The following is a 144,179-nucleotide window of genomic DNA, read 5'->3' on the forward strand; positions in this document are numbered from 1 at the left end:
AAGGACACAGCGACTGATTTTTCTCCCCTTGTCAGCTTCAGGATTCGAACCAGCGACCTTTCTGTTACTGGCCCAATGCTCTAACCTTATATCAGTCCGTTGTTGGTTTGAGGCATTTTTTTAAATCGTTTTTCCAGACCCAAGTTCTTCTTTCATATGCACCAGTGCGGTAGGTGAGTTTCTCCATGAAATATACAGTAATTCTCTTTCCACGACATTCCCCAAATCTCTCATGTGTCTGCGCAACCTGCATGCACTCAAGAAGAGGGTGGGGGTTTCTAGTCCTGGAATGTGCCCGTGTGCGCGCCCCCGATCTTGTCTGATCGTGTGGCGCGCTCGAGGGCGAGGGTTTGCGCGGCAGCGCGACAGGTCTGTGTCTGGAGTACAAGGAGGGAGGGAAACTATGGAAAGGGGAACGATGGCGGTGAAGAAATGACAAGTTTGGGAGTTTAAATTTCACAAGAGTTGCCTACTGAGGAGTCTTCCGCGCATAGGACGATGAAACAAGTGACCATAGGAGGTATAATGTAAAGTTAGTTCATCTGTGTGCGGGAAAGCTCAAATGTTTTGCTCACGATTTACTTTGAATTGTTACAATGAAACTGATCACCACTAGAGACACTTTGTATCGAACGTGTTTCTCACAGGCGCAGTTGAAACTCCTTAACTGTCTTTTTATTATACATTTGACCGGTTAAGAATTGGATACTTGAAAGCCCATTCAGTTTAAAGAATGAAATCGACTGTAGCCTGTGGTAATTTATAGCATATCTTTACGCAGTAGCCTATTCAGTAAGCTAGTAAACTCATAATGTTGCAGCATGGTGTGTTTTAAATGGTGACTAGTGTTAGATAAAAAGAAAAATGGTTTTAAATTCAGTTTGGCAAAATGTATTGATATCCTTTTGTTAAAGAAGTTGGTCAACAACGATGTACATACAGTACTAGTATCATAGTAACTTTACTATGTAGTTGCCCGAAGTATGCGAGGTCTACATGAAGTTAATATGACACTGGTTCTGGCTGGATAGGTTCGAATAATTCTAACAGCTTGGTTTTGAACGTGTATTTTGCTATTTTCTTTGTAGATGGCCACCACATTACGCATGATTTGAGGTAAGGGTGCCGGAGAATCTCAGCGGGGCCCTTGGCACTGGTCGAGAGAGAACAACAATAGTGGAACAAGAAACAAGGAAATACTTAGTTATATCTCTTCCCAAGACACTCCCTGTAGGTCTTTGAAAATGATAAAAGCCGAGAGCAAAGGAGAAAGGACTCTGAGGAGTGCGTCGCCGCATAGAAATGCATACAAGTCGGACTTCCATGCTATCAAGTGCTCATTTGATGGGACGAAATCCGAAGGTGCTGCAAAGACGTATGCAAATGGGTCCAGCGACACCCGGGAGGACACGAGGGGGAGGCCTTTTGGAAATCGGGTGAACAAGATAAAGAATATTTTCCTGCAAATGGATGGTCAGCAGCAAGAGAGTCAAGAGGTGAAATCTGACGTGTTGCTGGTCTCCCCACCAAAGGTTCCATTTGCAGTCATCACACACAAAACAAGCTTGAGCAGTGCCACTAGCCCAGAATCTCAAAGTTTAGACAAAAACCCCAAGGGAGAAGATGTCGAAATTGACAAAGCAGCTTTGGCAGAGAAGTTTTGCTCGACCAGAAAACTCTTTGAGAGGAGCATCAAAGAACAACCCGCAGCGGATAAGTCTACCAACAGAGTTGTAAGCCGGGTGTCCCTGGGCAGTGTGTCTGATGGGGGGAAAAGTACCAGGAGATTGTCGGGGTCCACTGAGACGAGCAACATCAAAACAGAGCCTGGTCCTACACCGTTGGTGAAAAGCCGGACGGATGAGAGGAGTGATACTGAGGAGACAAAACATGTGTCCAGGTTGTCACTGAATGCTGGACCCATGTCCAAGCGGCTAGACAACTTCATTGTGGACAGTGACGATGCGGCAAAAGCCACAGAGATGTCATCTAAAGTATGCGTTCCCACTGATCGCTCACTACCTACGTCTCTGACGAGGGAAGGTTTGTATAAATCCACCACTCCAACTAGTGATGCCACTAACAAACCCACCTACATCGTTACCGGTGTCATTCTCAAACCAACCTCCCCAGTCACTAATGCCACCCAAAAACATATTTCCCCAACAGCCAATGCCACCCAAAAACCCATCTCCCCAGAGCCCGTATCCCCGGGCGGCCAAAGCTCTTACAAGCGCTCCCCCTCAACCAGTGACGGTTTCAGTAGACCATCTGTGAGTAGCGATGGAGTAAAACTCTCCAGCCCATCCCCCAGGGATCAAAAACAGACTACCACGATTGCCAGTAGCGTTTACAGTAGCAGCAGGACCAAAACATCAGACAGTGCCAAGAGTGATGGGCATGTGGCACAGAGTCCCACCATGGAAAACTCACCTGCCCAGGCCTCATCTCTGCCTGGTATGGTCCGGGCTGAGCTCGTAGTGTTACAGAATGAGTCATCTGAGAGCGAGGAGAATGAAGATGAGAATGTCGAAGACAATGTTTTTGAGGAGATGAACGTGCGCCCCCCAAAAGAGCTCAAAGTGGAGCTAAAAGAATCACCACCAAAGGTGATCGGTCAGAATGATGACCCCCATCGGCAGATCTTAGAGAAAGACGAGGGCAAGGAGACTGCGATTACACTGGAGAAGGAAGGAGGAAGTCAAGTTGAGGAGTTGCAGCAGTATGAACTGAAAGAGGAGAGGAGGGAAGACACAAGTCCTGTAAATCAAACTGGGGGTTGCAATGAGGAAGAGGTGGATGAGGAGGTTGCAGAGGAGGAGAGTGAACAGGTGGCACAAAGAATCAGGGGCAAGGTTTCCCCAGTGGTGTACGGCATAGAGAACGCAGCATTTGTGGACGATAGGGATACTGACCAGATCCTCAAGGAGGAGGACGAGGAGGAGGAACAAGAGCAGGAGGAGCAGCCCTGTGAGGAGAAGTATGAAGAGGACTTTGAGGATGCCCCTGGACTCTCAGATGAGGAGGAACCAGAACCACGGAGGAAGATCAAGTTCTCAACATCACCAATACGGGTAAGAATGGATTTAATAAAAAAGTGAAATGTCACATTGTTAATCTAAACTGAAGTTCATGATAATCGCTTTGATTATTCAACTCTTCAAGAATGCAAACCTTTACAATAGGGTTTCATAGCTGGCTAACGTTTGTCTGACCTTTTAAAGGTCTGAGAGAGGTCGGTTGTATATGTGGTAATATACTGGACAATGTCACCGCTGGTGCCCTTTTGGATCTAACTTATTAACCATTAACTTCGCTCAGTGTTGAAATATTTGCGGAGGGCATTCTTTGGTCCGTTGCCTGACCGATCATACACCAAATGAGAATCTTTGTTCCACATGCTGATGTTATGGCTGCTGTAGTAGTATTGTGTCATCAGACGAACCGTGTAGTGGATGACAACCCAAACTATGGCGTGTTTTAAGCTTCTGTAAACGCTGAGGCATTGCCTAAAGCTGACGTGTCTGAGAGTCACATATTTCTCCTATTAAAACTGCAGAGGATCTAGGCTAGTAGTAGCGGAGACATATATTTGCGGATGTTAGTCCGGAATGCTCCGAGGGGTATTTTTGGAAACGTTGTTGACGTTACATAAGGGCTATGAATGAGGACAGCAGGGAGGAAACTGGAGGGACGTGTTGTGGAACCTGACTTCTACTGTACAGTATAAACAACCTCATCATGGCTCCTCCAGTGACTTGTAGGATGTTGGTTATAGGCCTAGTCCTTGAGAAGGATTCTTTCCATTCACTGTTAATCAGCCATGCATACTTGTGAACATGTAAGGACTTTTTAATTTTTTTTTGCCAACGTGTAGATGTTCATTCACTCGTATGATCTGATTTACAGACCGGTGCCAAGTCATTTCATGACAGTGGTATGTATGGGGAATTCTTGGTTTTACTATTTAATCTCTACCTTTTACGAGCAGAACATAAATCCCTTTTGGGAACAAACAACACATTCCAGAACTCCCACCCATCTATTGTGATAATGATCCGCCAGGTCTATATGCTCAGTTGGCTGCCGGTGAGTGATTTAAAGATACTAAGCTAGAGGGTATTTTTATCTGGGCCTGTGCCTGGCATTACCAAACAAATGATGTCATTTATTTGATTTCCCCCCCCATTACCAGTGGCAATCATGTAAACAGCATTAACATGGAGTGGTCTGGGTTGGGTGATATCTCCTATCACCACATCTAATCAACGTTTTGGTAGAACAGGGGAAAACAAATCACTTCAGGGCGTTCCATAGTCTGTGATCTGGTCAATGTTTATCCAGAGCCTCAAATGTGTTATCTGTGGGTGTGTATGGCCTGGTAGGGGTTCCTAGGGAGGAGGTCCTGGAAAAGGGGGGCAGTAGCTGACCTAGAGGACGACACGAACAACAGTACGCCGCGTCTGTCCCAGGGATGACATAGCAGAGATTAGCCTAGCTTTACACTTTCCAACAATGTGTCGCATTGTCTTCCTCGTGCTCAGTAACAGTTAACATATTGACAGAGCTCAATAACCGGTCCCTCCAGGATTTTGCAATTCTGCGAGAGCTCGCAATTTTAACCAATCACTGCGTAAAATGGTTAAATCAAGCAAAACGTCGTCAAACTTTACCCCTCGTCAGCGCATTTTCATGATAAATTTGACAAAATCGTTGCAAAAAGCTAAATCAGCATTTTTGCCTGCAACAATTTTTTTCTTTTTTACGGCACAAAATCCTGGAAGAACTGAGTTAAAGCTGATTTATGCTTTATCCGGAATGCGATCAAGAGGCTCCGTACAGAGAGTTTGACCGGATTGTGAAGCCTCCGGAGGCTTGCAAATGCCAAATTGAGCTCCGGAGCACATCGCTGCGCACCTCCCAAATTTTCTAACAATGTGGAGAGCTCCGTATAGCCCCGCAATGACACGATTGGTTGACCGTAGGTGGGAGCGGTACGTCCTGCATTAACTTCTGCAGAGGCTGCATCGCAGTAAATACGGACGCGGCATGACTATAAATCGGCTTTAATAATGATGGGGGAAAAATATCGGTATAGTTATATCACAGTATTATTTTGGATGATAGATACTTTGACTCCAAATATCAATTAGTAAAAAAAATATACATACATACATACAGTACCAGTCAAAAGTTTGGACACACCTACTCATTCAAGGGTTTTTCTTTATTTTTACCTCTTCAAAGTAAGCCTGGAGGTGTATTGGGAGATTGTCCTGTTGAAAAACAAATGATAGACCCACTAAGTGCAAACCAGATGGGATGGTGTATTGCTGCAGAATGCTGTGGTAGCCATGCTGATTAAGTGTGCCTTGAATTCTAAATAAATAGACACGGTGGTTGAAACCAAAAATCTCAAATTTGGACTCATCAGACCAAAGGACAGATTTCCACCGGTCTAATGTCCATTGCTCGTGTTTCTTGGCCCAAGCAAGTCTCTTCTTTATTATTGGTGTCCTTTAGTAGTGGTTTCTCTGCAGCAATTCAACCATAAAGGCCTGATTCATGCAGTCTCCTCTGAACAGTTGATGTTGAGATGTGTTTGATACTTGAACACTGAAAATGTTATTTGGGCTGCAATCTGAGGTGTAGTTAACTCAAATTAACTTATCCTCTACAGCAGAGGTAACTCTGGGTCTTCCTTTCCTGTGGCGGTCTTCATGAGAGCCAGTTTCATCATAGTGCTTGATGGTTTTTGCAACGGCACTTGAAGAAACTTTCAAAGTTCTTGAAATGTTCCGCATTGACTGACCTTCATGTCTTAAAGTAATGATGGACTGTTGTTTCTCTTTGCTTATTAGAGCTGTTCTTGCCATAATATGGACTTGGTCTTTTACCAAATAGGGCGATATTCTATATACCACCCCTACCTTGTCATAACACAACTGATTGGCTCAAACGCATTAAGAAGGAAATAAATTCCGCAAATTAACTTTTAACAAGGCACACCTGTTAATTGAAGTGCATTCCAATTGACTTCCTCATGAAGCTGGTTGAGAGGATGCCAAGAGTCTGCAAGGCTGTCATCAAGGCAAAGGGTGGTTACTTTGAAGAATCTCAAATATAACATATATTTTGATTTGTTTGACACTTTTGGGGGGGTTACTACATGTGTTATTTCATAGTTTTGATGTCTTCACTATTATTCTACAATGTAGAAAATAGTAAAAATAAATAAATAACCCTTGAATGAGTAGGTGTGTCCAAACTTTTGACTGGTGGTGTGTGTGTGTGTGTGTGTGTGTGTGTGTGTGTGTGTATATAATGCCCCAAAGCTCCAGTATTTTTCATCCTAGAGCTTGTTCTCCATGTCCTTTTTAAATAGTGAGTCAACATGTTTTCAGCACTTTTATTTCCATGACTGATCAAAACAATCTTGTCTCTCTGCAGCAGACAAACACTGAGTGTATAAAACAAAACATATTGCGTTGCATCTCCTTTTGCTCTCAGAACAGCCTCAATTCGTCAGGGCATGGACTCTACAAGGAGTCAAAAGTGTTCCACAGGGATGCTGGCCCATGTTGACTCCAATGCTTCCCAAAGTTGTGTCAAGTTGGCTGGATGTCATTTGGATGGTGGACCATTCTTGATACACACAGGAAACTGTTGAGTGTGAAAACCCCAGCAGCGTTGCAGTTCTTGACACACTCAAACCTGTGCGCCTGGCACCTATTAGCATACACCATTCAAAGGCACTTAAATCTTTTGTCTTGCCCATTTTTCTTTTTTTTCTGTAACCTTTATTTAACTAGGCAAGTCATTAAGAACAAATTCTTATTTACAATGGCGGCCTAGGAACAGTGGGTTAACTGCCTTGTTCAGGGGCAGAACAACAGATCGGGGAGCCGATCTAGCAACCTTTCGGTTACTGGCCCAACGCTCTAACCACGAGGCTACCTGCCGCCCCATTCACCCTCTTAATGGCACACATACACAATCCATAGTTCACTTGTCTCAAGGCTTAAAAATCCTTCTTTAACCTGTCTCCTCCCATTCATCTCCACTGATTTTGAAGTGGATTTAACAATTGATATCAATAAGGGATCATAGCTTTCACCTGGATTCACCTGGTCAGTATGTCATGGAAAGAGCAGGTGTTCATAAAGTTTTGTACACTGTGTATAGTGAGCAATATGGTACCTGAAATTGCAATAAAATCACAGTATCGAATCGCAATACATATAGAACAGTGAGAATCGCAACAGTGTGCGTGAAGACAAATTCACAAACTTGTTCGGCAATTCAAACCATTGCAAACTCCACAATCAAACACAGTTTCAGTAAATAATGAATGAATGCATTTCTTAAACTCCTGTAATAAAGATGAATGTATGATCACCAGTGTTTTTTGTCCCGATAACACTAAGATTAGAGGGCGTCTCCATGTTAGGACTAAGCCCTCCGTGTGATGAGGGAGTATCTCTTACCAACACAAGGATGAGATGTCTCATATGTGTTGACTCAGAAAGGGAACGCACTATATGGAAAAAAAATCTTCAACGATTAAATTGCAAGCAGGAATGGTTTCTCTTACAATACTTATCAATTTGTTTTTTTTGTTTCAATTTGTTTCAATTTGCCTTACAAGGTTAGAAAGTCAAGTTATGTGTGCTGTATTCGTTCGCTCTCAAATAGAGTACCACAGTATGAATCATAATACCCATAAAACCTGGCGGTCAAACAAGGAAATGGTTCCAATCGTTTTTCCACCATTCATTTTCCCCATAGGGGATTTTAGAAACACTTAAAATAAGGGCTGTGTTTCGTGTGAGCATACCCTGTCGTGATGTTTTGATAATAAATCTCTCTAGGACAAGGTGACACTAATAGGGATGGGCAACCCAGCTGTAGGATTGCACATTCAGCAAATCACCAGAAGAGGGACTTCCCTTTGAATCCATTTACCATTCACTGTCTTGGTTGTGCTCATAAAATGAATCATAACTGCAGAATTAGCAGAGAGGCCACTCTGGAAATGTTATGTACTTGTAGAGTATATTGTTCCAAACAATCTGTCTTAAAATGGAACAAAATTTAAAAGAATAGTTGAGATATGAATAATGTATAAAGTCAGTGAAAATGTGTCTTTCAGAATCTAAACATACTCCATATGTTTGAGCACTATGTGGAGTATAATGAAACCAAGATGGTGTCTGCATCATGTACGGTTAATTTTTTAAATATTTTTTTATTTCACCTTAATTTAACCAGGTAGGCCAATTGAGAACAAGTTCTCATTTACAACTGCGACCAGGCCAAGATAAAGCACAGCAGTGCGACACAAACACCACAGAGTTAAACACGGGATAAACGAACGTACAGTCAATAACACAATAGAAAAATCTATATACAGTGTGTGCAAATGTAGTCAGATTAGGGAGGTAAGGCAATAAAAGGGCCATAGTGGTGAAATAATTGCAATTTACTATTAACACTGGATGTGCAGAAGATGAATGTGCAAGTAGAGATACTGGGGTGCAAAGGAGCAACAAAAAAATAAAACAACAATATGGGGATGAGGTAGTTGGGTGAGCTATTTACAGATGGGCTGTGTACAGGTGCAATGATTGGTAAGCTGCTCTGACAGTTGATGCTTAAAGTTAGTGAGGGAGATATAAGACTCCAGCTTCAGTGATTTTTGCAATTCGTTCCAGTCATTGGCAGCAGAGAACCGGAAGGAAAGGCGACCAAAGGTCGAGTTGGCTTTGGGGATGACCAGTGAAATATACCTGCTGGAGCGTAGGGTCTTACAGGAGGCATGTATAGGAATAAAAAGGGCCTAAAATGGCCACTTTCATCATGACATGAGAAAAAAAACGATTGTTTGTGATACAGATGTAAAAGGCATGTTAAATATTTTACCTCCCAATTAAGTTCCTAAGTGAGAATTGCCTGAACAATCGGAGATACCCGTGGACTTGCCCATTTGACAGTTTGATCTTCATCTTTAGCCTAACTGAAGCATCTTTCCTTTGCACCTCTAGCACAAGTCTGTCCTCGCCTCTAACGGCACATTACGAATGACGTCCTAGTTCTCTTTACTAGTAGTGCTTGACTGGGGGCTTCCATTGACAATGACTCTCTCCCCCACCAGTCGTGCCCATCCTTTTTCCTCCAACAGTGTGCAGGTCTGAGCTGGCCCTGTCATGGCGGGCCACTCTGGAGCCCTGGCCTGCTATCAGAGGAGAGATGAAGTGCTTTGTGCTCCAGCCTGCAGCAGGATTAGGTCTCTGTGTGTAACCTGAGCCTGTACAGAGAGGTTGTCATCTGAAGAAGAAAGATCATCTTTGTCAAGCTGCTGCTGCAGGAGACTTCCATTCTGAACATGTCCCCTAACCAAATTCAAAAGGCACTTTGCAGTCGCACATGTGGATAGACTGTTTGTTTCCCCCTGATTTTTAATAGATTGTTATTCATTCAGATGAATTGTTTGAGAGATGCATGTATTCTCATCAGATTCTGTTAACTCCATAGTTTATCTGTTCTCTTTGATACCGTCTTTTAAAGAAATGGAGGTTGTCTGGTGTTTTTACTTGGGGAATCCCAACTTTACGTGACACTCCTGACCTGTGCCCATCAGAAGCTGAGTAGTCCAAGCAGAAGTGCCACATTGATTTAAAGGTTAGGCTTATTTATCTTACTAAGGACCTTTTTTTTTTTTTTTTTTCTCAGTCTGCTGTACTACACACTGGCTTGTTGACACGTGCACACTCATTCATATTCCTACAGTATAGGCCAGGAAACAGGGCGGACTGCTGCTCCTTGATTTACTGCCGTCTAAATCTCTGTGTTGCTGAAGGCTCCTCAGTCAGTCCGTGCGTTAATACTGTGGTGGGGAAATATCTCGGTAGTATTTGTCTAGCGGAGCACTTTAATGGGTCTGTTGGATAGGATATACTGCATTCCCATTGCAGCTGTGTCAGTGGTAATGTACTGCAGCAGCAGTCCCATGACCGACAGTACAGGCCTCGTGGTAAATATTCATAAAACACGGGGCGTATGCCTTAACGTAGTCTTTCCCACACGTTTGCTTTCTTTCTGAGATGCCTCTTGCACAGTCTATCGTTTTTATGTACACCGAACGAAAAATATAAACGCAACATGCAACAATTTCAAAGATTTTACTGAGTTACAGTTCATATAAGGAAATCAGTCATTTGAAATAAATTAATTTGGTCCTAATCTATGGATTTCACTGGGAATACATATATGCCATCTGTTGGTCACAGATACTTAAAGAAAAGTAGGGGCGTGGATCAGAAAAACAGTCAATAACTGGTGGGACCACCATTTGCCTCATGCAGTACAACATAACTCCTTCACATAGAGTTGATCAGGCTGTTGATTGTGGAATGTTGTCCCACTCCTCTTGAATGGCTGTGTGAAGTTGCTGGATAATGGCGGGTACTGCAACACGTTGTTGTACACGTCAATCCAGAGCATCCCAAACATGCTCAATTGGTGACATGTCTGAGTATGCAGGCCTTGGAAGAACTGGGATATTTGTGTACAGATCCTTGCGACATGGGCCGTGCATTATCATGCTGAAACGTGAGGTGATGGCGGTGGATGAATGGCACAACAATGGGCCTCAGGATCTCGTCACGGTATCTCTTTGCATTAAATTTGCCATCAATTAAAATGCAATTGTGTTCGTTGTCCGTAGCTTATGCCTGCCCACATCATAACCCCACCGCCACCATGTGGCACTCTGTTCACAACGTTGACATCAGCAAACCGCTCGCCCACACGACGCCATACACGTGATCTGCGGTTGTGAGGCTGGTTGGACTTATTGTCAAATTCTTTAAAATTACGTTGGAGGCGGCTTATGGTAGATACATGAACATTAAATTCTCTGGCAACAGCTCGGGTGGACATTCCTGCAGTCAGTAAGCCAATTGCACACTCTCAACTTGAGACATCTGTGGCATTGTGTAGTGACAAAACTGCACATTTTACAGTGGCCGTTTATTGTCCCCAGCACAAGGTGCACCTATGTAATGATCATGCTGTTTAATCTGCTTCTTCATATGCCATATCTGACAGGTAGATGGATTATCTTGGCAAGGGGAAAATGCTCACTGACAGGGATGTAAACAAATTTGTGTACAAAGTTTGAGAGAAATAAGCTTTTTGTGCTCATGGAAAATGTCTAGGATCTTTTATTTTAGCAATTTTTGCCCAGTGTAATATAGCGCTGCTTTTAGTGGCACTTCAACGAGCATTTGAAACATTTGGTTGCACCCGTCAGTAGAGGTAAGGAAAGGGTTAACCCCTCCGCACATTCGGAATAGTTTTTCTAGGTGTGTCCTAATCTGAGGAAAATCATGGAGTGGTGTGACACAGAGCTATGTTCAAACTGAACCACAGGGCTGACACACAGCACACCCGGCCATCTGTGTCTGCTGGAATTCAGGTTCACCTTGACACCAATGCTATGACCACAGCTTGGAGAATTATAGTAGAGCGGTAACACTCCCAAGTGCCAGGCGTGTTATTATCCTGTTGTAGATACAGTGTAGTACAGAGGTATTATGTACACTGTAGTTAAGCAGTTCATTCACTGTCCAAAGGGGCTGGGGTAACTTGTTCTGTACTGCACATCGTGGTTTCAGCCCGGGTGGAGTAGACGTTGGGCGATAAGTTAATCATCAGAGAAAAGTAAATGGCAGCAGGAACCAGGATGTGCACCTGCTGCTCTCACACTCTGCCCCACCCCCACCACGCTGTCACAGGAAGTACCATGCACTGACTCGGTCAAGTAAACACAGACATTGTCCCTTCCCTCACACACAGGGTGTGGTGGATAAGACTTTTGATAGGGCATTGTAAATAAGAATATGTTAGTCTTTGCTGCCTAACTTTTACGTGGACTGTGAACTGCACTCAACATTGATTGGTTGCAGAGCATTTTATGTCTGGAGTGCTTTTTCCTTACTGGCTTAACGATAGTCTCAGCTTTCTATACTGTTAGACACTGTTCTTTCAGGAGTGTACTGTTCGCTGTATGTATAGGGAAGGCATCAGCCATCTCTGTCATGCTGTAGCAGCGTCATTCGTGCTGACTGTGTAAGGGACAAACGTCTGCCAGTGGTGACGGTATGTTCCCCTCTGTCCCCCTGCTTCTCTCCGTTTGCTTCAACCCACAAGCCCTGAAAATGAATTCCTCGTACCAGAGGCTGTGTGATTACTCATGTATGTTGTAAAATCTGAAACGGATCCTTTGTTCACAGCACTGGGCTGTGCCACTCCTCTCCTTCCCACTTTATTTCCTGTGTGTGAATCCTGGAAAGTGAGTGACGGTAGATATAGTCCGGGCCCACCACTGTGGCCAGGGGAACTCTAAGAGGGGCTACTCCATACAGCATGATAGAGGCCTCTAGTGGGAAAAAGGGCATATTAGCATGGGCAGCGCCATTGAGGGTTTCCACAATTTTTATGGAGTCAACTGGGTGGGACTTCCAACTTCATTGCCTGATCCCTCCTGGTGACCCTGTTGGAGTCAAGTCCAACCAGGTCATCAGTATGGATAAGCCGATCTTGAAGAGGAAAGCCTCAATGGCGCTGCCCATGCTGTCACAGATGCTATAATGGCACAGATACAAAGTTGAGTCCTCTTTCACGATGGGCTACTCCCTTCCGTCCCATCCAAAGTGTTATGCTTTCCATTTCCTATCTCTGTTCGGTGGCAACAGGAATGTGTCTGACACACTCCACCTCTCATCCAGCCAGCAGAGAAAGGGAAAGGGGGATACCCAGTCAGTTGTACATTTACATTACATTTACATTTAAGTCATTTAGCAGACGCTCTTATCCAGAGCGACTTACAAATTGGTGCATTCACCTATAATATCCAGTAGAACAACCACTTTACAATAGTGCATCTAAATCTTTTAAGGGGGGGGGGGGTTAGAAGGATTACTTTATCCTATCCCAGGTATTTCTTAAAGAGGTGGGGTTTCAGGTGTCTCCGGAAGGTGGTGATTGACTCCGCTCTCCTGGCATCGTGAGGGAGCTTGTTCCACCATTGGGGTGCCAGAGCAGCGAACAGTTTTGACTGGGCTGAGCGGGAACTGTGCTTCCTCAGAGGTAGGGAGGCGAGCAGGCCAGAGGTGGATGAACGCAGTGCCCTTGTTTGGGTGTAGGGCCTGATCAGAGCCTGAAGGTACGGAGGTGCCGTTCCCCTCACAGCTCCGTAGGCAAGCACCATGGACTTGTAGCGGATGCGAGCTTCAACTGGAAGCCAGTGGAGAGAGCGGAGGAGCGGGGTGACGTGAGAGAACTTGGGAAGGTTGAACACCAGACGGGCTGCGGCGTTCTGGATGAGTTGTAGGGGTTTGATGGCACAGGCAGGGAGCCCAGCCAACAGCGAGTTGCAGTAATCCAGACGGGAGATGACAAGTGCCTGGATTAGGACCTGCGCCGCTTCCTGTGTGAGGCAGGGTCGTACTCTGCGAATGTTGTAGAGCATGAACCTACAGGATCGGGTCACCGCCTTGATGTTAGTGGAGAACGACAGGGTGTTGTCCAGGATCACGCCAAGGTTCTTAGCACTCTGGGAGGAGGACACAAGGGAGTTGTCAACCGTGATGGCGAGATCATGGAACGGGCAGTCCTTCCCCGGGAGGAAGAGCAGCTCCGTCTTGCCGAGGTTCAGCTTGAGGTGGTGATCCGTCATCCACACTGATATGTCTGCCAGACATGCAGAGATGCGATTCGCCACCTGGTTGTCAGAAGGGGGAAAGGAGAAGATTAATTGTGTGTCGTCTGCATAGCAATGATAGGAGAGACCGTGTGAGGATATGACAGAGCCAAGTGACTTGGTGTATAGCGAGAATAGGAGAGGGCCTAGAACAGAGCCCTGGGGGACACCAGTGGTGAGAGCACGTGGTGCGGAGACAGATTCTCGCCACGCCACCTAGTAGGAGCGACCTGTCAGGTAGGATGCAATCCAAGCGTGGGCCGCGCCGGAGATGCCCAGCTCGGAGAGGGTGGAGAGGAGGATCTGATGGTTCACAGTATCAAAGGCAGCAGATAGGTCTAGAAGGATGAGAGCAGAGGAGAGAGAGTTAGCTTTAGCAGTGCGGAGAGCCTCCGTGACACAGAGAAGAGCAGTCTCAGTTGAATGCCCAGTCTTGAAACCTGACTGATTAGGATCAAGAAGGTCGTTCTGAGAGAGATAGCAGGAGAGCTGGCCAAGGACGGCACGTTCAAGAGTTTTGGAGAGAAAAGAAAGAAGGGATACTGGTCTGTAGTTGTTGACATCGGAGGGATCGAGTGTAGGTTTTTTCAGAAGGGGTGCAACTCTCGCTCTCTTAAAGACGGAAGGGACGTAGCCAGCGGTCAAGGATGAGTTGATGAGCGAGGTGAGGTAGGGGAGAAGGTCTCCGGAAATGGTCTGGAGAAGAGAGGAGGGGATAGGGTCAAGTGGGCAGGTTGTTGGGCGGCCGGCCGTCACAAGACGCGAGATTTCATCTGGAGAGAGAGGGGAGAAAGAGGTCAAAGCACAGGGTAGGGCAGTGTGAGCAGGACCAGCGGTGTCGCTTGACTTAGTTGTACAACTGAATGCATTCAACTGAAATTTGTCTTACGCATTTAAGCCAAACCAGCATAGCCTGAGAAGAGAGTGAGGCCCGGCCAGGATCTGGGCTCTCTCCAGCCACCTGGGCTAGCACTGGGCTGGAGACTGGAGGGATGGGCCTGAATACCAATACAGCTGCCTCAATGCTGCCTTTTAAGCTCTTTGGCACAGGGAGAGACTGGCTGGTCTGGGGCTGATTGTGATTGCCTCATACTGTGTTTCATTATGTGATTACAAATAAGTACATCAATAACTTGTGTTTTCAGCACTACAGAAGATGAAGTGGTATCAGATACTTCTTAGCCGCACGGCAGGACACACGGGGTTAATCTGAATCTGCGGGCCATGTGTAAACAAACCTGCTCAACTTGTCTCTACTCCAAGCTCCTTTGATTTTATGTGACTGACCGGCTCCATTCAGTCTTATGTTTAAATTGTTTTTTTTTTTACATTGGATAAAAGTAGGTGATAACTGTACCCCATTAAAAACAGTGACATCATAAACATTCTGTTAAAATAGTTACTTGCATAATGTATTTTGTTTAGACGTAGCTAGCTAGCTAAACAATGAACCATAATCCGAACTCATAACGTTACTACCCTGCATGAATCTGCAGGTAGCTAACCAACCAGGTTCAATATTAGCTAACGTTAGGCTATAACTAATAATGCAAATGGCTCTGAGATACGAATAATATTAATGCACAGATCATTCATGTAACGTTAGCTAGCTAGCTAACAGTACACTTTAACTTTAAATGAAAACAACTTTCTGACAAAATTAGAAACGTGAGATATCAGAAAATGTAGCTAGCTAGACTCTCTTACCCGTATATATGGATGGACACTTCTCCTTCTCCCTCATGGTTGCCCCTTAGCTTGAAGATGTAATCCATAGGCAAGTGTGTGTTCTCTTTTCGACCCTGTCTGCATATTTGCAATCAATCTCCTTAGCTATCATACTCTAATTCAAAACCCGAATTTCAAAACTCGGTCCTCCAGAAAGTGGAGAACAGCACTTATGCAGTTCTACGACATGATATATTTCAAAAAAGCTGCGTTAAAAATGATTACCTACACATACTGACCAGCTCATGTTATAGACAGACCCGTGTCAGATGGTAGACCAATCCAAACTCATCTCTCGGCATTATCTCAGCCAATCATGGCTAGCGCGAAGGCTGCTGTCTTTTTAGCTAGTAATTTTAACCATTTTATTCTTATTTACAGATGGTGTACAAATTTGTTATTAAGGCACATGAAAGTTCACATGTTCCAGAAGGCATTTTGATTTTTAAAAGAAATGGTGCTCCTGTGAAGTAGTGATGTGCGACATACACCTAGTTTCCTGAAACAAGTCACACATCTGATTCCAAACTGGAATTACGCTGCATTCTTTCTTTCTCAGACTCCACATCACCAAACACAGGGTTAGGGTATGGCCTCTTTGTCCCAATTAAACAGCCAGTCAGTATCTTTCTTTTCCAGAGTGATTCATTCATTGTTTATTTCTTCCAAGGTAGAGTTCTAAAGTAGGCCTACTTGACATAGTTTTTGTTATCCAACCAATGTATATGTTTATCTGGTCCTATGTTTTTGTAGAGCACGCTAGCAGGAAATATTGGACCTATTCTGTGCTGGGTTTATTCAGGACTGAATAACTTTGTGGCATGCTTTCTTTCCTAATTACTGTATGATCCGCACCAGACCCCTTTCCCGTTCCCACAGCATGTTTTCATTTGTAGAGCTGCTTACGTAATGTGCTCCTCCCGATCCAGTGCTCTGTGCTCGCGTTGGTGCCCTGGTGCGGTGCTGCATTTTCTGGTTAGTTTCCCTCTCAGCTGCTGACTCATTTCCCACAGTGGTATTTTTTTTGGGGGAAGGGATAACGGGAGAGGGGAAAGTTTTGTCTGTGTGTGTGTGTCTACAGCAGCCCTCTGTGGTGGTTGAAGGTGGATGATCAAGCCAGGCGTGCTGAGAGACGGGCTTTCACAAGACGCGGAGAAAGAGAAAATATGAAGCAGATGGCACTAGGGTTCACCAAGCCACTTCACAGCTTCTGCCACCCCATTAAAGATGTAGAGGCACAACAACAACAAAAAAACAAATGCTACATTAATTGCCAAGCTTTCAGCCAAGTAGTCAAAGGAAATGCAGTGTGCTTGACCAATGGATTTTGAATCTGCTTGTCCTGGTCGGTGTAGGCTAAGTGATGTTCCACTGAAAGTTGGGCTTCCAGAATTGGAACCAATGGTGACCCTTACCTGCCCAACCACCAGGCCTGCACACAGAGATAAAGGTAAATGGGGGTTTCACATGGTAACTGGAGATCGTCGATAACAACAGCAAGCTGTGTTTTTTTTCCGGGGCTAATAAAGAGATTTGATTTCTGAGTCTTTTTCTTGTGTCTACCACACAAGACAGTGCTTGAGTGATTAGGTTTCAGCCGCAGAGAAAGGAACGTTGTTCCGAATAGCTGGAAGTATTCCATGGCAACAGGAAAGTCGGACAGAAAAAGTGCAAGGGAAGAAGCCAAGCAAAACCACTGCAGTGCTGCGGAGTCCAACTGAAGCCTGGGATTCATCAGTGTGTTCCCTCCGTTCCACAGTTACATTTTCTCCACCTAATTACTGTAAACCCCCAAAACCAAGCCTTATTCATCCTTAATGACATTTCTGTCTGCTTTCGTTTTATTGATTTGTTTGGATTTTAACTGGCTATTAAATCCCAAACTGATCTGCCTGGTTGTTCATGTAAATACTGACTTTTGTAGAGCACACTGTTCTCAACCTTTTTAAAGTGTGTGTGTGTGTGTGTGTGTCAGATAAACCAAGGACTGATGTGCTTTGACTGAACTGTTTTCCTTTGAAATACTAGAGAACATTTGTACGCCCTGTATTATTTGGCAAATCCACTCTAATCTGAATACTCCATGAGATGGCCTTGCCTTTGAGGAGGAGAGGATGCAGAGGATAGTGTTCAGCTAAAACTAAATTATACCCACAGACACGGTCAAAAGCTAGATCTACCTCTAATAAAATGACGAGGAGAATAGAGCTGGGCTTATAGGAGGGGGATGAGGCTTCATAAATAACATTCTTCCCTTCACCACAAAATTGCAGTAGTGTGTACAAACCCTTTGGTTTCCAATCTGTTTACACTAGGAATGTTCATGTGAGAAACCCATAGTAGTCTACACAGAGACAGTTGGTGTAGGAGACGACCGACCGCCTGGCCTGCCTGGTTCCTCAAGTCCAGGCATGCTCCTGGGATCCAGACCTCAGGCTGTGGAAATGTTTACTGGATTACATCGTGCAGCCTTCTTCACTACGACTCCAGCCAAGCTTCCAAACGAACCCAGTTCTAATCCTATATAGCCTTGCTCAGTCCCACTCTGCCAGCCTCGGCAGACGGCAACCTCCTGTTTCTCTCTGAGGATGGCTTGCTTTAATCTCCTGGACCATACGTCCGCACCACTCGCGACATCTGGGGAGCACTCGGAGATCACAACGGCCATGAACCGCCATGGAGAGAGAGGATAAGTCTCTCCCAGTTAGACGTCTAACTTCCCAAACCATGGACTGTCAGTTGATGCCAGGCTTTACATCTATCCTTTGGAGAATAACTAAGCCAGTTTTTGTTTGTCTCTGGTATTCTCTACTCAATTTAAAGTTCTCTGACTTGAACAGTGGGGCCCCTCTTTTCTGAGCCCTTCATTGAGTTGTAATAACATAGTGAGGGCATTGGGTAGGGTCCAGACACTGTGGATGCATGAGGTAACAACTACTCTGTCCATGTATGGAGAGCACTGTTTCAGTGAGGTCACACTTGAAGCTGACCCCATGCCTTAGAAATGAGGGAGAACAGAATCCACACTCGACTGAGTTCATTCCTTTGGCTTTGACAGTTGTAGACTCGTCAGCATTCCTTTTCTTTTAAACCCAAACAAATCTGCAGTTTCCCAGAGTTCTTGACACAGGATGTCCGAAAAAAAATCAACGCTGAAGAGCGAAGACTGCTGTATGTGGGCTGATTTATTCTTGACTGTCCCTCCATCCCTGTGATCAGTAGAGCTTACTGTGTTACTGGTGATGTCCCAGAGCAGACCTGTGCTCATCTGTAAAAAGCAGCTTTGAATTCCCATCTGGCTGCACTGCTTGCTCTGGCTCAGTCAAGTTCTTCCACACCGATCTCACAAACCATTTCTGTACAGACCTCGCTTTGTGCACGGGGGCATTGTCATGCTGAAACATGAAAGGACCTTCCCCAAACTGTTGCCACAATGTTGGAAGTACAGAATCGTCTGAAAGATACCATTAAATATCCCTTCACTGGAACTAAGGGGCCTAGCCCGAACCATGAAAAGCAGCCCCAGATCCTCCTCCACCAAACTTTACAGTTGGCACTATGCATTCTGCCAGGTAGGGGTTTCCTGACATCCGCCAAACCCAGATTCCCAAAATACTTACATTTTAATATAGAATACTACAGTACATACTATATACTGTAATTCTGGAGTAAACTGTAGTATACTGTAGAATACTATACTACACACTCTAGTATCCATCGATCATGTGTAGTACTTACTATAGAATGTTGTAGTATACTGTAGAATACTATAGCATATACTACAGTATTATCTGGAAGAAAAAAAAACATTAGCAAATACTGCAGGAAGGTCTGCAAAACATGACACTTTTTTAACTATAGTAAATACTAGAGTGTTTAATTTGCATATACCCTGCCCATTTCCCTCCCCATATCCCATTTGTGCCATCCATAAGTAAGAAACCTACATGCCAAGTATAGACCAAATTTTGTTGAGTACAGGTTATAGAGCAGAATCTCTGAACTATCTGTTCAGACCCCAGTCGTTCCTACCGACCAACCTACAGTTTATGGAAACTTTGCTATTTTAGTGTTTCTCCAGGAGGTTTCACTTCTATGTCAAAGATAATGCAACAAAAACACTATAGTAAATACTACAGTAATTTCTGCAGAAACACTGCAGTATACTACAATCTGCAAAAACACTACACTAATTACTATAGTGTGTATTTAAACTACATTTTGCTTTTACTACACTATTTATATTATAGTTAACTGTAAATACTACAGTAACGTCTGCAAAAACTCACTTACAGTAAATACTTTAGTATTTATACCATAGTATGCTATGTTTGATTTAATCATAGAAATGGCCAACCTGCAATGAAACCTGGCAGAGAGCAGAAGATTGGGGACTGAATACAGGCTTTCTGTCCGCTGTTCATGTCATCTCTTCATTTTAGCACTGAGGATTACCACCTGTTGCCACAGAGCATTGCTCTTTGCCACATCTATTCCTCTTTTCCTCCCAGCTGTGGCCTACTTTCTCGCGGGGCGTTCTTTGCCTGCCATACTGTGTGTGCAACTAGGTTCCTAACAACAAATCAGCCACATCGTCAGTGAACTGAGACTGAACCAGCCTGCTATGTTATGTCTGCTCAAATCATAGGTTCTTTAAACCTTAATGAAATCCCTGGAACAGTGCGTCTTTGTGCATACGGGCATTTGTATGCCTCAGCGCGTCTGTTTGCTGTAAACTGGTGAGACACTGAGCTACCTCACTGTCTGAAAAATAACAGAGACAGAGGCTTCTTTCACTGGCAATACAAAGGGTGAACAACTGTTGATGGTACTGGGATCACTTTATTTTTATTTATAACTAATGAAGAAGGGTTAGAGTTTGAGACCTCAAGGCCTAGTCTGCTTCGTATTTATTGAAACTCATAACCACAGTAGAGACTGATAAATAGAATAGTTTTAAGCAGAACAGGCCTATTTTAGAGAATAACACTCGTTTTATGAGTACAGGCAGACAGAAAATGTGTCTGGCCCTTATTACAGAGAAACTTTCATGAAGTAAATAAAAATAATTGAAAACCAAATGTTTTTGGCTTAGTTATAATGAAACACCAATTCTGGTCTTCATTTTAAGTTTGTTCCAGAAGTCATATATTTTGGTCTTTTAGTAGTAAATCTAGCCTATTTTGCCCCTAGAGGTTCAATTCTACCATTGAAATCGTGATATAGAGGCACCTACATCATCTCAAGGGAGGGGTTTGATATGAAATACACTCTCTTCTAGATGTGCTGGGTGGTACCACCTCAAGGCTTACTATAAAACCTGGTGACAGCATGACTTATTTGGTAATGGTTTTGGTAAGTGAAGTGTGCCAATATATTTAGCATGACGCTTCCTTGACTAGACAACTGACGTTACACAAAATTCAAAAGGCAGTAAGGCACATTGCCACGTATGACTAAATTTAAATGTATTTGCTTACCGTTTCTTACAGTATATTTGAGAAAGTATTCAGACCTTTTCCCTTTTTCCACATTTTGTTACGTTACAGCCTTATTCTAAAATTAACTACATTTAACTTAGCCCATAATGACAAAGCGAAAATGTACCTTATTTACGTAAATATTCAGACCCTTTGCTATGAGTATCGTCACTGAGCTCCGGTGCATCCTGTTTCCATTGATCATCCTTGATATGTTTTTATAACTTGGAGTACACCTGTGGTAAATTCAGTTGATTGGACATGATTTGGAAAGGCACATACCTTTCTATATAACGTCCCACAGTTGACAGTGCATGTCAGAGCAAAAACAAAACAATGAGGTTGAAGGAATTGGCCTCCATCATTCTTAAATGGAAGAAGTTTGGAACCACCAAGATTCTTCCTAGAGCTGGCCGCCGGGCCAAACTGAGCAATCGGGGGAGAAGGGCCTTGGTCAGGGAGGTGACCAAGAACCCGATGGTCACTCTGACAGAGCTCCAGAGTTCCTCTGTGGAGATGGGAGAACCTTCCAGAAGGACAACCATCTCTGCAGCACTCCACCAATCAGGACTTTATGGTAGAGTGGCCAGATGGAACCCACTCCTCAGTAAAATGACAGCCCGCTTGGAGTTTACCAAAAGTCACCTAAGAACTTTCATACCACAAGAAACAATATTCTCTGGTCTGATGAAACCAAGATTGAACTCTTTGGCCTGAATGCCAAGTGTCACATCTGGAGGAAACCTGGCACCATTCCTACGGTGAAGCATGGTGGTGGCAGCATCATACTGTGGGAATGTTTTTCATCGGCAGGAACTGGGAGACTAGTCCAGATTGAGGCAAAGATGAACAGAGCAAAGTACAGAGATCCTTGATGAAAACCTTCTCCAGAGTGCTCAGGACCTCCGACTGGGGCGAAGGTTCGCCTTCCAACAGGACAACGACCCTAAGCACACAGCCAAGACAACGCAGGAGTGGCTTCAGGACAAGTCTCTGAATGTCCTTGAGTGGCCTAGCCAGAGCCCGGGCTTGAACCCGATCGAACATCTCTGGAGAGACCTGAAAATAGCTGTGCAGCGACGCTCCCCATCCAACCTGACAGAGCTTGAGAGAGCAGAGATGAATGGGAGATACACCCCAAATACAGGTGTGCCAAGCTTGTAGCGTCATACCCAAGAAGACTCGAGGCTGTAATCTCTGCCAAAGGTGCTTCAACAAAGTACTGATTAAAGGGTCTGAATACTTATGTAAATGTGATATTTCAGTTAATATTTGTTATTTTTTTTGCAAAATAGTTCAGTGGTTGTAAATTCTAATCCCATATGGGGCAGATGTTTTTTCTTAATAATTGTTTTTATCCTTTATATACAATATTCATCCCGTGCCCACACACTTCTAATTCTGAAAAGTGAAAGCATACCTGTGAGAGGGGTCACACCTGGTAGTAGTTGTAGGTTTTTATACAGTACCCAAGACCATTTTGTGCGTGTATTTGACCACTGGAAAAAGAGCTACTGGGTAAATACTGCAATGAGGGTTGGATCGAATTGAGCCACTAATCTTTATATTGAAAGTGATGATTGCACTTTTCTTCCCAACACAATACCGCAATAAATATGAGTCCATTGGAGGATTCAAACTTACACCGCAAGTGGCAATAGATGTCAGGAACTCTGCGCTTTACCACTGTGAGCTAACTAGCTGTCCAGAGCCGTATTTGTTCGTGATGCTCATAATTCTATTATCAGAGTGAGAAAGTGTTGGGATCAGGTACAACTATGTTTACCCACCGCCAAAATGAATATTTAAGAGCAATTCTCACCTGAATGCGTTTCTTCTTTGTTGTAAGGGGTCGGGCAAAGGCAGAAATTGGGGTTGAGAGTTAACCTTTTAAGTCCATTGCTTGTTGTTGGAGTGTGGGGACGCTGTGGTGAGCCTAGTTGTAAGCCCTCTTGTGCTTGTTTCCACACTGCAGGTGTTCAGCACCTACTCTAACGAGGAATACGACCGGCGCAACGATGAGGTGGACCCCGTGGCCGCGTCAGCTGAGTACGAGCTGGAGAAGAGGGTGGAGAAGATGGACGTATTCCCCGTGGAAATTGAAAAGGGTCCGTGTTCTCGTCTGTATTTCATCTTTCCTTTATTAATCCAAGTGTCTCTGAGTACCATCTGAGGTTTTCTTTTTACAAGGCCTCCCTGGCAAAGAGCAGCATTATCATCACAAGGGTCCCATCCATCCATTCTAACTCCACATCCTTGTTTGTCCCACAGGAGATAACGGCCTGGGCATCAGTATCATAGGGATGGGAGTGGGAGCTGACCAGGGCCTGGAGAAACTGGGAATCTTTGTGAAGACCATAACAGAGCGGGGAGCGGCTGAACGGGATGGCAGGTGATGCCCCACCCCCTGGGGGGAGCGCATTGCACTCTACAGTGCTTAACGGAAGCATTCCCATTTGAACCATGTTTTAACCTTGGCAGTTAAAATGTGTTGTACAGTAGACACCTGGAACTGTCTCTGGGTGCATTATAGAGCCATCACGATGATCCACAGCACTGTCGGGATGTGAAAGGGTACAAATGCTTCATTTCCCCATGGTCTTCAGACACCATTTCTAAGCAACTGGCTGTATTTATAACCCTGTAAGGCAGCGAAAGAAAATAGCTCCTTCTGCTTCCCAGGGAATCTGGCCTTATGTTGCGCTGCCAGCTGGAAGAATTTGTTCACCGAAAAAAAGGAAAAGAGTTAATACAACATGGTTACAGTGCATCCCTTGTCGATTACACGCCCTCTTTCCAACATCCGCGTTGCCTTACGATTACATGTTGTCCTTTCACACTAGGATCCAGGTGAATGACCAGATAGTGGAGGTGGATGGGATCAGTCTGGTGGGAGTGACTCAGCTGTTTGCTGCGACAGTCCTGAAGAACACTAAAGGAACGGTCAGGTGAGCTCAGTCCAGCTTCAGTAGTCCTTTTGAAATAAGTTGTTATGATCCTAGGTGTGACTAACCTCGGCCCCTGTGTTCTGAGATTATACGTCTGGCCGTCCGGTAGCCTACCAGTGAATGACCCCAAGTTCAATAAACAGGTTTAATCCGTTTTGCCTTACATTTACAATGACTCTTATCAGCATGAGTCAGCTATTATGATTGGAACTAAACTGGTATGCCAAGGCTTAGAGCAAAGGGAATGTCATCGACCAGCCAGGCGTCTGCTGGTTCTACCCCTCTTCACGCTGACCTACCACGGTCTCACACAAACAGCTTTCTGATTGGCCGGGAGAAGCCGGGGACACAGAGCGAGGTGGCGCGTCTGATCAGTGAGACTCTGGAGCAGGAGAAGAGCCAGCAGGAGCAGCAGCACCGAGACGACCCCTACGAACAGTCCACCGAGGAGGTGAGTCACCTGGGCGGCCTCACCCAACCCTGGCCCCTGGCCCTGTGGTTAGCCCAGTCCAGTCACACTCCAGCCGGGAAGGTAGCAGTGAATAAGCATGGTGTGTTGTTACCCTGGGGGGGTGGGGGGGGGGATGGTCTGGCTGCTGGAGCCTGCTGGAATTGTGCAATGTTTGCTTTTCAAAAGCACAAGCAACCACAAGCCTTTATTTATAGAGGAACTGAGTACAGAAAGGTAGGGCTCCTGGAAAAGCAAGGCAAAGCTTAAGCCTATTGGATCTTAAAAGGTCATATATATACATGTCCCGTTGTGGAACATATTTCATACGCATGCATCTACTTCAATACTGGGCTACTCGTGTACAAGGAGCTGTGCACTTGGTGGTGGGTGACAAAATGGGAAGATATTTGATTATTTCTGTGTAGGTATGCAAGTCAATGAGTTGTGTGTGGATTTATGCAGTGTTTTTCCCTGTGTTGCCTCATGTTTGGGGTTGGTTGTGTGATGGAACATGTTGACGCAGAGATGAGTTTCCTTCTGACACAGGGCTCCCGCTCGGCTCTCTGCGGGCTGTCACATATGATGTAGTGATTACCCATACCTCCCTGCTGGGTGCCGGGCCGCAGGGCGCCACGCGGGCGTGGCTAGGTGACTGGCCGTGTGATGTCATCGTGTGGTTGTGGTTGGTTATGTTTCAGGAGGAGCACTACGAGGAGGAAGACGGAGAGGAGGAAGATATGCTAGGGTCTAGTTTCTCCGGCGGAAGGACGGTGGAGGTGTTTGACCTGCCGGAGACAGAGGCCATGTTCATGCCCTTCAACATGGACTCCACGCAGATGGGCTTAAAATTCCAGGAGGTAATTCACCTGATTTAGTATTATCACAGGTTTATATTATGGTGGATGTGTAATTGTTTGTGTGAAATGTGCTTGTTTTTGTTACTTAAATGGTTTCTTTCTTCACCCTAGCTCCAGCTGAAACACAGCTTAGGAACAGCGGCAATAAACCAACTGAAGGAAAAGGTATGTACATCTGAAGAGCAAGCTACTCTTTCATAAACATGAGTACGCATGGAGCGCAATCTGTCGCCCGGCCGGTGACCAACCCGTAATTGTCGTCTGTCTGTCTCATCTGACTGACCGTAATGATTTGAATATGTTGATTGTACTTGTTGATGAGAAGCCCTTAGATTTAGGTACTAAAAATATATACAATACCTCTACAGTTAAGGGCGTCCGAGGAGGACAAAGCATCCAGGGAGACGAGAGTGGCTGAGTTGGAGCAGAAGATTGAGAGCAGCAATGAGAAAATGTTGAATCTGGAAGGGTACTGGCTAGAGGCCCAGGCTCTGTGTAAAACTGTCAACGAGCACCTGTCTGAGACCCAGAGCCAGTACGAGGCCCTGGACAAGAAATACAACAAGGCCAAGAAACTTCTCAAAGATTACCAGCAGAAGTGAGTTGAGTTCACTTAGGGTGAAGTTATTTAGAAGTGCATTATTGCATTCGAAGTCTTGACTTGTGTTGACCTGTGCTTCCCTCACTCTGATCAAGCTGAAGGCATTCTTCCACTTCCTCTATGCTGAGTCATGTTGTATAGAAAGTACAGTCCAGTGCATTTGGAAAGTATTCAGATCCCTTGACTTTTTCCACATTTTATTGCGTTACAGCCTTATTCTAAAATGGATTAAATCGTTTTTCCCCCCTCATCAATCTACACACAATACCCCGTAATGACAAAGCAAAAACAGGTTTGTATACATTTTTGCAAAAAAAATAAGATATCACATGTACAGAAGTATTCAGACCCTTTAATCAGTACTTTGCTGAAGCACCTTTGGCAGTGATTACAGCCTCGAGTCTTCTTGGGTATGACACTACAAGCTTGGCACACCTGTATTTGGGGAGTTTCTCCCATTCATCACTGCAAATCCTCTCAAGCTCTGTCAGGTTGGATGGGGAGCGTTGATGCACAGCTATTTTCAGGTCTTTCCAGAGATGTTCGATTGGGTTCAAGTCCGGGCTCTGGCAGGGCCACTCAAGGACATTCAGAGACTTGTCCCCAAGCCACTCCTGCATTGTCTTGGCTGTGTGCTTATGGTTGTTGTCCTGTTGGAAGTTGAACCTTCACCCCAATCTGAGGTCCTGAGCACTCTGGAGCAGGTTTGCATCAAGGGTCTCTCTGTACTTTTCTCCGTTCATCTTTCCCTTGATCCTGACTAGTCTCCCAGTCCCTGCTGCCACCACCGTGCTTCACCGTAGGGTAGGTTTCACCCAGGTTTCCTCCAGACGTGACACTTTGCATTCAGGCCAAAGAGTTCAATCTTGGTTTCATCAGACCAGAGAATATTGTTTCTCAAGGTCTGAGAATCCTTTAGGTGCCTTTTGGCAAACTCCAAGAGGGTTGTCCTTCTGGAAGGTTCTCCAATCTCCACAGAGGAATTCTGGAGCTCTGTCAGAGTGACCATCGGGTTCTTGGTCCCTGACCAAGGCCCTTCTCCCCCGATTGCTCAGTTTGGCTGGGCGGCCAGCTCTAGGAAGAGTCTTGGTGGTTCCAAACTTCTTCCATTTAAGAATGATGGAGGCCATTGTGTTCTTGGGGACCTTGACCTGAGCTCAATTTCAAGTCTCATAGCAAAGGGTCTGAATACTGTAAATAAGGTATATGTTTTTATTTTTATTACATTTGCAAACATTTCTAAAAACCTGTTTTCACTTTGTCATTATGGGGTATTGAGTGTAGATTGATGAGGAAAACATTAATTTAATCAATTTTAGAACAAGGCTGTAAAGTAGCAAAATGTAGAAAAAGGGAAGGGGTCTGAATACTTGCCGAATGCACTGTATGTCCACACGTCAGTGGAATGATTTTGAAGTCTAATGGTCTGATTCCTTTCCAGGGAGATTGACTTTGTGAAGAAGGAGGAGGAGCTGAAGAAAGTTCTAGATGAGAAGGACCGATGGTACAAGGAGCAGCTTGGAAGCCTGCAGGACAGGGTGAGAGGAACATGTTATTTCTTTTTAATTTCACCTTTATTTAACCAGGTAGGCTAGTTGAGAAAAAGTTCTCATTTACAAATTATGAGAAAGAGACTGGAATATTAGAACAGACCTAGTGGAGAAGGAGAGGGGGTTTAGACCTAGTGGAGAAGGAGAGAGAGGGTTCAGACCTAGTGGAGAAGGAGAGAGGGTTTAGACATAGTGGAGAAGGAGAGAGAGGGTTCAGACCTAGTGGAGAAGGAGAGAGGGTTCAGACCTAGTGGAGAAGGGGAGAGAGAGAGAGAGAGGGTTCAGACCTAGTGGAGAAGGAGAGGGAGAGAGAGAGGGGGTTCAGACCTAGTGGAGAAGGAGAGAGAGAGAGAGAGGGGGTTCAGACCTAGTGGAGAAGGGGAGAGAGAGAGAGAGAGGGTTCAGACCTAGTGGAGAAGGAGAGGGAGAGAGAGAGAGGGTTCAGACCTAGTGGAGAAGGAGAGGTTCAGACCTAGTGGAGAAGGAGAGAGGGTTCAGACCTAGTGGAGAAGGAGAGAGGGTTCAGACCTAGTGGAGAAGGAGAGAGAGGGTTCAGACCTAGTGGAGGAGAGAGAGAGAGGGTTCAGACCTAGTGGAGAAGGAGAGAGAGAGGGTTCAGCCCTAGTGGAGAAGGAGAGAGAGAGAGAGGGTTCAGCCCTAGTGGAGAAGGAGAGAGAGAGAGGGTTCAGCCCTAGTGGAGAAGGGGAGAGAGAGAGAGGGGGTTCAGACCTAATGGAGAAGGAGAGAGAGAGAGGGTTCAGACCTAGTGGAGAAGGAGAGAGAGAGAGGGTTCAGACCTAGTGGAGAAGGAGAGAGAGAGAGAGGGTTCAGACCTAGTGGAGAAGGAAAGAGAGAGAGGGTTCAGACCTAGTGGAGAAGGAGAGAGAGAGAGGGTTCAGCCCTAGTGGAGAAGGAGAGAGAGAGAGAGGGTTCAGCCCTAGTGGAGAAGGGGAGAGAGAGAGGGGGTTCAGACCTAGTGGAGAAGGGGAGAGAGAGAGAGGGTTCAGACCTAGTGGAGAAGGAGAGAGAGAGAGAGGGTTCAGACCTAGTGGAGAAGGAGAGAGAGAGAGGGTTCAGACCTAGTGGAGAAGGAGAGAGAGAGAGGGGGTTCAGACCTAATGGAGAAGGAGAGAGAGAGAGGGTTCAGACCTAGTGGAGAAGGAGAGAGAGAGAGGGTTCAGACCTAGTGGAGAAGGAGAGAGAGGGTTCAGACCTAGTGGAGAAGGAGAGAGAGAGAGGGTTCAGACCTAGTGGAGAAGGAAAGAGAGAGAGAGGGTTCAGCCCTAGTGGAGAAGGGGAGAGAGAGAGGGGGTTCAGACCTAATGGAGAAGGGGAGAGAGAGAGAGGGTTCAGACCTAGTGGAGAAGGAGAGAGAGAGAGGGTTCAGACCTAGTGGAGAAGGAGAGAGAGGGTTCAGACCTAGTGGAGAAGGAGAGAGAGAGAGGGTTCAGACCTAGTGGAGAAGGAGAGAGAGAGAGAGGGTTCAGACCTAGTGGAGAAGGAGAGAGAGAGAGGGTTCAGACCTAGTGGAGAAGGAGAGAGAGAGAGGGTTCAGACCTAGTGGAGAAGGAGAGAGAGAGAGGGTTCAGACCTAGTGGAGAAGGGGAGAGAGAGAGAGAGAGAGAGAGAGGGTTCAGACCTAGTGGAGAAGGGGAGAGAGAGAGAGAGACGGTTCAGACGTAGTGGAGAAGGAGAGAGGGTTCAGACCTAGTGGAGAAGGAGAGAGAGGGTTCAGACCTAGTGGAGAAGGAGAGAGAGAGAGGGTTCAGACCTAGTGGAGAAGGAGAGAGGGTTCAGACCTAGTGGAGAAGGAGAGAGTGTTCAGACCTAGTGGAGAAGGAGAGAGAGGGTTCAGACCTAGTGGAGAAGGAGAGAGAGAGAGGGTTCAGACCTAGTGGAGAAGGAGAGAGAGGGTTCAGACCTAGTGGAGAAGGAGAGAGGGTTGACGGTCCGTTCTGTGGTTCTCTCCTCAGATAGCCGTCCTGGAGGGCAGCGGTCCGTCTGCTGACCACGTGGAGACCCAGTCAGGTCAGGACTTTGCAGAGGAAAGGAGATGGAGCAGCCAGGGGAGTGAAGGCCCTGTCACCAACACACAGTCTGTGGACTCTCTACTGTTAGGTAAGTACGAGGCTAGGAGCCACCCTCCATTTACCACTAAAGGAGGGCGAGAGTCTCAAATGCCACCTTTTTTACTATACACTGAGTGCACAAAACATTAGGAACATGACAGGATGACCAGGTGAAATTCAGGTGAAAGCTGTGATCCCTTATTGATGTCACCAACTTGACACAACTGTGAGAGGCATTGGAGTCATCATGAGCCGGCATCCCTGTGGAACGCCTTCAACACCTTCTCGAATCCATGCACCAAAGAATTGAGGCAGTTCTGAAGGCAAAAGGGGGTGCAACTCAATATTAGAGGTGTTCCTAATGGTTTGTCCACTCAGTGAACCAGTGGGCCCTGACCAGATGTAGCTCACTAAATAGGGAATAGGGTGCAATTTGTGAAGCAGCCACAGTCTCTGAAAATCAGTGTCTGGGAATAGTGTACCCCGTGTAGTAGTGATGGAGCAAAAAAGTGACAGTCACTTATCGCAGTATTATTTTGGGATAGTGAGCCAACATGTTTTCACCACTTTTATTTCCCTGACTGATCAAAACTCGTTTTCTCATACTCTCGTCTCTCTGCACCAGACTCATAGTCAGCAATATGGTTGGTACATCAAATCGCAGTATTGAATCGTATCTGCAGTAACGTGATATCGTATCATGAGGTCCCTGACAATTCCCAGGCCTGCTGTCTATTGTACCGAGCTGTGTTTTTATCCCTCCTCCACAGATACAGACTGGAGCGAGCTGGTCCCTGAGACTGACCGCTTGGACACCAGTGCACACAAGGCCAAGGGCTTACTGGCCCCAAGGAGGAATCGTCCGTCTCGCAACAAACTGAAGGAGAACCTTGACGCGTCCCCTTGCCAGTCGCAGGTCAGCTCAGAATGTACTCTCAATCATTTTGGAAATAATATCAGGGTGAATAGTACTAGGTAATTCATAGATACATCCTTCCTCATCTCCTTCTATTGACTGCATGTTCAATACCAATGTTCATGTGTCAGTCCCATCACTGGGACACGGTTTGTCTCTTTTGTCATCACTGCTGACTGTGTTTTTCCCTCCAGGAGTACAAGGAAGAGGGGGAGGATGCAGAGGAGGACTATGCCAGGAGGAGAAGGTCCATCCAGGAGAGCCTGTCCCTGCCAGTGCCCATCTGTTACCCTGGGAACGGCCAGAAGGACGAGATCACCGAGGCTGGGGAGAGATCCAGGAGCAAGCTGGAGCTCTCCAGCAGTTCCTCCCTGCCCCCGTCCCAGAGAAACAGCGCCGAGAGTGGGAGCAGTCCTTCTCTGTCGCCGCCTAAAGATACCTCTTCGCTCTCGCCACACTCCCCCTCAGGGCTCCTGCGCAGTGTCAAGAAAAGGGAGTCCAAGGGGAAGGGCAAGGAGCTCAAAGGTACTGTCCCACATCCAGAGATCAGTCTGCTAACCACAGCGTTCTCCTCACACAGTACATTTACAAAACAAGATGTTGCTGCTATCACCGCTGACTGTCCCCATATTGATGTCTCTTACTGGCTCTCTGCTTGCAGCAGTTGATGTAATTATGTTCTTTTGAAAATGTGACTCTGTTACAGATGAGACAAATGAGAGTTCTTCAGCAGGAAAACCCAAAAAGACCATTTTTGGGTAAGTGCCTGAGAGAATGATTTTGTTTTCAATGTGACAGTCCTGTCAGTCCTGTGTTATCTATAGCTTTTGAAAACCAACAGTGGCCTTCGGAAGTCTGGTGGCAAAGGGAAGAAAAATGACAAGGAGGCGATGCGAGCATCTCTGGACAGCAGGTATGTCATGTCACTATGCCTACTGTGTCACCACATCCTGGCTATGTCATCACCGTACACTCACAGCTCTGCTATCTGAGGAACTTAATGCTATTGAAGAGACAACATGTAATTTGGAGACTTAGCTTATTTTTCTTAATTTTCTTAATGCCCAGGGGTTCTGCCGAGCTCCTGGAGGAATCTGGAGGGAACCTGTCCCCCTCTGAGTCCATGACCTCTATACCCACCTGTATGCCCTTCTCCTGGTTCGGGGACAGAGACCGAGACAGGGACAAGGAGCCTTCGTCCTCCAGCAGCAGCCTACCGTACGCAGCCACTGAAACCAGCAGCGAGCAGAGCCAGGACCGCAAAAACAAGGTAAGCACGCGCACACAGCTGACCCCATCAAAAGACGGAAAGAAAAAGCACTCATAATCTAGACACATATGTTTAGTCATTTCAGGATCACCGGTAACAAACAAAAGCAGAAGACGTTTGCATTAAGGAGAGATTGTATTAAGCAATTTTAATTAGTATGCCAAATCCAGCCGGGACTCAAAAGGACATTTCATTAGCTACTACTAAAGCCATGGATTTAAAGAGTTGGGCCAGTATGATTCATTTTACATGACACTACAACATTCTATGGCAGCCATGTTAGCACCACATTAACATTACATGGGGGATGATTAAACAATGCTATGCAACTGAGTATTCAGAAAGTTGGCCTAACTCTCTAAATAAATGGCTCTGGTTACTACAAAGTGAAATGAAATGCCTTCCCTGTGTCACTGAACTGACCCCTCTCTGTCATTTCTGGACCAATTCATGGTATGTTTGCCAGTAATAAGTCAGTGATTCATTGGTCAGTAGTCCACAGTTCAAGGTTTCTGCTCTGCATGGAAATGAATAGAGAATCCAGTCAAGAGATGTGCAGCAGCCAGCCGGCCGGCCGGTGTCGTGTTTCCCAGCGAGGGATGATGACATTGCAGTTCAAACGTAGCCTCGTTATTAATCAGAGAGAGAGGAGGAGGAGGAGGAGGAGGAGGATTCACTGGCATTTCAATGGCTTAACAACCACAGAATTATCCCCATTTTTAAATGCATCTACTCAAACAGGCCTGACTAATTCACAACCAGGCTGCCTGGGGTGTAGATGGAGGCCAACAGCACCAGGGCTATGGGGAGATAGTGGACAGTGTGTGGGCAGTGTTGGCCACAAACAGGGTCTCCCCCTGGTTCGGCTGGCTGGGATTCTACTTTGTGTCCCATGGTCCTGTGCCAGCTAGAGCAGTGTGATCCACAGTGTAAAGTCGGGAGAACGTCTTGACAAGCTCTCTCACTAACCGTCCTTCTTTCAAAACAGACAAATCTCTCCTGGTCCTCTTTATTCAGTCGCTCGTTAGATTTGGTACAGTATGATTTCCTTTTTATCCCCCCCCCCCAAATCTTAGAGGAGCTGGTAGACTAGAACTAACCCTTCATCTAGTGTTGTGATTGTTCATGTCGCATCTAGATCATACTAATTATACCCCCAGACTTGATTTGTGTCGTCGTAGTGGAATTGGGTTTGTGGTAGTGTGTCGGGCATTCTGAATCTAACATTTCACATTCATATCACCCATGATTTGATCATTAGTATTAAGTGTCGTAGTAGAAGTAGTTTGTTTGTTTGTTTCGTGACTTTCACGTTATCCTATCCTAGGAATCAATCGATCCTTCACAAGCTTGCAAGCACACCACTTTTTCTTCAGAGAAATGTACTTTTGTAGTTCTCAACCTTTTAGTTCCATGTTTTACGGTACTACTGTGGATCCCCTTCCTCCCTAGAGCTTTACTCCCCAGAGTAAAGAACTGTTGTTTACCCACCCATGTGTTTGTCTAGTTAATGCGTTCCTCCTTGTTTCCACTTGTTCCAGAGTTTGTCAGTCATAGATGATTCAAACCCTGGCAGCCCCAGTTCAGACATCGCAGGCTTAGTTGCAGAGCCCAATCTGCCTGGGCGCTCGCATACTTTAGTCTTCTCGTCCAGTGAGGTGAGTGCTCTCTCTCTTTGTTCCACGTCCACAAAAGCCCGTGCGGGATGGTGCTGCTCAGATGTCTCTGAGACGGGACAGTCTCGAAGCATGCTTTTTGCCCCCTTGTGGCTGCGATGATGGAATTGTGAATGGCCGCTGGAGAAGGAGGTTGCATGTGTGGTGTTAAAACACGTTTCTGTCTTCAGCTTTGGGTCCTTGATGTGCACTATCTGAACTAGCAGAAGAGGCTCCTTAGACCCTAGAACGATCTGTGCTGCTCCTGTGTCTGTTTAGCGGAAAGGAACATTCCTTTGTATATGGTGTTGGATTGTGTGTATGCTTGTGTTTTGTGGCTGTATGGCTTATCTTGTTGGTGTTTCAGTTGATAAGTGATTGTTTTATATACTCAGATAAACGTTAAGACCAAAGCTCTGCCTACCATACTCAAACAAGCCAGGTATGCCAGGTAGAACAAAACAAACACGCTCCCTCTGCATGTCGTGGCCTCTTCCACTTAACAGCGTTGTAACAAACTCTGAATTGACCAGTGCACGTCTTTTCTTATGGGATTTCAGACACTTTGCACCGTGCCATGATATTTTGATATTGTGCTTACATGTTGTCATGTAACTGACATTGATTCGCTATTTAATCCGTTGTTGTTACTGTTGTTTGGTTAGTTTTCTTGGGACGGCATGTGTTTCTTGGTGTTCCGTAGACCCTGGATGATGAGCCAGTGCCCACAGGGAAGGAGTACCAGTGGCAGAACCGCCCTGTCTCAGAGTGGACCAATAAGCAAATCTGTCACTGGTTGATGGGCATGAACATGGACCAATACACGCCTGAGTTCACTGCCAAGGGTGTGGATGGCCATCAGCTCATGCACCTGGACAGTGACAAGTTGAAGGTGAGAGGGCATCGCAAGCAACAAGGCCAAAGAAAATGTAAAGGTAGACTCAGCGATATGACATGGATGTAAAAAGCATAGTGGGTCAATTTCTGCAACAACTAAGAGCATTGAAGCGCAAGGCTTCACTTCTCCAGTGTTTTGGCGCCCTGGGAAGGGACCCCTGCACATGCGCAGATACCGTGTGAGAGAGAAGTCTTGCATCTCGCTCATCTCAATATCAGTCAGGTTTCTAAGGCCTTGACTGCCACCTAATGGCCAAACATACACTGGGTGAATTGCACAATAATTCACACTAACACGGTGCATAAGGAAAATGACACATAATAAACAAGAGGATAATTGTCAGATGTTTATATGCATTTCAGAAAGTAGTGTTCTAGAATGTGACCCGTGATGTTTGTCCCGTCAGGCCCTGGGCGTGTCCAGCCAGAGTGACCGGGCCACCATCAAGAAGAAGCTGAAGGACATGAGGAAGACCCAGGAGAAGCTGGAGAAACAGAGGGAGAAAAGGGAGAAGGAGGCACGACGCAGTGGGAGGCTGCCTCCCAACACTGACTCTGTCTGCTGAGCTGCCCTAGAGGTGACCCACTCTCTGTCGTAACATAACCCAATGTCCCTCGAGTGAGGCAGGACATTCAGTGACCCCTGTATCTGTTCTGTTTCGCCTATAGGCCTGCGTAAGTGCCATCCACTTCACAGTAGTTACTAAGAGAGCACAAGCACAGTCACACACAGTACTGAGACTATAATGGCCAGTAATGATAACGCTAGCATAACAGTGTTGATTTAATGTGCCAATTGGAAGAATCATCTGAAAATAGCCCTATTTGTGATTGGGTTATTCACAAGAACACGCAAGCTGGCTCTGCTTTTTAATCAAATCAAACACACTGACAGTCCTGTTTCCAGCAGTATCTGTATCACGTCATCATTGTGATAGGTTGGGGAAACGGGGATTTCTGAAAGTGATACTGTAATATTGACAAGTGTTGGTGGGGACATGACCAAGAACAAAACCCAACATGTTTTTTACCACTATAAATCTATAGAAGTACTTTTATCCATTTTAAAAGTTTCCAGATATGTAGTTGCAGCATTTGTGCACATTTACCCATACAACAAGTGGAATGAATTCAGTACGGCTTTGTGTTTTTTATATTGTATTTTTGCTAGCATAACTTTCCTGTAACCATGTACAGATCTTTTCTTGCAGGAACTTTGTACAGTTATTGAGATAAAAGCACTATATTGTCTTTTAAGCTTCTAAGCGTGAGGTGTGTATACATTGTTTTATTAACTGCATAACTTTTAAAAAATAATTAAGGTTCATCATTTTATATATACTTTTTCTACTAAGTAGAATAGCCACTAGGATGAGAGAATTTTTGCTAAGTGAAAGGAATCAAGTAATGACAAACAATGCTGCTGATCCCCTCCGCAACTGTGCCTGTTTCGAGAATGGAGGATGTACTACTCTGTGGTTCTATTGTGCCGAAGAGGTTTATGTGTTGCTGAGATGGTACCAAGACATGCATTATTATTGTACACTGCATGCACTGCTTGCTGACAGGGTGTGGGGGTCCATGGAAGTGTGTGCGCCTGTGACAATAAATCCATTGAATGGTTGGCTGTGTCTGTTGGGTGCATGTTGAGCTTGTCCATACCCAAGCATTTTTTCAATGTACATTTTAAATTCAAGAATGATTCGTTTATATTTTGGATGTAAAAACACTAGTTTAATTCCCTCCACTTGTTCTAATACAAAGAGATAGATTCTATTCTTGGTACATATTGTAAAGGCAGCATAAAATAAACAAATTCTCACACCAGATTCTGTTGTGGTTGTATTCTGTGCTTTACGCATTCAAGAGATGGCAGACTGCTAAGTTCAACAAATGGACACTTTAATAGTCAACACACAATACATACAAAAGTATGTGGACACCCCTTCAAAAAATGTGTGAATTCAGCTATATCAGCCACACCAGTTGCTGACAAGTGTATAAAATCGAGCACACCGTTTGGAGGAATAATGGTCTGGGGCTGTTTTTCATAGTTTGGGCTAGGCCCCTTAGTTCCAGTGAAGGGGAATCTTAACTCTACAGCATACAATGACATTCTGTGCTTCCAACATTGTGGACAAAGCGTGGTCCATACAGAAATGGTTTGTCGAGGTCGGCGTGGGAGAACTTGACTGGCCTGCACAGAGCACCGACCTCAACCCCATCGAACACCTTTGGGATGAATTGGAACGCCGACTGCGAGCCAGGCCAAATCCCAACATCAGTGCCGACCTCAATAATGCTTTTGTAACTGAATTTAAGCAAGTGCCTGCAGCAATGTACCAACATCTAGTGGAAAGCCTTCCCAGAAGAGTGGAGGCTGTTATAGCAGCAAAGGTGTGACCCACTCCATATTAAATGCACATGATTTTGGAATGAGATGTTTGACAAGCATGTGTCCATATACACTACGTCAATGAAACCCCATTGTACTTCAAACGTATCTCAGTGTCTGGAACAAGTTGTATATCTGTATTTGTTGCCTCTCCCGTCATGTATAGCTAATATATGCCAGGGATCATGAATTAGATTGTGCCGCAGCTTTTTGTTTTTGAGAGAGAGGATGGTCAGGGGGCCAGAACATAATTTGTAGGCTGCAAGAAGCCCAAACAGCACTGAAAAGTTACATCCTAAGTGATAAAGTAGATCATACACATTAATTACATTTTTTCATATCATACATCACCATTTTAACAAAGCAACACTTCCAGAATGGGTTCATACAATTGTCATGAGAAACACTAACTCGCTTCTTTGAAAAATTGCATATTTAGACTGTCAAGGAACTATTGATCAAATTTTTTTTTTTAACTTTGATCTTTAACTTAGTACATAATGTATGTATCTTGGCCTAGAAACTACGGAATGTTGTCATGTCTTTGGGCTCTTTGCTTGGAATACACCAGTCTTCTGCCTCATGCATGGTCTTGTAGTGCTTCCAGGCTGACTTGTTGTAGACAGGAAGCCTCTCGATGGACTCCGTGGACAATGCCTGCACAATTGTAGATTAAATAATGGAATTTTGAAAAATATGAATACTTTTGTATACAATATGCTTTTTAAAGTCTCATTTGTTGACTTTTTTGTGACTTACCCGGATATATATCACAGCATCGGTGCCATAGCCCTCCAGAGAGTACAGCTTCAAATCACCTTGGAAGTACCTGGCATATAATCGGGAGATGGGAAGGCCGTACCCATAGCCAGCCTACAACAGAACAGATAAGAGAAAGCTTACAGTATTGAAATAAGTATCAATAGTATGTGCTGACTCCTTGTTATAAAGTGAAAGGACTCACCAGAGGGCTGCGTTGGCCATCCATGCTGGGTGGGGGGGCGGTGGAGTAGGTGTAGGTGAACAGCCTCTCGATCTTCCTCAGGGGAACCCCTCCTCCGCGATCGCTCACCTGGAAGAGTAAATGACACCGATCAGAAAGAGATGCACCGATTAGCCTCCTTTATGGTGTCTCTAGCCATATAAGAGTGGTTAAATGAGAAGCAGCACTGTAAAGTAGTTGTACCTTGACTGTCAGGTCTTCACTCCCCAGGGCAACCTGGACATGTACAGAAGGATAGTCCATGGAATCTTCATACAACTCCATTGTGGCTCTCATGGCATTCTGAAGAGATCAAATCCACATTTAAGGTTAAATTTTTTTCTCAGAACTTGAAAACTTAAGCTTGAACTGTGAAGTGAAAAAAATAAAGGCATACCTTGAAAAGTTCAAATACCATGTGGTAAAGATGGGATGGCACATACCCAAGAGTTACAGGTTTTCTATCATCTTTTACTGTAGAGACAATTGGAAACTAAGAGATACAACAATTTCTGAAAATATAAGTTAAGGTAGTCTATAATATTATCACAAGTCCACCAAGTTTATAAATACACATAAGTCGGCAATGAAATACAAACATTTACCATTGAATTCTTCCAGTACCAACTCCGGAGAGTTCATGTAATACCGATCACAAAGGTTTCTTGCATTTTCATATGCATCTGGGGGAAAGGCAAAGTAGTCTGGTTAGGAAAGTAACACTGAATTTACAATTCCAATAAAAGTGCAGCACTTACCCCGGACTACCTCAGTAACTGTGCAGTGGGGATCAATACTGCCAATCTGTTTAGGATGCGCTGGGTTTACCCTCACTTTCCCACCAAAGAGCAGGGCTAGAATAGAAGACATGCAAAACCATTACCACAAACATTTAACAGTTGTTTATATAACAAGTTTGATAGCTCTGCTTTCAGAATTTCTCTTTATTTCAGCCATTCTGGTCTCAGGATTGAAGATGTTTTTTGCTTTAAACAAAAAGTTATTTAAAGATCCCTGGCTGCACAAACTAGTCTCAGAGTATTGAATATTAATCTGTACGTACATCTGAAACACTCCCTTCAGTAAGATCTGTTAAGTTTTATACGGTATGTATTCATTTGTTGATGTCCATCACCCATTTGGTTTGATATGTCACGAATTACAATTCGTTTATATGTTACGAATTAGCAAAATGTATGAATGTTAAGAATTCTAGCTAGGTGGCTAGGTTGCTACCATTAGCTAGCTGGCTAACGTTAGCTGGATTAGGGAAAGGGTTAGCTAACATGCTAAGTAGCGGAAAAAGTAGTAAGAAGTTGAAAAATTGCTAATTAGCAAAAATGCTAAAGTCATCTGTGATGAGATTGGAACAAGCAACCTTTGGGTTGCTAGACATTCGCGTTATAAACTCACCCATCCACCCTACTTTCGTTTTGGCCGTAAGCAACCATCTGTCTTATGGACCTGTACCAAACGTAACATATCTTACTCATTTCAGGGTCCAGAATTTACATTTACTATGTTAAGTCTAGTGTGTGAGACCAGCAAGAGCTGCCAGAAACAGGTTCCACTTACACTGAACAAAAATATAAAATGCAACATGTACAGTGTTGGTCACGTTTCATGAGCTGAAACAAAATATCCCAGAAATGTTCCATACTTACAAAAAGCTTTTTTCTCAAAAATGTTGTGCACAAATTTGTTTACATCCCTGTTAGTGAGCATTTCTCCTTCGCCAAATAATCCATCCACCTGACAGGTGTGGCATATCAAGAAGCTGATTAAACAGCGTGATCGGCCACTTTAAAATGTGCAGTTTTGTCACGCAACACAATGCCACAGATGTCTCATGTTGAAAGAGCGTGCAATTGGCAAACTGACTGCAGAAATGTCCACCAGAGCTGTTGCCAGATAATGTTATGTTCATTTCTCTACCAAAAGCTGCCTCCAACGCCGTTTTAGAGAATTTGGCAGTACGTCCAAACGGGCCTCGACCACTTCTAACCACGCCAGCCCATATATACAAAAGTATGTGGACACCCCTTCAAATTAGTGGATTTGGCTATTTCAGCCACACCCATTGCTGACAGGTGTATCAAAATTGAGCACACAGCCATGCAATCTCCATAGACAAACAGCAGTAGAATGGCCTTACTGAAGAGCTCAGTGACTTTCAACGTGGCACAGTCATAGGATGCCACCTTTCCATCAAGTCAGTTTGTCAAATGTATGCCCTGCTAGAGCTGCCCCGGTGAACTGTAAGTGCTGTTATTGTGAAGTGGAAAAGTCTAGGACCAACAACGGCTCAGCCGCGAAGTGGTAGGGCACACAAGATCACTGAACGGGACCGCCGAGTGCTGAAACGCATAGCGCGTAAAAATTGTCTGTCCTTGGTTGTAACACTCACTACCGAGTTCCAAACTGCCTCTGGAAGCAACATCAGCACAAAAACTGTTTCTTCGGGAGCTTCATGAAATGAGTTTCCATGGCAGAGAAGCCGCACACAAGCCTAAGATCACTATGCGCAATGCCAAGCGTGGGCTGGAATGGTATAAAGCTCGCCGCCATTGGACCCAGGAGCAGTGGAAAACACGTTCTCTGGAGTGATGAATTATGCGTCACCATCTGGCAGTCTGCTGGCGGATGCCAGCAGAATGCTACATACCTGAATGCATAGTGCCAATTGTAAAGTTTGTTTGAGGAGGAATAATGGTCTGGGGCTGTTTTTCATGGTTCGGGCTAGGCCCCTTAGTTCCAGTGAAGGGAAATCTTAACGCTACAGCGTACAATGACATTCTAGACGATTCTGTGCTTCCTACTTTGTGACAACAGTTTGGGGAAGGCCCTTTCCTGATTCAGCATGACAGTGCCCCCGTGCACAAAGCGAGGTCCATACAGAAATGGTTTGTCAAGATCGGTGTGGAAGAACTTGACTGATCTGCACAGAGCCCTGACCTCAACCCCATCGAACACCTTTGGGATAAATTGGAACCCTGACTGCAAGCCAGGCCTAATCGCCCAACATCAGTGCCCAACCTCACTAATGCTTGGGGCGGCAGGTAGCCTAGTGGTTAGAGCGTTGGACTAGTAATTGAAAGGTTGCAAGATCAAATCCCTGAGCTGACAAGGTTAGAAAAATCTGCCGTTCTGCACCCGAACAAGGCAGTTAACCCACTGTTCCTAGGCCGTCATTGAAAATAAGAATTTGTTCTTAACTGACTTGCCTAGTTAAATAAAGGTAAAATAAATAAGCTCTAACGGCTGAATGGAAGCAAGTCCCCGCAGCAATGTTGTAACATCTAGTGGAAAGCCTTCCCAGAAGAATGGAGGCTATTATAGCAACAAGAGGGGGACCAACTCCATATTAATACCCAGGATTTTGGAATGAGGTGTCCAAATACTTTTGGTCATGTAGTGTAAATACAACCATGCAAAAGTCATTAACTGGCAATTCTGTACTGACGATATGTATTAGTTAAATAGGTAAACAATGATACCAACTGGCGACAGATAAGTTCCTTACCTTCTCCCCTTCCACTTCCCTACTCCATTTTTGTGGTAATGCTGCAACCAGTTGGTTGTAATTTTGGATAGAGCAGACATTTCCATATATTTTTGTTTATTGCATGTGTGACTTAACTCCACCAGTCCTATTTATGATAATTTACAAAGATCTTTATCTCAAATTTTATCATCAATTAGTATATTTGAGTTTAACCATAATATTTGTTCTGTCTTTTCTGGTGGATTAAACTGAAGTTGCAAACAGCATTACATGGCTTGTTTTAAAAATAGTGATATTTTGGAGACAATTTCATTTTCCAATAATCTAAAGTGAGCGGTTGTAATCTGAATAAAGGGAAAAAGGACATTCTTGAACACGGGATGAGCCATTGTTACTAATCTGCTTTAAGTATAGCTTTTCTATAACTGAAGATTTTAGTGATTGTAGTTTAATATTTAATCATTTCTGCCCTCCAAATTCATATTCATTATATAAACAGGCCCATTTAATTTTTTCTGGCTTGCCATTCCAAATAAAACATTTTATTTTTTGCCGTTAGGTGTAGGCAGGGCCATAAGTAAATAGGTCAACTGGGATATGACTAAAGTTTTAATCAGGGCGATTTTTCCACAAATAGATAGGTATTGTCCTTTTCATGGTAGCAACATCTTATCTATTTTTGCAAACTTTCTATTAAAATGTATGAATCCCGAGCATGTCCACTTCACCGTCTGACCATTTTATTGGTAAACTACACGGTAATGTAAAAGTTGTATTTTTTTTTAGATCCAATACGTAATACGGTGCACTTCAGTTGTAATCCAGAGGTTCAAAAATGAAGTAGATTCTTTATGAGGCTGTGCAGGGATCCAAATTGAGGATTTAAAAGAAAACATGAATCGTCAGCATACAATGAAACCTTTGTTTTTAAGCCCTGGATTTCTAACCCCTTGATATTATTGTTGGATCTGATTTTAATAGCTAACATTTCGATGGCCATAATAAAGATATTCCGATAGTGGACAACCTTGTTTTACTCTTAACAGTTTAATACTTTCAGAGATGTAGACATTATTTACTATTTTACACCTGTGGTTACTACACAACTTTAACCCATTGTATAAGAGATTTTCCAATATTAAAATAGTCAAGGCATTTGTATATAAATTCCAGTCATACTTTATCAAAAAGGTATTTTCAAAGTCAGTTCATAGGCCCACCCACTGGGGAACCAAGCCCAGCCAATCATAATGAGTTTTTCCCCACAAAAGGGCTTTATTACAGACAGAAATACTCCTCAGCACCCCTCACAGATGATCCTGCAGGTGAAGAAGCCAGATGTGGAGGTCCTGGGCTGGCGTGGTTACACGTGATCTGCTGTTGTGAGGCCAGTTGGACGTACTGCCAAATTCTATAAAATGACGGAGGTGGCTTATGGCAGAGAAATTAACATTTAATTATCTGCAAACATCTCTGGTGGACATTCCTGCAGTCAACATGCCAATTGCACACTCCCTCAAAACTTGAGACATCTGTGGCATTGTGTTGTGTGATAAAACTGCACATTTTAGAGTGGCCTTTCATTGTCTCCAGCACAAGGTGCACCTGTGTAATGATCATGCTGTTTAATCAGCTTCTTAATATGCCACACCTATCAGGTGGATGGATTATCTTGGCAAAAGGAGAAATGCTCACTAACAGGTTATAGAACATTTCTAGGATCTTTTATTTCAGCTCATGAAACATGGGACCAACACTTTACATGTTGAGTTTATCATTTTGTTCAGTATATAATATATTACACTTGATCTTTCTTGAATAAGTTCCTCCAGTTCTTTTTGTTTTCCCTCTAACTTATTCTGTGCCTCTATGGTACAGTTTTTCTTGCCATCTATCTGTACTGTTAGTGCCTCTATTTCTTTTGTTTATTATGAAATCTTTTGACCTAAATTGCTTTTGTTTTAAAAGACAAGTATTGAAATGCATGGCCTCTAAAGGCACATTTAAAAGCGTTGCATACAATAAGGGGACCTCCAACCATCTTTGTGGTACTATTTGAAATGTGAAATATATTTTTCCCCCTTTTAGTAGATTATCAGCCAAAACATGACACCCACCCTGTATTCAAGAGCATGTTGTCTCAACCGATGGCGGGCACAACACAAAAACCTCAGATATAAAATAGGGTCTAAGTTACAACATACAGTGGCTTGCGAAAGTTTTCACCCCCTTGGCATTTTTCCTATTTTGTTGCCTTACAACCTGGAATTAAAATAGATTTTGGGGGGGGTTTCTATCATTTGATTTACACAACATGCCTACCACTTTGAAGATGCAAAATATTTTCTCTTATGAAACAAACAAGAAATAAGACAAAAACTTGAGCGTGCATAACTCTTCACCCCCATAACTAGTCAATACTTTGTAGAGCCACCTTTTGCAGCAATTACAGCTGCAAGTCTCTTGGGGAATGTCTCTGTAAGCTTGGCACATCTAGCCACTGGGATTGTTGCCCATTCTTCAAGGCAAAACTGCTCCAGCTCCTTCAAGTTGGATGGGTTCCACTGGTATACAGCAATCTTTAAGTCATACCACAGATTCTCAATTGGATTGAGGTCTGGGATTTGACTAGGCCATTCCAAGACATTTAGATGTTTCCCCTTAAACCACTCAAGTATTGCTTTAGCGGTATGCTTAGGGTCATTGTCCTGCTGGAAGGTGAACCTCCGTCCCAGTCTCAAATCTCTTGAAGACTGAAACAGGTCTTCCCTCAACAATTTCCCTATATTTAGTGCCATCCATCATTCCTTCAATTCTGATCAGCTTCCCAGTCCCTGCCGATGAAAAACATACCCACAGCATGCTGCCACCACCATGCTTTACTGTGGGGATAGTGTTCTCGGGGTGATGAGCGGTGTTGGGTTCGCGCCAGACATGTTTTCCTTGATGGCTAAATAGCTCAATTTTAGTCTCATCTAACCAGAATACCTTCTTCCATATGTTTGGGGAGACTCCCACATGCCTTTTGGCGAACACCAAACGTGTTTGCTTATTTTTTTCTTTAAGCAATGGCTTTTTACTGGCCACTCTCCCGTAAAGCCCAGCTCTGTGGAGTGTACGGCTTAAAGTGGTCCTATGGACAGATACTCCAATCTCCGCTGTGGAGCTTTGCAGCTCCTTCAGGGTTATCTTTGGTCTCTTTGTTGCCTCTCTGATTAATGCCCTCCTTGCCTGGTCCGTGAGTTTGGTGGGCGGCCCTCTCTTGGCAGGTTTGTTGTGGTGCCATATTCTTTCCATTTTTTAATAATGGATTTAATGGTGCTCTGTGGGATGTTCAAAGTTTTGTATATTTTTTTATAACCCAACCCTGATCTGTACTTCTCCACAACTTTGTCCCTGACCTGTTTGGAGAGCTCCTTGGTCTTCATGGTGCCGCTTGCTTGATGGTGTCCCTTGCTTAGTGGTGTTGCAGACTCTGTGTCCTTTCAGAACAGGTGTATATATACACTGAGATCATGTGACACTTAAATAAAGTCCAACTGTGTGCAATCTAACTAATTATGTGACTTCTGAAGGTAATTGGTTGCACCAGATCTTATTTAAAGGCTTCAGAGCAAAGGTGGTGAATACATATGCACGTACCCCTAATCCATTGTTTATTTTTTTGATTTCACTTCAACAATTTGGACTATTTTGTGCATGTCCATTACATGAAACCCAAATAAAAATCAATTTACAGGTTGTAATGCAACAAAATAGGAAATATGCCAAGGGGGGGTGAATGCTTTTGCAAGGCACTGTATGCAAATAAGAAAAAAATAGGAGTTAATGTGTTTCTAGCTAATTTATATATAAGGTTAGAAAATGACATTTGATTTTTTTTTAAATGTGTAAAAAAATATATATAAAATAGTTTGTAAGCTTTTAAATTATAGCAAACACAACCTTTTATATTTTCCAGTGATGAAGACATGCATGTCTCACGTGATGGTGAGGCATGCAAAATGGGTCAACTTTGAACGACTTATCTCCTGAATGTTTTGTCATTCATGTCCAAAAAGTCCCCTATCTGACCACTTCTTCCATAGGCAAACATGTATGGAAAGTTTGGTTTAAATCAAAAGAAATACTGTCAAAAAAGTTATTGAATTCAAATGGAGTTACTCTGCTATAACAAGTGACATACTCACTGTGCTGGTTAAGCAGCATCCTAATAGATATTCTGTTCATGTAGAAGCGATCCAGGAAATACTGAACGTTCTGGCTGACGATGGGGTCTGTGCCATAGGTCTCCTTGTACTCCACAACCCCCTGGGCCATAGGTCTCCTTGTACTCCACAACCCCCTGGGCCATAGGTCTCCTTGTACTCCACAACCCCCTGGGCCATAGGTCTCCTTGTACTCCACAACCCCCTGGGCCATAGGTCTCCTTGTACTCCACAACCCCCTGGACCATAGTCGGGATGACGTCATTGTGACGGTTTGGGATCTTTATAACAGCATCAGTGAAACTGTGTGAAAACCGAGACCAAAGGAATTATGATCCACAGGAGGAATGGGCCTACAACATACCGCTTTACTTATTGCATATGTATATACTGTATTCTAGTCAATGCCACTCTGACATTGCTCGTCCTAATATTTACATATTTCTTAATCCCATTCTTTTACTTTTAGATTTGTGTGTATTGTTGTGAATTGTTAGATACTACTGCACTGTTGGAGCTAGGAACACAAGCATTTCGCTACACCCGCAATAACATCTGCTAAATATGTGTATGTGACCAATAACATTTGATTTGATTTTAATAACGAAACGCGATCATCATCTTACACATATGTGACTTTCTCATCATCAGCATCTTTCTCCTTGAACTCCATAATGTCTTGAAGACTTTGCATGTACCTAAAAAAAAAGAAAAGGATCTCATACATTGGTGATGTTATTTATAGGCCTGTTGGAACATGCACAACAGAAGATGGGGATTTAGCTTGGTGGAATCAGCCTGAATGCTGCGTTCACCATTCTGTTTCACTGAAGTGAAATAGAACGGTAAACGCAGCGATCAGGCTGGTTCCCCCAGGCTAGATGGGAGTGAGCTAGGCCTAAAATAAGTGTACTCACCAGCTCTGGACCAACCGGACTGATGGAGTCTTCAGCAGATGATCTGGTAACAACTTGATCTCCTTCATTATGTTTGCCAACCTCACAGGTAGCTCCTGTCTCAGGAATGTAAACGATGTTCTCTCACATGCATTTTCACCAGACCCTGAATGTGAAACAGAACAAACATGACTGATAGGTTAGTTAGATGAAAGATATGAAACAGGTGAAGAAGCTATATACAGTACCAGTCAAAAGTTTGGACATTCTTGGCATTCTCTCTACCAGCTTTTTTAATAATTTATTTTATTTAACCAGGCAAGTCGGTTAAGAACAAAATCTTTTTACAATGACAGCTTACCCCGGCCAAACCCTAACCCGGATGACGCTGGGCCAATTGTGCGCCGGCCTATGGGACTCCCAATCACGGCCGGTTGTGATACAGCCTGGAATCGAACCAGGGTCTGTAGTGATGCCTCTAGCATTGAGATGCAGTGCCTTAGACTGCTGCGCCACTCGGGAGCTGGAATGTTTTTTCAACAGTCTTGAAGGAGTTCCCACATATGCTGTGCATTTGTTGGCTGCTTTTCCTTCACATCTGATGCAGCACTCCATTACTCTCCTTCTTGGTCAAATGGCCCTTACACAGCATGGAGGTGTGTTGGCTCATTGTCCTGTTGAAAAACAAATGATAGGATGGCGTATCACTGCAGATCATCCGTTCACCTACTCTGCATCTCACAAAGACACGGCGGTTGGAACCAAAAATCTCAAATTTGGACTCATTAGACCAAAGGACAGATTTCCACTGGTCTAAAGTCTATTGCTTCGGTTTCTTGGCACAAGCAAGCCTCTTATTAGTAGTGGTTTCTTTAAACCAATTCGACCATGAAGGCCTGATTCACACAGTCTTCTCTGAACAGTTGATGTTGAGATGTGTTTGTTACTTGAACTCTGTAGCATTTATTTGGGCTGCAATTTCTAGGGCTGATAACTCTAAAGAACTTATCCTCTGCAGCAGAGGTAACTCTGGGTCTTCCTTTCCTGTGGCGGTCTTCATGAGAGCCCTTTATGGTTTTTGTGACTGCACTTGAAGAAACTTTCAAAGTTCTTGAAATGTTCCGCATTGACTGACCTTCATGTCTTAAGTAATGATGGATTGTTGTTTTTTCTTTGCTTATTTGAGCTGTTCTTGCCATAATATGGACTTTGTCTTTTACCAAATAGGGCTATCTTCTGTATACCAATCCTACCTTATCACAACAACTGATTGGCTCAAACGCATTAAAGAAAGAAAGTCCACAAATTAACTTTTATCAAGGCACATCTGTTAATTGAAATGCATTCCAGGTGACTACCTCATGAAGCTGGTTGACAGAATTCCAAGAGTGTGCAAAGCTGTCATCAAGGCAATGGGTGGCTTCTTTGAAGAATCTCAAATATAAAATATATGTGTGGACACACCTTCAAATGAGTAGATTCTGCCATTTTGGCCACAACCGTTGCTGACAGGTGTATAAAATCTAGCACACAGCCATGCAATCTCCATAGTAACACATTGGCAGTAAAATGGCCTTACTGAAGAGCTCAGTGACTTTCAACGTGGCACCGTCATAGAATGCCACCTTTCCAACAAGTCAGTTGGTCAAATCTTTACCCTGGAAGTGCTGTTATTGTGAAGTGGAAATGTCTAGGAGCAACAACGGCTCAGCCACAAATTGGTAGGCCACACAAGCTCACAGAAAGGGACCACCGCGTGCTGAAGCGCATAAAAATCGAGTGGTGTAAAGCTCGCCGCTATTGGACTCTGGAGCAGTGGAAACGCGTTCTTTGGAGTGATGAATCACGCATCACCATCTGGCAGTCCAACAGACGATGCCAGGAGAACGCTACTGGCCCGAATGCATAGTGCCAATTGTAAAGTTTGGTGGGGGAGGAATAATGGTCTGGGGCTGTTTTTCATGGTTCGGGCAAGGCCCCTTAGCTCCAGGGAAGGGAAATCTTAACGCTACAACATACAATGACATTCTAGACAATTCTGTGCTTCCAACATTGTGGCAACATTTTGGGGAAGGCCCTTTCCTGTTTCAGCATGACAATGCCCCTGTGCACAAAGCGAGGTCCATACAGAAATGGTTTGTTGAGATTGGTGTGGAAGAACTTGACTGGCCTGCACAAAGCCCTGACTTCAACCCCATCAAACACCTTTGGGATGAATTGGAGCGCCGACTGCGAGCCAGGCCTAATCGCCCAACATCACTAATGCTCTTGTGGCTGAATGGAAGCAAGTCCCAGCAGCAATGTTCCAACATCTAGTGGAAAGCTTTCCCAGAAAAGTGGAGGCTGTTATTGCAGCCAAGGGGGGATCTACTCCATATTAATGCCCAAGATTTTGGAATGAGATGTTCGACGTGCAGGTGTACATACTTTTGGCCATGTAATTAATTAATATATATATATATATATACACAGTGCATTCGAAAAGTATTCAGACCCCTTTACTTTTTCCACATTTTGTTACATTACAGCCCTGTTCTAAAATTGATTAAGTACATTTTTTTTAAATCCTCATCAATCTACACACAATATCCCATAATGACAAAGCAAAAACAGGTTTTAAGAAATGTTTGTAAATGTATTAAAACTTTAAATAATACCTTATTTACATAAGTATCCAGACCCTTTGCTATGAAACTCGATATTGAGCTCAGGTGCATCCCGTATCCATTGATCATCTTTGAGATGTTTCCACAACTTGATTGCAGTCCACCTGTGGTAAATTCAATTGATTGGACATTATTTGGAAATACGGAGCAAAAACCAAACCATTAGGTTGAAAGAATTGTCCGTAGAGCTCCGAAACAGGATTGTGTCGAGGCACAGATCTGAGGAATGGTACCAAAACATTTCTGTAGCATTGAAGGTCCCCAAGAACACAGTGGCTTCTATCATTCTTAAATGGAAAAAGTTTGGAACCACCAAGATTCTTCCTAGAGCTGGCCGCCCAGCCAAACTGAGACATCGGGGGAGAAGGGCCTTGGTCAGGGAGGTGACCAAGAACCCGATGGTCACTCTGACAGAGGTTCAAAGTTCCTCTGTGGAGATGGGAGAACCTTCCAGAAGGACAACCATCTCTGCAGCAGTGCACCAATCAGGCCTTTATGGTAGAACGGCCAGACGGAAGCCACTCCTCAGCAAAAGGCACATGACAGCCCTTTGAGTTTGCCAAAAGGCACCTAAAGACTCTCAGACCATGAGAAACAATATTTTCTGGTCTGATGAATACAAGATTGAACTCTTTGGCCTGAATGCCAAGCGTCACGTCTGAAGGAAACCTGGCACCATCCCTATGGTGAAGCATGGGTGGCAGCATCATGCTGTGGGGATGTTTTTCAGCGGCAGGGACTGGGAGACTAATCAACATCGAGGCAAAGATGAACGGAGCAAAGCACAGAGAGATCCTTGATGAAAATCTGCTTCAGAGCGCTCAGGACCTCAGACAGGGGTGAAGGTTTACCTTCCAACAGGACAACGACCCTAAGCACACAGCCAAGACAACACAGGAGTGGCTTCGGGAACAAGTCTTTGAATGTCCTTGAGTGGGCCAGCCAGAACCCGGACTTGAAACCGATCAAACATCTCTGGAGAGACCTGAAAATAGCTTTGCAGCAACGCTTCCCATCCAAACTGACAGAGCTTGAGAGGATTTGCGACGGGATTGGGCCAGCCAGAGATGGCACCCAGAGGTAACCACCTGCACCATGGCCCGTGGTGACGAGACACCTCCATCACTTCCCAGAGGAGCTCATATGTGGCCTCGTGCAGCCAGGAAAACATGGTCTGCAGGTAGGCCTGCAGCAGCATGGCCGCGTTGGTAAGGCCAAGAGTGCAGAGGGAGCCATATGTGGCTTTCACCAGTTGATGTCCAGTGCAGTGGCTACCCAAGTGAGTAGGCTCCTCATAGCCTCTCGAGCTGCTGTGCCAAGCTTGTAGCGTCATACCCAAGAAAACTCGAGGCTCTAATCGCTGCCAAAGGTGCTTTTAAAGGGTCTGAATACTCATGTAAATGTCATCAGTTTTTTATTGCATTATGGGGTATTATGTGTAGATTGTAAATCCATTTTAGAGTAAGGCTGTAATGTAACAAAATATGGAAAAGGCAAAGGGGTCTGAATACTTTCTGAATGCACTGTGTGTGTGATATATATATTTATAGTGTACAAAACATTATAAACACCTGCTCTTTGCATGACAGACTATCCAGGTGAAAGTTATGATCATTTTTAATGTCACCTGTTAAATCCACTTCAATCAATGTAAATGAAGGTGAGGAGACAGGTTAAAGTAGGATTATTAATCCTTGAGGCATGGCTTGTGTGTGTGCCCATTCACCCTCTGAATGGCAAGACAAAAGATCTAAGTGCCTTTGAACAGGGTAGGTGCCAGGCGCACTGGTTTGTGTCAAGAACTGCAACGCTGCTGTGTTTTTCACGCTCAACAGTTTCCCATGTGTATCAAGAATGGTCTACAGTAACACCCAAAGGACATCCAGCCAACTAGACAACTGTGGGAAGCATCGGAGTCAACATGGGCCAGCATCCCTATGGAACGCTTTCAAGACCTTGTAGAGTCCACGCCCTGGCGAATTGAGACTGTTGTGAGAGCATGAGGGGGTGCAACTCAATATCAGGAAGGTATGGCTAATGTTTTGTACACTGTGTATAGCCTGCCCTGCTACAATGATGTTAGCAATCAGTTGACTAGAAGCATTGAGATTCAGGTCCGCTTACCGAAATCCAAGAATTGTTTCATTGAGAGTGGTGAAGGGGAGAATCTGGAGTAGTAATCAATATGCTTTCTCATGGAGGAGGCGTTGCTCATCAAGGCCCTTACGATCCTCATTTTGACCGATTTAGCTCACATTCAGTTGATAAACAAACGTGGATCGAAATTATTCAGTTCACGCCGTTCAACAGCTGCTTGCCCAATATTGTTGACAGTGCGGAATGTAGCTAGCCTTCATCACCTACTGTTAGCTAGTTTACCTAGCTTTAATGAATTTCGTTTCCAACCATAACGGTCCACAAAGTAAATTACGTTAGTTTACAATATATTTACACAAACTAGCCAGCTGACTTGGTTCAACTTGCAGGATTATTTATCTAGCGTGCTGGAGCACGTCTTCATTCAAGTCGACTGGAACTGGTTCGTAGCAGTTCCTAGAAACAAAGTTACTTTGTTTCAAACATATTTGTACGTTTGACTTATCATACTGTCTAAGTAAAACCATATAGCTTTAAGAATCATAATTCGTCTTCTTGCGCTAACTTGCATGCTAGTAGTCAAAACAAACACGAGCTTTCTTATCGGTCCAGGGTCCTTGACTTCACACGTACGTCACTTTAGTAGGCACGTAGAAGTGCCTGTTTTCTTTGAGCCTGAGATATTTAGAGACATGCTATGCCCACGCTACTCACAAAAGGATGTGGAAACTGAGCTGCACTTACTAACCTCCTACCAAATGTAAAACCATATTAGAGACACATATTTCCCTCAGATTACACAGACCCAAAACAAATCCAATTTTGATAAACTCCCTTGTCTATTTGGTGAAATACCACAGTGTGCAATCATAGCAGCAGTATTTGTGACCTGTTGACACAATAAAATGGCAACCAGTGAAAGGGGAAAGGAAAGGGGGTTATGTTTCACTATATGGATCACTCCAATATATTGGTATCACTCCGTGGCGGAGAGATAGACCCGAGGTGAGGATTTACAGATTTACTCCAGGTGTACACCTGTGTCACGGCTGGGGTCCGCCCCTATATATAGACCCCATGGCCGCTACACACATTCTCTTTCACTTTCTTGGCGGACGTCCGTATGGTTTGAGGTACAAACTTTCTGAAGTTCGCTTAGTAAGTGTAATATCTTGTGTGGAAGTATACTTACCGGACGTGCTATCTTGTCCCAGACCTGCTGTTTTCAACTCTCTAGAGACAGCAAGAGTGGTAGAGATACTCTGAAGGATCGGCTATGAAAAGCCAACTGACATTTTCTTCTGAGGTGCTGACCTGTTGCACCCTCTACAACCACTGTGATTATTATTATTTGACCCTGCTGGTCATCTATGAACATTTGAACATCTTGGCCATGTTCTGTTATAATCTCCACCCGGCACAGCCAGAAGAGGACTGGCCACCCCTCATAGCCTGGTTCCTCTCTAGGTTTCTTCCTAGGTTCTGGCCTTTCTAGGGAGTTTTTCCTAGCCACCGTGCTTCTACACCTGCATTGCTTGCTGTTTGGGGTTTTGGGCTGGGTTTCTGTACAGCACTTTGTGACATCAGCTGATGTAAGAAGGGCTTCATAAATTTGATTTGACTGGTTGATTGATTGGCTGTTTGCAGCCTGTAGCAGTTGGCCACATGGCCAGCCCTCTTTGAGTGCTCCACTCACTGTGTGCAGTTGATCTGTATCTTCCGCCCGTGTTTCATTAGCATTACACTACGACTCCGTGTGCATTAATATATTGGTGGCTATTACTGCCACGAACTGTAATATACCTTGCACAACTTGCCGACTGGCTTGGTCTATGTGTGTTGTGAATTGGTTTAACATGCTTCTGCTCTCTGCTAATTATCCTGCAGGGTTTTTTCTTGTTCTTTCCCCTGCAGAGTGTGAGTATTGTGGTGGGCTTTCCACTACGTTGAGACATTAACTTTGGAGTTCCTTAAAGGGCGTTACTCCATATGGTTCTGTTTTTACTGCTAGGATATTAAACCGGTAGGTAATATTGCAGGTGGCGTGAAACAAATAAATCAAAATCCATTACCTGGTTGCTGTTTTTTGTCTGCCTGTTTTTCCCACACGGATCTTCCCCGGTTTTTGTCACCACCATAGGGACGTGCCTGGGAGACCCAGGTGCTCGGTTACATGGACCTGAGGGATGCATACATCCATGTTCCTGTTCACCCAGCTTATTGGCAGTACCTCCGATTCACTTTCAAAGGGACAACTTACAAATTCATGGTTCTTCCCTTCGGCCTCTCCTTGGCACCCCGCACTTTCACAAAGTGCATGGACGCTGTCCTGGCACCTCTTACGTCCTGAGGATTGTTGATCCTCAATTACCTGGACGATTGGCTGATTTGTGCCCCGACCAGGACCCAGGTTCTGTCAGACAGAGACATGCTCCTGACCCACATCGACAGGCTGGGCATTACTGTAAACGACAAGAGTCATCTGACGCACACCCAGAGGGTGGCCTTCATTGGCATGGAACTGGACTCAGTCCTCATGAGAGCACGCCTGCCCACCAGAAGGGTTCAGGGGATCTTATCTTGCCTCGACTACTTTCGGCAGGGGTGGGTGGTATCCACCCTGACCTGCCAACGCCTGTTGGGCTTGCTGACAACGGCCTCGTTGCTGATTCCTCTAGGCCTGCTCCATCTCCGGCCTCTTCAACGGTGGTTCAACTCCCACCGGCTGCACCCGAAGCGCCACTGTCACCACCAACTGCGGGTGACCACACAGGGCCTCAGGGCTTTGTTGAGGTGGCGCTGTCGCTCCTTTCTCTCAGGTGGGGTGGAGATGCTGAGGATGTGCCGCCGGGAGCTGGTCAGCACAGACGCCTCCCATTGGCTGGGGGGGGGTGTGACCAAGGGCAGGTCGGCCAGCGGCTGTTGGCTACCCCCTGGGAGCGGCAGGCACATCAATTCACTACAGCTCTGAGCTGTACTGCTGGCCCTGCGGTCTTTCCTTCCACATCTGAAAGGAAGACATGTCCTGGTGAGAACAGACAACACCACAGTGGTGGCTAACGTCAACCATCAGGGTGGACTGAGGTCCCACTGCCTCAATCTTCTAGCACGGGAGCTCCTTCTCTGGGCTCAGGAAAGTCTAGCGTCTCTACGCGCAGCACATGTACCTGACATCCTGAGTGTGGCAGCGAATATGCTCTTGAGGGAGGGCCCCCCACCTTGGGACTGGAGCCTACATCCCCAGGTGGTGTAGCACCTGTGGGACAAGTTTGGTAGGGCGCAGGTGGACCTGCTGCCTCCCTGGACAATGGACGATGCACACTGCCCCCTGTAAGGATCTCAATCCCATTAAGCACGTCTGGGACCTGTTGGATCGGAGGGTGAGGGCTAGGGCCATTCCCCCCCAGAAATGTCCGGGAACTTGCAGGTGCCTTGGTGGAAGGCGCCAGGGTTGTGGGTTCGTTTCCCACGGGGGACCAGCAAGGAAAAAATACAAATAAAAAAAGTTTGAAATGTATGCATTCACTACTGTAAGTCGCTCTGGATAAGAGCATCTGCTAAATGACTAAAATGTAAATGGAAGAGTGGAGCAACATCTGACAGCAAGAACTGGCAAATATGGTGCAGTCCATGAGGAGATGCACTGCAGTACTTAATACAGCTGGTGGCCACACCAGATACTGACTGTTACTTTTGATTTTGACCCCCCCTTTGTTCAGGGACACATTATTCAATTTCTGTTAGTCACATGTCTGTGGATCTTGTTATGTTCATACAAATATTTACACATGTTAAGTTTGCTGAAAATAAACGCAGTTGACAGTGAGGGGACGTTTCTTTTTTTTGTTTAGTTTATATCTGGCCTAATCTAATATATTTTGGCCATAGATATGTAAAGCACAAGGAGGAAAAGGAGTGAAATACTGGTACAACTTCCATACATTTCTCTATTTATTGCAATTTGCACAGTATTCAAAACATCTGAATTGAGGAAGGAATGAATAGCCAGTGATTTACATAATTTCCCCCCCACTTCTTTTTAGGTAGGGCTACAAATGTTTTATCATTGATCACCGTTCCATAGCAATATCCCTTTGAATAGCTTCCATATAATGAAGTCTGATTCAGAGGCAATCACATAAAACATACATTTAGATTTAAATGTTAACAATAATAGTTTAGTTGCACCTCTTATCACAGTGAACCTATGTGAGAACAACCAATTTGGAGTGTCCAAACTCCATCACCTGGACATAACTACAAGTAAACAATGATGCAGGTTATTCATCCACAAGATCCAAATGTTTCTGAAATTTGCATTTTGGTGCATATATTGTGTCATCTTCAAGACCCACACATCCTTCAAATACAATTAGCTAAACAATAAATCAGCATTTTATTGCTTGTTGGCTCCAGTTGTCCCAGCTGCATTGCTATTAACTGAAGCATATCCCAGTACAGGGGGATAAACAAAGGTATGGTTTGAATCATAGTTTTAACTCAAACTCTTAACTGACATAACTGATTATATCTAATAGTGTGTATTGAAATGACCTTTTTATAATCAAAACAAGTGCAAAGAAATGAGTCCCAATGACAATATTATTTGCTTAATACCTGTAGCTACTTTTTAGTCTGTGTAGCACTAGAAAATCATCAGTAACATTTGCCCTTACTGAAAAGTAACCGTTAGATTTTTTTAAAAGTATTTGGCCAATGCATTTCTTTTTTTAAGATAATGACTAAAATAAATATACAGTGTGCTAAAGTATTTAAATATATACAAACATACAAAATGTTCCAGTCTATCCAGTACAATAGATTGGACAAAACTGACCGCAAAAAAAATATCTTCAGCTAAACATTGGATTGAAACTGTTTATGCTCCAAAAAATATTATCTTCAGCTAAACATTGGATTGAAACTGTTTATGGTCAAACAAAATAAACAGTATCAGTGGTAGATAATTTATTTAAAAAGTCCCAATTCAGAAAAAATGAATTGTAAGATGTGATGCTTCTCATTTCCTCAGGATAGGACACAGTTTTGATCTGAGAATCCCTCGGGAGAATAGATAAAGTATATTTTGGAGTTTGCTTCACAAATGCAGTCAATGGAGTTTAGACTGTACAAAATAAATAACTAAGTTCAATGGGTTCGTGACACTGGGATGTTTAGAAAAACGGGAGATTCTGGTCTCTGACAGCATCCCAACAGTCAAGTGTCTTATGAGTAGTTCTCATGCTCATTCCAGCTTGTCATCCACTGCTTTTTCTCAAAGGAATCCAGCTTGGCTTTCCTGTCTTTGAACCGATGAGCCTCTTTCCTTATCCGTACAGCATGGTATCTTGGAACGCTGTCATCATGTTCGGAACGTTTGAAAAATCCACACTGGCAAGAGAAAAGCAAAGATAATTATTAATTCTGCATTTTATAGAGTTGTATCAACCTGAACATGCAAATATAACACACAAAATGCTCAAGCAAATCAGAGAGGCAATCCAAAGAGAGTTTTGTGTGAGAGCATGCTTCACATGGTAATAGTATTCAAAATAGCATTTCCAAACAGCCAGGCTGACAAAGCAGAAACCTATAAAAATGAAGAAACTTCAAAGCACACAAGAAATAGTGGTTGATAGGTGTGAAATGTAGGAAAATGTAATAACTGCTCATTGGGGGGGGGGGGACATTGAATGCTGACCTAATTCAAACACACATACATGAACAAATGTCTGAACACCCTATCAAAGCTTGTTGTACATACTCCAATTGGAACAATGATCGATTATAGTACAAACTACATTGGTCTATGTATGTGTCTCTGACTTTTTGCACTCGAGACGTGCGGAAGTAAGCATTTCCTTTAAAGCAAAAGTGAGTTAGTGTTTAAGCCCACACGCCATGCTGACTGCAATGCCCATTTTACCCCAGGTCTGAGCGCAGAGATCGGGCACTATGCCTCAGTAGTGAGTTTCTCTTTATCAGAGGCCTGAACATGGATCTGAGCCTTGTGATATGCTGCATCGTACTGGTCTTGTGGGGCTCTCTTGAAGAAGCCACACTAAAGGAGAGCGAGGGTGATGAATCATTGGGAACAATATGAGAACATAGATATACTATAATACTACCTGAATGAATAATGATTCAATGTTGCATGTGTCTACTAATAGCTCAGAGTACAATACAGTGAATATGTTGGTAAATGTGTTGCGGTTGTAGACCATGCCTACCTTCCAGAGTAGAAACACTAGCAATGCCAACATCAGAATACCAGCCAGGACAGCCACAACGATGATCCACCAGGGAACTCCACCATACTGGGTTACTGCCTTCTCTGGAAACACGGTGACTCTCACCTCCATGGGTACAAGAAGAAACGGTCAGTTTATTTCGATTTGTTACACATACATTCTTAAATTGTGTTGATCAGTGAAGGAGTCATTGTGTGAGTGGATGATAACGGATGTCAAGAGTTCTTCTTTGCCACACACCTGAGTCTCAGCATTCCTGAGAACCATATTCTTTGCAGGAGCATCAAGGCTGATGGAAGCTTTCACAATTATATCAAGATAGTTGAAAGAGGCATAATTCTGTTTCAAAACAAAGGTTTTCAATGTTAGAAAATGACTGAAATAATTGTGTCTGCTATTTAGGACTATTTTGAAAAGCAAATAGCAACAGGCATGTTGTTTCTCACCTCAAGGAAGGTCGCGTTCCACAGACGGCATCGCAGCGCAATCACTGCACTACTGTCCAAGCCCTGTAGAGGGCACTTGATCACCACACATCTAGCGTCATAGCCATTGCCACACATCTGAGAGGAACATAACCTTTTGTCAGACAGACATGTCATTATTGATCCATTTTTAAATGCAAGTGAAAGTGTGTTTACCAAAATCTTGTGCTTTTTTTGGTCCAATAAAGTAATGTTGCCTCCAGATTTTTTGCCTCCAACTTCACGCTTTTTCCTAGATGTGCTGGACTCCTAAAAAAAATGTTTTGCAAAATAAACTCATCACAAGTTAGTGATTCAAACTTCAAAATGTCTTAATAACGCTTAATCTCTGGACGATTTTGCTTTTCAACAAATGCATCAAGTACAGTGAAACTTCAGTAGGAAAGTATTACCTGAACGTGTTTGAGAGAGTTGATCTCAGTCTCTGGGGAGCAGGGGATCTCTTCCAGGCCAGTGGTGCTGATCTTAACCAGATATAACAGCCATTTCCCATCCACATTCTCTTTGGGCCACTGGATGTCCAACGAGGCTGTGCCAAAGGACTTCAACGGCTTACCCAAATTGATTATCTGGAGGTATAATATTACAAAAATTTACATCACGGTCAAACTCAGACAAAGTGATATTGAGAAACTGTGAGATAAGCAGACAATGACAATTACCTTAAATTCATAATCAATCAAACTGCCGATCTCCTCTTCTGTCTTGATGGCACTCTCTCCTTTCACATCACCCCCAAAATACACCTGGGAGGGTCTCGCAACTCTGATTGATAAACAAACCACATATTAGTGGACTACATTTGTATTTATTATGGATCTCCATTAGCTGCTGCCGAGGCAGCAGCTACTCTTCCTGGGGTCCAGCAAAATTAAGGCAGTTATACAATTTTAAAAACATTACAATACATTAATTACAGACACATGCATACACCAAGTGTGTGCCCTCAGGGCCATACTCCACTACCACATATCTACGACACAAAATATATTTGTTTGTGTGTGTATAGTGCGCATGTTATTGTGTGTGTATGCATGTGTCTGTGTGTGTTACTTCACAGTCCCCGCTGTTCCATAAGGTGTATTTTTACCTGCTTTTTAAATCTGATTCTACTGCTTGCATCAGTTACCTGATGTGGAATAAAGATCTATGTAGGCATGACTCTATGTACAGTCATGGCCAAAGGTTTTGAGAATGACACAAATATTAATTTCCACAAAGTTTGCTGCTTCAGTGTCTTTTAGATATTTTTGTCAGATTATTACTATGGAATACTGAAGTATAATTACAAGCATTTCATAAGTGTCAAAGGCTTTTATTGACAATTACATGAAGTTGATGCAAAGAGTCAATATTTGCAGTGTTGACCCTTCTTTTTCAAGACCTCTGCAATCCACCCTGGCATGCTGTCAATTAACTTCTGGGCCACATCCTGAATGATGGCAGCCCATTCTTGCATAATCAATGCTTGGAGTTTGTCAGAATTTGTAGGTTTTTGTTTGTCCACCCGCCTCTTGAGGTTTGACCACAATTTCTCAATGGGATTAAGGTCTGGGGAGTTTCCTGGCCATGGACCCAAAATATTGATATTTTGTTCCCCGAGCCACTTAGTTTTCACTTTTAACTTATGGCAAGGTGCTCCATCATGCTGGAAAAGGCATTGTTCAACACCAAACTGGTCCTGGATGGTTGGGAGAAGTTGCTCTCGGAGGATGTGTTGGTACCATTCTTTATTCATGGCTGTGTTCTTAGGCAAAATTGTGAGTGAGTCCACTCCCTTGGCTGAGAAGCAACCCCACATATGAATGGTCTCAGGATGCTTTACTGTTGGCATGACACAGGACTGATGGTAGCGCTTACCTTGTCTTCTCCGGACAAGCTTTTTTCCGGATGCCCCAAACAATCGGAAAGGGGATTCAGAGAAAATGACTTTACCCCAGTCCTCAGCAGTCCAATCCCTGTACCTTTTGCAGAATATCAGTCTGTCCCTGATGTTTTTCCTGGAGAGAAGTGGCTTCTTTGCTGCCCTTCTTGACACCAGGCCATCCTCCAAAAGTCTTCGCCTCACTGTGCGTGCAGATGCACTCACACCTGCCTGCTGCCATTCCTGAGCAAGCTCTGTACTGGTGGTGCCCCGATCCCGCAGCTGAATCAACTTTAGGAGACGGTCTTGGTGCTTGCTGGACTTTCTTGGGCGCCCTGAAGCCTTCTTCACAACAATTGAACCGCTCTCCTTGAAGTTCTTGATGATCCGATAAACGGTTGATTTAGGTGCAATCTTACTGGCAGCAATATCCTTGCCTGTGAAGCACTTCTTGTGCAAAGCAATGATGACGGCACGTGTTTCCTTGCAGGTAACCATGGTTGACAGAGGAAGAACAATGATTCCAAGCACCACCCTCCTTTTGAATCTTCCAGTCTGTTATTCGAACTCAATCAGCATGACAGAGTGATCTCCAGCCTTGTCCTCGTCAACACTCACACCTGTGTTAACGAGAGAATCACTGACATGATGTCAGCTTGTCCTTTTGTGGCAGGGCTGAAATGCAGTGGAAATGTTTTTGGGGGATTCAGTTAATTTGCATGGCAAAGAGGGACTTTGCAATTGATTGCAATTCATCTGATCACTCTTCATAACATTCTGGAGTATATGCAAATAGCCATCATACAAACTGAGGCAGCAGACTTTGTGAAAATTAATATTTGTGTCATTCTCAAAACTTTTGGCCACGACTCTAGTACCGTGCGCCTCCATAGTCTGTTCTGAACTGTGAAGAGACCTCTGGTGGCATGTCTTGTGGGGTATGCATGGGTGTCCGAGCTGTGTGCTAGTATTTTAAAACAGACAGCTCAGTACCTTCAGCTTGTCAACATGTCTTACGAAAGCAAGTAATGATGATGTCAATCTCTCTTCCACTTTGAGCCATGAGAGATTGACATGCATGTCATTAATGTTCGCTCTCCGTGTACTTTTAAATAAATCAGATCAAAAAGTATTTTAAATCTAGTTGATGCAGTAGACAACAAGTGGAAATGTTAGAAACACTACTTACCCTGCAACAGAAAGTAACAGCTCAATCACAACTTTAGCCTTTGCTTTCACTCTTCCCATTTTGTCCTGTGTACTGGTCCTGAAAGTAGAGAAATGACACATAAGTGTTTGTTATCCTCTTAAAATGTAATGGCAAAATATAGATTTCTGCCTGAAATAGACATACCCAAAAGTAACTGCTATTCGTGTGTAATTACATGCTTCTGACATGCAGAAACTTTGTATATTTGGAAAGAAGACATCTGGGAGATGAGGAAATGATTAGAAGATAGATAGTTAACACAAAAACAAGCACACACGAAATAAGTTTTTATTGTTATTTTGATGGTCATCTCTCATTGACAAGCTATAAGTAAATTATTAATGCCTAGAGCTGGAAACACATCAGGTGGCTTCCACAACATGTGAACAATATCATGTTAAAAAATAGGCTTGATAGACCTAACAACTAGAAATGGGCAGATGTTTTAGTAAGTGGTGTCAGGTGTGGTCACGGGACGTTTCCAAGTGTCCCTAAAACTCTCCAAAGTGGCATATGTCTGTAAATTAGATAATTCCAGTGCTATTACATATTTTCAATCCCTAAATGCTGTTTGTTCAGTATAAAAACAATTTCTACCATATCAACCTCACTTCAAACATTGTGGTGGTGTTATGGGGTATCCAGGGTATCCAGGGTACATTCCAGTGTCCTTTCAACCTCTCCAAAGTGTCTGAATGTGGTAATTACACTGTTTTTGAAAAATGGATGTGCCTAAAAGTTATTGGTAACTATAAAAACAACATTTCTACAACACCAACCTCTCTCAAACATTGTGGTGGGGTCGGGGGACATACACGTGTTTTTTCAACCTCTCCAAAGTGCCTGAACGTTTAGCCTAGGCATATCCAATGTATTGGTCCCACATTCAAATGAACTGTTTACAAAAACCATATAAAAGCAACATGTATACATAAAAAAATAGATATAACATGTATTCTGAAACACAAACTTGGTTATACGTGTCCTTCGCTAGAAAATGTGCAAAAATAGAAATAGGCTGAACTATTTATAAATGGCATTCATATTCGTTTTACATCCCAGATAAGGATGAGGTTGCTTTGGGCCCCTAATTCAGCCATTTCCAACACCAGCTGCTCTCGGAAGGCCAACTGAGAGAGAGGGGTTTGACCTTTAGCTTTGGCCATCTGCTTGTGGAGAATGAAAGCATTTACTGTAGCAATGTCCACAAAGTGGTAAACAAAAGTCTTATACCACTTCCTGGTAGTAGCCTATCAGAGCATCAGATAGGTCAACACCCCCCATGCTGTCATTGTAGTCCTTCACAGAAACGGGGATATTCTTCCTCACCCCTGCCTCATTGGCATTTTTCACCCTCCTTGAGACATTGTTGTTATTAAATGCCTTATGCTGTGTGGTGAGCATGGTTACTTCCATAGTGTCTATCATTTCACAAAAAGCAGCGTATTAGTCCTGATCCAACGAATAGTACCCCTCTTCGCTGTCTTTGTTATGTCGTTTACCTTGGTCTTAGGGAAACCCGATTCTGTTAGGATGAATGGTGCCACAAGCCCCCATTTTCTTTTTCAAGAGGTCTATGAAAAGGTCTATGACTAGTATAAAAATTGTCCTCAAAGAGCTTGTACTCACTGCCAAGGAAGGGGAAGCCCATCAGCTGCATGACAGAGTCATAACTAAGCAGTGGGTGTGATCACCTTGCCTTCATAGATGAAAAAGTTCCACGTGTAGGCTGAGTCTGAATCAGCTAGCACAAAGAGCTTGTAGCCCCATTTGGTCGGCTTATTTTTCATATATTGCTTCAAGACAATTCGAGTCTTTGGGGCAACCATGCGCTCAACTATATATAGATTTTGAGCAGGCTGGTAATACGTTTTGCATGCCTCCACCATGTCATGATAAAGGGGCTTGACTCTAGCAAGACAATCATACCCTGCAGCCCCTTTCTTCTGGTCATTCTCCTTTCGTGGGTCACTCATGTGAAGAGCACAGTTGATGGCCAAGAATCGGTTTTCACCTACGATGGAGGTGGGGAACTCGAACCGATAGAGTGGGGACTTGCTCCAGTTGTCAACTAGTCTTGATACCTTTACCAGTCCCATGTAAATCACCAAGGACATGCAGTTGAGCATGTCAGCCATTGTGACAGGCTTCCAAGACATCTTCCATCCCCCCTGCTGCTTCTTGTCGGTATTACTAATTAGTGTTCCCAGTACAGAGGTGGTAAAGTAAAGCTGAAACAGCTGTAAGGGGGTGTATGTTTCATCACTAACCAACTGTGGGCCTTCAGGTCGTTTGGGTTTAAACCTAAATTGTTCTGGCTCCTCATCATCTTGAAGGACCGTATTGCACCTGTCCTCAGTTGTGCTGCTTCCACCGCCTCTCCCTCTCCCTCTTCTCTGAGGCCTAGATCTCCTCCCTGCCTCCGCACCTCCAGATGAACTTGCAGACAAGGGAGTGGTGCCAAGACCTGCAGTGGGGGTGGTTGAAGAGGAGTGGGGCCTTTGTCGAGTGGTGGATTTAGAACCATCAGACGGGGTAATTGACATAGCAGTGGGGGGTGAAGACCTTGACCGGCTGGGCGCTTGCTGGGAAGGGTGGCTCCCAAACATCATTATCCAAATCCTCTGCATCCTCCATACTGTGGGGAATATAATAAAGGGATATTTTGTTGATATTTTGTTACCAAACAACATTACTGTAAAGTAAAAACACCAAGCCTAAATTTGATCTGGACAGTGACTCACATAGATGGTGTAAAGCACACACACAATGCAAACAGTAACACTTTGGAGACAATGGTAGAGGTGAGAACCACAGAGAAAGGGAAAGGAAAAGGGGGGGGTGTCTTCAGCATTTAACCCCTCTGAATAAACAATGGCCATAAGAGTTTTGTGGCCTCTCCAGATTTACAAGGATGAAACTTAGAACAGCAAACAGTTAACTAATATGAAACATAGACAATAACTACTTTGGAATTATATAACATTGAAATGACTTGTTACATAGGCCTATGTAAACTAAAAACAAAGCACAAAAAGCAGACAACTTATAAAAACCGAAATACATATAGTAAATTAGCTATGTAAAGCCATGGAAATCATTTACTTACAAATCTAAAAGTGGATCGAATCCTTCTAGAAAGCAATCTTCATCGGCCAAGTCGAAATCCTCGTTGTCCAAATCGCTCCCCTGATCCGAGTCCGACTCCAGAAATGTATTTTATATTTTATTTTAATTTTATATATTATGTCGATATACTTATTCATAGCGGCCTTCTTTTTAGGTTCCTGTTGGATATATTTATATGAGTTTACTTCACTTCGATATCCATTTTATTTTCTTGAGAAGCCATATTTTATGAAAATTCGATTAAATATGTTTACAATGTAATGTAGCGGTGCGTCTCGTCCTCTGAGACCAGGTAGCGATTGTTCGCATCACGCATAAAAGGTTCGAGGCCTTGTCCAAGTCAACTCCATATCCCTTGAAAGCGTATCTCATTGGCTACAAGACTGTCACGTTGCCATAGTAGCCAATCTCCAGTGTAATGGATGCCTTCAGCACGTAAGCAGGGAACATATTTTGATGCGCAAAGACAGTCACTCCGTAGACATTCAATGTTGCCATTAAGTCATACTTCATCAGATAACATTGGCTGGATTTGTTCCTACCAACCTACAGATTAATGTGATATCCCCCCCTGTAGTTATAGCTCAAAAACAGGCCAAATCGAAGCTTACATTGTAAGATGCTTGGTGAAAACGTTGTGTAAAATACACATTTTTGACTCTCGGGGCTGGTGATCAATAACATTAGGTCACTCAGACAAATATGATATCCTAATGATCTGTGAAGCCCCGGATTCGGTGTGTATCAACGTATTCCTTATTTATTTTGTTTGTGCTACACAACGCTAACTGGCAGGTAGCCTAGTGGTTAGAGCGTTGGACTTGTAACCGAAAGGTTGCAAGATCGAATCCTCGAGCTGACAAGGTGAAGAAAAAAACTGTCGTTCTGCCCCTGAGGCAGTTAAACCACTAGGCCGTCATTGAAAATAAGAATTTGTTCTTGACTAGTTAAATAAAGATAAATAAAAAACGCTAACCACAATCTAGGTTGCAGTCATCGGCCCTTATAAATGTGTGTGCCCATAAATGGTATTAAGTCACATCAAATATTTGAAGGTACAAGATACTCAGCTTTCCACAGACACCATACTTTTGCAGATAGGGGCTACCGTTCTCATACCAGACTGAATTGAAGAAAAAATATTTATACAAGTCAATCATCAGTCACCTTCGTGAAAAAATAATAGTGCTACTTACGTTTGAAGCTCAAGGTCAATATTAATTTCTGCAGTATTGAGAGAGATACCAGCAGTGCTCAAGATTATGTAGAAAGTAACCTGGAAACACATTGCATCCAAATATTTCATAACATTCACCACGAGTGAGCCACACAATGACAGAATTTTTAAAAATTCTGTAATGAAAACAAGTGCATAGCCTACCTCGGAATCTGTTTTGAATGGATTCCCCAGTTCACATTCTGTTTGGGAGCCATTCTGATTGGCTAAACAGAGAACCGGTTTATCCCTCTGGAGAACAAAAACTCATTACAATGTTATTACTTGACGGATAGTAAAAATTTGCATGCTGAAATAAACCAGAGTCACTTCACTTACTGTCATTTTCTGAGAGCGGAAACCGGAGTATGAGAGAGCGTTGGGGAACATCCCCACCAGCTTAGCCTCATGGGCATCATCCCCATTTCTGTTTTTCACTGTCACCTCCAGAGCTATGTCCTTCTGATCACTGAGGGATATCACTGGTAGCCCATTCTCCCTGGATAAAAACAAAACATTGCCTTATACCTCTTCCTCAGATTCATGGTTTTCTTTTCCAAATCTTATCATGAAAGTCCCAGAATGTACATGCACTAAGAATGTGTGTTCATACTCACATAGGTAATGGGGGAAATATATCTTGGTTGAGCTCTTTGGAGCAGAATCTGTACTCCAGTTGTAAGTTACTCTGGCAAATATGATCATTTCCGCATCCCTCCTTTAAGAAGTTCACCTGTAATGAAGTAAGATCAAGCTTATTTCCAATGCATCTGACAGTAAGTCCATTCTAAACTTTACTGAATTCCAATCACTCTGAGACATTCAATGACATCATGAAACACGTGTAACAGTTGGGAAATTATGGTTACCTCCGTGACGACCTTGCTTGGCTGGGAGTTGTCAAGAATAGGCACAAGCTGGGGGAGAGCGTTCTGCCTCTTCTGCCGCTTGGTACCCTGGATTCCCAATGAGACCTCAATGGGAATACCACGCAGCTTGTCCCTAATGTTATCCTACAGACAGAAAACAATTATGTACACCATCTCCCTTCTAGGTATCATTCTATAATCCCAAGAGGGTTAGAGGAATACCAAATATTATACCTGCAGTTTGATTTTTGTCTTGATGCAAGCTCTTTTGTTTTGTCCCCGGAGGTCCAGAGTTCCGGTCGATTGGAAGTCCTGGTCGGTGCGAGACTTATTGAGGAAGAGGATCCTGGAGGGAAGCCCTTGCTTCCTGCGATCTGCCTCACCCTCAAATGCGTAGCGGATAGCTGTAAGGAAGCATTCCAGAACAACAGTATGTATTATGTAAGGACAAAGGGATTCAGGACTTTCAGGACTATGACAAATTATGCAATTTGGGTTGAGGTGAAAGAAGAGAGAGGCTTGACTTACTTAGTTTTGGGCTGTAGGATACAGGGTTTGCTTTATAGGTGAAACATGCCTCCACGGTCAAGCTATAGACCACAAATGGATTATAATTCAATTGTGTTAATAGGAAACAAATCTACAGAAGTGCAAAGATGTCAGACATATTTTCAAACATGAGTAGTCATCAAATCCCATCAACACCTTACCAGATGCTGTTGCCACAGGTTTTCTTTGTGAAGTCAATTTCCTTTGGAGTAATTTTGACATCCTTCTTAATGCTAATAATTGGCCTTGCCCTAAAAAAAAGAGTTGTTACGTGAGTTGTTACTGTATGTGTTATCGTGAAATGTATTTGTAAGGTCGTAACTGGATTGTTGTAGATAGCCTAACAAGATCATTACCTGTAAACGAGAACTGTATCTGAGAGAGACCCAATAGCTATATCAGGATAGGAATTCTTATCTAAATCCATATTCCCAGCCAGAGAATATCCAAATAATCTGATGTTGTTGGGCATTCCCTCAAGGATCTGAAATGACAAATAAATCAATAAGTGAAAATGGGATGCAGCAGTGATGTCATTCCATTACGTCAACAAGCATATCCTTTGACCAATAAAACACTGCATAACCAACCTGTGCCGGCTTGGTGTTGATTCCATTAGCAGAGCCATGGTAAATGTATACTTTTCCTGCCCCGGCATCAGCGTAGGGCGCTCCAACAGCAATGTCTGTAAAAGAGAAGCCATTTAGCTATGGAATGTTATGACACAAGCACAGAAAGGTCAGAAATAAGTACAGATGCCAGGTTCCCACCTTGATAGGAGTCCTGATTGATGTCACCGATGTTCTCCACTGCCAGCCCAAACATTGAGTCTTTGGTTCCATTGAGGCGGATTGGGGTGATCTTGTCCCACTTTCCTGCCTGGTTGATGTAGACATAAACAGCTCCTCCAAAGTCTCCCTCTTTCATGAAGAACTGAGGGGCTCCCACAACAATATCCTGCCACCTGGGAAGCAAAAAGTAAAGACCAAATTTGAAACATAAGTTACAATATCCATGTAGGTTTGATGACATAATACAGGGTTCCCCAATAGGCGGGTGATTTTATACTTAACAAAAATATAAACGCAACAAACAACAATTTCAAAAGATTTTACTGAGTTACAGTTCATATAAGGAAATCAGTCAAATATGGAATTCGCATGACTGGGCAGGGGTGCAGCCAGGCCCACCCACTGGGGAGCCAGGCCCAGCCAATCAGAATGAGTTTTCCCCACAAAAGGGCTTTATTACATACAGAAAAACTCCTCAGTTTCATCAGCTGTCCAGGTCGCTGGTCTCAGATGATCCCGCAGGTGAAGAAGCCGGATGTGGATGTCCTGGGCTGGCATGGTTACACGTGTGCTGCGGTAGTGAGGCTGATTGAACGTACTGCCAAATCCTCAAAAACAACGTTGGAGGCGGCTTATGGTAGAGAAATGAACATTAAATTCTCTGGCAACAACTCTGGTGGAGAACCCTGCAGTTAGCCAGCCAATTGCATGCTCCCTCAAAACATCTGTTGCATTGTGTGACAAAACTGCACATTTTAGAGTGGCCTTGTATTGTCCCCAAAACAGGGTGCACCTGAGCAATGATCATGCTGTTTTATCAGCTTCTTGATATGCCTCACTGGTCAGGTGGATGGATTATCTTGTCAAATGAGAAATGCTCACTAACAGGGATGTACACAAATTTGTGCACAAAATTTGAGAGAATTTTTGTTGTTGTTGCGCGTACAGGAACATTTCTGGGATCTTTTATTTCAGCGCATAAAACATGGCACCAACACTTTACATGTTGCGTTTACATTTTTGTTCAGTATATTTGGCCCCACAAGTTTTCTGAGTAAAAAAAAAAAATTGGGGGGGTTATAATTTTCCCAAAATCACCAGGAAATCATCTCAAAGTGATTTTAATTCAGGAAATCTGCTCCCAAGTATTCACACTGTGATCGTATCCTAATTAGAGCCCTGCACGGGCATGAATTTTAAACCCGAGCCCTACCCATGCCCACAATGTTCATGCTCTACCCTACCCAGGCCGATTGTTTCTGGCCCGGCCCGGCCCTGCCTGAAACCAGAAATAACTTTCTCCATTAGTAAATCCATTAGCTGCTCCTCTCTGTGTGTCACTCACTCCCTGCACGCTGCTCACTCTGCATGCACTCTGCTCATGGCGGCTCTGGGTCTGTAAGTACCCATAGCAACGGCTCCGCTTGGGCTGCTCTGCTCAATGATGAGACATGAGAGCAGTTAGCTGTAAACTCCGACAAAACTCAAGGAACATTATAATTTTCGGTGAAATCTCTCCCATCTTATATTTGACGAGGTTGAAGGACTTCTACGACGCAGCAGGGCACGAGCAAATGGCTCAGCTTCAAAATGTTAGTGATCAATTTAGTGATACCCAAAGCCCTGCCCATATCCTAGTTATTTATGAAAAAAACAGGCCCTGCATGGCACTAACCCAATGTATAATGTCGGGGCCGTCAGACTCAGCTTGGATAGCAGAGCTCTAATCCCAATGTAATCAAGGTTTGAAATGATTCTGTTTATGCCAAATACTGTATCTGTTCGTTTGGGATTCTTGAAGTGAATTTGCAGTGTACAAATTATTTATAACTAAGTTCCGGCCCCCCAACCATCCGCTCAAGGAAAAATGGGCCCACGGCTGAATGTAATTGGGGACCCCTGACATAATGTATGGATAAGCCAAAACTGGAAAAGCAGAAGTCAACTTGTGTCACATACCCATCTCCATTCAGGTCGACCACAGCTACATCATATCCAAAAGAAGATGCCAGTCCAGGCCCTTCTAGAATGTACTCTGGGGAGAGTCTTGCGGACGCTTCATTCTCTTTTCTCAACAGGACCACAGCCCCACAGTGATTGGCTCGCGGCGCCCCAGACACAATGGTCAGGCCACGCCCCTTGGTGATGCTATGCCCAGAATCAATGGAAAACCCTGCAACATGACATAAGAGGAATGTAGGTATATATCTTATATCTTATACTATGCATCATTCAGAGCGTTCATCTTTCATGAATAAATGAGTGAATTTGGGATGTAAAGAAAAACACAAGATGTGAAATATAGTCGTCATGTCATCTTGAAGCAACCAAGAAAACATATGTTGATATGCATATAAGTATCCCAGTAAAAACTGCAGTACATTCAAGCATTACGTTGAAATAATTACATGGTAAAAATTCAGATTATAAACCATTCACAAGTTAGTGACCATGTAGATGGAATGGTTAAGAGATTATGTTTTAGCCACCTCAGAAGTCACAAACCTAAGAAACTATTGGTCGTCACATCCAGACTTTTCTCAGGGCTGACCTGTAGAGAAGGCGACTTATACAGAAACTGATCAGCGTTGGCAGCAGACAAACTGGTCATGAACAGGATGCCTAAGCACAGAAAACACATAGTTCCCGCAGTCAAAGTTCAGACCTACTGTACCCACCTAAGTAGCTGTTAGCAGGCACAGGCACCAGGTCAGGATCCAAGAGGTTCTCATCTCCAACTTCATAAGGCCCATCATCATAAAATCCCCTTTCCAACAAAGTGTTGTTCTTTTGCTCTACACGTACTATGCCTAGAGTGGTTGAGAGTGAGGGGTGAAGATGTCAACGAAATGGTGCTGGGTTAAATATGATCCTCAACAAAACAATATGAAACCTTCAACAATAATGACACAAGCAAAATGTAACTGGGTGAATTTCTTTTTTTACAGGTGAAAATAACATTGTATTGAAAGGCAATCCATGGTCGGACTTCTGAATTAATGAAATGTACCCATTCATTCTCGAAGAATGACTTATAAATGGCTCCTGAGCTTAGTTCAACTGGCGTACCACATCAGAACCCAAAATATAAGCTTGTTCAATGTTTGTAAACAAAGTAAATGTAAACACACACTGTATAGCCTAAAAACATGGTTAAAACTAGAATTGTGAAACCATAGACGGTCAGTCCTTGCATCCATAGCTCTGTCTTTGAATTTGAGGGTGATTACATTTATCTAGCCCCGTCCCCCGCTTTTTACAGAAACAGTGATCGGAAGAATGCTTGGTCATTGTTTCAACTGCTGATTGACACTTTAAAGCACAGTAAGGAAACGTCTGATGAAGTATGCTGCAAAGCCTTTCCTTACCTCTAGAGGACATGTGAATCACAATATACTGCACAGCTCATTCTGCTGAGATTTAAATCTATATATTGTACATCCACCTACCTTTCCAGTTGTAGGCGCCAGGCGCTCCAAACACCACATAGTGGTAGTCCTTGGTGAACGTGGCAGCCAGCCCTTGCTGACAGGAGCCAAACCTCTCATGGCCTCTGGCTCTCCCCTCACAGAACCTCCAGTTCCCTCCATCTTCATCAGAGGATGCATCAATAGTGAGGTCCTGACTCAGGATGTAGCAGCGACCTGTGATGTCGCGGGACTCCTGAGCAGTGTCCACAAACAGACGTCTCTGATAGCGGTGAGCGCAGGTCTGCAATGACGAGACAGCGGAATCAGCTTCGCAAGGCTAGGTCCTAAGCTGATGATGCTGTAGATCTGACGCAACGTTCTGCACAGCAGACATACAAAGCACTATGAACCTGGCTAGTAACACAGCAATGCACAGTATTCTCTGACACTGACTTACCACAATCTTCCCTCCGGGGCCCTGGCTGTTAACTGTCACCCCCATCCACTGGTTCTCCTTGTTCTCCACTCTCACATCCTCTGTGGGAATTTATGTTGATTCTCGCTTTAGAATGAATTTTACTTGGAGTATATTGTGGTTAATAAAGCAGAATGTTCAACCATATGTTGTGTAAGAAAGAGAAACAGAGAGAACCGGATTTGAGTAACACCTCACCTTCATTGTCAAAATCGATGCGGTCACAGTCATCGGATTCGGTGGTGATGTCACAACTGTACAGGCCACCGGTTATGTTGGCTCTCTGGTTAGCCAGTGCTTTGGCTCTTGGTGCTCCAATCAACAGTCTGCAAAAAAAAATATTAATATATATATTAATATATATATATATATTTTCCAATTACTGTCTCTTTAAGATATTCATGGTCTATAGATGAATATACTGTGACAATAGCAGATGTCAGAGATGTTTAGTAATCCTATACTGCAGCTGTCATATTCAATCATCCATATTGACCAAAGCGGTCAGTTTATTAACCCAGAACTGGCCTGGATAACAGACACCATGTCAAATATAGCACATGTCCACTACTTAATATTCAAACTGCCAGCAATCATAGTACTGTCTCATAGACTTCAAGAAATTGTGAACATGCCATTTGAGATGTACCACAATTAAAGATGTTTTTTTTTTTTTGTATTTCATCTGGCTGTCAGTTAATGTCCTCAGGATAATTATTTTGGGGAACTTCTCATGATCTGTCTCTGTAGTACAGTAGTCTACTGTGCTGTACAATTAGCACAAGGCAGAGAAACAGTACGATCTAATTTGGAGCATATTCAATCATATGATTGTCCTGTACAACATTAGTTCACTGACCACAACATATCCAAATCACCCGGAGTGCCTAAGAGAATCCTAACAACCGCAGGGGACAATATCCTGCATGAATACGTTTTAGGGTTGAATAACTTGTAGAGCCATTTATTTATGCCCTATATTTATGCACAATACTGTATAAGTGGTCCCGTGTGGCTCAGTTGGTAGAGCATGGTGTTTGCAACGCCAGGTTTGTGGGTTCGATTCCCACGGGGGACCAGTACGGAGAAAAAAAAATGTAGGAAATGTATGCATTCACTACTGTAAGTCGCTCTGGATAACAGCGTCTGCTAAATGACTAAAATGTAAATATAAGAGCTGTGACTGACTGATATTGCAATTAAATGTAATAGCTTAGGAGGGTTTTTAGGAATTGGCTGTACTTGGCACTTCACTAAATGAAAAAAAGCATCCCTGTTAGGCTAACACTATAAAAGTGGAACCAACAGAACAACCCCAGTGAGAGACAAACACTTCAGCAGGACCTCTCTCTGGGTCATATTTTCCAGCCTGAACAGTGAGTGAGAGCCACAGCCACATACTAAGGAACACTGAAAACATGATCAGATGAGTCAATGAGAATGGCTAACATTACCTCCCACCATTAGCTCTGACAAATTGCCTAGTCATTGGCGACACCCTTCCCAGCAGTACTAGACTTAAAAATATTAATCCAGCGATCATACACTGTTTACCAGGAGGCAGGGCCACCGACGTTAAGGCTACGCTGAAGATGGTGCAGGCTAAGGCTAAAATTGGCGAGTGTAGAGAGTATAGGAATTTTGTTATCCACGTCGGCACCAACTATGTTCGGATGAAACAGTCAGAGGTCACCAAGCGCAACATAGCTTCAGCGTGTAAATCAGCTAGAAAGATGTGTCGGCATCGATTAATTGTCTCTGGCCCCCTCCCAGTTAGGGGGAGTGATGAGCTCTACAGCAGTCTCACAACTCAATCGCTGGTTGAAAACTGTTTTCTGCCCCTCCCAAAATATATAATTTGTAGATAATTGGCCCTCTTTCTGGGATTCACCCACAAACAGGACCAAGCCTGGCCTGCTGAGGAGTGACGGACTCCATCCTAGCTGGAGGGGTGCTCTCATCTTATCTGTGAACATAGACAGGGCTCTAACTCCCCTAGCTCCACAATGAGATAGGGTGCAGGCCAGGCAGCAGGCTGTTAGCCAGCCAGCCTGTCAGCTTTGTGGAGTCTGCCACTAGCACAGTCAGTGTAGTCAGCTCAGCTATCCCCATTGAGACGGGGGCTGTGCCTCGATCTAGGTTGGGCAAAACTAAACATGGCGGTGTTTGCCTTAGCAATCTCACTGGAATAAAAACCTCTTCCATTCCTGTCATTATTGAAAGAGATTTTGATATCTCACATCTCAAAATAGGGCTACTTAATGTTAGATCCCTCACTTCCAAGGCAGTAAACTAATCACTGATCATAATCTTGATGCGATTGCCCTGACAAACATGGCTTAAGCCTGATGAATTTACTGTGTTAAATGAGGCCTCTCCTCCTGGTTACACTAGTGAACATATACCCCACACATCCCGCAAAGGCGGAGGTGTTGCTAACATTTACGATACCAAATTTCCATTTGCAAAAACAAAAATTACTGTGTTTTCGTATTTTAAGCTTTTCGTCATGAAATCTATGCAGCCTACTCAATCACTTTTTATAGCCACTGTTTACAGGCCTCCTGGGCCATATACAGCGTTCCTCACCGAGTTCCCTGAATTCCTATCGGACCTTGTAGTCATGGCAGATAATATTCTCATTTTTAAATTTAATATTCACATGGAGAAGTCCACAGACCTATTCCAAAAGGATCCATCATCGACAGTGGGTTTTTTCCAACATGTCTCCGGACCTACTCACTGCCACTGTCATACTCTGGACCTAGTTCTGTCCCGCAGAATAAATATTGTGGATTTTAATGTTTTTCCTCATAATCCTGGACTATCAGACTACCATTTTATTACGTTTGCAATCGCAAAAAATAATCTGCTCAACCAAGGATCATCAAAAGCCATGCTATAAATTCTCAGACAACCCAAAGTTTCCTAGATGCCCTTCCAGACTCCCTCCACCTACCCAAGGACGTCAGAGTACAACAATCGGTTAACCACCTAACTGAGGAACTTAATTTAACAACATTTGTCATAAGAAACTAGCTCCCTGGTATACAGAAAATACCCAAGCCCTGAAGCAAGCTTCCAGAAAATTGGAACAGAAATGGTGCTACACCAACTGTAAGTCTTCCGATTAGCTTGGAAAGACAGTACCGTGGCAGTATCAAAGAGCCCTCACTGCTGCTCGATCATCCTATTTTTCCAACTTCATTGAGGAGACTAAGAACAATCCAAAATTTGGTTTTGATACTGTCGCAAAGCTAACTAAAAAGCAGCATTCCCCAAGAGAGGATGGCTGTCACTTCAGCAGTGAAAAATGAATGAACCTCTTTGACAAAAAGATCATGATCATTAGAAAGCAAATTACGGACTCCTCTTTAAATCTGCGTATTTCTCCAAAGCTCAGTTGTCCTGAGTCTGCACAACCCTGCCAGGACCTAGGATCAAGGGAGACACTCAAGTTTTTTAATACTATATCTCTTGCCAAACATACCCTCGTAAAACTGACCATCCTACCAATCCTCGACTTCGGCGATGTCATTTACAAAATAGCCTCCAATACCCTACTCAACAAGCTGGATGCAGTCTATCACAGTGCCATCCGTTTTGTCACCAAAGCCCCATATACTACCCACCACTGCGACCTGTACGCTCTCGTTGGCTGGCCTTCGCTTCATAATCGTCGCCAAACACATTGGCTCCAGGTCATCTACAAGACCCTGCTAGGTAAAGTCCCCCCTTATCTCCGCTCACTGGTCACCATAGCAGCACCCACCTGTAGCACGCGCTCCAGCAGGTATATCTCTCTGGTCACCCCTAAAGCCAACTCCTCCTTTGGTCGTCTCTCCTTCCAGTTCTCTGCTACCAATGACTGGAACGAACTACAAAAATCTCTGAAACTGGAAACACTTATCTCCCTCACTAGCTTTAAGCACCAGCTGTCAGAGCAGCTCACAGATCACTGCACCTGTACATAGCCCATCTATAATTTAGCCCAAACTACTACTTCTTCCCCTACTGTATTTATTTATTTTATTTATTTTGCTCCTTTGCACCATATTATTTATATTTTAACTTTGAACTTTCTTCAAACTACAAATCTACCATTCCAGTGTTTTTCTTGCTATACTTTACTTTGCCACCATGGCATTTTTTGCCTTTACCTCCCTTATCTCACATCATTTGCTCACATTGTATATAGTCTTATTTTTTTCTACTGCATCATTGATTGTATGTTGTTTTACTCCATGTGTAACTCTGTGTTGTTGTATGTTGTCGAACTGCTTTGCTTTATCTTGGCCAGGTCGCAATTGTAAATGAGAACTTGTTCTCAACTTGCCTACCTGGTTAAATAAAGGTGAAATAAAAAAAAATAAAAATAAAAAATATTGATGAAAATAGTCATGGCCTCTAAACCTTCAAGCTGCATACTGGACCCTATTCCAACTAAACTACTCAAATAGCTGCTTCCTGTGCTTGCCCTCATATGTTGAACATAATAAATGGCTCCCTATCCACCAGATGTGTACCAAACTCACTAAAAGTGGCAGTAATAGTCTCTCTTGAAAAGCCAAACCATGACCCATAAAATATAAAAAACTATTGGCCTAAATCACATCTTCCATTCCTCTCAAAACCTTTTGAAAAACTGTTGCGCAGCAACTCACTGCCTTCCAGAAGACAAACAATGTATACAAAATGCTTCAGTCTGATTTTAGACCCCATCATAGCACTGAGACTGCACTCGTGAAGGTGGTAAATTACCTTTCAATGGCGTCAGACCAAGGCTCTGCATCTGTCCTCATGCTCCTAGACTTTAGTGTTGCTTTTGATACCATCGATCACCACATTCTTTTGGAGAGATTGGAAACCCAAATTGGTCTACACGGACAAGTTCTGAACTGGTTTCAATCTTATCCGTCGGAAAGATATCAGTTTGTCTCTGTGGATGGTTTGTCCAGTGACAAATCAACTGTAAATTTCGGTGTTCTTCAAAGTTCCGTTTTAGGACCACTATTGTTTTCACTATATATTTAATCTCTTGGGGATGTCATTTGGAAACATAATGTTAACTTTCACTGCTATGCGGACTATACACAGCTGTACATTTCGATGAAACATGGTGAAGCCCTAAAATTGCCTTCCCTGGAAGCCTGTGTTTCAGACATAAGGAAGTGGATGGCGGCAAATGTTTTACTTTTAAACTCAGACAAAACAGAGATGCTAGTTCTAGGTCCCAAGAAACAAAGAGCTCTTCTGTTGGATCTGACAATTAATCTTCTTCTCAAATAAAACTGAAGGACCTCAGCGTTACTCTGGACCCTGATCTCTCTTTTGATGAACATATCAAGACTGTTTCAAGGACAGCTCTATTCCATCTACGTACCATTGCAAAAATCTGAAACTTTCTGTCCAAAAATGATACAGAAAAATGTATCCATGCTTTTTTCACTTCTAGATTAGACTACTGAAATGCTCTACTTTCCGGCTACCTGGATGAAGCACTAAATAAACTTCAAGGTTTTACTGCTAACCTACAAAGCACTGCCTGGGCTTACTCCCACCTATCTTTCCGATTTGGTACTGCCGTACATACCTACATGTACGCTATGGTCACAAGACGCAGGCCTCCTAATTGTCCCTAGAATTTCTAGGCAAACAGCTGGAGGCAGGGCTTTCTCCTATAGAGCTCAATTCTTATGGAATGGTCTGCCTAGCCATGTGAGAGAAGTCTTTATTGAAGACTCATCTCTTCAGTAGGTCCTATGATTGAGTGTAGTCTGGCCCAGGGGTGTGAAGGTGAATGGAAAGGCACTGGAGCGACGAACCGCCCATGCTGTCTCTGCCTGGCCGGTTCCCCTCTCTCTCCACTGGGATTCTCTGCTTCTGACCCTATTACAGGGGCTGAGTTACTGGCTTACTGGTGCTCTTACATGCTGTCCCTAGGAGGGATGCGTCACTTGAGTGGGTTGAGTCACTGATGTCATCTTCCTGTCTTGGTTGGCACCTCCCTCGGGTTAGTGCCGTGGGGGAGATCTCGTGGGCTATACTCAGTGTTAGCTCAAATGGTTGAACATATCCCTCTAGTGGTGTGGAGGCTGTGCTTTGGCAAAGTTGGTGGGGTTATATCCTGCCTGGTTGGCCCTGTCCGGAGGTATAGTCAGATGGGGCCATAGTGTCTCCCAACCCCTCCTGTCTCAGCCTCCAGTAATTATGCTGCAATAGTTTGTGTCGGGGGGCTAGGGTCAGTCTGTTATATCTGAAGTATTTCTCCTGTCTTATCCGGTGTCCTGTGTGAATTTAAGTGTATGCTCTCTCTCAGTGTATGTTCTCTCTCAGAGGACCTGATCCCTAGGACCATGCCTCTAGACTACCTGGCCTGATGACTTCATGCTGTCCCCAATCCACCTGGTTGTGCTGCTGCTCCAGTTTCAAATGTTCTGCCTGTGGCTATGGAACTCTGACCTGTTCACCGGACGTGCTATCTTGTCCCGAACCTGCTGTTTTCGACTCTCTCGCTCTATCTTCCGTACCTGCTGTCTCTAACTCTGAATGATCAGCTATGAAAAGCCAACTGACATTTACTCCTTAGGTATTGACTTGTTGCACCCTCTACAACCACTGTGATTATTATTATTTGACCCTGCTGGTCATCTATGAACGTTTGAACATCTTGGCCATGTACTGTTATAATCTCCACCTGGCACAGCCAGAAGAGGGCTGGCCACCCCTCAGAGCCTGGTTCCTCTCTGAGGTTTCTTCCTAGGTTCCTGCCTCTCTAGGGAGTTTTTCCTAGCCACCATGCTTCTACATCTGCATTGCTTGCTGTTTGGGGTTTTAGGCTGGGTTTCTGTATAGAACTTTGTGACATCTGCTGATGTAAAAAAGGGCTTTATAAATACATTTGATTCTATTGCATATCTGGGTAACAATATTGCATATTGTGCAGCATGTTTGTTGTGTTACATAGATGAAGTAGTATTGTAATGCTATTAGGGAACTATATTGGGGACATAATTGAGTGATCACTGTCCATACACTACAAGTGATATGTTAAACCGCTTAGGGAGATACTGGATAACAGATACGTATATGGGTGATAGTGGGCCACAGTGCAAATCCATTGGATACGTTGTGGGAATTTCCACAAAGGGGGGCAGGGAATCCTCTCCACCTTCTTCCTCCACTCTGCATGATTCCACAAGCTATTCCGTGAACCACCTATTGATTCTTTGGATAGGGTCATGGACCTTCATTTACCAAACAAGGCCTCCGAAGAGGAAGCTTGTTGGGAAAAGGGAAGATCGAAGCCCAAATTATGTCCCCTCCCCTCTATCAACAGCCACTGAAATGCAAATAACAAAGATGTTAACTACAGTTTCACAGAGCGACTGAGCTGTCAGTTCGAAGTGCAGTTCAAGATAGTTGAGGGCTTTCAAAATCACTATTTATTCCAATGTTACTCTTGCACATCACACTCTCACTTAAAGCCTGGGAAAACCAACCCCATAGAGCTGCATTAGAGTGGGAAACAACACACAGGGATTTGTATCTGCATGTAAAGGTTCTCAGCAGTGCTCCCCATTGATACAGTTGAAGTCGGAAGTTTACATACACTTAGGTTTCAGCCATTCCACAAATGTCTTGTTAACAAACTAGAGTTTTGGCAAGTCGGTTAGGACACCTACTTTGTGCATGACACAAGTAATTTTACCAACAATTGTTTACAGACTATTTCACTTCTAATTCACTGTATCCCAATTCCAGTGGGTCAGATGTTTACATACAGTAAGTTGACTGTGCCTTTAAACAGCTTAGAAAATTCCAGAAAATTATGTCATGGCTTTAGAAGCTTCTGTTAGGCTAATTGACATCATTTGAGTCAATTGGAGGTGTATCCGTGGATGTATTTCAAGGCCTACCTTCAAACTCAGTGCCTCTTTGCTTGACATCATGGGAAAATCAAAAGAAATCAACCATGACCTAAGAAAAAAAATTGTAGACCTCCACAAGTCTGGTTCATCCTTGGGAGCAATTTCCAAATGCCTGAAGGTACCACATTCATCTGTACAAACAATAGTACGCAAGTATAATCACCATGGGACCACGCAGGCGTCATATCGCTCTGGAAGGAGACGCGTTCTGTCTCCTAGAGATGAACGTACTTTGGTGCGAAAAGTGCAAATCAATCCCAGAACAACAGCAACGGACCTTGTGAAGATGCTGGAGGAAACAGGTACAAAAGTATCTATATCCACAGTAAAACGAGAACTATATCGACATAACCTGAAAGGCCGCTCAGCAAGGAAGAAGTCACTGCTCCAAAACCGCTATAAAAAAGCCAGACTACAGTTTGCAACTGTACATGGGGACAAAGATCGTACTTTTTGGAGACATGTCCTCTGGTCTGATGAAACAAAAATAGAACTTTTGGTCATAATGACCATCGTTATGTTTGGAGGAAAAAGGGGGAGGCTTGCAAGCCGAAGAACACCATCCCAACCGTGAAGCACGGGGTAGCAGCATCATGTTGTGGGGGTGCTTTGCTGCAGGAAGGACTGGTGCACTTCACAAAATAGATGGCATCACGAGGAGGGAAAATTATGTCAGGAAGTTAAAGCTTGGTCGCAAATGGGTCTTCCAAATGGACAATGACCCCAAAATGGCTTAAGGACAACAAAGTCAAGGTATTGGAGTGGCCATCACAAAGCCCTGACCTCAATTGTATAGAAAATTTGTGGGCAGAACTGAAAAAGCATGTGCGAGTAAGGAGGCCTACAAACCTGACTCAGTCACACCAGCTCTGTCAGGAAGAATGGGCCAAAATCCACCCAACTTATTGTGGGAAGCTTGTGGAAGGCTACCCGAAACATTTGACCCAAGCTAAACAATTTAAAGGCAATGCTACCAAATACTAATTGAGTGTATGTAAACTTCTGACCCGCTGGGAATGTGATGAAAGAAATAAAAGCTGAAATAAATCACTCTACTATAATTCTGACATTTCACATTCTTAAAATAAATTGGTGATCCTAACTGACCTAAAACAGGGATGTTTTACTAGGATTAAATGTCAGGAATTGTGAAAAACTGAGTTTAAATGTATTTGGCTAAGGTGTATGTAAACTTCTGACTTCAGCTGTAGTTGTTAAATTTGGCAAGTCACTGAAGGGTAACATCGGCATTCACACGCAGCACTCCAGCCTTTGCGTACAAAGTCTAGATGACACATGAAAACAAGCTGCTCATTTCTGAAGGAGAAAATATATATTTTTTTAAAGTACTTATAGATAAGCACCTTATTCCCCTGTTATAATGATTACCCAACAGCTTCTGATCTAGATAAACTAATAGGGAACAATTAAGCAATTAGACACAAGCAAGGCTGGACTTTGTTAGCTTAGAGTCCACAAGACAAAAAGTGCTACTGGTAGTTGAGAACTTTGACAGTCATGGAACTTGCCTGACGACTCATCCTGAATTTAATTTCGCTGCTGTATCGATCGCTCAATACATCAGTCTGAACCCGCTATCCTAGAAGTAGTACGTGCTGACGTAAAAATGACGTGATTCATGATTGGTGTAGGCCGGCTCTGGCCCAATGCATCGGTTTCTTGAACCAAACAGAATGGTTTGAATGTGTTCACATTCTAGAAGTCCTCGGGGAGGAAGCAAATCCAGACTCGTCGTGGAGAAGGAACGTTAGTGGGTGTGGTGTTTGACAGGAGCGATGTGGATGGGTAGCCAGGCAAAAGACGGAACTGAGACTCATTTTCCAAGTACAACAAGATTTGAAAAGGTTCAACGCATCGGAAATTAACTTTTTAGGACACATTATCAAAAATAACATTGCAAATCTACTGCACTCTCTTCCTCTAAAACAGAAACCCCCAGGTTATAGCATCAAGTTAGCTGAGCTACTAAGTACATGGAGAGCCGTCATATTCCTATCCGTGTCAAGAAGTCTAAAACAGTAGGATTGGTTACAGACTAGGGCTAGGAGGGGTGGCAATATTTGCGGTGTGTCCTTAAAAACACGCAGAAAAGTGACAATTTCATGCAGCGCTAATGGGAAGTTTTAAGACCCACAAAAATCAGTAACGCAGTTGTTAATGGCAGGGATTTTGAGAGCAGAAGTGCAGCCTATCCAGTCATGACACACAGTGCCCATGGAATGAGAGGTGTGCCTTTTGTGGATTTGAATCTCATACTTAGAAACATTAAAAAAAACTATTGGTTTCCCCTCATTTCATTTCATTTGATTCAAAACCAACCATAGCCTACCCTCCCCTTAATCATGGCTGGTTTAGCAGCATAGCATATAGTGTGTCTTTTTATTTTGACCATTAGCCAAAAGAAGCCTATGAATAAAGGGGTTTTAAAATGTTCTACTGAGAATGCTTTAAATATTTTGGAGGTTTTTGCCCGCATGCTTTTTTATTACTCATAATTCACATCCCTGCATTTTTCTTGTTCACGTAGGCTATCCACCCCCCTTTTGGAAGAGCACTCCTCATCCGATACCAAAGACATACTCCTCAAATACTATTCAGTCCTATAATTTTTGGGAGAATCTGCCACACACATAGGCAACGATAATTGACAGGAGCCTATTATTTAGTACAGACATGTAATGCGATGCTACTGGCGGCAGAGAAGTCAGGCGCAGGAGAGCGGAAACTGATTTACAACGGTTGTGTTTAATAACCATAAACCACCGTCAACAGAATAATACAATAAATGGGTCAAACAAAACCCGTTAAATACACATGTAATTGATGGAATTGGAACCAGGTGTGATGGAAGACAAGACAAAACCAATGGAAAATGAAAAGTGGATCGGCGATGGCTAGAAGGTCGGTGACGTCGACCGCCGAACGCCACCCAAACAAGGAGAGGGACCAACTTCGGCGGAAGTCGTGACAAGACATTTAAGGCTGTGTGTGCACACAATTCCATGAAACGAGAGAAGTGATTTATGATTTCATGCTTCTGACTTGATCCTACTATTAAAAACCAAACTTCCATGGCTTCGAATGCAATGCAATTTTGTCTGTTATTTCTGCAGAAGTGCAAATACAGTATGATCTGTAAGATGGTTCTATGATGTTTATAAAACATGATTTTATAAACAAAGTTTGGATGTGCGTAAAACCATCCATAGTCTAAGTTGCCTTGTGTGTATTTTACTTTCACAGGGAGCAGTTATGGTGCCTGTAACTGTATCTAGACATAGCCTATTAAAACAAGTTGTTAGGTCATTTTTTTGTTGTTGTCTTTTTAGGCCTTATCAATAGCCTAGTGAATTTAATCTTGCTTATTGACTACGTTTGGCATGTCCATATTCAGACTGCAATTTACAGTAAGGTGTAACGGTTGGCGTACGTAGTGGACCAAGGCGCAGAGGGTCGAGTGCTCATAATGACTTTTTTATTGAACACAAACAAAACAAGAAAAACGATCGAACTAACAGGATTGCAGGCTACACATACAGTTATGCAAACAACAACTTCCCACAAAGGGCTACCTAAGTATGACTCTCAATCAGCAACAACGATGTACAGCTGTTCCTGATTGAGAGCCATACCAGGCCAACACAAAGAAATACACAACATAGAAAACCATAGAAATACAAAACAAGAACATTACCCAAAAACCCCGGAACACATAAATCAAACACCCCTCTTACATAAATACATATCCCATAAACCCCGAACCACATAAAACAAATACCCCCTGCCACGTCCTGACCAAACTACAATAACCAATAACCCCTTATACTGGTCAGGACGTGACATAAGGCTAGCCCCTATATCAGTGCGAATGCTATACTGTAGCCTATGTTTAACAATGCATTTCCATACTGAACCAATGCAATTAGAAGACTGTGGACTGCAAACATGTTCAACATATTTAGCAAATATGGGGCAGGCTATTTAACGAAGTAGGCTATAAGGGACTAACTTTCAAATTGGAGTTGATGACAAAGCAATACATAAAATACACAACATGAAGCAACCACATATTTAGCCATGGAGCACATTCTGATTGGCTAGTGAGGGGCCAAGCCTTAACACACACCCACAAGTTGTTTATTCTCCAAAACCCAGCCCTTTCACGGCATCGCCAGCTACTACGCCCATAATTCCGATTGTGAAAATAGTTAAAATATTTCTGACACACCCCTGAACCTATAACGCTACCACCAGCGCTACGATTTACAATTGCATAGGCCTGTTAAAATAGAGCCCAACGTGTAAATGAATAGTGGTGGCCAAACTGTGGTTGTATCCTGTGACCTTGCTGACCTTTTCCCCCAAATGTTGTGTGATGCTGACCCTACAGCTGTGCACTCAAAGTCCCCAGAACCACTGCAGCTGTTCTAACTGTGTCTGTTTACCTACACCAACACTTGGCACTGGCTTGTTACACCAGCCAGGCCATAACAACATTTGGCAAAAGTGTGTGGTTTTTCAAACCACCAGGGTCTGAGCTCCTCTATCACTGCTAATAAATCAGTGTCTCAGTCTCTACCCAGTAGATTATAACCTGCCTTTGAGCTTTACTGGGACACAGCCAACTGCCAGGCTCCTGAGAAATTCCAAGCTTCTGTTTTTCCATCAAAGATCATTAAATGTAAACCTCCTGTGCTAGTTCCAGGCCCTGGGTCTCCTGCCCTGCTAGGCCCCGAGTTGGCTGTCACCCTAGGTCTGCAGTCCCTGCTCCTAGCCAGTTCGCAGCCCCCAGCCTCAGCCAGTGCCCAGCCACCTGTCCTAGCGCTAAGCTCCCAGTTCCCTACTCAGCTAGGCTTGCAGTGCTCTGTCTTAGTAGTAGGCCCTGAGTTTCCTGCCCGGCTAGGCCCTCAGCCTCCTGACCTGGGGGAACCACTGTTCACTGACCCAGGGGCCTGCTGTCTCCAGTTCTGGGAGGCCACCCCACCTCCTGCACTGGAAGACCCTTGGCCCTCACACCTGGGAAATCACCTGACCTCGTCTCTGGGGGCCCAGCCTGCCCCTGCCTTCGGATCTCTGATGAGCCTCGCCCAGAGGTCTCCACCTGCTCCACCATGGGAGCCATCATCTTCAGCAGTAGGGAGAAGTCTAACTCAATGTCCAGGAATGAGCCCCAGTGGCCTTCAACCAGCTGAGCTAGAGGATCTTCCACCACCCCCGTGGCATCCCATGGGATGGCCAGACACTGTTCCTGCGACATTGTGCAACCTCCTCGTGGGGTGGCCCCTACGCCCTTACGTGCCCCAAAGCCAGCACCCTCCTGGCCCCCATGGTCCTCTAAAGTGACACTTGCTATCAGCTATCCCACTAGTTTGGCCAGATGCACAGTAGGACTGGACCCCACTTTGTCTGGTCCCTTAGCTGCTCTGACCCTCTGCCCTGCCTGTCCTGCTGGATAGGACAAGGCACTTAAAAACTATGCCCCACATTGCGGCATTTCCGAAGTTGTTTGGATTTCCGTAAGAAATCCAGGGGCGGCTGTAAAAAAGGCCATTCCTTTCAGCCAATCAGCAGATTTGAATGGTCATTTGGACTCTGGCTCCGCCCACTGTAGCTCAGTGTTTTTTAGTCTTCGACAGAAGATGCAAGTCTGGCTGGCGACCGAGTTTTCAGTGTTTATTTTAGAAGTGGTGTGTGTGCATCCACAATGTAAGTTGTGGCTTTATATTGTTGGGGATTGTTTATGATGATTACTGCATGCTACTGAAACCTGAATAAATGTTGGTTATCTTGTTACATCTATAACGTAGTTGTTCTGTAGCCAGTTGGTATCATTCTTTACCTGTTTAACTAATACATATCGTCAGTACAGAATTGCCAGTTAATGACTTGTGCATGGTTGTATTTACACTACATGACCAAAAGTATTTGGACACCTGCTCGTCGAACATCTCATTCCAAAGTCATGGGCATTAATATGGAGTTGGTCCCCCTCTTGTTGCTATAATAGCCTCCATTCTTCTCGGAAGCCTTTCCACTAGATGTTGGAACATGCGCTGTGGGGACTTGCTTCCATTCAGCCACAAGAGCATTAGTGAGGTCACACACTGATGTTGGGCGATTAGGCCTGGCTCGCAGTCAGGGTTCCAATTCATCCCAAAGGTGTTCGATGGGGTTGAGGTCAGGGCTCTGTGCAGATCAGTCAAGTTCTTCCACACCGATCTTGGCAAACCATTTCTGTATGGACCTCGCTTTGTGCACGGGGGCATTGTCATGCTGAAACAAGGAAAGGGCCTTTCCCAAACTGTTGCCACAAAGTTGGAAGCACAGAATCGTCTCGAATGTCATTGCATGCTGTACCATTAAGATTTCCCTTCACTGGAGCGAAGGGGCCTAGCCCGAACCATGAAAAACAGCCCCAGACCATTATTCCTCCTCCACCAAACTTTACATTTGACACTATGCATTCGGGCAGGTAGCGTTCTCCTGGCACCCGCCAAACCCAGATTCATCAGCCGGACTACCAGATGATGAAGCGTGATTTATCACTCCAGAGAATGTGTTTCCACTGCTCCAGAGTCCAATGGCGACGAGCTTTACACCACTCCAGCTGGCGCTTGGCATTGATGATCTTAGGCTTGTGTGTGGCTGCTCGGCCATGGAAATCCATTTTATTAAGCTCCTGATGAACAGTAGTTATTGTGCTGATGTTGCTTCCAGAGGCAGTTTAGAACTCAGTAGTGAGTGTTGCAGCCAGGACAGAGAAATTTTACACGCTACGTGCTTCAGCACTTTGCAGTCCCATTCTGTGAGCTTATGTGGCCTACCACTTCACGGCTGAGCCGTTGTTGCTCCTAGACATTTCCACTTCACAATAACAGCACTTACAGTTGACCAGCGCAGCTCTAGCAGGACAGAAATTTTACTTACTGACTTGTTGGAAAGGTGGCATCATATGACGGTGCCACGTTGTAAGGCCATTCTACTGCCAATGTTTGTCTATGAAGACTGCATGGATGTGAGCTCGATTTTATTCAGCTGACAGCAATGAGTGTGGCTGAACTAGCCGAATGCACTAATTTGAATGGGTGTCCACATACTTTTGTATATATAGTGTATTATTATGAGTATGTTGTGCATGTTACTATTACTGGAAGATAATGTGTTATATGCCAGATAAAGTTAGTAGAAGACTCTAAACGGCCTGGTGCACTCTGCATGCACACTTGATTTATGGCCTATCAGATAAGATCTCGAGCTGGCCAGAGAGAGAGGGCCATCAATTCTGACTGGCAGCAGTAATTAGCCTCTCTCTCTGCCAAGATGTTGACATCTCATCTTTAGTGGTGTGAATTGGTGTCTGCAATGATAATGATAGGCTATATAGTCTACAGTCAGTAACGGTGTGTGGGTAAAATCACTTGGGAAGCCAAGCCCCCCAAAAAAGCCATTTTTCAACCTGTTGTGATAATTGCGTTGTTTGCTCTATAACCTGCTAGTTCATAAGCCTTGCGATCGTGATATAGTGTATAGGCCAATAAGAAGAATAAATTCAACCACATCTTTGTTTCATCACAAAACCGGAGAGCAACCTCTGTCCGGTGAAGTCTGTCCAGTGAAGTCAAAATAAAATAAAATTGTATTTGTCACATGCGGCAAATATGCAGTTTTAAGAAAATAGAGTTAAGAAAATATGTACTAAATAAACTAAAGTTAAAAAAATAAGTACAAAAATAAGTAACAATAATGAGGCTATATACAGGGGGGTACTGGTACCGAGTCAATGCGCAGGGTACAGGTTAGTCGAGGTAATATGTACATGTAGGTAGGGGTAAAGTGGCTATGCATAGATAATAAACAGCGAGTAGCAGCAGTGTAAAAACAAAGGGAGGGTGTCAATACAAATAGTCCGGGTGGTTATTTGATCAATTGTTCAGCAGTCTTATGGCTTGGGGGTAGAAGCTGTTAAGGAGCCTTTTGGACCTAGACTTGGCGCTCCGGTACCGTTTCCGTGCAGTAGCAGAGAGAACAGTCTATGCCTTAGGTGACTGGAGTCTGACATTTTTTGGGGACTTCCTCTGACACTGCCTAGTATATAGGTCCTGGATGGCAGGAAGCTTTGCCCTAGTGATGTACAGGGCTGTACGCACTACCCTCTGTAGCGAGTTACGTTTGGAATGCCGAGCAGTTTCAATACCAGGTGATGATGCAACCGGTCAGAATGCTCTCGATGGTGCAGCTGTATAATTTTTTGAGGATCTGGGGACCCATGCCAAATCTTTTCAGTCTCCTGAGGGGGGAAAGGCGTTGTCGTGGTCTCTTAATGATTTTCTTGGTGTGTTTGGACCATGATAGTTTGTTTGATGGTGAAAGCATATTGCATGTAACAAACATGACCTACAGCATGGTCAAGCAAGTTAATGTTTCCAACATTTTAGAACCATGGAGGGTTACCGGATGTCGCAAAGAAAACAGGAGCTGCCTACACTATTCCAACACCATTTCAACATCATCAAATCACCTCTGCTTAGTCTAATACAGTGACAACTAAAATATTCCAAAAACAATTTAGTCCAATCAACTTAAGCTAAATATGATGTGGCTGTCCATGGTTCTGATGTGTGTGTGTGTGTGTGTGTGTGTGTGTGTGTGTGTGTGTGTGTGTGTGTGTGTGTGTGTGTGTGTGTGTGTGTGTGTGTGTGTGTGTGTGTGTGTGTGTATTTGTGCAAGTAGAAAAAACATGTTGACTCACTCTACTTGTAGAGAAAAGCCAATGCCATCCTCCTCTCTTTCATGTTGACAAAATGGTCTATGACTCTGTCATGCAGTACACGCTTTTAGTTTTTGTTGTCCTAGGCTACCTGGCTAAAATGCTTGCTCGCTAGCCTAACTTCCTATCATGGGCAATGTTAGCTAGTTAACATTAGCCTTCTACATCTAGCTACATATTGAACTTCCATCATCTCAGTCCAGGGGCACTATAAATGTATAAATGTATGGTTGGATCGTCGTTATAATCATTGGCCAGTAAGGAGAATTAAGTAAAACCACAAGTCCAAATCCCTATCTCCATCCATAGCTAATTTAGGAACGGGCCAATCTTAGCTAGCTAGCTAGCCACCAGAGGACAACAACACAAGGGCCAGATGTATACAGAATGGTGCATTTATGATGTGTGTGTGCACACAACTCTGTGGTGGTGACCAAGAGCCAATAAAACTCTGAATATGGACACATCTGCCTGGTTTTTGCCGAACCGCCTGTAGTGGGCAGATCTAAGTCAATCGGCACATAGCGGGTAAGGGCTCAGAAGTCAACTGCTCAGATGTGCTCCAGCTAGCCATTTTTTTTCAATAGTAAATACCTCTTACCTACAGGGTGTTGGATGAACTTAGACTTGATGGATTGTTAATTATCTAATATATGCAATGATTGGGCTGCCATGTTTTTAAAATGGTGCACAATGCACTGTACTTACACAGATGTTTGACAGTTAAAATCCCAGTGGGTTCTGTCTGGACCACTGCCCTTAGCACTCCTGTTCTAAACCAATAACTAACCTTGACTCATGTACCACGTAGCCACTCTCACAGTTAGGAAAACAAAAAGGTCACAGATCATTGCTCTTTTCACAGGAATACATCTCAACTATCAAAGAATGGACCACAGCGTCATAGTGAAAACCATGGTCACACCACTGAAGATGTCAGAGTTGTTATTTAGTAGAATGACAACCGTTTGTTTTATAGACCAGGGTTTATAACCATGTTATGAACTCATTCAATAAGTGCACGAGGCTGGAGTCATTGGTGAAAGGAAATATTGACAGTAAGAACCCCATACAAAGTACACTGAACAAAAATATAAACGCAACATGTAAAGTGTTGGTCGCAGAAAGAGCCCAGAAATGTTCCATGTGCACTAAAAGCTTATTTCTCTGAAATTCTGTGCACACATTTGTTTACATCCCTGTTAGTGAGCATTTCTCCTATTGCCAAGATAATCCATCCACCTGATAGGTGTGGCATATCAAAAAGCTGATTAAACAGCATGATCATTACACAGGTGCACCTTGTGCTGGGGAAAGAAAAGGCCAAATGTACAGTTTTGTCACACAACACAATGCCACAGATGTCTCAAGTTTCAGGGAGTGTACAATTGGCTGGCTGACTGCAGGAATGTCCACCAGAGCTATTGCAAGAGAATGTAATGTTAATTTATCTACCATAAGCCGCCTCCACCATTGTTTTAAAGAATTTGGCAGTACATCCAACCGGCCTCACAACCGCAGACCACGTGTATGGCGTTGTGTAGGTGAACGGTTTGCTGATGTCATCGTTGTGAACCGAGTGCCCCATGGTGGCGGTGGGGTTATAGTACGGGCAGGCATAAACTACAGACAATGAACACAATTGCATTTTATCGATGGCAATTTGAATGCCCAAAAATACTGTGATGAGATCCTGAGGCCCATTGCGAGGCCCACTTTTTTCAAGGTATCTGTGACAAACAGATGCATATCTGTGTTCCCAGTCATGTGAAATCCATAGATTAGGGCCTAATGAATGTATTTCAATTGACTGATTTCCTCACATGAACTGTAACTCAGTAAAATCTTTTAAATTGTTGCATGTTGCATTTATATTTTTGTTCAGTATAATACTGTTTGACCACTTGACACTGCCAAAAGGCTTCTGAAATGATAACAGTAATATTATACTTTTTAAATAACAGCTAGGCATGCATTACAGTGCCCAATACTGTGAAAATGGGTTTGATAGATATCCTTTGAGTAGTCACTTGTTACTGGGGATTTAGAGTCACTTTCTTTTGAACAAATTCAATTAACATGCAAGATTTCTCGAGTGACAAAGCTTGTTACCTCTGGTTTGCCATTGTTAACTTGTAGCAAGGTCTCTGTCAAAGGGCATTCTTAATAAAACCACACGCTCTACTGAATATAAATCCTCACTGTGCTCTTACTACAGCGCATTCAACATGTAGGTCTACAAATCATTGGGAGTAAAAATCTTCTAAATTCCTTAACGTAATTTCTACAAGTATTTCAAATACGACAACGAATCTGTCATAATTTCCATGTAGGGAAAGCAATGGGTAATTTATCTACATAATGAAACAATTGCGGAAAGTTGCTTTTAATTAGGAAAAGTTTTCAACAAAACGTATTAGTTTTACATTTACATATTCACCTCCGTCGACAAGAAAACGGTCCCATAAGAATTTGGCCAATGAACCTGCTACGAGTGATGAATGGTCCAACTATGCGTAAAGTGGAGACGTAAAATAAGTAGCTAACCAACCCAAAATAAGTGCAATAAATGCAACAGAACTCATACAGCAACAACACAAACAAACAAAAAAACTAATCTTACATTGTTTTATCTGAAGGATTAAGTTGCCGGTGCATGGCTAGAGAGAATCCAAATAAACTGCCCGGTTCTCCGTCTTTCCTCAGGACATTCAATGTATCCAGGTTGAAGCCTGATATATGGGTCCATTCTAGCAAACAAATAAGTGCCACATGAATTGGAAAATATCTTCTCGGGAGCACCATTGCGTTAGGACCTAAGGGTACCACTATAGTTCAATGCTGTGCTGGTTGTTCCACTACCCCTCGCTCAGGATTCGCTGCTGAATTCCATGACCTGCTGAATGCTTCTGTTGTTATCCGGGGTTTACGGATTAGTAATCGTGCACTACAGCGCTCCTCCTCTGCTCCCTCCACCCTTTACGTCACCGCACAAATCCCTAACAGTTTTCTAACTTTGGGGTTTGATTTTACCTCCAGTCCCTGCCCCTTCAGTTGACCTCATTCGTTCCAATTCACATTAGAGGTAACATTTTATAAAATATACATGGTGTCACATGGTGTATATCTAGCTAATAATGGCCAGGGCTTTTAGTCTTTGCAGACAGTAAATGTAATGGTTGGACGGGATGGACAGTAGGTCAAATGTGAAGCTAATCAATTGGACAAATGAACCTCCCAAATGCAGGTGGACCGTAAGAAAACATGGAGAGTCAGGGAATGTCTTGTGTCACACTAGTTTGCCAAGTTGATTAAAATCTTTAAAACAAGGACTATTTTTTGAAAGACAATGGTCAATTTGATAGGCTCCTTAATCATTCATCCAAAAAAAGAATGGCTTCTGAAATATGTATGACCATTCTGACTAATAACACCTGGTGGACCAACTGTTCATGAATTAGTCATGATTCCTAAATGTGGTCTCTGCGTTTACGTCACAATTGTGGGAAGGTCTTCAAGAAATGGCATCCTCCTCTCCCAAGCTCCTTGGAACATCCCTTTACAGGAAGAACCCAGCCCATGTGCCAGTCATGCCCTGCTATCTTCTCAAGACATATTGGGAACGTAAAACAAATGGATGAGCCACTCAGAGCCACTGTAAGACAGCGCTGTGAACACGTTTAACTCTTAACTGTCTGTCAAGGCAGCCAAGTTTCAAGTTTTAATGTCACATGCACAAGTATAGTGAAATGCATATCTTGCAATCTCTAAACCCAACAATGCAATGATCAATATTAATGTAGTACTAAAAATAACATAAGGTAGAACAAAAACACACGCGAAATAAAGCTACACTGAACAAAAAATATAAAGGACAAATATAAAGTGTTGGTCCCATGTTTCATGAGCTGAAATATAAGACTCCAGAAATGTTCCATACGCACAGCTTATTTCTCTCAAATATTTTGCACAAATTTGTTTACATACCTGTTAGTGAGCATTTCTCCTTTGCCAACGTAATCCATCCACCTGACAAGTGTGGCATTACACAGGTGCACCTTGTGCTGGAGACAATAAAAGGCCACTCTAAAATGTGCAGTTTTGTCACACAAGACAAAGCCATAGATGTCTCAAGTTGAGGGAGTGTGCAATTGGCATGCTGTCTGTAGAGCTGTTGCCAAAGAATTGAATGTTCATCGCTTTACCACAAGCCACCTCCAACTTTGTTGCATATCTGTATTCCCAGTCATGTGAAATCTATAGATTAGAGCCTAATTTATTTATTTCAATTGACTGATTTCCTTATATGAACTGTAACTCAGTAAAATCGTTTATATTGTTGCATGTTGCAGTTATATTTTTGTTCAGTATATCTACAGGGTCAGTTCCAATACCATATTTATAATGTGCAGAATACTGGAGTGATAGAGGTAGATATGTATCGGGGTAAGGTGACTAGGCATCGGGATGTATGATAAACGGAGTAGCAGCAGCGTAAATTAAGATTGCATGTGAGTGTGTGTGTTTAGAGTCAGTATAAATGTGTGTGCATGTACTGTGTGTGTTGGAGTGTCAGTGTGCGTGTGTGTAGAGTCCTGTGAGTATGCATAAAGACAGCAAAAATAAAAATAAATACAAGGGTAAATTCAGATAGTGTAGCCATTTTGTTAGCTATTTAGCAGTTTTATGGTTTGGGGATGAAAAGTGTTCAGGAGCCTGTTGGTGTCAGACTTGATGCATCGGTACCTCTTGCCGTGCGAAAGCAGAGAGAACAGTCTATGGCTTGGGTGGCTGGAGTCTTTAACGATTTTCCGGACCTTCATTTCATATAGAGGTCCTGGGTGGCAGGGAGCTTGGCCCCAGTGATGTACTAGGCTGTCCGCACCACCCTCTGTAGTGCCATGCGATCGAGGGTGGTGCATACCAAGCAATGATGCAGCCAGTAAAGATCCTGTCAATGGTGCAGCTGTATAACTTTTTGAGGATTTGAGGGCCTATGCCAAACTTTTTCAACCTCCTGAACGTCTGTGTGTGGACCATTTTAAGTCAGTGATCTGGACCCCGAGGAACTTGAAGCTCTCGACCCGCTCCACTGCAGCCCCGTTGATATGGATGGGGGCATGCTCGCCCCCCCCCCCCATTTCCTGTAGTCCACGATCAGCTCCTTTGTCTTACTGAGGTTAAGGGAGAGGTTGTTGTCCCAGCACCACACTGCCAGGTCACTGGCCTCCTCCCTGCAGGTTGTCTCATCGTTGCTAGTGATCAGGCCTACCATTGTTGTGTAGTCAGCAAACTTGATGATGGTGTTGGAGTTGTCCGGGGCCACGCGGTCATGGGTGAACAGTCAGTACAGGAGGGGACTAAGCACACACCCCTGTGGAGCCCCCGTGTTGAGGGTCAAAGTGGGGTCGGCCCGTCAGGAAGTCCAGTATTGAGTTGCAGAGGGAGGTGTTCAGTCCCAATATCCAAAGCTTGGTGACGAGCTTGGAGGGAACAATGGTGTTGGGGCAGTATGCACATTGGAGTGGGTCTGGGATGTCTGGGATGATGGAGTTGATGTGTGCCATAACCAGCCTTTCAAAGCACTTCATGATTACAGATGTATGTGAGCGCTATAGGGCAGTGTTCATTGTGGCATAAAGCCTTAAAGTTTTTGGGAACAGGAACGATGGTAGTCATCTTAAAATGAGGGGATTTACAGACTGGGACAAGGAGAGGTTGAAAATCGATGCGAATATGCCTGCCAGCTGCCCTATGCGATGGGCATAGGAGCTTGTGTAATATGATTCCACCTTATTCCTATATTGGCCTTTTGCCCGTTTAATGACTCTGCGGCGGTCGTACCGGGACTTCATGTACTTGTTCCTGTCCTCAGCTATAGCCTCAGAGTTGTCAGCGATAGCCCTGTGTGTGGTAGCCCTGTCCTTTAGTTTAGCACCAACCTCTGTGTTAATCCAGGGCTTTTGATTGGGAAAGCAGCAAACCTTCACTGTGGGTCAAACGTCGCTGATACATTTCCTTGTGAAGCCGGTGATAGAAGTGATTAGCTCATTGATGTTATTGGCGGAGTCTCGGAACATATTCCAATCAGTGCTAGCAAAGCAGTCCTGTAGCATAATCACTGATACTGATGACCATTTCTCAATGGAGTGAGTCACAGGTACTTCCTGTTTGAGCTTATTCTTGTGAACAGGAAGCAGGAGTACAGAGTCATGATCTTATTTGCTGAATAGGGGAGGGCCTTATATCCTTGCTTCTGTGTAGAGTAACAGTGGTCTAGGATGCTATCGCCCCTAGCGGCGAAAGAGACGTGTTGATGGAAGTTGAGCGTCACGTGTCTTAATGACGGAGAATTAAAATCACCACCAACGAGGAAGGCATCCTCTGGATGTCAGTTCCCCTGCTAGTTTATAGCCTTCATACAGTTTGTTAAGTGCCCGCTTGTTATAGTTATTGTCCTGAAGTGGAATGTATACAACAGTCACGGTAACAGCTGAAAATTCCTTTGGGAGGTAGAAGGGTCGGCATTTGACCATCAGGTATTCCAATGGCTTGAGACTACCACTGCACTCGAGTCAGAACACCATTTGTTGTTAATGAAGAGGCACACCCCTCCCCCTCTCGATTTCCCTGACTCTAATGTCCCGTCCGCTCTCTGAATGCAGAATCCAGCGAGTTGGAAAACCATGTTTCAGAAACGCAGAGAATATTGCAGTTACGAGAGTCCTGTTGGTAGCAAATCAGTGACTGGCCAATAGAATGGAGGAAAGAGGTGGCCGGTTTTCCCTTTGCTTTAATCTCGCCAGAATTCCCCCTCTCTTGCCTCTGTACTGCCGCCATTTCCTCTTGGTTACCCTGAAATTACAGAAAGAGCCCAGGGCAGATGAGTCGAAGTGAAAGTTGAAGCCGGAATTGGGGTAAGTAACTGCAGATCTCATGTTCAAAAGTTATTATCGGTTATAAGAAACGGTAGTGGATACATTTTGTGAAAATGGCCAAAAAATCACAAGGGGTGGGAGCCATCCAGTACGGCGCCATCTTGTCTGATGAACTCGAGGGCAACACTGGGAATAACACTCTTATTAGGAGACTGTTGACTGGACGAAGGGATGACAAAGGCATGAATACAGTGTTGACATGTCCTGAGACAAAATATTATTGATCAGTGTATTTTAGCCTTGAGGAACACATTTTAAAATGTTTTTCTTGATAACCCGAACCTGTGCACATAAATCTACTGTATATTCACATACACTGAGTGTACAAAACATTAGGCATATTGAGTTACACCCTCTTTGGCCCTCAGAAGAGCCTCAATTCGCCGGGGCATGGACTCTACAAGGTGTCGAATGCGTTCCACAGGGATGCTGGCCCATGTTGACCCCAAATGCTTCCCCAGTTGTGTCAAGTTGGCTGGATGTCATTTAGATGGTGGACCATTCTTGATACACACAGGAAACTGTTCGAGTGTGAAAAAACCCAGTTCTTGGCACACTCAAACTGGTGCGCCTGGCACCTACTACCACTTAAATGTTTTGCCTTGCCCATTCACCATCTGAATGGCACACATACACAATCCATGTCTCAATTGTCTCCTCGCCTTCATCTACACTGATTGAAGTGGATTCATCTGGTCAGTCTATGTTATGGAAAGAGCAGGTGTTCCCAATGTTTTGTACTCTCAGTGTATATCACACACAATTGGTTTTAACATGTTTCAATGGAATGTATGCCGCCTATCATTCACAAAAGATGTTGTTTGATCATGCCTTTAAGATGGTTTACAGCTTGAACTGACCTGGGTCTTATTCTCACTGCAGATCATAAAACAATGTGGACATTGTAGAGACCTCAAAGCTAAGTCTGCCCCAATTTCAACTTTTCAAAGATTATAGGGAGGAGAGAGAGAGGGGGAGAGAGAGCGAGAGAGAAAGAGAGAGAGAGCGAGAGAGAAGAAAAGAAAGAAAGAGAGAGGACTTTCTAAGTGCATTCCTAATTTCTACAAAGGATTGGAAAAGGGCCTATGCCAGGTCATCATAATGGCAGCATTACTGGTTACAGCAAAGATGTGTCAGAACACAAGGGTTACAATTATGGAGCTCACAAGACCAAAGCAAGGGACCATAGGGAAGTATATTTACTAACATAGTCCAGTTATCTCATGAGGTAGAAAGAATAGTACAGTTAATGTATGTTTGTAGTGTTATGCTCAGCATTTACTCAATAAAAAGATTCAAATAGTCAATGTATGCTTTACAATTGCAACAAAGCAAGATATTGAGTTCTAATCCAAAGGAACTTTTGTATTTATCCTTTTAAACTACATCTTGTCAAACACAAAGCCAATTACATGACCATTTTGAGTCAGGAACAAGAATTCCAGATTGCTTGTTGAATAGCTTCTGAGTGAATAAAGAACTTCTTGATTTAAGCTTAGTCACAGGAGTTCAGGTTCAGACCAAAGTCTATTGTAAGATGTACTTAGAAAGGATTTATCTTTATCAATGTTGGCAAATTACCAAATGAGGTGGCAAATGATTTAATGGCTTTGTGACGTAAATCAAGGCGACTGATGGCGCTGTGTGCTGTATATTATCATAATGAATTATACAGTCTGTTACTCTGTTTTACTGTCCAGCATTTTGATTTGTTAAATCAATGTGTAGAAAAGGGTCATGAACAGGGGCGAAAATCTGATATCAACTTTGGAGGGGACAATTACATGAAATTTTCTCAAGAGCAATTCCTGAGGGGGACACCAAAAGTAGTGCTGTAACACATAGCCTACATTGTAATATGGTAAATGTATATTGAGGAACCAAAGAAATAAGGTGTTTGCCGTACTCCTAACTACCGGTACCCAAAACTACACAACTAAACACAACAGCAATACCATTGCCTTTAACAAATCTTAGTTCAGTCACCAGTTTAAGTTGAGTGGGGGTATCCATGGCATTTTCCAATTATGTTCCTATTTTACAAGTAAAAAAAATTGAGAACCTTTCATAATGTTGCCAAACAAAGACTCAAACTTACCTGAGACTCCCTCTCTCTGCCAGTCTGTCCCTGCATATCTGTCCCCAACTCTGCTGTCTGTGTGCCATCTGTTGCCTGCTCTGCCTAATGACATCATTGTGAAACATTTCCATTAGAATTTCATTTCTTTCTTATGAACATTTTATCAACTAGTCTTTGAGATATTAGGCTACTAGGGTTCTTACTTTGCGTTTTGGTGTACTGAAAAATACTCTTGATGTCCGTCTTTTATTTTTCTGCCATTTTTCTACCTGGCTGGCTGGCTACACACACACAGTGTGTAGGTTATTTACAGTAGGAGATGGGCTTCTATCATCTTATCTTTTATCATTCTATTTGGGCTTCAATCTAAAAGGTAGCTAGCAAATGTGAAACGGATTAAAATGACAAGAGTTGACAGCTGTATGAGTTCACCATTTACACAACATATGCTGCAACCTTTTGTAATTTTAATAGTTTGTTTCATATTGGCTGGCTTCCAACAATAGCTGAATTTGCAAAGCTAGCGAGCACCAATTCCGTTTCAGTGGTGTTTGCTATAATCTTTGCTGCTTGGGTTAAATAAAGGTGAAATAAAATAAATAAATAAAAGTTCCCTTGCGACAATTTAGCTTTTGCAACGAGACCATTAAATATATTTAAGACAATGGTAGAAGAGAGTGTAGTTCTGTTCAGTTTGGACTTCAGTTTATCGCTAACCTTATCACAGGGACTTTGAAGCACTAACTTACATCATCTGCATGCTGATCTTGGAATAAATTGACGATAGCAAAGATTCCATCTTTGACGAGGCCACATAAATGGAATAGGTACTAGCTAGCTTAATAGTTAATATTTGCGCGCTAGCTCTGCATATTCAGCTAGTGTGTGTGCGCGATTGACTGGATTAACCTCACGTCAGTTACGTTCATTGAGTGCATTTCAGACAGTAAACACGACCCCTCCGTTACCTTGCCAACTAAGGAACTGGCAGTGGGTCAAACCATTGTGAGGCAAAGGGTGGGGGGGTCGCAATCTTTTGAAACTTAAAAACGCGCTATTAAGTGTCTATAATCAACACAATTGCTTTCATTGCGTATTATTAATATTATTTAAATTACATAGCTATGTTTCAGTGATATATTGGGGGGGACAAATCATATTTTTCCCAGGATGGGGGGGTCGTGTCCCCCCCGTCCCCCCCGGGATTTCCGCCCCTGGTCATGAAGTTACCAGGGCCTTTTACCTACAGTGCATTTGGAAAGTATTCAGAACCATTGACTTTTTCCACATTTTGTCACGCTACAGCCTTATTAAAAAAATTATTTAAAAAATAAATCCTCATCAATCTACACACAATACCCCATAATGACAAACCAAAAACACGTTTTTAGAAATCTTTGCAAATGTATTTGTAAAAATGCAAATAAAAAAGATCACATTTACATAAGTATTCAGACCTGTCACACCCTGATCTGTTTCACCTGTCCACCCCCCTCCAGGTGTCGCCCATCTTCCCCATTATCCCCTGTGTATTTTTACCTGTGTTCTCTGTTTGTCTGTTGCCAGTTCGTCTTGTTTGTCAAGTCAACCACCATTTTTTTGTATCAGCTCCTGCTTTTCCCCAGTCTCTCTTTTCTCGTCCTCCTGGTTTTGACCCTTACCTGTCCTGACCCTGAGCCCGCCCGCCTGACCACTCTGCTTCCCCCTGACCCTGAGCCTGCCTGCCTGCCGTCCTGTACCTTTGCCCCACCTCTGGATTACCGACCTCTGCCTGACCTGACCCTGAGCCTGCCTGCCGTCCTGTACCTTTGCCCGTTGCTGTAAGAAATATTGCTACTTCGACACGGGCTGCATCTGGGTCTTACCTTTATCCTGATAAGACCCTTTAATAAGTACTTTGTTGAAGCACCTTTGGCAGCGATTACAGCCTCGAGTCTTCTTGGGTATGACGCTACAAGCTTGGCACACTTGTATTTGGGGAGTTTCTCCCATTCTTCTCTGCAGACCCTCTCAATCTCTGTCAGGTTGGACGGAAAGCGTTGCTGTACAGCTTTTTTCAGGTCTCTCCAGAGATGTTCGATTGGGTTCAAGTCCAGGCTCTGACTGGGACACTCAAGGACATTCAGAGACTTGTCCTGAAGCCACTCCTGCGTTGTCTTGGCTGTGTGCTTAGGGTCTTTGTCCTGTTGGAAGGTGAACCTTCGCCCCAGTCTGAGGTCATGAGCGCTCTGGAGCAGGTTTTCATCAAGGATCTCTCTGTACTTTACATCATTCATCTTTCACTCGATCCTGAATAGTCTCCCAGTCCCTGCCACTGAAAAACATCCCCACAGCATGATGATGCCACCACCATGCGTCACCGTAGGGATGGTATTGGCATTCAGGCAAAAGGGTTCCTTCTTGGTTCCATCAGATCAAAGAATGTTGTTTCTCATGGTCTGAAAGTCATTTAGGTGCCTTTCGGCAAATTCCAAGATGGCTGTCATGTGCCTTTTACTGAGGAGTGGCTTCCGTCTGGCCACTCTACCATGAAGGCCTGATTGGTGGACTACTGCAGAGATGGTTATCCTTCTGGAAGGTTCTCCCATCTCCACAGAGGAGTGCTGGAGCTCTGTCAGAGTGACCTGTCAACTGTGGGACCTTATATAGACAGGTGTGTGCCTTTCCAAATCATGTCCAATCAATTAAATGTAACACCGGTGGACTCCAATCAAGTTGTAGAAACATCTCAAGGATTATCAATGGGAACAGGACTCAACTGAGCTCAATTTCGAGTCTCATAGCAAAGGGTCTGAATACTTATGTAAATAAGATATTTCTGTTTTTTATTTGGAATAAATTTGCAAACAATTTCTTAAAACCTGCTTTCGCTTTGTCATTATGGAGTATTGTGTGTAGATTGATGAGGAAAATTGTTTATTTAATCCATTTTAGAATGAAGCTGTAACGTAACAAAATGTGAAAAAAGGGGTGGGGTCTGAATAATTTCCGAATGTACTGTATGAGGTGTAGCCTTTAATTACCAAACTAGTATAGAAATAAAAAAAGAAACCAGATAAACAGCAGGGCCAGCTAGGGCTTTCATGTCCACTATAGCCCTGGGTGGCTGTGTAACGTGAGCTGTCAGATGTCAGTCTGCTAGTCTGTCAAGGGTAGGGGGTAACCTGAGAGACGGTGCATATTGAGGAGGGACACAGGTGGGTGTTCACAGATGAGAGAGCCTTTCTTTACATATTTGCCTTTACATTTGAGTCATTTGTATACAGATGTAGGATCGTAATTTGAGCCGGTTTGCAACAGCAGGAAAATAAGTCCTGCAGCAACAGTTATTATGTGGATTACGATGAATGGAAATTGTTGTAGGGGTTGATAGATTTTTTGTTAGGGACATCACGTCTGAAATTTCCAAGTGGATATTTTCAAACATTAGAAGCCTTTTTAAAACTCAAATACGCTACAAGTTTGCATTTCCTGCTTTGCAAGAAAATTCTCAGCAACAAAAGAGTGATCAAACTAAGATCCTACATCTGTCGCAGGAGGGAGCTTTTACCTTTATATGTGGTTTGTCTTCTTACAACATTTGCAACTTTGTATGCTCAAAATACAACGATGAGTCCTGTACGCAAAGACTGACCCCAAGTAAACTGCTGTAACATTCTTTTCAAAATGTGTGGCACATCTCAGTGGCATATATTTTTGAAGCATGCATGTCATGCCCCAACTGTCGCTATCTTTCAGAAGCAATGTTTTTGTTTTTCTACCAGATGATGCTAAAGAGGGGAAGGATGTCTGAGGCTGATATGGGCCCCTGCGTAGTCAAGCTGTGGTGCAAAATGTCAGACATGATTTGAAAATGACTGTGTGCTATTTAGGTGCACCTAATTTAACATTTATTTTCCATAATGTTCAAACCATTATATACGTTTTATATATTCTATAATCACTCTAAAGATTGGTGATTTATATAGAAAAAAAGAGATTGATAACTTTTAGTACTTTTTGCGATCAGACTTTATTGCTTTGTTCAGGCACCTTTGTAACACTGCCGTTTGGATTTTGCAGACCTGTCACCCAAGCTGCTTTTGAGATTAAAGGACTAACTTCTGAAGTTACACTGTGGTGAAATCAGAGCTGACTGGCTAAAGAAATCAAACCCACAAGTTATCGGACACAGCCCAAAGAGAACAGCAGGCATGGCACTCATAAAGGCATTTAGACAACTGCCGTTACACCCCATCTAACAATCCTGGACTGGTCACTGCTATGCAATGCAATGACAGATGCACTACTAGACCACTAAGGAGTACAGAACTCCTCCGTCATTATCATGCCATCTGTCCACCTCAGTTATTACATACTTAGCCTACTGTCATACTGTATCTTCAGGTCTGCACACGAGGAAGTAGGTTCAAAGGGATTTCAAAGCATTCTCATTCATGAGATCCGTTTTAAGTTGGATGCCTTTGTAATCCCCCTTGGTGTAGCTCTAATAAATCACACTCCCATACTTCACTATGCGAGGAGAGGATCACTGGTTACATGATCACGTCATGATGATTTCAAACATCTGTGTTTGGGGAGATATCCTGGCTACATGCATATCAGGTGGGTATTTGGCGTTATCAAAACATCACTCGGACGGATTTGTCATGCTTATGTTTGCATATTCATCTTAATTCAGTCTGACATCTGAAACAGGGGTGATAGAGTGTTATCTGAGACAAATTCACCATGAAACGCCACAGAGCACAGTCTCTGGTGTAACCATTGTGTGACTATTCCGACACCACCCGCACAATCCTCTCTCTCGGCATCCCTTTTTTTTCTTTTTTTTTATAATAAAAAATAGGTAAATACAAATATTCAACTATATAGGAAACTTAACATCAACATTTTATCAAGGTTATACGTTTCTGGAAAGGCTGTTGGAAAAACAAACAGTCACAGCTATTAATATGGAGTACACAGACCTCTAACTGCTTTACAGTGAACGTGTGTGAATGCCTGGTGAGTGAGGGGGACCAGAGCAGGGGGGTCTGGGGGGGACCAATGAAAAGTCTGTAGCCAGATAGTTCTGTCTGCACCAGTGGCTGTGTGAAGCGTGGCGTTAAATCCCACTGTGTGAAAGGGAGAGCTCCTCGTCTGCTCCTGTTGTGACAGTGACAAGGCCCTTTGTGGAGGAACCCCTGGCAGTAAATCTGCTCTGGTCCCCCTCACAAAGCACTGCCTCCATTTACGACTCCTCTGAGGGAGGTGTGCCTCTGAATAAACAATGAGGGGACTGGGACCTCACGGACCTCACTGCATTCTTTCTCAGGCAGGTCCAGCAGATGAGGCAGGGAGTTCTGGGGGACTCCCCTTTGTTGTCTCTCTGCAAACTGCAGGATTGTGTTCCTTTGATACAAAGCCATGCATCTCGCCATGTGCCTCACAGGTTGTTCTTGCATAGCATCACAAGGCTCATCGGCAGGTAATTACTGAATAAGGTACATTTATAATATCATCAAAAATTGCTCATTCTGTATTATAGTACATATATAATAGATTAATAACACAATTATATTCTGTGCACACCAATGTTGTATTCAACATTTAAACGTGCAAAATGAGTGCAATGTGTAAACGAAAAATACAATTTCAAAGTGTCAGAAAACCAGAAAAATCCCGTCAATACTTACATTATCAGCTGAATAATATGCACTCAAGCACATCAGATGTTAACCTAAATAGCAGTATTGTGTTCCAAAGTGAAGACTTCCTTCCAGTTGTAATTGTCTACTGCAGCTTGCCCATGGAGGCTATTGTTGTTCAAAAATACCCTCACATCTGACAAAAGCCAGCATGACTAATTCAAAGGAAACATGTGCTCAATCATGAGGGCCCAGGGATGGATGGTCCCAACATAAACAGTCTCTTCCTGCACCCAGCAGAGGAACAGTCTCAGAGCTACTTTGGCCCCAGTCTGACAGGGAACGGTCTTGCAAAGCTAAAAACCATTAAGGAAATCGTATCCGTGTTCACAGGATACACAATCATGTGTGATACGTTACGAAAAATTCCATACACTCATGGCATGCATGCATTTTTATTGACCAATGGTTATATGAATCATATGACATTTTCAAACAACAGTTGGTGCTTGACTAATCAGCAAATCAATATGCTATTTTTCAGTAAATTAGTTTTGTGTGCTAAGACAAAGGGGAAAATGAGCCACAAGTTGCTTTGGGGGTTGTGTATGGATACCCACTACACAAACAACCATGTATAAACATTGGGTACACTGAACTAAGGGATTACCAAGAGTGAGTTGCCATAGTGATGAATGCTGCAACACTCTCAGCAGGACAGAGGTTCCGTGAATCACACCTCAACAAAAGCAATTTTACTGAACTGGAAAGCTGCCTGCATTTCATTGAGTGTTCTCACTCATAGTTTACTCAAACTTAAATGTATGACATTGTCTTGTAGATTTGAATCTGGTTATTGTATGCGTAAGGCTATGGTAGATGTATCCACCCCAGTAGATTTATGGGGCTCCTCTGCACCACTGCTCCCTCAGCATTGTGAGAGAGTGGTCAGGGTGGCGGGAGGACCCAGCTTACACAGTGGGGTTGCCCATAGTTGATTAGCCTCACAATGTACCACAATGGAAATCATATCCTCTACTTTCTCCTGTTATCTTGCACTGAGGTGCAGGAGCAGTCCTTGGCAGCTGATGTGTTGCAAACTCAACCATGTGTAGTGTGTATGTTTTCCCATGTTGAAAGTTTAAACAGTAACAGATTTCTCAGTACTGAAATGGGCCTGGCCACCAGGCACCATTTGCATCTCCCGCCTTTGTCTGTATAGTCCAATTTCAGAATCATTCAAGGGATAAATAAACAACATGAAAACATACTAATAAAAGTAACCTTAACCCTCCCCTCTCCCACTGCCAATCTATGCCTGATGAGAGGAAAGGCTGCTTTTATAAAGGAAGTTGGAAGTGCAAACAGACAGTATTGGTCACCCTGGACACCTGGAATTCCAAACAGAGAACGGGGTGGAAGACCAAATTTGTATCAAGGGTCGAGTTTCCCAGGGCCTGAGTCACAGGGGTCATTAACAACCCTTATGGAAAACCCACATGATTTCCCATGTGACATTTCCACACGTTTGGCACATGTGAAATCGTGTACAACCATGTGTTTTTGGAACCCTTCACTTGACATTTCACATGCGTTTTTGGAACACTTCAGATTTTCATATGTGAACGAGTGTGTTTATACTTGAATTATTATTCATTATGTCCTTACCTGGGATTTGAACTCACAACCTCTTGGTTCACTGCATTTCAATCATCCTGCTATGATCTGTGTCAATGACTGATTTCACCTGTATTCCTACACTTTGGACTTCAAAGTAGATCTCAGCTTTGTTAAAAATACACTGAAGAAAAACTATTATATTTATCATAGTGATTCAGGAGTAACATTAAATCAGAATAATATGCCAAATCAACATTAGACAACTATACAAAAACCCCTCAAGTTGCTGAAATCAATGATGAGTGAATAGTCAGAATTGTAACGGTCGTCGTACGTAGTGGACCAAGGCGCAGCGGGTTGAGTGCTCATAGTGACTTTATTGAACACGTAACAAACAAAAACAAGAAAACGATCGAACGAACAGGATTGCAGGCTAAACACACAGCTATGCAACCACAACTTCCCACAAAGGGACAGGTGAAAAACAGGCTACCTAAGTATGACTCTCAATCAGCAACAACGATGTATAGCTGTTCCTGATTGAGAGCCATACCAGGCCAACAAAGAAATACACAACATAGACAGAACATAGAAATACGAAATAAAGAACATAACCCAAAAACCCCAGAATACTCTAACCAAACACCCCTCTACATAAACACATATACTAACAAACCCCGAACCACATAAAACAAATACCCCCCTGCCACGTCCTGACCAAACCACAATAACAAATAACCCCTTTACTGGTCAGAACGTGACAAGAATAACTGATAACTAAAATAACAGTGCAGATGACACTATTTTGCTAAGTGCAGAGATGTATTATTAAGTATTGAATGTGTATGTGAATGCTGCAGAAAGGTCAGTGTACTTCAAGTCTAGGTTGTGAGTTCAAATCCCTGGTAGGGTTGTACTTTGGCGATAACACATGAAATTGCACTTGAATCGCATGTGAAATAAAAATAATAAATCACGTGAAGTGCTCCAAAACACTTTTTCAAATGTGAAATGTTACATGTGAAGTGTTCCAAAAACACGTTTTCACATGTGAAATGTCACGTGAAGTTTTCCAAAAACACATTTTCCACGTGTGAAATAGGATACTGTATTAGTGTTCTACTATATATTTACTGTCATCACAATGCACTTGGGAAGGCTACTTTTTGGCCCGTCCTACAAATTAACTTGGCATGCCTCACTTGCAATTGCATTTAAACTTATAAGATACTTTAGATGCGCTTATTCTTTTATAGTAAGCTACCAGTTATTGAGTTGCGGTGAAAATAGTGGAAACAACTTTTAATGTATTTCTACAGCTGAACTGCATTTTGTCAGTAAATATACAACAACAAACTGTATTCAGGAAGTATACAGAAATTCCAATTACTTTCAATGAATTATGAAGTAGAATTTAGTTTAGTTTCTGAATTGACTGGAATTAACCTCAAAATTGGTAAGCACACTTCGGACACAACCACACCTGGGATTTAAACTCACAACCTCTTGGATGCCAGCAACATGAATTTCCTGCTTTGCCACCGAGTCTGTGGCCATGACAACGATCAACCACAGATTTACTGGCAAGAATACATTTCTGCACTTAGCTGAAAGTTGCCCAGAATCAAGTCAATAACTGTGCGATGACACCAACAAAAAAGTTCAGGGACACTTGACATTAAGGCCTATTTTCATTCAGATCAAGCGTAATCCTGTCTAACGCTGCATTTAAAAGATATATATTGCGTAGTAGAACTGCATAAGTGTTGCTCTTCGCTTTCTGGAGGACCGAGTTTTGAAATCAGTAGAAGATTACATCTTCAAACTAAGGGCAACCATGGCATCAGTGACAGAGAGGAAGAGGCGTTCATCCATGTATACGGGTAAGAGTCTACTGTAGCTAGCTACATTTTCAGATATTACACGTTTCTAATTTTGTCAGAAAGTCATTTTCATTTAAAGTTAAAGTGTACTGTTAGCTAGCTAGCTAACATTAGCTGGCTGGCTTGCTAGCTAGTATTACGTGTATGATCTGTGTAGTAATATTTATTCATATCTCAGAGCCATTTGCTTTGCTAGTTGTAGCCTAAAGTTAGCTAGCTAACATTGAACCTGGTTGGTTGGCTACCTGCAGATTCATGCAGGGTAGTAACATCAACATTGGGATTATGGTTCATTGTTTAGCTAGCTAGCTACATGTCTTAACAAAAGACTCCACTATGCAAGTATCCATTTCAATAGAATGTTAATGATGTCACTGCGACAACTGTTGATAGATTTAGCTGGTAAATTTGCTCTGGCTATCTACTCTGATTTCAGAGCACTCTCGTCTGAGTGTGCCATAGCACAGAATAACTGAGGAATTTATGAACACCAACACCAGCTGAATATGGCCGGTGTCAGTAAACGTTGGCAAAAAAAGGGAAATTGTTGCCAGCAGTACAGTTGTAGTTACCAACACTCTGGATAACATAAAAACAGCCTAACCAGCTCTGAATGGGCAAGTAAAATGGTCAGAGTGAGCTATTCTGTCATTTGTGTCTGGAAGTAGCTAGCAAGTTAGCCAACGTTAGTCAGTTAGCTTGGGTGTTGACTGCTGTTGTTAGGACAGAACACTCAGATCAACCCTTAAAGAGATGGGTGGGGCTAAAGCTTAACCTCTCTAGGGTAGGGGGCAGTATTTGCATGGCCGGATAAAAAAACCTCCCGATTTAATCTGGTTATTACTACTGCCCAGAAACTAGAATATGCATATAATTGTTTGATTTGGATAGAAAACACCCTAAAGTTTCTAAAACTGTTTGAATGGTGTCTGTGAGTATAACAGAACTCATATGGCAGGCAAAAACCTGAGAAGATCTGACCATTTCTTGGCCTTCTACACTCTCTTTATTGAAAACTGAGGATCTCTGCTGTAACGTGACACTTCCTACGGCTCCCATAGGCTCTCAGAAGGCGGCAGAACGGTGAATGATGACTTTGCAGCCCATTGCTGAAAAACAGTAGCGCATTTGGATAGTGGTCGATCAGAGAACAATGAGACTGGGGGCGTGTGCACGAGCCGACACCATGTTTTTATTTTTTCATCTTTGAACGAAAACAGGGTTTCCCGGTCGGAATATTATCGCTTTTTTACGAGAAAAATCGCATAAAAATTGATTTTAAACAGCGGTTGACATGCTTCGAAGTACGGTAATGGAATATTTAGAATTTTTTTGTCACGAAACGTGTCGTGCGCGTCACCCTTCGGATAGTGTCTTGAACGCACGAACAAAACAGAGGATATTTGAACATAACTATGGATTATTTTGAACCAAACCAACATTTGTTATTGAAGTAGAAGTCCTGGGAGTGCATTCTGACGAAGAACAGCAAAGGTAATCCAATTTTTCTTATAGTAAATCTGAATTTGGTGAGGGCCAAACTTGGTGGGTGTCAAAATAGCTAGCCCGTGATGGCGAGCTATCTACTCAGAATATTGCAAAATGTGCTTTTGCCGAAAAGCTATTTTAAAATCGGACATAGCGATTGCATAAAGGAGTTCTGTATCTATAATTCTTAAAATAATTGTTATGTTTTTTGTGAACGTTTATCGTGAGTAATTTAGTAAATTCACCGGAAGTTTGCGGTGGGTATGCTAGTTCTGAACGTCACATGCTAATGTAAAAAGCTGGTTTTTGATATAAATATGAACTTGATTGAACAAAACATGCATGTATTGTATAACATAATATCCTAGGAGTGTCATCTGATGAAGATCATCAAAGGTTAGTGCTGCATTTAGCTGTAGTTTGGGTTTATGTGACATTATATGCTAGCTTGAAAAATGGGTGTCTGATTATTTCTGGCTGGGTACTCTGCTGACATAATCTAATGTTTTGCTTTCGTTGTAAAGCCTTTTTGAAATCGGACAGTGTGGTTAGATTAACGAGAGTCTTGTCTTTAAAATGGTGTAAAATAGTCATATGTTTGAGAAATTGAAGTAATAGCATTTCTAAGGTATTTGAATATCGCGCCACGGGATTCCACTGGCTGTTGAGTAGGTGGGACGACATACCCTCGAGAGGTTAAGAGGGTGTGAACGATGCTGAATGGGTGTAGACAAAGAAGAACTCTCCAGTAGGTACCAAAACTATCAAAGGCCATTTTCTCAAAAGTGAGGTTACAAGTTTATCAACTTTCAAAGCAGAATGACTTTCCCATTGTTCCTCAAATGTAGTGAATGATATTCCATTTTCTAGCTCTGAGTCTCTACTTTTATCCAAAGTAAACCATTTCAAATGTTGCTATATAAGAGCAAATGGAGCCAGTCGGTCACATTTAACATAGCTGACCCATCACTCTCTCTGACCTGATAGTCTGGTAGGAAAGTGAGTATTACAACATGTGATCAGCTATAAATTAAATATTGCATACCCTTTCATAGTAGACACACTTACCTCAGCTTTAAATAAAGCAGAATACAAGATTAACTGGGATGACAATCCCTTTCATGGGAGACCTTAAAAAGTTAGCTGAAAGCCACGCCTCCAATAAGATACACCTGCAATCTTCTGATAGGCTGCCGGTGCTACATAACGCTGCCAATCAGCAAGTGATGCACATGTTGTCAATAGAAGAGTCAGTGAAGCCATAGTAGTTTCCTGGCAAGGATTGCTAGTGGCAGAAAGTGTCCTGTAGGTTGCTGGCAACGTACTGTGAACTTTACACTAACTGGTAATTTCCAGGTAAGAAATGTCAAATACACAGCAACAATTTGCTTTTAACTTACTGAAAAAGAGCACAATAACCTCTCACAGGGCTGCTCATTACTGACATATTCTCTTACAATGTTTGCAGGACAGACAGTGTCAAAGGAGATGTTTAACTTGCATCGGCATAGCCACCAAACACTTAAACTGCTAAAACACTTTCACTGACGGTTGGCACAAATGCACATATATTTGACCATGCGGCCAAATATGCTAATGTCCCTCACCAGTACATTTCCCTACCCTACAGTACTAGTCAAAAGTTTAGACACACCTACTCATTGAAGGATTTTTCTTTAATTTTCTTTTTCATTCTTTTATTTTAAGACAATTAAAACTGTGAAATAACATAAGGAATCATGTAGTAAGCAAAAAAGCGTTTCAAGTTGTCATTTACAACTGCGACCTGGCCAAGATAAAGCAAAGCAGTGCGACAAAAAACAACAACACAGAGTGCGATTAAAGTCTAAAAAAAAACTTAGTCCACTCTGTTCATAACAGATTCTAGTTTTGGGAACAGAAAACTTTAGATGAGAAAATGTGCAGAATGTCATTCAAAATCCATCTCCTCCCATCTTCTACTGCCGGCCACTGGGCAGTCATTTTTAGTTTTTTCCACTGGCAGCCAAAGGTTTTGAGAAAGAACCCAGAGCGTCCTCTGCCAGGAATAGTTCATTAATGGCCATTCTGGTAGATGGAGCCTGAAGTCAATCTTTATTATTCCAGCATGGGCATTTGGCTTCGGGTCAAATAAAGCATTACAGTGAAGGCCCAAAGAAAGAGCACATCAATCTGAGAAACTGCCAGTAGCTATGACTCCAGTCAAGTACATACGCACACATCATATTCTCAGGCCTCACATTGGCACTACCATGATAGGGCGTGGTGGAAGACAGCTGAGAGAGATTTGTGGCTAAGTGTTAGCATGATTGACTGTGTTCCCCTGTAGCTCCATTAGCCACCAGGACGGCTAATTCCCTACTGGTATCTGAGGTCTGATCACAACAACAACGCTCACAGCTTGGAGTGCTCAAATCAATCCAGGGCCAATTGGGATGCCATGGAATCATGCCAAGCCATTCATTTTCTCCAGAAACGAGGTGTCCTGCTAAAGTTTCTCCGGTGTGGCCTGCTTCAAACAGCTTTTACACCTCCAGCTGAGGCACAGTAACATGGAACTTGCTGGGATACGTTGGACACTCAAGCAGAATGTATAGATCGACTTAATGGTCCGAATTGTTATCTGTCACATTGCCATCCTGCTGTCTGAACTTTGATTGCTCACAGCAAGTATTAATGCCAGTTGATGTTTAACCTTTACTGAAACCAGTTTGTAACCATTTTGCATCAGATAGAACTACAAATGGCAACTTGTGGTAGGCTCTTGTATGAGGCTCTAAAGTAGCAGAGAACGTGGGTGAAGAGAGGGCAGGAATGTGTTGTGCCAGTGAGGGCAGTGACACGGAGTCAGAGGGAGGATGTGGGTGGGAATGCAGGGGGATGAGAGGAAGATTGTTCCAAACTTCTTTTTTTTAACATAGCCTCTAGTGGGAAAGCAGGTGTGAAACCTTTGTTTTGCCTTGTTTCTACAGATTGTGTGCTGTGTGTATTAGTAAAATGGACAGAGAGAGTGAGCGAGAGACACACGCAACCACACACACACAGGAATATGAGCATGTTATCACCATAACCAAGATGATAAAGCACAGCAACCTTGTCTGGCCTTGTTGAAGTCAAAATAAAACAGCAAAGTTGAATGCTCCACACTTAACAAAAACAATCCTTTATAAATGTCCATTCATACCAAGCACATCAAGTCAATGTGGCAATAAAGTACAATACAATGTATTTAGAATATGTTCAGGCACCTTTTCTAACTCTCCCTATTGACTGTACACAATAATACATGATATATGAGCATTTCAAGCATTCAATAATTGATAATGCAGCAAAAAAGAGAAGTGCCTCTATCAGACCTGCTTTCAGGCTTTTATCCTATAACAGATCTAACAGGACATCAGCCCAGTTTGTGAACTGACCAAAGAAAATCCTTCCTCAGCCATTAAAACAATAAATCACTGGACAAAGCATGCTAATTGAAAGCTCCCTGCAGTTATCTGTTCTAGTTACCAGCAGCAGATTTTCACACGTTCCTCTCAACTGTTTCCTATTATGTTCAGTTTATTACGCAGTTTTGGGAGGAGAACTTTAAGCTTCAGATGACACATCTCATCCACAGCAGGAACTTCCATATGTCGGCATTCCGTATTGGAAGGCAGCCTTAGAGCAGGAACTCCTTATGTGGACTGAGACTTTCATATTGGAATGTGGCCCTGAGCAGGAACTCTATACATGGTCACCGACATTTATATTGGAACATAGCCCAGGAGCAGGAAAGCCATATATGGGCCCAGACACCCATATTGGACCGTGGCCTATTAGCAAGGTATTCCATATGGACATAGAGCCGCGACTATGCCAATATGCTCACCTGCATCCAATCTTCATTAGCTACCAGCCCGCCTCACTCACCTGAATCCCCTTGCTTAATCAACCACCCTCATAGTATTTAAACGGCATCCATCGTCACTCTTTTGTACAGCTGCCTAGTGATCTCTCTCATGACTGTTGTTTGGCCTCCATATGCAGCATCTTAGGCCTTGCAGCCCCTAGCTTGTGTTGTCATGTGCCTTCAAGTTGTAAGAACTCATGTTTCTGTTCTGTCCCTCTCTACCTATAATGACCCCTGTGGAATATTGTCCACCCTGCTGATGCCTTCGTTCTTGGTCTGATCTTTCTCCGTGGTCAATGGCTCCTGCTGTGACTGGCCTGGCATGCTGCCTCACTGCCAGGATCCATTGCCGTGGTTCCGCCCTTGAGTTCCCCCGACTTGGAGGTCCTTCCTCTCTCCCTTTCCTCTAGAACAGGTATTCCCAAACTGTGGTACGTGCAATGCTGTCGGGGGTACGCCAAATGAAAAAGTGATACACATTTACATTAGATTTTTTACGGAACATTTTTAAACAGTCCATTTATATTTTCCAACGGGGCTATACGTTTGGGTAAGGTTTTTTCTCGCCTGAGTAACCTTGTATCACTGCCAAAAATAAAATGAAACCATCTAGTGTTCAGCGAAATAACCACACAATGTCAAATACAGGTAGCCTAGTCAAGTAACATCCAATCACATTAACCGTTACTCTCTCGCGGGAATTCCACTAACAGTCCGTATGTAGCCAAACGTAGCTGCTGGTCATGTTGGTATCTGTACTGATGGTGAAAAGCCATGACAGGGAGACATAGTGGAGTGGTAACGCGTGTGCCAGCTGTTGCTCCCAACGCCACTTGGGTACGCTGCAGCATCCATCGAGAGGCTCTTGCTGCCAAGGGAATGCCTGACAGCTTGAAAGACGTGTTGAACACTACAGCGAAAAATTGTTATCTTTGTTAAAAGCAAGGCCCCTGAACTCTCGTATTTTCTGCAATATGCAATGATTAAAAAATATATACATTTACTTCTCTTTTCTTTAACCAGGTAGGCCAGTTGAGAACAAGTTCTCATTTACAACTGCGACCTGGCCAAGATAAAGCAAAGCAGTGCGACAAAACCAACAACACAGAGTTACACATGGGATAACCAAATGTACAGTCAATAACACAGTAGAAAAATCTGTATACAGTGTGTGCAAATGAAGTAAGGAGGTAAGGCAATGAATAGGCCAATAGTGGCGAAATAATTATAATTTAGCAATTTACACTGGAGTGATATATGTGCAGATGAGGATGTGTAAGTAGAAATACTGGTGTGCAAAAGAGCAGAAAAACAAAAACAAATATGGGGATGAGGTTGGTAGTTGGTTGGATGGGCTATTTACAGCTGCAGCGATCGGTAAGCTGCTCTGACAGCTGACGCTTAAAGTTAGTGAGGGAGATATAAGTCTCCAACTTCAGTGATTTTTGCAATTTGTTCCAGTCATAGGCAGCAGAGAACTGGAATGAAAGGCGGCCAAAGGAGGTGTTGGCTTTAGGGGTGACCAGTGAAATATACCTGTTGGAGCGCATGCTGCGGGTGGGTGTTGCTATGGTGACCAGTGAGCTGAGATAAGGCGGGGCTTTGACTAGCAAAGACAGATAGATGACCTGGAGCCAGTGGGTTTGGCGATGAATATGTAGCGAAGACCAGCCAACGAGAGCATACATGTCACAGTGGTGGGTAGTATATGGGGCTTTGGTGACAAAACGGATGGCACTGTGACAGACTGCATCCAATTTTCTGAGTAGAGTGTTGGAGGTTAGTTTGTAAATGATATCGCCGAAGTCAAGAACCGGTAGGATGGTCAGTTTAACGAGGATATGTTTGGCAGCATGAGTGAAGGAGGCTTTGTTGCAAAATAGGAAGCCGATTCTAGATTTAATTTTGGATTGGAGATGCTTAATGTGAGTCAGGAAGGAGAGTTTACAGTCTAGCCAGACACCTAGGTATTTATAGTTGTCCACATATTCTAAGTCAGAACCATCCAGAGTAGTGATGCTAGTCGGGTGGGCAGCAATTGGTTGAAGAGCATGCATTTCGTTTTACTAGCATTTAAGAGCAGTTGGAGGCCACGGAAGGAGTGTTGTATGGCGTTGAAGCTCATTTGGAGGTTTGTTAACACAGTGTCCAAAGAAGGGCCAGATGTATACAGAATGGTGTTGTCTGCGTAGAGGTGGATCAAAGAATCACCCGCAGCAAGAGCGACATCATTGATATATACACAGAAAAGAGTCGGCCCGAGAACCCTGTGGCACCCCCATAGAGACTTGCCAGAGGTCCGGACAACAGGCCCTCTGATTTGACACACTGAACTCTATCTGAGAAGTAGTTAGTGAACCAGGTGAGGCAATCATTAGAGAAACCAAGGCTGTTGAGTCTGCCGATAAGAATACGGTGACTGACAGAGTCGAAAGCCTTGGCCAGGTCGATGAAGACGGCTGCACAGTACTTATCGATGGCGGTTATGATATCATTTAGGACCTTGAGCGTGGCTGAGGTGCACCCATGACCAGCTCAGAAACCATATTGCATAGCGGAAAAGGTACGGTGGGATTCAAAATGGTCGGTGATCTGTTTGTTCACTTGGCTTTCGAAGACTTTAGAAAGGCAGGGCAGGATGGATATAGGGCACGACTATGTAATGCTTTTACAACATACAGAAGTGCACTGGTTATCAAGGGGCAAAGTATTGACACTTTTTTTTTGATTGAGAGACGAGCTTAAAGTTTTCTTTACTGACCATCATTTTCACTTGTCTGACCGCTTGCATGATGATGAGTTAATCACATGACTGGCCTATCTGGGTGATGTTTTTTCTCGCGTGAATGATCTGACTCTAGGATTACAGGGACTCTCCAACTATATTCAATGTGCGGGACAAAATTGAGGCTATGGTTAAGAAGTTGTAGCTATTCTGTCTGCATTAACAAGGACAACACACAGGTCTTCCATCATTGTATGATTTTTTTTATGTACAAATGAACTCAAGCTTACGGACAATGTGATATAGCGAAGCACCTAAGTTGAGTGCGCAATTCAGCAGGTGCTTTCCCGAAACGGATGACACAAACAACTGGATTCGTTATCCCTTCCATGCCTTGCCTCCAGTCCACTTACCGATATCTGAACAAGGGAGCTTCATTGAAATTGCAACAAGCGGCTCTGAAAATTGAATTTAATCAGAAGCCACTGCCAGATTTCTGGATTGGGCTGCACTCAGAGTATCCTGCCTTGGCAAATCGAGCTGTTAAGACACTGATGCCCTTTGCAGCCACGTACCTATGTGAGAGTGGATTCTCGGCCCTCACTAGCATGAAATCTAAATACAGGCACAGACTGTGTGTGGAAAATGATTTAAGAATGAGACTCTCTCCAATACAACCCAACATTGCAGAGTCGTGTGCATCCTTTCGAGCACACCCTTCTCATTAACCTCTGGTGAGTTATTCACAATTTTCGATGAACAAATAATGTTTTATATGTAAGATGTTTAAATAAAGAGCAAAAGTATTATTATTATTATTTGTGCCCTGGTCCTATAAGAGCTCTTTGTCACTTCCCACGAGCTGGGTTGTGACAACAACTCACACTCATTCTTATGTTTAATAAATGTATCATCTAGTGAGTGTTTGTGTGTGGCAGGCTTACAATGATGGCAAACATTTGAGAGTGCGCTGACCCTGGTGCTAGAGGGGGTATCCAGCTGAAGGTTGAATGTTTGAAGGGGTACAGGATTATAAAAGTTTGGGATCCACTGCTCTAGGAGAAACGAAAGACAAAGCAAAACACTGCTACCTTCTCAGCCACTTTCTCCCGTTTCTCACTGCTCCTCTCGCCCACTCACCTGCCCCTCCTCCCTCCCTCCGCACCACTTTCCCTCTGTCTCCAAAGTGCTCCTCCCGCCTCCTTAGCATCCCTCCTGCCTTCTGGCAGTTCCCAGCTCCTCCAGATGAGCCATTCTGGCATCTGCCTGGACCATTTTGGGGGCAACCAATTCGTGTGAGTCTTAACACTCATACGACCAACATAGTAATCCATTGAAAGATGCACCAAACTGGGATGAACAGTTATAAAAGCAACCCCCAAGCAATATACTGTAACGCTAAAGATGGCGACTACAGAGCTACAGAGCTTTCTCCAGAGGTTAACTTGGCTAAAGACTTCACCAAAGAGAATAACTAACATTTCTCCCTGTCCACTTCTACCTTTCCCTGTGCTGGGCAGCCCAGCACAACCCCAGTCAATAACTGGGGGTTGACCCTACCAGGAAGTGGGATTGAGCAAAACCTCGGTCTAGGACCGAACGGGGCCTTCCCTTACATTACCTTTCCATCCTCGTCTGCTCTTTTCGCGTCCTCCGTGCCAAATGCACCTGCCACTCGATATTCGCCACTCTAGTGAATGTCTACAAGCAAACACTTCAACTAGGTCGAGTGAATGACTCAGCTCATTCACCGAAGTGCAACGTGACCATTCCAACTTGGCGCTCTACTGGAGCTTTGGCATCTTGCCTGGACCAAACCCTTGACCTCTTGATCTTCCTACCTGCACTCCACAACTCCAGATTCCCTTTTCACAGCCTGCTACATAGGCCCAGATGGAACCAAGCTTCCTGCTTCCACCGTACGGCCAACACATGGCCATTCCCACATGGTTCTTTCCCACGCCGATTCGGAACCGATCCTCCCACTCCACCAGGCCGCCGTCACACAGCCTTCATCACACGTTTGCCCACCCTAGGACGGGGCTGAATCTCCTGCACGCGCCCATTTTCTCTCTAACAGTTGGAACTACGCTCCCACGCTGTTTCCTAGCTAGCCTTCATAATGTGGAACACCATTACCAATGTAGCTTTACATTTTTAGAGCACACCTTTAGCACTCCCAAGGGTCTTGACTTGGACTAGACTCTAGCGAATACAGGACTCAGACTGGAACTCGAACACCAGGGACTCGACTCAGACTTGAGGTTTAGTGACTTGACAACATCACTGCTCCCACGTCATCCCCACAGCCATCGCATGGCTTCCTCCATGGCAGGATTGGACAGAGCCTCCTCCCACGGCCTTCCGCAAATGGACCCCACCTTCGATGAGACAGGACTGAGGCTCCTGCATGCACCTTCTTTCTAGCGGTCCGCCAGAGCTCCCGCTTCCACCTCACACCTACCTACCTCGCTGCGTCCATGCTGAGCCCAGATTGGGCATCCTGCCCTCACTCACCGTCTCTTCTGCAGCCGGGACTCAGCTCCCATCTCTACCCCACAGCCACGGCCCTCCCTACGCCGAGCCCTGACCCTTCACCCTCCTTTCCTGTTGACCAGGCCTTCTGAAGCATGTCCCCATGTGTGACTTTCCTATCATCACATCCTACATCACGAACGACCACCAGCACCACTGCTACTACCACCATCAGTAGTATATGGACACCCCTTCAAATGAGCCGAATCCACTATTTCAGCCACACCCATTGCATGGCTGTGTGCTCATTTTATACACCTGTCAGCAATCTCCACAGATAAATATTGGCAGTAAAATGGCCTTACTGAAGAGCTCAGTGACTTTCAACGTGGCACCGTCATAGGATGCCACCTTTCCAATAAGTCAGTTCGTCAAATTTCGTCAACAAGTGTTGTTATTGTGAAGTGGAAACGTCTAGGAGCAACAAGGGCTCAGCTGCGAAGTGGTAGGCCACACAAGCTCACAGAAAGTGATCACTGAGTGCTGAAGCGCGTAAAAATGGTCTGTCCTCGGTTGCAACACTCACTACCGAGTTCCAAACTGCCTCTGGAAGCAAAGTAGGCATAATAACTGTTTGTGGGGAGCTTTATGAAATGTTTCCATGGCCGAGCAGCCGCACACAAGCCTAAGATCACCATGCGCAATGCCAAGCGTCGGCTGGTGTGTTGTAAAGCTCGTGGAAATGTGTTCTCTGGAGAGATGAATCACACTTCATTATCTGGCATTCCAACTGATGAGTCTAGGTTTGCCAGGAGAACGCTTTGTTGGCACTATGCCCCAATGCATAGTGCCAACTGTAAAGTTTGGTGGAGGTTTAATGGTCTGGGGCTGTTTTTCCTGGTTCAAACTAGGCCCCTGAAACAGGCCCTTACCTGTTTCAGCATGACAATACCCCCATGCAGAAAGCGAGGTCCATACAGAAATGGTTTGTTGAGATTGGTGAGGAAGAACTTGACTGGCCTGTACAAAGCCCTGACCTCAACCCCATCAAACACCTTTGGGATGAATTGGAACGCTGATTACGAGCCAGGCCTAATTGCCCAACATCAGTGCCCAACCTCACTATTGCTCTTATGGCTGAATGGAAGCAAGTCCCTACAGCAATATTCCAACATCTAGTGGAAAGCCTTCCCTGAAGAGTGGAGGCTGTTATAGCAGCTAAGAGGGGACCAACTCCATATTAAAGCCCATGATATTGGATTTTGGACGAGCAGGTGTCCACATACTTTTGACCTCCAATTCATGGATATTCCTTTTGGGGGTGCCAGCTCAACCTTGGGCCATGATCGGGGGCTATCCTGCTATAGCCAGCAGGAAGGCCAGCATAACCTCGGCATACGGCTGGAGGTTGGCTCTGCCAGCAGGCTCAGCACAACCACAGTTCATGACCGGGGGCTGACCCTGCCCGGGAGGCCGATCCACGATCGGGGGCTGGCCTCCCCAACCTTCATCCATGGCAAAACCCTTATACCAAACTCTGAGCTACTACCTCTTCCGACATGTTCGTCAGATGGCAAGAAGCCGAACTTGTGAAGTCAACACTTTGTAACCCCATTCTCAAGGTCAGACTGAACCCAATGGGCACAGACTTCAATTCAGCGCATATTCCACATTGGTTCAACATCATTTCATTGAAATGAAGTGGAAACAACGTTGCTTCAACCAGTGTGTGCCCAGTGGGAAGAGTATGAAGAAAAAAGGTTCCTGACAAGTGAGTCATTGTGACAAAGATTCTGAATCATCACAGAGGCTCAAAACAGACTGGTTACTGAGCTTCTACTTCGGTCAAGGAGGGTTACAAGCACAGGGGTGAGACACGGTTGCTCTAAAAGGCCCATGCACCTGCTTCTTGTCTTCTGTCATCATCCTCATTTCAGTGAACACTGAGCAGACAAACAGCACCATGCTTAAGCACAGCACTGAAGGGAAGAACTCAAACAGCAAAATCAATAAGTTCAATACAAACAGGACCTTACACTACAGAACTAGTGATGTGCAATAAACTCTGATTTATGAGACTCAGGATGGTAAATGTTGAGTACTAAAGAATCTGTAGTGAGTTCCGCCCAAAACCTGTATACTATCCTTTATGGAGAAGTGTAGTAGTGTTCCCGTGTGTTTGATGCCATTCCATATACTCCATTCCGGCCATTATTATGAGCCGTCATCCCCTCAGCAACCTCCAGTGCTACACACATGCACATACAATTGCTGTATATCGCTTACTTACCTTCTCATGTTCTCCTTATTTCTATTTCTGGTGTGTTTTTGTTCGACTTTATTTTATAGTACTACTGATAATGATTACTGCGTTGTTGAGAAAGAGCTTGCAAGAAAGGCATTTCACTGTACTTGCACACATGACAATTTAACTTTAATATTTAAACTAAATAATCCTCTTGAACGGTAAGACGACGCTGTGAAGTTCCACCATTCCACAATCTGAAAGTGATGAATCATGCATTCCCAGTGGGTATCTGTTGCCTTAAATTGCTTCTGACAGTACTTACGTTTTCCGTGCCAAGTATTTGCACCCTGTGCCTTGTTAGCCGGCCTCCCGAGGAAAAACAGATGTTGAGACAATGGACAAATCTATTCCAGGGGCACTCTCGTGGCACACAGCCAAGACTCACCTCTCACCTCTTCGCACAGGGCCGAGCAGAGGAGAGCAGTAGTAGGGGTGATGACTGCTCATCTTCCACTTTCACTCCAGATTACTGTACGATGACTGTCCTGGCTGAAAACACCTTGTCTGTCTCTTGCCGTTTGTTGAGTCTCAAACCGCAACATATCAATAACCAAGTCACTTGGTATGAAACACATTTGAAACTAAAAAGCAACTTAAACGTAGGAAATGTAGTGAAACCACTGATTAACCATGTTTTACAGGTATACATTTTTTTTTTTCTAGACGTATGCTTATTTCAAAGAATAAACTCAAACTTGGTATATCCTTAGTAAAACATGAAGTGGAAACGAGACAGATCAGCTTCAATGCTGCTACTTTAACTGCATGGGAGCAGCTCATTCTGGCCATGGACTATTAGCTTGTTGCTGGCTGAGTGCAATGAGACTGTGGAGATCCTTAATGGGCTGTGACAGGCAGACCCCATCGGTCCAGCCTGGGAATGGAGCGTTGTGTCCCTGGAAACAATGGGGAGATATATCCCCCTCATTATGTGAGGAGGAGAGATCCCGCAGCCTGGCTCTGCCAGAATGACTAAGAAAACTCAAACGGACCATGTCCACCACAACAGATGGCCAGGTCAGAGGTAACCTGGAAACAGAGGGTCATGTCTATGGTTTATTCAATCTCAGCAGCTATTTTACTGTTCGCTTATTTGTAGAAATGTTGACTTTTATTTACGATGTCACCATATACCTTTTGACATTTTCAATGCAAAGTTCACTCTGGCCTGGACAAATTGGACATCTTCTGAGTAGGTGAATTTGAAGTGAAAGGGTAAAGTAGACAAATTGATTGATCAGGTCATTCAGTGGATGTGAGATTCCTCTTTTTATTTTGTAATTCAAAATGTCCTTACACACTTGAAAGATTAGTGGAATCTGTGTGGGTAGCTGGACAGGTAGGATGACTGACAGTGAGGGTGAACAGGTGGTCACAGGTCAGGTGACAGAGAAATGGATGAGACTGAGGCAGGAATTCCTTTAACCATAAAGTGGTATATTTACTGAGTAGTCTGTGCTGCATAACAAAGGAAACAGAATAACGTGTATCCAATCAAATCCATCATCACAAAGATCTAATCATAACAATCATTCATTGTTAACATCATTTAGGGAATTCAACAATCCAGTTCATTAATAAGTCAATAGGAATCATCGGTGAGTAATTTAGGCTCGTAACTATTTATCATAAATCATGAAAGAATAATACAGTGATCGGTTATTCAATCTATAAACACCATTAGTTGGATATCAGAGCCGATCAGTTCAACAAACAATTACTTTCTTATTTCACCCTTTCAAGTGTCTTCATGTGTACACGGAATTTCATTACATATTAACCATACCAATTACATAATTGGCCTATCATTGACCATTCACATTACACAAAATGTTTGAAGCGTGCGCTCCAAGCCGCGCTCCGCGATAATAACTCCAACAACAACTGATGGCCCACACTCCCGATCGCAACAGATAGTTCAGATGAAAGGTTAACAGAGTCGGTGTACTTACGTGGATTCATGGACGCACAGAACTTCTGGATTTGACAGAGTGAAGGAAGAGAAAGCAGCGCGATCAGGCGATAGTGATTTCCTCCTTTTATGGAGTGGAGATCTGTCGGACATTTCCACCTGACCTAATTAAAGCGCCCCTGGCCCAGCTGAGTAAGTGGCAATGAATTAAAGGATTATTCCACCAACTCCATGGGCTTTTTCTACACACTGATAAAAGTTGTTGGAAAGAGAAAGTGAGACCTAAGTTAGAATAAATTCAGATTGTGTCCATTGTGTAGGGGGCCTGTTGGTACTGGTGTAGTGACCTGTGTACTAACCCCTGTCCATCACTGCACCCATCCTACCCAGAGTCCTGTGCAAGATCTGACAAAAAGCAGGTGTACTGACGACTGTTCAGTGCTTAATTTGAGCCAGATCTGGCACCTCTTTCCAGGTTTGCCAGGTGTAATTTGTAGCCCAATGAACACTCAAAACCCACCCAATAGGCCTGAAAACTAGCCAATTATTTTTTTACTACAGCAAGAGGAGTTGCCACATTTATACGAACCATTTTTCCATAACGTTATCGAGCAAATTAAGGAATATCGGCATAAGTTGTAACTACGTTAGAAGCAAAATGCAGTTTTCATTAAAATAATAATTATTGCGAACTATGACATAATAAACTAACTTGAATATTTGTTTTATTTAACCTTTAACTAGGCAAGTCAGTTAAGAACGAATTCTTATTTACAATGACGGCCTACCCTGGGCCAATTGCGTGCTGCCCTATGGGACTCCCAATCACAGCTGGATGTGAACCAAGGACTGTAGTGACACCGCTTGCACTGTGATGCAGTGCCTTAGACCGCTGCGCCACTCGGGAGCCCTATGGGACTCACAATCCCGGCCAGTTGTGATACAGTCCAGGATCGAACCAGGGTCTGTAGTGACGCCTCTACCCCTGCACCACTCGGAAGCCACCAATATGTCACAAGAGAAAATATAATTTGCCATTATTAAACTCGCCAGATCATTTTCCATCAATGGATGTCGATTTGACTCGTTTGACTACTATGATTAAGCAATAAGGCACGATGAGGTTAAATAGCTAAACAGCTAAGTTAAATATACTACCTTCAACTGGTAAAAAGTTGTCAGGACGTGTGCGTGTGCTGTTTAGTCTCCTCTCACTCACCTGGCTCAGCCAATAGAGGACAAAGCTACATGCTGCAGTGCTCTCTCAGCACACACACCACTCACTCAGAAACAGCCTGCCGCACTGCCTGATAGTCAGCAGCACTAGGTCACAGTGAAATATGTTCGATTTTTTAAGAGAAATGCCATGGCAGCTACGATGCTACTTAGAAGTAGCCCAAAAAACTGCAACCTGTGAATAATACATTTTCACCCAGGACATCGTTTTCTAAGTACCCCAATTTTCAGAAAAACCGCGAACATGGCAACCTTGACTGTTTCCCCGGCACCTCTCCGTTTTGGACTGTTTCGTTCCGGAACCTATTTGGCCGCATCCAGTACATCTCGTGGCATGAAAAATAATTGTCACTTTTTGCTATACAGAAATGATACTAAAAGCGATCAAAGTTCATTCGAGTTGAGAGAGGGAGATGTAAACTTGTGGTACGTTTGCGCATCATTGGGTGAGTCAGTGAAAATGGAAAGCATTTTTAGGACTACCTTCTTCTTTTTCGCATTCTTCTATAATATAATGGCGGTCTGCAAACAAACGTTAAAGGTGCATGCCGCCACCTACTGTGCTGGAGTGTGTGGTCAATCTCAGTTTACAAAATGTCTAAATCCTTCCTAACTCAGTACTTCTGAGAAAATAAAAAAGAGCCCTACTAACTTCTAATAGACCTTCCCCCATCCCCCAAATCCCTTCCAAACCCCCCAACCCCGTCCAACTTCAATCTTTCCCTCTCTTCAACATACTTACAATATAGAAACACAAGCTCCACCGTTTCATCGACCGTACACTCCAGACACAAACCATTCACATGCTTGCCAACCAGATGTAAGGACGAGTTCAATGTCCTAAGTCATTTCCTTCTCATATTGTAGCCTACAATATTTCTCCACATACCTAGGCCACGTGTCCAACTCATTCTGCAGAGGGCCGAGTGTCTTCTGGTTTTCACTCCTTCCTTGTACATGACTGACGATTTAAGGTTACTAATTAGTAAGGAACTCTCACCTGGTTGTCTAGGTCTTAATTGAAAGGAAAAACCAAAAGCCAGCAGACACTAGGCCCTCCATGGAATGAGTTTGACACCTCTGGCCTAGGCTATGGATTCAAGACAAGGTCATTTTTATTGATCTCAGATTATCTGTTTGACAGTGCCAAAGTAGTTTTGGTTTTTCCCCTAGCACTACACAGCTGATTCAAATAATCAAAGCTTGATGAGTGCAAAAACCAAAACGCCCACCCCTTGGACCGAGTTCAGAAAACACTGCACTATGCAAATGTGCAGTCCTTAACCACTGAGACGTGGATAAAGAAGAGTGTTTGGAATACTGATGTTAACCTTTCTGGTTATAACCTTTTTCGGCAAGACAGATGTTCCAAAGGTGGGGGAGTGACAATCTTTACCAAGGATCACTTTCAGTGCTTGTTTGTCTTCACCAAGTCTATCCCCAAACAATTTAATTTGCTGGTTTTAAGTATTAAACTTTCAAATAGCTCTTTGTTGACTGTTGCTGGGTGCTATTGTCCTCTATCAGCACCGGCCTGTACCCTTCCTGCCCTAAGCTCTCTCCTGGCCCCTTACACCAAGTTTGAATTTGTCCTGCTAGGTGACCTAAACTGGGACATGCTTAAACCACCTGACCAAGTGCTAAAGCAATGGGACTCCCTAAATCTTTCTCAGATTATTACCAATCCCACAAGGTATGACTCCACAAACACCCATAAAATGCTTCTCTTATTGATGTTATCCTCACAAATAATCCTGATAGGTATCAGTCTGTTTTTTTCTGTAATGATCTTAGTGATCACTGTTTTACAGCATGTGTTCGTAATGGCCGCTCAGTGAAACGACCTGTCCTGATTTGTCATAGACGTTGCTAAAACACTTCAATGAGCAAGCCTTCCTTCATGACCTGGCTTCTGTAAATTAGTATATAATCAGCTTGATCCCCTCTGTTGAAGACACTTGGACCTTCTTTTTGATATTTTCAGTGGTATTGTTAACAAACACGCCCCGGTGGAAGAAAATGAGAATTAAAAACAGGTACAGCCCCTGCTTCGACCATGATCTTGCAGAGTTACTCCACCTCAAGAATTGCATTTGGCGAAAGGCTCGGCACACGCATACTCAAGCTGACTGGCTCTCGTTCAGGCAAATGAGAAATAAGTGCACTCAGGGTATCCAGAAGGCCAAAGTTAGTTACTTTAAGGAGCAGTTCTCTCTCTGTGAGTCTAACACCAAGAAGTTGTAGAATTACGGTTAAAGACCTGGAGAATAAACCCTCCTCACAGCTGCCCATGTCCCTTAAAGTTGATGATGTGGTTGTTACTGACAAGAAGCACATCACTGAGCTCTTTAATCACCACTTCATTAAGTCAGGATTCCTATTTGACTCAGCCATGCCTCCTTGCCCGTCCAACATTTCCTCATCTCCCACCCCTTTTAATGCTACTATCCCTGATACTTTTTCCCCTGCCCCGCTACAAAGTTTCTCCCTGCAGGCAGTCACTGAGTCCGAGGTGCTAGAGGAGCTCCTGAAAATTGACCCCAAAAAACATATGGGTTAGATAGACCCTTTCTTCTTTAAGTTTGCTGCCCCTATCATCGCCAAGCCTATCTCCAACCTTCTTAACCTGTCTCTCCTTCCTGGGGAGGTTCCCATTGCTTGGAAGGCAGCCAGTATTTGTCCTTTATTTAAAGGGGGAGATCAAGCTGATCCTAACTGTTAAAGGCCTATTTCTATTTTGCCCTGTTTATCAAAAGTGTTGGAAAAACTTGTCAATAATCAACTGACTGGCTTTCTTGATGTCTATAGTATTCTCTCTGTTATGTAATCTGGTTTCTGCTCAGGTTATGGATGTGTCACTGCAACCTTAAAGGTCCTCAATGATGTCACCATTGCCCTTGATTCTAAGCAATGTTGTGCTGCTATTGTTATTGACTTGACCAAAGCTTTTGATACGGTAGATCATTGGATTCTTGTGGGCCGGCTAAGGAATATTGGTGTCTCTGAGGGGTCTTTGGCCTGGTTTACTAACTACCTCTCTCAAAGAGTGCCATGTATAAAGTCAGAAAATCTGCTGTCTCAACCACTGCCTGTCACCAAGGGAGTACCCCAAGGCTCAATCCTAGGCTCTTCTCAATTTACATCAACAACATAGCTCAGACAGTAGGAAGCTCTCTCATCCATTTATATGCAGATGATACAGTCTTATACTCAGCTGGCCCCTCCCTTGATTTTGTATTAAATGCTCTACAACAAAGCTTTCTCTACCCTTAACCTTGTTCTGAACACCTCCAAAACAAAGGTCATTTGGTTTGGTAAGAAGAATGCCCATCTCCCCACAGGTGTGATTACTACCTCTGAGGGTTAAGAGCTTGATGTAGTCACCTCATACAAGTACCTGGGAGTATGCCTAGACAGTACACTGTCATTCTCTCAGCACATATCAAAGCTGCAGGCTAAAGTTAAATCTAGACTTGGTTTCCTCTATCGTAATCGCTCCTCTTTCACCCGAGCTGCCAAACTAACCCTGATTCAGATGACCATCCTACCCATATAGATAACGGAGACAAAATGTATAGATCAGCAGGTGAAGGTGCTCTCGAGCGGCAAGATGGTCTTTACCATTCGGCCATCAGATTTGCCACCAATGCTCGTTATAGGAGGCATCACTGCACTCTATACTCCTCTGTAAATTGGTAATCTCTGTATACCCGTCGCAAGACCCACTGGTTGATGCTTATTTATAAAACCCTCTTAGGCCTCACTCCCCCTATCTGAGATATCTACTGCAGCCCTCATCCTCCACATACAATACCCGTTCTGCCAGTCACATTCTGTTACAGTTCCCCAAAGCACACACATCCCTGGGTCGCTCGTCTTTTCAGTTCGCTGCAGCTACCGACTGGAACGAGCTGCAACAAACACTCAAACTGGACAGTTTTATCTCAATCCCTTTATTCAAAGACTCATTCATGGACGCTCTTACTGACAGTTGTGGTTGCTTTGCGTGATGTATTGTTGTCTCTACCTCCTTGCCCTTTGTGCTGTTGTGTGTGCCGAATAATGTTTGTACCATGTTTTGTGCTGCTACCATGTTGTGATGCTACCATGCTGTGTTGTCATGTGTTGCTGCCTTGCTATGTTGTTGTCTTATAGGTCTCTGTTTATGTAGTGTTGTGTTGTCTCTCTTGTCGTGATGTGTGTTTTGGCCTATATTTATATGTTATTTATTTGATTTGATTTTTAATCCCAGCCCCCGTAGGAGGTCTTTTACCTTTTGGTAGGCCATCATTGTAAATAAGAATTTGTTCTTAACTGACTTGCCTAGTTAAATAAAGGTTAAATAAAAGAAATAAAAAAGAAATAAAAATGTGACGATATTCAATCAAATCAAACTATATTTGTCACATGCGCCGAATACAACAAGTGTAGACCTTACCGTGAAATGCTTACTTACAAGCCCTTAAAAAACAGTGCAGTTCAAAGAAGGGTTAAGAAAAAAATTACCAAATAAACTCAAGTAAAAAATACAAAATAATAAAAAGTAACACAATACCGAGGCTATATACAGGTAAAGAGTCAATGTGCGGGGGTACAGGTTAGTCGAGGTAATTTGTACATGTAGGTAGGGGTGAAGTGACTATGCATAGATAATAAACAGCGAGTAGCAGCAGTATACAAAACGAATGGGCGGGGGGGGGGGGGGGGTCAATGCAAATAGTCCGGTGGCCATTTGATCAATTGTTCAGCAGTCTTATGGCTTGGGGGTAGAAGCTGTTAAGGAGCCTTTTGGACCTATACTTGGCGCTCTGGTACCGCTTGCCGTGCGGTAGCAGAGAAAACAGTCTATGACTTGGGTGACTGGAGTCTCTGATAATTTTATGGACTTTCCTCTGACACAGCATATTATATAGGTCCTGGATTGCAGGAAGCTTGGCCCCAGTGATGTACTGGGCCGAACGCACTACCCTCTGTAGCGCCTTACGGTCAGATGCCGAGCAGTTGCCATACCAGGCGGTGATGCAACCGGTCAGGACTATATCGATGGTGCAGCTGTAGAACTTTTTGAGGATCTGGGGACTCATGCTAAATCTTTTCAGTCTCCTGAGGGGGAAAAGGTTTTGTCGTGCCCTCTTTACGACTGTCTTGGTGTTTTTGGACCATGATAGTTCGTTGGAGATGTGGACACCAAGGAACTTGAAACTCTCGACCTGCTCCACTACAGCCCTGTGGATGTTAATGGAGGCCTGTTCGGCCAGCCTTTTCCTGTAGTCCATGATCAGCTCATTTGTCTTGCTGACATTGAGGGAGTGGTTGTTGTCCTGGCACCAAACTGCCAGTTCTCTGACCTCCTAATAGGCTGTCTCATTGTTGTCGGTGATCAGGCCTACCACTGTTGTGTCGTCAGCAAACTTAATGATGGTGTTGGAGTCGTGTTTGGCCCCACAGTCATGGGTGAACAGGGAGTACAGGAGGGAACTAAGTACACACCCCTGAGGGGCCCCAGTGTTGTGGATCAGCGTGGCAGACGTGTTGTTGCCTACCCTTACCCTTACCTGGGGGCGGCCCATCAGGAAGTCCAGGATCCAGTTGCAGGGGAGGTGTTTAGTCCCAGGGTCCTTAGCTTAGGGATGAGCTTCGTGGGCACTATGGTGTTGAACGCTGAGCTGTAGTCAATGAACAGTATTCTCACATAGGTGTTCCTTTTGTGCAGGTGGGAAAGGGCAGTGTGGAGTGAGATTGAGATTGCGTCATCTGTGGATCTGTTGGGGTGGTATGCAAATTGGAGTGGGTCTAGGGTATCCAGGAGGATGTTGATGTGAGCCATGACCAGCCTTTCAAAGCCCTTCATGGCTACCGATGTGAGTGCTACGGCGCGGTAATCATTTAGGTAGGTTACCTTCGCTTCCTTGGGCACAGGAATTATGGTGGTCTGCTTGAAACATGTAGGTATTACAGACTCAGGGAGAGGTTGAAAATGTCAGTAAAGACACTTGCCAGTTGGTGCTTTGAGTACACGTCCTGGTAATCCATCTGGCCCTGCGGCTTTGTGAATGTTGACCTTTTTAAAGTTCTTGCTCACATTGGCTACCGAGAGCGTTATCACACAGTCATCCAGAACAGCTGGTGCTCTTGTGCATGCTTCAGTGTTGCTTGCCTCAAAGCGAGCATAAAAGGCATTTAGCTCGTCTGGTAGGCTTGCGTCACTGGGCAGCTCGCATCTGGATTTCCCTTTGTAGTCCGTAATAGTTTTCATGCAATGCTTTATTATAAAGTTTATTGTATTTATTTTTTCTTATGCTTTCCAGTACTTCAGAGATCCCCAGGTCACCCCCTTCTCTTGCTCACTTTTTGTTCCGGCACCTCCCGATTTACAAATTAAGAACTGCAACTGTTGCTGTATGCTCCAGGGTTTCATTTCTTCACAACCATATCTCCATGTTACTGTGGTAAGGGCAACAAGAGAAGGAGTCTCAATACAGTTTCTACCGAACCTCATATAATATACTGTACATAGCCATAACCTTACTTTTATGATCATATCCACATAGTCTCATATCAACTTGAAATGCTGTGATGCATGGGGTGTTCTTTATATCAAGGGCATTTGGAATGTGTAGGACTGCCTGTCTACAATAAAACAGAAGACAATATTTCAAGAATCTGTTGGCTAAATGAGATGATACTGACCCCTAGAGGGCATATTTGGGCCACTCTGAACAACCAAAATAATGCATAAAAATTATTGACAATATTTCTTTGTCGTCTTATTGCTGTCTTAATGTCGTCATGCATCAGTTCTCAGATAGGAAGTAAATGGTATAGCAATATGAGTTGCTTGCCAGGTGTTGTTGTCTTTGAAAGGACATATAGGCCTATATGTAGTCAACCAAGATGATTTCGTAATAGAGGTGTGGAGTGCCCTGTTCAAAAGAACAGAATGATTTGAAGAGTTTCATTCCAAAATGCTATATATACATTTTCAGAAATATTGGTCAATTAGCTTTTGTTGTTTAAAGAAATTATGAAAGAGATTTGTGTGTTATCGCTCTATCTAATTATGGAATGGGGTTGTTCAATTGTTTAAAATCTATCACTTGATGGTTTCATTTCAGAGAGATAAATAATCATGTTTTTTTTCAAAATGCTATATATCCACCTCACTCTCAGAGAAATAAGTAGACCTGCTAGGTTTTACACAGTCAAATGCAACAAATAACTACTTTTTTATAAACAAATGATAGATATGTGACATCAATATTTTAAAAATGTTTAAAATAATAATTAAATACAGTAATATGTATTTCCCCTAAGTGGGGAAAAAGACGAGAAGTCTCTATCTGGTTACGTTTCCGAGATATTCATGGTTCTGTATAGAAGAACCGGTCGCCGGAGGGTTGTGGCCCAAACCGGAATGAGAAACCAGGAGTTTCCTACCACATCAACCCTAGGGTGGAACCAGATCATTGAGGTAAATGAGAATGTGTTCTCAATCAACTTACCTAGTAAAATAAGGGTTAAATAAATAAAATTATTCCAGCTACACAATGGATATATAGCGTTTTGCAACAACAAAACAATTATTTCACACACATCTAAAATCTATGAATAAAACATTTGCAATATTTTACACACACATGAACTACCCATAAGAAATTATTTCTGATAAAAAAAACGTTTCTTTAAAAAAAATTTTATATATAGCGTTTTGGAAATAAACTCTTAATTTGTACTGTACCACCCACCCACTATATTACTGTGGTATATTTTTATACCACGATGAAGGTGACTGCAGTTGTAGCAACAGATCACAATGTTTATGCTTGTCTCAATGTCACTCATGATCATGTCACGCTGCCTGTTGAGAAGTTTATAAATAGTCTAAATAGTCTTCTCACGGGGGTAGAAGATATGTTCATGTGCATTTTAGAGAACAGAATAGGTATCACTTCAAATAGAGCAAAAGGCTGATACTTCAGTCATATTCTCTGGGAAAAAAAGACATGTTTTTTTTTTTACATTGCTGAGATGTGTTTACAGAGCTAAAATAGCTTATGCATTCAATAAAATTTGACTGAAAAATCCCCCCCCCCAAAAAATGAATTGCCGTTAAAAAAAAAAATGTAAGTGCAGTAAATGTCTGTGGGCCATCAGGGTGAACATGCTGCCATCTTGTAGTGGAAAAGGACCTGCAAGTCCCGCAAGAAATGTTGACCAAGATGGGGATAGAAACTTGCTTGAGACAAACCAGCTGCTTCTGCGATGTGGTATCCCCCAACATCCTTGTCTCTTTTACCGTTCTTCTCCGTGTATGTAACTCGCCTCCATGTTCTAGTAGGCCTATAGGGCTCGAAGTGGGTGCCGTTTTTCACTTAATCTATAAATGATCTCAGGCATCCCCGTTTCAACGAGAAAATCATCACAATCTATATTCTGCCACCACATGAGGACGCTAGCCTACCATGACCGTCTCCCAGAGGGCTACAGGCAGTAGTAGTATATGTCAATCATAACCTCCACACCCAAAACCAAAAGGTGGAGAGAAAATTCTCAGTATCTGACATCCTCTCATCCTCAAATGTTCATTGCAGTGACGTTTAGGCATACACCTCAATCTGGTGAGTAGTAGCCTAAAATGTTAAGAAGGTTGTGTGTGTGTGTGTGTGTGTGTGTGCGCGCGCGCGCGTGTTAGTCTTTTTGGGCGCATGTTTCTTTTTGGGCGCAGACAGGTGGCGCACAGATGCCATGATGTCCTATACTTATCGTTGAAATGTGATCCTGTAAAATAAAACGTTTGTCTTTGAAATCTTTTAAAACAAATACAATCTTAGTTGAACCATATAAATAGAATTTGAACTCCCTTGGGGTCTAATGCGTAAAGTGTGCGGTCATATTAGTCGACGCAAAACGTACATTTACGCACGTATCTCATGTTCGGAATTAACAGAGGCTGTTTAGACTTCCAGAAGGTTTTTCAAAGAGCAGGTCTCTATAACAGATAAATAACTGCTAAATGTTATATTTTACAAACATTTGTCATCCTATTTTTTATAGCCTACGCTTTATAAGTTTAGTTTACGATATATTGTTCAATATTGTTTTACATTTGTCAATCGGTGCAAGGCAAACAAGCGGGATAAGTAAATGGTGGAGTCTGAAAATCTGTGGAGTTGTCAGACATGCACACAGTACTCATTGGCTGCCTCGGAAATACCAGCTCTGCCTCCCACGTGATACTGGATAAATGCCCGCCCGCTAGCATCCTATAGCAGACAATCACAGACCACTGAGAGAGGGACACACCTTCGTCGTTTTTAGGTAAAGTTCACGGGGATGCCATTTTACACTCAAAAGTAATTTAATCTACGAGATTCTTTGCAAATTGACGTGTTCAATTGCATTGCTTCAACCACATATACTTGCGCGACTTTGCCGATAAAATGACTGGAGTTTTTGACAGTCTAAATACAGATATGCATTCGAACCAGATTACCTCGAACAGTTACCACAGCTTGCACAAATCGCAGGAATCCCCAACTCTACCAGTATCGACGGCGACGGACAGCAGCTTTTACATTGGCCAACAGCCTGGACACTGCGCAGGGTCTCCATATGGCCAACTCGGAACTTACCAGTACCACAGCAGTGGTATGAGCAGCGTTCAATACAATAACAAATCATACGATCTTGGTTTCAACTCCTCTTATGGCACCTACGGCTCCTATGGTTCGAGTTCTTCACCGACTCCAACGGATGCAGGTAAATAAAATCGCAATGTTTTCCTGTTCGTATTCTATTACATGTCAATTCTACTAAGATCAAAAATGGTATGCATTTTTAACAATTGTTCTTACATGTATTTCTCAGAAAAAGAAGAAAGTGAACCTGAAATCCGAATGGTTAACGGAAAACCAAAGAAGGTCAGAAAACCTCGAACTATTTATTCAAGCTTCCAACTGGCCGCTCTTCAACGGAGATTCCAAAAGACACAGTACTTGGCTTTACCGGAGAGAGCCGAGCTGGCAGCCTCAATGGGCCTTACACAAACCCAGGTTAGTGCATCTCTGCAATGCATCCAGTTTCTGTCAAATCCCCCACCAATCGGTGAATATTATGGCTAGCTACTTATTTTATATGAGCATGACATTTTACTTTGGACTGCTATTTATATTTATCCAGCATTTGTTGTGTATAGTTTGGCTCTGGTTAGGCTACGTTTTGAAATAAGCTTTAGGTTTAGAACAATAGTAACAGAGTTCCTTTTCAGGTGAAAATTTGGTTCCAGAACCGTCGCTCCAAGTTCAAGAAGTTGTGGAAAAGTGGAGAAATCCCCCCTGAGCAACATGTGGCCTCCATCGAGTCTCCCCAGTGTAACTCTCCACCCGCCAATGCCTGGGACTTTCCACAGAATCAGATCATGAACAATGTAAACTCCAGTTTACCTCAGAGCAGCAGCCCTCCAAATACGACTGCGCCTTCTTTCTTGGCAAACTACTCTTGGTACTCATCAACGAACTCTGCAACACATCTTCAGTCTGTCCCGCGAGTCCCGAACCACCACAACTCCGTCTTGAGCGCTGGGACAATATTTTAATACAATTGACTCTTACTCGGAGAATACTGGTGAAACATTTTTTTTTTTAAAAGTTCATGATACATTTCCACAGACCTCACAAAGCGAACTTTACGCGCAACGTTGGCCAACTTCATGTATAAGTGCCAGGGTAATTCAGAAGGTCACCGTCCTCACACCGGCAAATGGCAGACTACAGATTTGTACAGTTATTTTTGTATTTATTTATTTAGTTTATTTTAATGGATACAATGTATGAACCACTAATATCCAGAGGAATCGCAGAGTGCGTTGCTTTCTTTTAGCGCGGGCGTTACTTTTGCATCAGTGCAAGTAAAAAGTTGATTGCAGGATGTAAACAACTGTCACATCTAGCACAATTTGCAACTGTATCGTGCCTTTTGAAAATGACCTCAGTTTTGTTGTATGATGAGATCAATGTTTTACATGCACCCAGATTTCTATAGGGCCTATTCTTTACTCTTGATTTATTTTGTGAGGTGTCAGAATTCGTCTTTGAGCATATTTCAGAACATTCTTTTCATATTAAGTCCTGTCATTTTTTCCTTGTTGATATTAGGGACAAATACCTTCTAATCCTTCGTAAGCTACTGATTGTCCCATATTCTAATGAACTTGTATAACCTTTTGATGGTATATTGTCTTTAATTTATTTTTATGGTTAGCAGTGTTTCTTTTATAATGATATGATGAGACGTTATTTAAAATAAAATATGTTTTCTGTGTACATGGTGTTTTTCTCAATTTGAAGAACTTTAAGAAATGTGTATACTAAGTGAGAAGTGGATTTATTTTTGCATTGAAGCTTAGCCCGGTTCTGTACGTGTTTACAGCCTATCAATAAGCACACTTCAATGGAGCTTTCTTATTTAGCCTAGTGAGAGAAGAAACCTACTCCACCTCCATGTAATATACCACGGCGCCAGAAGACATGTTCCTGACACTTGTAAATCTTTCAACGTAGCTCACAAAATGTGATGAACGTCGCAGGTATGGGCTCGACAAGCTTTTTGAAAGACGTAGCTTAAGTCATAACCATATTAAAATACCACCATTTGGTTTTGCATTTGTATTCTTTATTAGCTGCAAATTGTTTCGTCTTCTTAACTCGTGTTTTATAGACGCGTTAAATCTAGCTGGGTATGGTTCTGGGAACCTGATAGAAACAGGATGATTAATAACAGAGCAGAGACACAGTGCCGGGGGCGCAGAGAGCGCTGGAGTATTCAAAGGCACGCAACACGCCGTGGCATGCAAAAGGGAAGATGAGGGCGTATGACTGAGCTCAACCCCTCAGACTCTCTGGAGTCAGCGCCGCTCTCCAGACGTTTTATGAACTCAGTCCAATCAAAAAACTAGACCCAAGACCGCCTGAAGCTAAACAACATGGAAACATTTCTCACATTTTGTTCACTCACACAACACAAGTCCCTTCTCATGTGCGGCTCGACCTAGATTTTCCCATCGTAGACTAGGCTGGTAAACACATTTTTATTTATTTATAAGATCGTATTCTTAGCTAAATGTTATCTACTTTATCTCAGCCAAGTTTTCAAATGCATTCCAGATAGTAGGCCTTTCATTTAACTAGGCAAGTCAGTTAAGAACAAATTATTTTTTACAATGACAGCCTACCGGGGAACAGTTGGTTAACTGCCTTGTTCAGGGCAGTTACCTTGTCAGCTCGGAGATTCGATCCAGCAACCTTTTGGTTACTGGCCCAACGCTCTAACCAGTAGGCTACCTGCCGCTCCTATCCTGTGTTTTGTAGGCCGATCCTCTGTTTTGAAATGTAAGGATAAAATCTAGATTTTCTTTGACGCAAAAGAAACATTTTATTACGTTTATTTATATTTTATTCACTCTGTTCTCTAAAGGGATGTAAAATACATAGCTTTGAAGGCCTATCTATCCCAATGGACGAGCGTTTGCTAGGTTTGATCATCTCGTCGCCCCGTTGCTTTTTATGGTTGAGTGATCATAAGCCACATAACGTGGAATCGTTTTGCATAAGGATGTACCTTGTCAGTGATTGCCACATTACAAGATGGAACATTCTCCCTGGGGCTGTCGTTGCTTTATCTTGATATGAGGCGTCCCGCGGGACAGCAGGCCTACCACACGTTGAGTGGGCCTGTGCAACAAGAAACAAGATAATACACATTTGATTGAAGACTGCGGTGAATAAATAGATATATATATATATATATATTGGATAAATACATGCTTAAATATGCGGTACTTTACATTTAGTAAGATGTACTCATTTCGCATGTGATGAGCTAGTGCGTGCGTAATGTGCGTGCTCATACTCGCGTTGGCTTTGACGGTCTCCCTTTATAGACGTTTGGATGGAACAATAATCTCCATAAAAGACTTGCACTAATTCACCTGCTTCAGAAAGGTCCTCAGAACACATGCCCTTAGCTGACATTGCAGCATTTTCTAGTCTTTGTCTACACACGAATAATAATGTTCACTGATGGAAGCATATGTAGCCATTACGCACGGGATCAATTAAAGAAAATCTGACAGATTAAACCACATTTTCTCTGTCTATTTGGTGCTTGAAGTGCATATATGTCAAATAAAAATAAGTCTCGAGCGAACAATGGTTAATGACAATCACAATGATATGTATTTTTCTTATTGCGCCCTGCATCCATGTCTCATCCTCATCCTCACCGATTAGAAATGATGTGGCTTTATACTTCCGTTATCCTGTAGGCAACTTGAAAATGCCATACCCCCATCCTAATTTATACCCTGATCTGTAATCACATCCACATTTGCTCTAGTTTGAGCATTCTGGCGCTTTCCGATCTGAAAGCCTGCAATTACTATATAATTCTTCGCAATTTTAGATGTCCTAATATGGGCTGTAATTTTTTTTGCACAAAACAATTTCAGGCTATTTCAAGCATCAACATTGTCAAAGTTGTATGTACATAATAAATTGGAATATCAATGCATAGGTTTTAGCATACCATCTTGACTCGGCGATAATTATATCTGTGTGGAGCCTACGCAGAATTAGCCTGAATTGCATGGTAACTGCTGCTTTACATTTTTAAAAATTACTCATAATTTTCCCAAAGATTACCAAGATCTCGAGTGCACAATGTCATCAGCGTAATGAGGAGTAAACATTTATGCTAATAATCTACAATTTTTTTCCATCAGCTATAAAAAGGGGAAATAAAGCAGAAATGTTCAGTCATATTCCGAGCTGTGCTGTTATAGCACTTAACACTTCATGGGCAACAGTTTCTGGGATTCAAGCGCTCAACATCTGCCCATGCATCGAGATGCTACTCTCATTTATCTGCCTTTATCGAAATCAGGGAATCTTTGAATCCTGTCGAAAAGAGACTCTGCGAGCTTCCTTCTTAGAGATTAAGGTAAGTATGGAGCGTTATTTTCTATATTTTAAAATGTTATGTTCCAATTTTTTTGGGGGGGGTGGGGGGGGTGGATAGCCTATTTAGTATTCCCCAAGATTCCATTAGGCATAATTGATTGTTTAATACAGACATCACGATTAGGCTATAACAATCAAACGGATATATAGTTAGTAATTCATTGTAGGCCTATTCATTGAGATATTACAAATCTATTTTCAATTTCAATTTAATACATTTAATTTCTGGAAATATCAAAATTATGCTCGCATGTCAAATTGTAATGTGTTACAAGTAGCCTATTCTAGACAACTTGAAAACATAGAAATTACACAAATGTCAAACAAGGTCATTTATTTTGTCCATAATATACTATCTGTAACGAGTTATTTTATTGTCATATGCGTCTGTATACAATACTAATATAATATATGCCATTTAGCAGACGCGTTTATCCAAAGCGACTTACAGAATTGCGTGCATACATTTTACGTTTGGGTTGTCCCGGGAATCGAACCCACTGTTTTTAAAATTATTATTATTAAAAACGTGTACAAAAATGGGACAAAAAAACAACGATTCTCGATTAATCTTCCGGAGACAATACTCACCATGCTATGACTGATTCTATATTTACATCAGGAAATGGGTACTGTAGCCTATGGATTTGGAAGGGACCTGGCATAGAAAAAGCCTCCACTCTTTCTGTAATTTAGCCACTGCCTTCATTACTCTTACATTGTGCTTTGCTAATTTTGAACCCTCTTCGCATAGACAATCCCGCGCTATACACCTGCAAGCAATTTGCCAGCCTTACATGTAAGGGAACAGCGGAGAGACAGCATCTCACCTATTTCACGTTTTTCATTGCGCAGCAAATTTCTTTTAGTGTCTCTTTTGTTAACGCTCAAATATTCCCCGTGCGAAAAAATTGCTCATAATTACCCCAGAGATGGGAAACTGCATTAGAATAAATAAGGGCAAATTACTGTAATTATGTTGGGTTTGATGGGCTCGGCTCGTAATCAAGGGGAGAATACAGTGAAATAGCACTGAACCTCTTGGACGTGCAGCTGCGCCTTTCGGAGGAAGAGCGAGAGTATATTTATGTTGCAGACGCCTCATTCTAACATTTTCACCTTGATTATTTCCAGGCTATGCTCCTCATAAAGAAAGTAGCCTATATAGGACTACTAATACCAAGTGAATGGGAAAAACATAAAGATTCATTTTTACACAGAGAAAAGAGTTAAAGGCACATATAGGCTAGCCAATAATATCATTGATCATTAAAATGAAAATGATTTGCTATGCATAATAGGCCCAATTAGTTGATTTAACGATAACCTGGTGACAAAATAAAACCAAGACTAACACTTATTTTTCCTCCTTTCCCTGAATAATAATAACAATAATAGCATGCATGCCAAAGTTATAATAACATTAATGTGATCAGGTTGTTATCTTGCTCATTGTATTGAACATAAATCAAACAATTAAGTGAAGGCATGCATATGGATGATCTGACTACGCGTGAACTTTAAGGGCACTTTGTGGCCGTGAGTTAGCCACGTTATTGCTGTGGTTTTCTCAAGGGATGGCTGGTGCCTTTTCTGCTCTGGCCAAGCCGGCTAACATTAGAACGTCTCTGCGGGTCACACAAATGGTGTCACATTTGTCATCTTAATTACTAAACACTCACATTTTAATATTCATGTGTGAATGCTCTATACACGAACTTATGGAAAATCTTTAGTTTTGTCATTAACAACTTGAAGAACATAACACTCCGTTTTTTCTGAAGTATATATTTTATTTTGTATATTTGAATTATAGGATATATAGGCCTTGTATTTATGAAATAGACAACTGGGATGAGTGTATATCCGCATGGTGCGTGCACGGGATGATATTGGCAGTCTATTGTCTCCGGTAGGCCTGTAGTGTTTTCACTCAATTGGTCCTTTCCTCGGCTCATCGGGTGCTTCAGAATGTTCTGTAAAAGCGCAGTTAAACCATCAAACCCAAACAAGAGCCCTTTGAACTTTTCACTTTTACTTCTCTACATTTAAACCCCACCCCCACCTCCTCTACCAACCAGTCTTTTTGCAGCACCTGCCTCTCGCCCAATTATTCACTTAACACACCCCATTGCTCTCTCCTCCATTCATCGATGAAAACAGTGTTTGTTGGAACCACAGAAGACTTAAAAGGAGCTTATAGCGGCTAAATGAAACTGAAAAGAAACAAGCACTATATTGTTGAAGGAATTACAATGTTATAGAAACTGACATCATTAATCAGGTCAGGTTGGAATTGACACGTCTTCAGCATGGCTATATCCAGCACTCACAGTAAGAGATGATGCTAAACTGATAGTCCTAGGGACTAAAACGTAGAAACGCTGAACGCCTGTGCGTGAATCACATGTAGGCTATACGGCCAATGCTGCACATTGTAGACTAATGAAAAGGAATAATCATATAGGCTTTATTTGATCACACTGTATGTTACCTCTGTATTAGTTTTAAATATACGTCCTGAAGAGATAGCTGCATGTCATATCCCAGGGTTACATGGACTTGCATGGAAATGTGAAAGTTGTGGCCCTACAACACATGGCCGGTAAGGACTCTGACACGTTATACTGGCCTTTTAAATCATAGCTTTACTGTTTTCAATATTATGTACATAACTTCCATAAAACAAAGCAATAAATTAAAGTGATCAATACAAAACTAAATATTTCTAGATTGCTAAACACATTCATCTTAATGAACACATGTAAAAAAAATTTTTAAAAAAAATCCTATTTCACAACATATCGATTACAGCACAAACCAAAGCTGAAAAAATGCCTATTATATTGTCCTTATGTACATCCAACCGCTCAACACATAAAAAACAATGACAAACTATCATATCTTTATCATCGGAATCACCTTAATGCTCTTCTCAAGCAGCAAATCATCATTTAAACGTTTTATTAACAACACGTTGTTGTCGTTTCATAAGTCAAACACACTGCATATTAAATAAAGACACAGACATGGAGAAAAAAAACGAAATAATTTAACTTAAATTAACATACAAAGACAGCATGGAAGCATGCGCAAGGGCGCGTGCAACTCGAGCTGTGAAAACTAAGGAACGGACTGGAGATTCGATTCCATGCCCGTAAAAATGATGAGACTATTTTTGAAATGATTCATTGGATTGGCCTACATTCGTTGGTCAAAGTTACATTATAGACCAATGGGGGTTTTGTCTGTTTAAAGGCTAGGTTTTAAGGTCATGGTTAAATCACCATGTTGACCTTCGTTGGAGATGTAGAGGCCTAGCCTAAATCTGATCGTGCTTGGTAACACGCGGCTTCATAGGCCTATTTTTTTTATCATCATTGGGATAAGAAATGTAGCCAATCTTCAAATCAAACACAGTATACATAAATATACTCTCACTGACTTGTTACAGCAAAATATATTTCGTTTAACACATAGCCTATTAAAATGTCACAAAAGATAATAACAGCAGCTTGAAGACCCATTTGTCAAAACAATTTCCGGCATCTGTCGTGGACATGACAGGACTTCTTGCCCTTGGGGCAGTGCCTTTTCAGTCTCTCGGTTCCCAGGCTATTCTCTGTGCCTTCGTTCGGTATGAAGAGGCCAATATGTCATCTGGCAACTTTGAGAGCGAACTCCGGATTACATCTGTGCATGGCTGCAGCGGGCCAGTGCAAGGCCACGCTGGGTGGTTGACCCAACATCTCCTGATATGGGCCATGGCAGTATAGAGGGCGGGACAGGTCTATCAGCTCACAGTTATGTTCACATGAGTTGCGGTTGCTGCATAGACTCTTGGTGTGCAGTTGGATACCATGAGGTATAACTTGGAATGTAAGACCCTGGTGCACCCACGGATGTTTTCACGGTGGTCGGTGAGCTCCAAACCGGTGCTACCGGAGATCCAGTCGTAGGTCCGTGACCATTAAACTGGGCTAAAGCGTTCGAGTCTATCGTGCCACCACCTTGCTTCATCAGTTTCTTGAACTTCGATCGCTTATTTTGAAACCAAATCTTCACCTGAAAAGAGAGAGACAACCAATGTGATTCAGATTGGCTAGTTGGGCCATTTCAATGAACTCTAGACCAGGCGACAGTGACGCAGCATTTGGACTTGGAATGTAAAAGCCTATATTTCTTCCCACAAAGTCAAGGGCAAATTGGACAATCTTCATCTACATTTTTTTCGTTTTATTTAAAATGAATAAATAATTGAATGCAAGAGGAAATGCTTGCTGAACATGGTTTTGCCATTATGGGCCAAATTGAAAAGCTATGAAGAATAAAATAAGTATAATAAATAGCTACCCAGAATTATGTGGAGCCGATTTAAAGGCCCATCCTCGAAATATTTGTAACCTTTTTTATAGAACATCTGCATGATGATAATCAATCCGAAACATTCGATAAAAAAAAACATTTTTTTTGTAAAACATGAGGACAACAGTTGTCTATAACCCAAACAAACAGAGAATACATAGCCAATGTAGCCACTTGGTGGCCTATTGTTTAACGTGGTCAAAAGTACATTAAACTGCAAGCATTAGGCCTAAGGAAATACAAGTAAAAGCAAACGTTGACTTGCCTGTGTTTGCGTGAGTCCCATCGAAGCTGCGAGCTCGGCTCTCTCTGGCAGTGCCAAATATTGAGTTTGTTGAAATCGTCTGTTTAGAGTCTGTAGCTGCAAACTGGAATAGATAGTCCTTGGTTTGCGAATCTTTTTCCCTTTCCCATTGAACCGCACCTCTCCGCCTTCTACAACTGTGTTCTTCTCTGTCTCTTGTGCTGAGAAGGGGAGACAATAGCAAAATTACTCAGGAGACAGCTCGCCAACGTCGCTGCACAGCAATGAGCATCACAGTGCAAGTTTTACAGGCTGTAGTTTAGGTATAATTACCCGTAATTGCATACATTGTTTATAGCATTACGCAATAAATAATTACCGAGCCTAATACCCCGACATCTGGGTTGCTTTTCCAATCCAAAGCGTGTTTGCGGACCGAAAAACACAAACCAAAAGATTCCAAGAACATTTTAGAGCCGAAAGGGATGAAGTATAAATCTTACCTGTATCTTCTAACCGTGTCTGTGTTAGTGCCGAGTTGTTTTGGTACGACTGCACTGTACTGAGATATGGACTCGAGGAATGGCTGCCGACGGAGTTAACGTATGGATAACCTAAAGATCTAGGAAATGACGAGGCTGGACTGTACGAGCTCTCGTGTTGCGTATGACCCGCAGAATGTAAACAGTGCATGGAATAGTGTCCGTGAGACATTGAGGAAGGCGACATTTGTTGACTCGGTGGCCCAAATTCCATGAAAACGGTTTTTCCTGAGACAGGGCTATTAAGACTTTCTGGTATTGTAGTCATTGTCATCTCTTCTGGCGGATCTCTCCTCTTCCTTTTTTGTTTTCTTCTATGATCTCAGTGAAGGATGGATCCCAATTTAAGCTGTACTGATTTTTTCTCTTTCCATTCATAAGAAAATGTAGTTTGTCTCTGTGAAAAGTCTAGGCATGATGCAGTGGTCTAGACAAACTCGCTCAAAGGTTTGAATCAGGGATTCATGAATATTCATCAAAGGCGGTCGCTGATTGGTCCATTCTATCCAAGAATGATGCCTATTGGCGATCCTGGGGTTGTGTCCGAAGGACCTGATAAACTCAAGAAGAACAACAAGACCTGCATATTCAGGTCTGAGATGTATTTTTTTAAAGTGCTTAGGTAGCAGGGAAAGGTATAAGCAAAATAAACCCTGACAGCCAAAATGTCTGCTTTAAAAGAAACAACACACAATTAAATCTAGCCTATTTGATTATCATAATAATAACAATCCAATTGTAAAGAAATAGCCTATTCTGTTATCAATCACAAATAGGCTACGGATAGATCATGTTATGTTGATCGGCCTGCTGTTCATTTAAACATTAAGAAACAGTCTGCATAGTGTAATTATCTAAGAACTGTTTCATCCAAATCATTCACTCTACAACAACAAAGATTCATGTTCAGAAATAGCAGTATGAATCCATTTAAGTGTAGCTTTGAGGCGTACTATTTAACAGAAAAACGACGTTTTATTTCGCATTAGATATTATTTCGATATCTCATAACAAATTGTTATAGATTGGCTCATTATTACCTGCGTCTTTTGGTGTTCACGTGCACAGATGTATTACTTACAGGTCCATTTGATTACATGCCAGTCTCAAGTGCTCTGAGCCACAGCTGAAGCGAGCTGAATTAGCATGACACTGATGTTTCATTTTCATACGCATAATTAGCCATTTATTTAACACTTGCAATAGCTCGTGGTCTGAATTATCTGAGCAAAGAAGTCCTGGTTGAATTGATGCATTTAAAGCAATGACTAGTCTAGCCTATGTTACATGCGTAAATATATTGTTGTGAAAATCAACACCTTCTTAAACTTAATATTTGTAAAACCAGATTCCTATTTGGGCTGTCTATGCAACATCACTCCGTATAGCATTTTATTGTGCAATCATTTCATGACCAAAAACAAAATGCCTCCAAGAAGCCTATAACATGACAAACCGTTATGTGGGCCCATTAAGCGTTGAACGGTTTTGATGCGGGCTACATCATGATGACCATGGACGTGTGTTATCATCCTACAAAAACAATCATCTTTGTATCTAATCAGCTAGATTGTCAACCGATGTAAAACACTACACCCTTTAGCAAATCCTCAAATGATTCATGTGTGGGTTATCAAACGAATGAAACATAATGTGGCATTCATTTGAGGCTGATGTGGCAGCAGTGTTAAGAAATGAGTTATAACTGTCATATTTTAACAGGTTGTGTTTTGACAATGGTGGGATTATATTTCATTTATTGCTAACTTATTTTCAAATTAAAGTTACCCTTTTCCCAATTCTTGTCCAGTACATTTTCAGTAGGGATAGGCCTACATTATGCAATAGCTTTGCTAGAACACGGATTGGGTGACCTTTGGCTGACCAATTTATTACCCAGCTCTCACAACATAATAAATAAAGTATTCACTCTCATTTGCCATGAATGGGAATTATATAGTTGATATAATACCGTATTAAATATGGAGCCATGCAGCCCTATATGTCATCTCCTCTATACAGTATTTTGCCCAACAGCCAACAGACGCCATTTACCGCAGCAGTTGGCCTCATGTTTTGTCGTGAAATTCAAACACATCGTGTTCAATGAAACATTTTGATTTACTCCGTAACATAATAATGTAGGCTAGTTTAATCGTAAATAAACCATTTACGTAAATAAAACATTTAACATAGCCTCCTTCCGCTAATTTAATCCCCAGCGAGATCGATGGGGGGGTGCGGACAGTTTTCCATTAAGACCATAGACGTTGAACAATCATTTTCCCGACCAAGTTTGATTTAACTGAACTGACGACTGACTTAAAGAGTAGGCTGTTTCCCTTTGTTATTGGCTCAGTTTCCGGAGGAAGAAAAAAACCCGTCAATAGCCACGCTGATCCATATAACAGGGCATGTATGAACGTTGATCAGTTGAGTTAACAGTAGCTATACAGTAAGAATAAACGGGCTCCACATTTCAATCAGCACTGAGATTAAGTTAACAGCGATTAGGCATTATTTGCACTTACTTAATCGATAATCATGTGATGAAAAAGAAGAACGTACATCCCCAATATCCATTGCGTACTACTCATTGAGGGTGACGGAGAAGCAGCACGTATCCACATCTTTCATTTTATTTGACAATGTACGTTATAGAGTCCGTCTGGTGTAGACGTTCTGATACCAAAAACACCACTAGCCGGTTCCCCGGCAGCTCAACATCTCCACCTGAATAACAAATTAAAGGCAGTTAAATTCCGTCACTGTGATTATCAACCTAATTGCATAATTGAACTCGAAGCAGAACGAGCAACTTAAAAATGTGTTTTGAAAATGCGAGCGCTGACATCATGGTGAGCAACGTCTAGTCTGCGATGTGCGTCTGACAGCGGTTCTCTGGATTTGAAGAATTCTATA

At 43.1% G+C, this 144,179-nt stretch overlaps 5 protein-coding genes across 10 annotated transcripts; 2 read left to right on the plus strand and 3 right to left on the minus strand.

The window, feature by feature from the left end:
- Positions 1-341: 341 nt before the first annotated feature.
- LOC115156012 (neurabin-1) lies at positions 342-36,016 on the plus strand. Of its 4 annotated transcripts, none has more exons than XM_029703193.1 (20): positions 342-520; positions 1,089-3,074; positions 22,949-23,081; positions 23,245-23,365; positions 23,817-23,921; positions 24,240-24,372; positions 25,071-25,229; positions 25,341-25,394; positions 25,598-25,827; positions 27,272-27,368; positions 29,354-29,498; positions 30,220-30,365; positions 30,560-30,890; positions 31,072-31,123; positions 31,207-31,278; positions 31,536-31,635; positions 32,624-32,668; positions 33,177-33,293; positions 33,994-34,182; positions 34,595-36,016. In XM_029703193.1, the coding sequence occupies exons 2-20, from the start codon at positions 1,245-1,247 to the stop codon at positions 34,751-34,753; spliced, it is 4,218 nt and encodes a 1,405-aa protein (XP_029559053.1). In that variant the 5' UTR covers positions 342-520; positions 1,089-1,244; the 3' UTR covers positions 34,754-36,016. The 4 variants fall into 4 exon arrangements, with proteins under 4 accessions (XP_029559053.1, XP_029559051.1, XP_029559052.1 ...); XM_029703191.1 differs by having other exon boundaries at positions 343-520; positions 31,434-31,635; XM_029703192.1 differs by lacking the exon at positions 32,624-32,668 and having other exon boundaries at positions 343-520; positions 31,434-31,635.
- Positions 36,017-36,907: 891 nt separating this feature from the next.
- On the minus strand, positions 36,908-51,557 carry LOC115156015 (pyruvate dehydrogenase (acetyl-transferring) kinase isozyme 1, mitochondrial). Its single transcript, XM_029703195.1, has 12 exons — positions 50,964-51,557; positions 46,195-46,339; positions 45,904-45,975; positions 45,514-45,580; positions 45,260-45,380; positions 38,323-38,418; positions 38,170-38,247; positions 37,962-38,038; positions 37,769-37,867; positions 37,547-37,654; positions 37,342-37,455; positions 36,908-37,239 (listed from the first exon to the last, which is right to left on the minus strand). Exons 1-12 carry the CDS (start codon positions 51,073-51,075, stop codon positions 37,099-37,101), a joined length of 1,230 nt encoding a protein of 409 aa, XP_029559055.1. The 5' UTR covers positions 51,076-51,557; the 3' UTR covers positions 36,908-37,098.
- Positions 51,558-54,869: 3,312 nt separating this feature from the next.
- LOC115156016 (integrin alpha-6-like) lies at positions 54,870-90,808 on the minus strand. 3 transcript variants are annotated; one of them, XM_029703199.1, is made up of 26 exons: positions 90,528-90,808; positions 71,384-71,511; positions 71,168-71,247; positions 70,750-71,011; positions 69,806-69,922; positions 69,260-69,473; positions 67,280-67,473; positions 67,100-67,194; positions 66,866-66,993; positions 66,671-66,760; positions 66,489-66,550; positions 66,195-66,364; positions 65,961-66,104; positions 65,709-65,824; positions 65,431-65,590; positions 65,257-65,343; positions 65,072-65,151; positions 60,726-60,803; positions 58,335-58,437; positions 58,065-58,241; positions 57,829-57,921; positions 57,634-57,750; positions 57,428-57,526; positions 57,167-57,292; positions 56,863-56,997; positions 56,191-56,327 (listed from the first exon to the last, which is right to left on the minus strand). In XM_029703199.1, the coding sequence occupies exons 1-25, from the start codon at positions 90,707-90,709 to the stop codon at positions 56,890-56,892; spliced, it is 3,210 nt and encodes a 1,069-aa protein (XP_029559059.1). In that variant the 5' UTR covers positions 90,710-90,808; the 3' UTR covers positions 56,191-56,327; positions 56,863-56,889. The 3 variants fall into 3 exon arrangements, with proteins under 3 accessions (XP_029559056.1, XP_029559059.1, XP_029559058.1); XM_029703198.1 differs by lacking the exon at positions 69,806-69,922 and adding an exon at positions 69,979-70,110; XM_029703196.1 differs by lacking the exons at positions 56,863-56,997; positions 69,806-69,922 and adding an exon at positions 69,979-70,110 and having other exon boundaries at positions 54,870-56,327.
- A 40,559-nt stretch (positions 90,809-131,367) lies between these two features.
- On the plus strand, positions 131,368-132,725 carry LOC115156017 (homeobox protein Dlx2a). The gene is made up of 3 exons (XM_029703200.1): positions 131,368-131,850; positions 131,959-132,143; positions 132,359-132,725. The coding sequence occupies exons 1-3, from the start codon at positions 131,532-131,534 to the stop codon at positions 132,683-132,685; spliced, it is 831 nt and encodes a 276-aa protein (XP_029559060.1). The 5' UTR covers positions 131,368-131,531; the 3' UTR covers positions 132,686-132,725.
- Positions 132,726-137,885: 5,160 nt separating this feature from the next.
- LOC115156018 (homeobox protein Dlx1a) lies at positions 137,886-142,579 on the minus strand. The gene is made up of 3 exons (XM_029703201.1): positions 141,219-142,579; positions 140,737-140,936; positions 137,886-140,171 (listed from the first exon to the last, which is right to left on the minus strand). The coding sequence occupies exons 1-3, from the start codon at positions 141,529-141,531 to the stop codon at positions 139,917-139,919; spliced, it is 768 nt and encodes a 255-aa protein (XP_029559061.1). The 5' UTR covers positions 141,532-142,579; the 3' UTR covers positions 137,886-139,916.
- Positions 142,580-144,179: the final 1,600 nt, after the last annotated feature.

Source organism: Salmo trutta, chromosome 20, assembly GCF_901001165.1.
Source record: "Salmo trutta chromosome 20, fSalTru1.1, whole genome shotgun sequence".
Taxonomy (NCBI): domain Eukaryota; kingdom Metazoa; phylum Chordata; class Actinopteri; order Salmoniformes; family Salmonidae; genus Salmo; species Salmo trutta.

What these genes read in the sequence shown, in the direction of transcription:
- LOC115156017 (XM_029703200.1), top strand. Translation starts at nt 131,532, where the DNA reads ATGACTGGAGTTTTTGACAGTCTAAATACAGATATGCATTCGAACCAG. An exon ending in ACCGACTCCAACGGATGCAG is followed by an intron (nt 131,851 to 131,958) that starts GTAAATAAAATC and finishes TGTATTTCTCAG; the next exon opens with AAAAAGAAGAAAGTGAACCT. An exon ending in TGGGCCTTACACAAACCCAG is followed by an intron (nt 132,144 to 132,358) that starts GTTAGTGCATCT and finishes GTTCCTTTTCAG; the next exon opens with GTGAAAATTTGGTTCCAGAA.
- LOC115156012 (XM_029703191.1), top strand. Translation starts at nt 1,245, where the DNA reads ATGATAAAAGCCGAGAGCAAAGGAGAAAGGACTCTGAGGAGTGCGTCG. An exon ending in AACACTAAAGGAACGGTCAG is followed by an intron (nt 23,922 to 24,239) that starts GTGAGCTCAGTC and finishes TCACACAAACAG; the next exon opens with CTTTCTGATTGGCCGGGAGA. An exon ending in TTGGAAGCCTGCAGGACAGG is followed by an intron (nt 27,369 to 29,353) that starts GTGAGAGGAACA and finishes TTCTCTCCTCAG; the next exon opens with ATAGCCGTCCTGGAGGGCAG.
- LOC115156018 (XM_029703201.1), bottom strand. Translation starts at nt 141,531, where the DNA reads ATGACAATGACTACAATACCAGAAAGTCTTAATAGCCCTGTCTCAGGA. An exon ending in GACACGGTTAGAAGATACAG is followed by an intron (nt 140,937 to 141,218) that starts GTAAGATTTATA and finishes TCCCCTTCTCAG; the next exon opens with CACAAGAGACAGAGAAGAAC. An exon ending in TGGGACTCACGCAAACACAG is followed by an intron (nt 140,172 to 140,736) that starts GCAAGTCAACGT and finishes CTCTCTTTTCAG; the next exon opens with GTGAAGATTTGGTTTCAAAA.
- LOC115156016 (XM_029703196.1), bottom strand. Translation starts at nt 90,709, where the DNA reads ATGGTGCTCCCGAGAAGATATTTTCCAATTCATGTGGCACTTATTTGT. An exon ending in TGGCGCCTACAACTGGAAAG is followed by an intron (nt 70,111 to 70,749) that starts GTAGGTGGATGT and finishes CAACCACTCTAG; the next exon opens with GCATAGTACGTGTAGAGCAA. An exon ending in GATACAGTTCTCGTTTACAG is followed by an intron (nt 66,761 to 66,865) that starts GTAATGATCTTG and finishes TCTTTTTTTTAG; the next exon opens with GGCAAGGCCAATTATTAGCA.
- LOC115156015 (XM_029703195.1), bottom strand. Translation starts at nt 51,075, where the DNA reads ATGAGGATCGTAAGGGCCTTGATGAGCAACGCCTCCTCCATGAGAAAG. An exon ending in TCCCGACTATGGTCCAGGGG is followed by an intron (nt 45,381 to 45,513) that starts GTTGTGGAGTAC and finishes CCTATGGCCCAG; the next exon opens with GGGGTTGTGGAGTACAAGGA. An exon ending in ATGGCCAACGCAGCCCTCTG is followed by an intron (nt 37,456 to 37,546) that starts GTGAGTCCTTTC and finishes GTTCTGTTGTAG; the next exon opens with GCTGGCTATGGGTACGGCCT.